Consider the following 144,179-nt stretch of genomic DNA (forward strand, 5'->3'; position numbering starts at 1 on the left):
CCTATTCAAATTTTCCTAGTTATATTTCAAAATATCTCAGACATATGTAAATAAAAAGGAAAAGTTCAACTTTAGGAAGAGAACAATTTAATTAATATTGATTTAACTTTCAATGATTGAGATAAGAAATCTAAAAAATTCTGAAATTGAAAACTTTATTTTTTAACTATATGACTCCAACTTTGTAATACAATGCAAAGCATGTGCGTGTACAGAAGACAGGCCGTCTACACAATCCTCCCACCCTCAAAGAATACAGGAAACACAAAAATGTTATAAAACAAGTTTATTCTGCAATACTTTATCATAATGAATTGCATTTCTTTGGTAAAAATAAACTTTATAAACATTTTAATAATCAGAGAGATTAGATACAAAAACTAAACATTTGTAAGTTGTTTTAATATAAGCAAAAAGACTGGCAAACTGAGAAGTGGTTCACTCGTGACTGGTCATCTACTGGCAGTTATTCAAACTCAGGATAATTTTTATGCTACAGCAGAAAAGAGGATAAGGAAACAGTTTAATAAGGAATTTCTTGAATCAGAAAGCATTCTTATACTTTCATTTAAAAATAAATAGTTACAGTGGATTGGCAATTACACATTTTTATACACTATATGATGGTAACATAATACTTTAAAATTAAGCACTTAGTTTAATAAGAAATATACAACAATTTTAAAAAACGTTTGACAATGGCACTGGCAGTTAGATGCAAAGAATGTGCTTTGAGAAAAAAATGGCAGGTACAACATTGAAATACTGTACTTTGCCTTTCAATAAATATTTTGACTACATCATTAACATACTTAAGTAAACTTTAAATCAAAGCTTACACATTTCAAACAAAATACTACAAAATATATGTAAACCAGAAAGCCTCAAAGTTTCTTAAGTAAATGCTAAAGTCTTCATAAAAGGGTGCTGAAGTTACTGTAGTATTTAAAGCAACAGTTTTTACAGCTTTGTGATGTATTCACATTTGTTTCTTAAATTATTGGGAAAGGCCTTCTGGTTTACTGATACAGGTATATGCCATCAACACTTTCACTAGATTTGAATTTGTGCTAATGAATATTTAACTGATCATCTAGTAAGAACCCTTTACATAATGCCTCAGAAAGCAAAAAATAAAAAAAATATAGATATACTAAGTTTTACCATATACAAAGGAATCTAAGTCAATAGGAGTCATTCTGGCTATAAGGACAGGAAAGGCTCAAAAGTGGAAAAAGGGAGGTGATACACCAAGTTAGCTTTCCTACAAATAAAAGTAATGTTTTCTTTTTCTGAATTTGAAAAGTAAAATATTGACTATAAGCAATATATTGCACAAACAAATTTTAAAAGTACATATTTAAGAAACACTGATTCTATATGGGATGTGAAAGATGAAGATTAATTGTGCTGAGATAAAACTTTTGCTAGGGTTATAAACCGGAATGAGTTGTAGCAAAATTAATAATACTTTAAGGCAAATTATTAAAATCACAGTTTAAAAATATGTCTAAAAATATTTAACCTCTCTGAGGTTTCCAAGTTGTTTATATTATAGTACAATTTGTTACTAATATTACCAGGAATACAATTTCCAGTCCATAGCATCTGGAATGACTTTTGTCGGTGGTTATGAGCCATGTTTCTATCTCAACACATTTGAGGAATGAGATCGCAATCCTCATGAAAGTAGTAACAGGGGACATAACATAAATGGTTCTTCCCCTTGAAAACAACTTGGTATATTAGCAGATGGCAAGTGATTCATTGAATTCTATACAAACTTAAGAGTAGAACTGAGAACATCTATGGCACAGAATTTCAGTAGGACAACAACAAAAAAAACTGGAACCAGATCATTGAAACACTGTTTCTAGGGTGTCTCCAGAGGGCCTAAGTATATAGCTTAAAAATATTTTTATTAAAGTGATTTTTGTAGTCTCTTTACTATTTATACTGTGGTAAAAGCGCCATTTTTTTTTGATGTTTTATTACTGTCCACAGTAAAAGGGGTCAACTTGGTTTACCCAATTTTTGTAGATGTGACATACAGGAAGAAGGAAAAAATCCAAATACCTCATCCTGCATTTCAACAATTACAAAATTATATTTCAACAGCACCAATTCTATTAACGTGGCTATCCAGATTCAATTACAAGTAACACAGAAACAGGACAAAGGTCATTAATGCTATTATCCCTGGATTAAAGTCTTATCAATTGAAAAAGATATTGTTGTTATCATTCTTCTCATTTGGCAGTTTTATCCTAAAAATTTTAAATTTAAAATAAAAATATCTGTCATTCTCTTTTAAAAAGCCAAGAAAATGTTTTATAGTCATGGAAAGAGCTGAAAGCAGCAAAGCAACACGACTTGTGCACACATGTGTGTATGTATGTGTATACATGTATATAAGTTAAGAGAAAAATGAAAACAAGGTCATTGTTTATGATATAGGGTATATTATGAGATAAGACTGAAGTTCTGGAAGTTGCTTCCACCATTGTTAAAAAAATATAATGAATACGTTTAGTTTATTAGTATCCCTTGTTCTTTATGAATAATATAGTCAAACTGTACAGATGGTATTATGAAAAACTGTCTTATAGAAGCAGATTTGTTCAAACACTTAAAATACTTGTCAATGTACTTTTGGAACAGTAATATAAAACTTTTTAGCATGGATTAATGGCAAATACGGGTATTACACTGCCTCCTCAGAAGGCTGTACTGTGGAAGATCTAATTTTACACAAATTTTGAATTCCATGAAAGTATTTTGTCTCCGCGGTTCTGTTACATCTCCTAAAATTTAATTTGGTATACACATAGTTTTAATCCATACAAAGCCTGGACAGAAGCTTTTCCTAAATAACCCAATCTTATTTATGATAACATTAAGCAATATGTATTCAAAATGTTTTATTATATTCTATTACTATCACAAGATTCTCAGAATGTAGTAAGAAGCAAGCAAACCAAAAAGTTTCTTATTGCAAAAGTGTGTCAAAATGGGTGTTTACTCCATAACACACTCTATGGCTATATCCTCTCATTGGATAATTTTTACTCAACAAAGACAGCTTGCGGCTACAATTTAAACAATGGTTGTAAAGAACTTTGGGAAGGACAAAAGACCCAATAAATGCTATGTGCTATCTGTGAAGTAAAAAAATCTCAAAGATCTATTGTAATAGGAATTGCAGTCTTCAATGAAATCACATCCCAAAATTGCCTTTTCTGAATCACAGAAATTTCTGTTGTATTTTCTACCTACAAAACCAAAAGGAACTTTCTTGACATCTAGGGTCTTTTTCAATTTATATTTGACTTTGTCATGTCACAACAAAAAATAAAACAGAAAAAATAAAAACCCCAAATTTTATCCTTTTGGATCATGTGTCAGGTGAAAAGTACATTGAAGAGATTTCAGCAAAAAGTTTAGCTGAATCAGTAACTATAGTTAAATACAGATTAAAAATTAAACAAGTTTTATAGAGTTGCCAAATCTTATATTTTGACATATTAACAGAAGAAAAGTTTTTTCTACAAGTTTACAACAGAGGCTAAAGATTTTAAAATTTTCTTATATACAAATTTACTAATCTTGGAGACATTTATCACAAATATTATGCTTTTAGGACTTCATATATTTATGATTGGGCATGATCCTAACAGCAATTTCTTAATAAAAAATTAAAAAAAACTCAAAAATGTTTTGAAAAAAAAAAAAGCAAAAACAAAAAAACAAAAAACAACTAATTATCATCTTTCTCCTACCCTAAAACTAAAGAAGTCCATTATGGCTTTGATATCCCTTGTAAAGAATTATGTAGAAGAGTATTGCCACACTTTAAAATAATTTTACACTAACAAGTATTTCTATTTTTTCCGCTGCTTTTGATTTTGTGTCTTTGCAGTACTTATTAGGGAGCCAAGACATGTACGAATTCCAGCAAGGTGCAGCAGAGATCCAGCTGCCTCTTTGAGCTCCTCATCAATTTCTTGACATGACTGTTTTCGCATCTTTTTCCCTGGCTGCCCTTTTCCAGAGGTATCTGCACAAGCCTGTGATGCATAGCCACTGTCTCCAAGAGGATCATCTTCATAATCAACGTCTGTATCTTCTTCACTATGGAATCCTTCACTGCCATCACTTCCCACATGGCTATTCTTTGGGATAAATTCATATACCTCATCCACAGATGACAGGGAAGACACACTAGACCTGGATGCACAACGCTGTGCTGCCATGCTACTTGCACTGTAATTGTGATCTTCTTTTGGATCAATGCTGCTGGCTAAAGAATCACTCTCTTGTAATCGTCTAGCACTGGGATGATTAAATGCATTGCCATAACTCCTCTTTTTTTGCAGTGATGTCTTAAGAGGAAGGGGCTTCTCACCTGTGGGAAATAAACTTCTATCAATAGGTCAAATGCATCTGGTTGCAAAAATAGAAAATATAGGTGTTTTTCTTTAACCCAAAACATCATTCTATAGATATTAATCTGAAACAATTAAAAACTAATTTTTCTTTTAAACCTGTACAAACTGTTCATAATAATTTTATTTATAATAGCTTAAAACTGGGTATAATCAAAATGTTCCTCAATAAGTGATTACACAAACTGTGCTAAATACATACTTTGAAACATTTGTTATCAATAAAAAGTAACAAACTATTGATATATGAAACAGTTAGAACAATTCAACATTATGTTGAGCAAAAGAGCCAATATCTAAATCATTTCTTACATAATTTCATTAATATGACAAAACAGTTAGTGGTTGTGACCAGAGTGGGCGACATGGTGGGTTGATGTGTAACTACAAAAAGAATAGCAAGAGGGAGATCTCTGTGTTTGCAATTTACAATTAATTCAAAATTAAAAATAATAAAATACTGGATAATATGTAACATACTTTTAAATTGCTCTTTGAGAGGAAAACATCTACTAAACTCACATAACTTGAAAAAGAATAAGCCACTTTGCTCCATAATTTCTATTAGGACACACTTTGAAAAACTTGGCTGATGTTCACAATCTGCCAGTTGAAAATTATACCATTACCATTGGTATGAAACAAAAGTAGACACAGTTGCTCCACATTAAAAAGTTGAAATTAGTATTTAAATTGTACCTACATTTAACTGCATTTTGCCTTTCTTTAAAGAGTAAATTAATTCTATAATTATGACTAAATCTAAATACATATAAACTTAATTCTAAGAAGTAAATCTCTCCAGGTTGCTTTACACTAAAATTTCATTTTTGGTAAGTAAAACATTTGCAATAGCAATAAAACAGCAATAAAATGAGCTAGAGGCTACCTAAAATGAATAGCTAAAAACTATTAAACAATATGTCTTGGCCTTTCCATGGAACATATAGTTATTCTTTTTTTTTTTTTTTGACAGGCAGAGTGGACAGTGAGAGAGAGACAGAGAAAGGTCTTCCTTTGCTGTTGGTTCACCCTCCAATGGCAGCTGCGGCCGGCGCGCTGCTGCCGGCGCACCACGCTGATCCGAAGCCAGGAGCCAGGTGCTTTTCCTGGTCTCCCATGGGGTGCAGGGCCCAAGCACTTGGCCCATCCTCCACTGCCTTCCCGGGCCACAGCAGAGAGCTGGCCTGGAAGAGGGGCAACCGGGAAAGAATCCGGCGCCCCGACCGGGACTAGAACCCGGTGTGCCGGTACCGCTAGGTGGAGGATTAGCCTATTGAGCCGCGGCGCTGGCCGCAATATTGTTTCATTTTGCATTTCACCATTAACTAGAGAAGTTGCACAATCTTTTATGTGCATTGACTGTATATATTTCTTCTTTGGAGGCCCACCTATATACATGTTTTGCTGACTTTGCTGTTGAATTATTATTTCTTACTTGTAGGATCCTTTGATATATAAAGAATATTAATCCTTTGTCTATTATATGTGGCTAAAAATATATCCTCCCAGTATTTTGTTCATGTCATTTTTGTTAAGGATATATTTTGTTAGAACTGTAAAATTTTAATGTTTTATTAAATTTATCCACCTTTTTCCTTTATGGATTTTACATTTCTTATTTTTTTCAAAAAATTTTTTATTTTTTATTATTTATTTGACAGGTAGAGTTATAGACAGAGAGAGAGACAGAAAGAAAGGTCTTCCTTCCATTGGTTCATCCCCCCAAATGGCCACCACGGCCAGCGCTGCGCCGATCTGAAGCCAGGAGCCAGGTGCTTTCTCCTGGTCTCCCATGTGGGTGCAGGGCCCAAGCACTTGGGCCATCCTCCACTGCAATCCCGGGCCACAGCAGAGAGCTGGACTGGAAAAGGAGCAACAGGGACTAGAACCTGGTGCCCATATGAGATGCCAGCGTCACAGGTAGAGGATTAACCAAGTGAGCCATGGTGCCGGCCCCTACATTTCATATCTTAAAGAAAGCTTTTCCTATTCCAAGCTGTAAATATACTTTCTTATATTTTCTTATTTACAGGCTTCATTATTCCTTTTAGCTCTTCAAACTTATTTTCTAAATAAGCTACTTATTTCTCTACTTCTTAGTCAATGTAAAAAAAATTCACATAGCATTAGCTTCAATTAATTTTTAATTGTTCATGTAAATTAATGGAAATAAAATGAAACAGAAACTGTTATTCAGATTAAAACATTAATTAATGGCAAATAAGTAATTTGTACCTCTAACATGTAAATATTTTATATTTTAAATTATATTTAAATACTCATAAAAATATATCCTAAAAAGCAATTGCGTAATTACTTACATTCTAAAATTCCTTGTTTTATAGAAGTATTTAAAAGCATCATTGCAGTGGCAGCATCAATATCAGATTCTGAAAAAAGGAAAAGAGAGGTAATATTAATGTTCTTTAAAAAAAAGAAGGCTAATCATTAAGTATTTGCATTCATCAAAGATAATCAGCTTTAAGACTATGGCGTATATTTTTCTACTTAAAAAAAGCATAAACATGTTAAATGTAAATCAAATGATATACAGATTTTGCAATGTGTTTACTGACTTAAAAGAAGGGAACAGTCTTGTGAATAATAATGGATAAACAAGAATGGAGAAGTACTAGGAATATTAATAATTCTCTTTATTCACAATGCAAACTCTGGGGCTGACGCCATGACGCAGTAGGTTAATCCTCCGCCTGTGGCGCCAGCATCCCATATGGCCGTGGGTTCTGGTCCTAGCTGCTCCTCTTCCAATCCAGCTCTCTCTGTGGCCTGGGAAAGCAGTAGAAGATGGCCCAAGTCCTTGGGCCCCTGCACCTGCGTGAGAGACCAAGAGGAAGCTCCTGGCTCCTGGCTTCGGATTGGTGCAGCTCCAGCTGTTGCAGCCATTTGGAGAGTGAGCCAACGGAGAAGACCTTTCTGTCTTTCTCTCATTGTCTGTGACTCTACCTCTCAACTAAATACATAAAATCTTTTAAAAAAAAAGTTCTCTTTATTCACAATGAAAACTCAAACTTAATGTTAATAAGGCTTGCCCTTAAGCAAATTAAATTAGCTAAGAATGTATAGCATTACTATTTCTTAGCATTTTTACTTGGAATAACAGCCTTATTCTATGCATACCTGCAGTTATGTACTATTGCATTAATTAGTTGCAAGTTATAAAAACATACGTAATTGGTCATTCTAGGTCATCAGAATCTATCAATGCTTAAGGAATAATTATTGTAGGAACAAAAACATTAGTAATGTTTTCAGTCATAATTACAAACAAACCTATAAGTACTACAGTTTTTTTTTTATTTTTTTTAATTTTTTGACAGGCAGAGTGGACAGTGAGAGAGAGAGAGAGACAGAGAGAAAGGTCTTCCTTTGCTGTTGGTTCACCTCCAATGGCCACCGTGGCCGGCGCGCTGCGGCCGGCGCACCGCGCCGATCCGATGGCAGGAGCCAGGTGCTTCTCCTGGTCTCCCATGGGGTGCAGGGCCCAAGCACTTGGGCCATCCTCCACTGCACTCCCTGGCCACAGCAGAGAGCTGGCCTGGAAGAGGGGCAACCGGGACAGAATCTGGCGCCCCGACCGGGACTAGAACCCGGTGTGCCAGCGCCGCAAGGCGGAGGATTAACCTAGTGAGCTGCGGCGCCAGCCAGTTCTACAGTTTTATATATTATTCATGAGGTCAAACATAATTACGGATATTTCATAAGAAAAATAAGCTGGGAGACCAGGAAAAGCACCTGGCTCCTGGCTCCTGCCATCGGATCAGCGCGGTGCGCCGGCCGTAGCGCGCCGGCCGCGGGGGCCATTGGAGGGTGAACCAACGGCAAAGGAAGACCTTTCTCTCTGTCTCTCTCTCACTGTCCACTCTGCCTGTCCAAAAAAAAAAAAAAAAAAAAAAAAAAGCTTTAAAAGGCTAGTGAAACCAGCAGGTGCTACTACAAATAAAGTCATTATGCCCTCAAATTTATTTATATACTATGATAAGTTCTTCTCCATCTTGGTAATTTATTAAACTTACTTTACTTAAAGTAAAATGGTATAGTCTAAAGTTTGAGGCCAAAGTTATACAATGTTTATAAGTTTCAGCTCTTAAAGGATGAATTTAAAATAAAACTCAGACATGAAACCTCACATCCATACTTCAGAGTTGGAAATTTTTCTTACCATTAAGTTTTCCAGTTTACTTGCAATATCTAATTACAATATTACTGTAGATAATAAAGCCATGAAAATATTGACATGTTTTATCTCTTTCTCTCTCTTTTTTAAGGATTTTATTTATTTGAAAGGCAGAGTTACAGAGAAAGAGAGAGGGAGAGACCGAGATCTTCCACCCAATGGTTCACTCCCCAAATGATGCAACAGCTGGGGCTGGGCCTGGGCCAGCCTGAAGCAGGAGCCAGGAGCTTCTTCCAGGTCTCCTATGTGGGTGCAGGGGCCCAAGGACTTGGGTCATCTTCTGCTACTTTCCTAGGTATATTGGCAGGGAGCTGGATTGGAAGTGGTGCAGCTGGGACTTGAACTGGTGCCCATATAGGATGCTGGCGTTACAGGTGGTGGCTTTACCTGCTACGCCGCCACAGCACTAGCCCCGACATGTTTTCTATTGATCATAAATTCTAACATAGGAAATGTTGCTGATACTGACTTTAATAAACAGGCTTAAGTAAATTTAAGTCAGAAGACAGGTGCTATGAGAAAGCATACAATACAATAGCTCTTTTGTCCCAAATAAAATGTGACCTCATAGAACAATTATCTACACTAATGTTGTCCCAATTAGACTATCAACTTCTTTAGCATAGGAACCATGTCTTAGCTCTTGATAAATATGCCAAGAACAAGTAGGTTACACGTTTATCCTCTATTCCTTAGATTAACTTGATTATCACCAAATTAAAAACTAACATCAAGTATTTCAGTGGACTTAGCATGTTCTAAGTCTGTATTAACATCCTCACAACCCTGCTGTGGGTACTGTTAATACTTTCATTTTAAATATTAGAAAACAGACACAGGGGGCCGGTGCCGCAGCTCACTAGGCTAATCCTCCGCCTTGCGGCGCTGGCACACCGGGTTCTAGTCCCGGTCGGGGCACCAGATTCTGTCCCGGTTGCCCCTCTTCCAGGCCAGCTCTCTGCTATGGCCCGGGAGTGCAGTGGAGGATGGGCCAAGTGCTTGGGCCCTGCACCCCATGGGAGACCAGGAAAAGCACCTGGCTCCTGGCTCCTGCCATTGGATCAGCGCGGTGCGCCGGCCGCAGCGCGCCAGCCGCGGCGACCATTGGAGGGTGAACCAACGGCAAAGGAAGACCTTTCTCTCTGTCTCTCTCTCACTGTCCACTCTGCCTGTCAAAAAAAAAAAAAAAAAAAAAAAAAAAAGAAAGAAAGAAAACAGACACAGAGGCATTTCTGGAAACAGAGGTTAAGATCTGAACCTCAACAATCTACCTCTAGAACTCAGGCCTTCAATTATTAGTCTATTACCATGTCTCAATGCTGACTAAGAATCTACAATTACAATGGGAAATTTTGGGGTCCGGTGCTATAGGGCAGTGGGTTAAGCTGCCATCTACAGCACCAGCATCCGATATGGGCACCAGTTTGAGTTCCAGTTCCTCCACTTCCATTCCAGCTCCCTGCTAATGCACCTGAGAAAGCAGAGGAGGTCAGTTCAAGTGCTTGGGCCCCTGCACTCATATGGGAGACTTAGAAGAAGCTCCTGCCTCCTGGATTCCACCTTGCCCAGCCCTGGTCATTGTGGCCATTCGGTGAATGAGCCAGTGGATGGAAGATCTCTCCTCTCCCTCTCTCTCTCTCTCTCGTAACTCTTTCAAATAAATAAATCTTAAAAAAAAAAAAAAATGGGAAACTTTGTAGGAAATAACAGAATATATTGGAATTTCTTCACTGTGTTATTCATTCAATAAATCGAGTATTCTGTTATAAGCCTCTGCATCATTTCAGAAGGTACAAATATAGTAGAGGGGCCATGCTGTGGCACAGTGGGTTAATGCTCTGGCCTGAAGTGCCAGCATCCCATATGGGCGCTGGTTCGAGACCCAGCTGCTCCACTTCTGATTCAGCTCTCTGCTATGGCCTGGTAAAGCAGTGAAAGATGGCCCAAGTCCTTGGGCCCCTGCACCCACGTGGGAGACCTGGAGGAAGCTCCTGGCTCCTGGCTTCGGATTGGCACAGCTCCAGCTGTTGCGGCCAACTGGGGAGTGAACCATTGGATGGAAGACCTCTCTCTCTACCTCTCCTCTTTCTGTGTAACTCTGACTTTCAAATACATAAATAAATCTTAAAAAAATATAGTAGAAAAAAAAACAGAAAACTCTCTCAGAACCCAGAGACTGGACCTCATAACTGACAAGGCCTTAAAGCCCACCAGATTATTATCAGGCCCCTTCTGTCAGTTTAATTTGCCTCTCAATTGCAGAACTTATTCGTGGCTTAACACTTTTCTTAGGTCCTCTAATAATGACTCTGTCCTTTGTTCTAGACCCTGTCTAGCCCACTTAGAGCCTCACTCCTTTGTAATCATAGCCTTTACTCTAACATCAATGGCTCTACTCCAGACGTGTGTGTATTGATGGTCCTCTCCTCCACTTAATGTTGTATTATTGTTCAGAATTTCTCTACTGACAAACTCCTCTACCTGCAAAAGATAAGTGGCCTTTCTCCCAGTCTAGGTTGAGATCAGCTTTAAACCACATCCACCAAACACTCTTCATAAGGGTCCAGAGACCCCCCTCATTTCCTCTCTTCTATGAAATCCTCTCCAGGGCCAGTGCTGTGGCACAGGTTAATCCTCTGTCTGTAGTGCTGGCATCTCATATGGGTACCGGTTCTAGTCCTGGTTGTCCCTCTTCGGATCCAGCTCTCTGCTATGGCCTGGAAAGGCAGTGGAAGATGGCCCAGTGCTTGGGCCCCTGCACCCACATGGGAGACCAGGAAGAAGCACCTGGCTTCTGGCTTCGAATCGGCTCAGCTCTGGCCATTGTGGGCATCTGGGGAGTGAACCAATGGAGGGAAGACCTTTCTCTATGTCTCTCCCTCTCACTGTCTGTAATTCTGCCTCTCAAATGGATAAAAAAAAAAAAAAGAAATCCTCTTATTACTTGGTTAATGCCACTACTAGGACCAAAGGTTGCTATTCTTACCTTGTCTTTGGTACTACCAAGTCTGTATAAGTGTTTACAGGAGGAAGTAATGGAACAAACCAAGGCCTTTATCAACCAGGCGGTCAACCAAATGCTGCTACAGGGATATACTCGGCTCCCCACCCAAGAGACAGCGACTTTAGACATTGGCCCATGCCAGTAGAGAGTACCTCATCACCCCATATCAGCAGGAAGTAGCTCTAAAGACAGATCATTGTCCCTCTACCCTTCCTGGACTTTTGGGCCTAATGTAATCCTATACAAGTCCTGCTTTATAAAAAACAAAAGGTGGGAAATGTTAGTAAAATGGTGCAGTCTTATCTATGGCACAATCTAGACCCTGGACACCATCCTAGGCTCTAGCCTCCCCCCTGCCATGGCTGGAAGCCAGGTGACTCCATGGCCCAACCACCAATGTCAGCTCCACCCCCACCCTAATAGGATTTGCTGCTCCTACTTCCCTGCCCGCCCCCGGGGCAAAGTTTTAAGAGGACCTGTTCCTGAACACGTGGCTCTGTCTCTCTCTCTCTTTCGATCTCTCTGTCTCTTAGTCTCTCTCTCTTATGCTCTCCTTATCCTTCTTTAACTTCTTCGATCCTTCCCTCTGGTCTGCCGGGTTTCCACAAAGAAATAATTAAAACATGCCATATCATGATAAACGCTCGGGAGAAAATTAAGAAGGAAGGGAGATTTTGGAGAGTGGTGAGAGATAGTTGTAATTTCAACAGAGGTCAGAATGTCTCAAGGATAAGGTCACGGTTTTGTGAAGAGCTCTCGGAAGTGAGAGAAATGTGAGGGAAAAGCATTTGAGGTAGAAAAAACCGCAAAGATAAAAGATTTGAATCAACGATGTCTCACATGTCATAGCTAAGAGGTTAGTAAAATAAAAACTTCTCCAATTCCCGTCTTTTAGAATTAGACTTGAGACAACTTGAAATAATTCTGTATTCTAACACACCTTGAACAAAAAAGGTGCAGCCCCTAGCCCATATTATCTTTCTAAGTAAACTGGAAAAAGGCAAATCTTCTTCCAGGTCAGTGCTTTTCTAACTCAAGGAACATGGCTAGCAGAATGGAGTGTGGGCTATTTTTCAGACCCCATTCACTACCTCAGCCAGGTGGCCCTGTACAGGGAATAACTAACCTAGCAAAGTTTCCTGCTCCATGAAATAATTTTTCTTTTACTTATTAAATTATTAACTATTTAATTTAAAGAGAATCTAACTTATTTCCAGTTTTATAAAAAAGGGATGTGGTAGTAAAGGAGAATCTACCATAGGTATTTTTATAATAAGGAACCATTTATAGGAAATGTGAATTCTTATAACATGAAGCATATATAAAATCTTATTAGAGGCCATCATTGTGGTATAATGAGTTAGGCCTCCACCTGTGACGTGACATCTCATATGATCACAGATTAGAGTCCCAGCTGTTTTGTTTTCATCAGCTTCCTGCTTATGTGCCTGGGAAAGCAGCAGAAAATGGTCAAAGTGCTTGGGTCCCTGCCACCCACTTGGGAGACCCAGATGAAGTTCTTGGCTTCAGCCTGGCCCAGCCCTGGGTGTTGTGGCCATTTGGAGAGTGAACCAGTGCATAGAAGATATCTCTCTGTAACTCTGCCTTTCAAACAAATAAATCTCTCTCTCTCTTTTTTTTGACAGGCAGAGTGGACAGTGAGAGAGAGAGACAGAGAAAGGTCTTCCTTTGCCGTTGGTTCACCCTCCAATGGCCGCCGCGCTGCGGCCGGTGCACCGCGCTGATCTGATGGCAGGAGCCAGGTGCTTCTCCTGGTCTCCCATGGGGTGCAGGGCCCAAGCACTTGGGCCATCCTCCACTGCACTCCCTGGCCACAGCAGAGAGCTGACCTGGAAGAGGGGCAACCGGGACAGAATCCGGCACCCCGACCGGGACTAGAACCCAGTGTGCCGGCACCGCAAGGCGGAGGATTAGCCTAGTGAGCCGCGGCGCTGGCCTCAAACAAATAAATCTTAAAAAAAAAAAATTAAATTAAATAAACCATGGAAACTAGAGGGGAGGGGAGGCATTTTCTTTTTGAAAGGGAAGTTAGGGGGGCCAGCGCTGTGGCACAGTGGGTAAAGCCACTGCCTGCAGTGCTGGCATCCCATATGAGCACTGGTTTAAGTCCAGGCTACTCCGCTTCCCATTCAGTTCTCTGCTATGGCCTGAGAAAGCAGTAGAAGATGGCCCAAGTCCTTAGGCCCCTGCACCCACATGGGAGACTTGGAAGAAGCTTCTGGCTCCTGGCTTTGGATCAGTACAGCTCTGGCCATTGGGACCATCTGGGGAGTGAACCAGTAGATGGAAGACCTCTCTCTCTGCCACTGCCTCTCCAACTCTGTCTTTCAAATAAGTAAATAAATCTTTAAAAAAAAAAAAAGGAAGTTGAGGTGAGTGTTTTGTGTACCAATTAAGATACCACATTGGATGCCCACATCCCATACTGGAGTGCCTGAGTTTGAGTTCAGGCTCTGCTCCTGATTCCAGCTTCCAGCTTATGTGCACCATGGAAGGCAGCAGGTAATAGCTCAAGTACTTGGGTCTCTGCCACCCACATGGGAGACCTGGACTGAGTACTGGGCTCTTGGCTTCGGCTTCATCAAGCTCTAGTTTTTGCAGGCATTTGAAGAACAAACCAGAAGATGGAAGATCTCTCTATCTCTGTTTTGTCTCTCTCTGTTTCAAATAATTAAAATAAATATATATTTAAAATACAGTTAGTATATATGTAACTTGATTTCTTGTAACGAACTTCCATTGTAATTCAAGGAATGTATTTCTGAAACACAACTAAAACTGTTAAGAGGCTTATTCTGAAAACATAAGAAAGCTATATGAACACCATCTGTTTTCTTAATTTATGAATTTAAAAAGTGGGACCGGCATCATGGTGTAGCAGGTTAAGTCTCTGCCTGAGATTCGAGCAACCCGTATGGGTGTTGGTTTGAGAACTGGCTGCTCCATTTTCACTCCAGCTCCCTGATAACGCACTTGGGAAAGCAAGCAGAAGATGGCCCAGGTTTCCCTGCACCTATATGGGAGAAGCTGTGGGCTCCTGGTTTTGGCCTGGCTCAGTCGCGGCCACTACGGCCATTTGAAGATTCAACCAGTGGATGGAAGATCTCGCTCTCTGTCTCTGTGTCTGTCTTCATCTCTGTAACTCTTTCAAATAAATAAAAAAATAAACTTTTTAAAAAAGAAATATTGCCTTTTTCCTCCTTTCTCTTTGCCCTGGCCTCTTGCTAGTGGGGGGCTGGCTGTAGCCCTGTAACTTTAGGGCGCATGGCCTTCGGGCCACCCATACCGTGCTTCCTGGCCTAGATGCTCTTCCATGTGGCTGGTTCCTGGTACTCGGTATGAACCCAGATTTATCTCTCTCTCTTAGATAAATCTCTCACTCTCCAATGTATCTTTCACACTGAATAAAAGATTAAAATGTAAAAAAATAAATAAAAAGAAATATTGCTAGAAACAAAGAGGAAAATTTCATTAAAAATTTATTTTAAATTTACTTGAAAGGCAGAGAGAAAGAGAAAGAGAGATAGATATTTCCTATCTGCTGGTTCACTCCCTAAATGGCTACAACAGACTAGGCTTGGGCCAGACTCAAACCAACAGTGGGGAACTCAATTTAGGTCTCCCACATAGGTGGCAGGGATCCAAGTATTTGAGCCATTATCTGCTGCCTCTCAGGTTGTGCATTATCAGGAAGCTGGATTTGATAGTGGAGCTGGGATTGAATCCAGCCACTCTGACATGGGATGTGGGAGTTCCAATCGTGGTTTAACCACTGAGCATCTAAATTTTTATTTAACAAATTATTTATTTATTTGAAAGGCAGAGACAGAGTGACAGAGAGAGATGGAAAGACACAGAAGAGAGAGATCTTCCACCCACTCATTTACTCCCCAAATACCCACAACAGCCAGAGCTGGGTCAGATTGAAGCCAGGAGCCTGGGAACTCCACCTAGGTCTCTCATGAAGTAGAAGGGTTCCAAGTACTTGGGTCAGCATTTTCTACCTCCCAGACAAATTGGATCAGAAGCAGAATATCTGGGACTTGAACCAGGACTCCAAATGGCATCCAATATGGGATATGGGCCAATCAAGCAGTGGCTTAACTTGCTCTGCCACAACACTTGTACCAGCTTTCTAGATTTCTATTTTTATTAAAGATTTATTTATTCATTTGAAAGGTAGAATGACAGAGAGGGACACACACACACGGGCAGGTATCTTCCAACTATTGGTTCACTCTCCATATGCCTGAAACAGCCAGGAGCCACAGAATTCCATCTGGATCTCCTATGAGGGTGGCAGGGACCCAAGCATTTGGGCATCCACTGCCTTCCCAAGTGCATTAGCAGGAAGCTGGATTGGAAGCATGGTAGTTGGGACTTGATCTGATACACTAATATAGGATGCAGGCATCCCAAGCAGCAGCTTAACCTGCTGTGCCACAATGTCTGCTCAAGGTTTCTAAATTTTTAAAAGTGGTAACAATATTAGGCACTATTTCTATAACAGTGTAAAAATAGGAAAAATGGCCATTAGATTTATTTTCTGTGGAGAATTCATCATAGTTAAATTAATTTTGAACACCCGTACATGAAACTTTGTGAAACCAAACACTTCTTTGCAAACTAATGCACCTATGTCTGATTTGTTTAGAACATTTATGTTTCTTGTGATCCCTTGCCAATTAATGTTGAAAAAAATAAGTCAGAGAGATATGAACAAAAACACTATGGTTATCAGGAATACCTGAATCTTCAAGGTTTCTGCAAAGCATAATCTTCTACGTCTTAGCACAAAAGCAACACAAAATTCTCTGGGTAGATAGAATTTAAAAACAATTCTCATGTATAGTACCCAATAAATTTTGGTATAACATTTAAACTAAAGACACATTTGTTTACTATCATATTTGAAAATATAAAGTTACTTTTTTCATTGGTAAAATACTTAATGAATGTCATATTGGAGTACCTGGTGTATACCTGGCTCCAGCTCCTGACTCTAGCTTTCTGCTAATGCAAACCCTAGGAGGCAGTGGTCATGACTCAGTAATTAGGTTCCTGACACTCCTGTGGGAGACCTGGACTGAATTTCTAGCTCTGGCTTTAGCTTGGTGCAGCCTTGGCCTTTGTGGGCATTTGAGGAGTGAACCAATATATGGGAGTTCTTTCTCTGTCCACTTCTTAAGTAAATAAGTAAAATTTAAAAAATTTTGTTTGAAAGAAAAAAAATCCCTGTTAGCTAATATTATCCTAACATAAACCAGTTCATTAGAAGCCAAAATTTGATAGTTCAAAACACACTAGTTTTCGGGGGTGGACATCTGGTACAGTGGTTAAGGTGCTGAATGGGATGACCACATCCCACATCAGAGTGCATGGTTTGAGTCCTGGCTACTTTGCCTCATATATCCAGCTTCCTCCTAATGTGCACCTTGGGAGGTAGTAGATGATGGCTTAAGTAGTTGGTCCCTGCCACCTATATGGGAGACCTGGATGCAGTTCTTGGCTCTTGACTCTGGCCCAGACTTGGCTGTTGAGGATTTTGGAGGAGTAAACCAGTGGATGGGAGATTTCTCTCCATCTGCCTGTCTTTAAAAGAAAAAAAAAAAAAAGAGAGAGAGAGAGAGAGAAAGAGAGAGGGGCCAGCACTGTGGCACAGCAGGTTAATGCCCTGGCCTGAAGCACCGGCATCCCATATGGGCGTTGGTTCAAAACCCGGCTACTCCACTTCCTATCCAGCTCTCTGCTATGGCTTGGGAAAGCAGTAGAAGATGGCCCAAGTCCTTGGGCCCCTGCACCTATGTGGGAGACTGGGAAGAAGCTCCTGGCTCTGGATCGGTGCAACTCCGGCCGTTGCAGCCAATTGGGGAGTGAACCATTGGATGGAAGACCCACCCCCTCCGCCTCTCCTCTCTCTGTGTAACTCTGACTTTCAAATAAATAAATAAATCTTTTTTAAAAAAGAAAAAGCATAAAAATAAATAGATAATGCTACTGATTTCATATCTGTTCAAATAAAGCTCAGTCAAAATCGTTAATTTTTACCTTCTGGCTTATTTTTCCTTAGTTGTGATATTGGGAATTACTAATAACTGAGAAACAAGAAAAAGATGCTACTTTTATTTTTTGCCCCAAGTGAGTGCTTTTGTTGTCTTATTTTCAGTCCATTGTAGCAATTATATGAGCAATGTAAAAGCACAATTTAAATGGGTATAGCTCAGTAATAACTAACTATACATAGATTTATTGCCTCTATCAAAATGAACACATATTTACAGAGCATTCAAATTTACTTTTTTTTTTTTTTAAGATTGATTTATTTATTCGAGAGGCAGAGTTACAGACAAAGAGAGGGAGAGACAGAGAGAAAGGTCTTCCATCTGCTGGTTCACTCCCCAAATGGCCACAACGGTTGAAGCTGGGCTGATCTGAAGCCAGGAGCTAGGAGCTTCTTCCGAGTCTCCCACGCCAGTGAAGTGGCCCAAGCACTTGGGTCATCTACTGCCTTTCCAGGCCATCAGCAAAGAGCTAGATAGGAACAGGAGCAGCCGAGACACAACCGGTGACAATAAGGGATGCCGGTGCAACAGGTAGAGGCTTAATCTACTATGACACAGAGCCACTCCCACATTTATTTCTTTAAAGCAAAGAAGCAATTAAAATAAACTACCAATACTTTAAGGTGTCTGGACCACTATTTTACTTCATTAAGATATAAATTATGCTTCAATCTGAATTTAGATTTGCACTTTGCCCTTAACATCCCCATCAGCCACTTAAATTTTATATATATTTGTAGTATATTAGGTATTTTATATATTAATGCTAAATTTTACTAATTGGACTAAGTTCTCTTTTTGTCTTTGTTCAACGATGTACTCCAGTGCCTACAAGCACACCAATCACAGCTCACTAATATTTTTTTTCTTTCTTTTTTTTTTTTACAGGCAGATTTACAGTGAGCAAGAGAGAGACAGAGAGAAAGGTCTTCCTTTTTCCGTTGGTTCACCCCCTAAATGGCCACTAAGGCTGGCGCGCTGTGCCAATCCAAAGCCAGGTGCTTCCTCCTGGTCTCCCATGCGGGTGCAGGGCCTAAGCACTTGGGCCATCCTCCACTGCCTTCCTGGGACACAGCAGAGAGCTGGACTGGAAGAGGAGCAACCGGGACAGAATCTGGCACCCCAACTGGGACTAGAACCCGGGGTGCCGGCGGTGCAGATGGAGGATTAGTCTAGTGAACCGCGACGCCGGCCAGCTCAGTAATATTTTTAAACAGATGACTATACCTAGACCCACACAAAACCAAAATATTGACCCCCACAATATTTTGTTTTGTAGTATCAGTAGGAGACTGTCTCATCTACCTATTATGCAATGCTGTAATATGAATATTGGAACATAAAATTAGTAGGTTGAGCAGGAGAGACAACTATATGCTAGACAAACTGTTATAACTGTTTTGGCTGATGGTGGTTTCTGGAATTCCAAAACCTAACCTCTCTTAATACTCATGTGCCTAAAGGTAGCTCTAATGTAATGATCAGTAAACATGACTCTTTGAAGTAATAGATGACTAATAAGCTTTAATATTAGAGCCCAACAATGATACTTAACTAATTTTCATAAAATTTAAAACTGATGCTGTTACTTCATTATTTAAAGTTCTTCAGTAGCTCCTCAGGGCCTCATTTCTGGTCGGAGTGCAGGCTCTGCATCCTTCTTCCATTTACTAGATGTGTGCCCTTGAGAAAGCTACTTAACATCTCCAGAGTTCAGCTTCTTTATTTGTAATAGAGGGTAACCATACCTCAGCTGTAAGGATTAAATAAGATAATGCATGCAAAGCATCATGGTAGGCAGCTTAGTGTTTACTAATATTAGTTAGAGGAAGAAGTTCAAACTCCTTATAATATTAAATAAGCTTTTAAACTACTGCTTCATTTGCCTTGGTCATGCTAAATGACATCTACCTAGTCCTCCTATATAGTCCTAGGCTTCAGTCATATTCATCAGGCTCCCAAATTCTCAGCAACTGCCAGATACCTTTCTCTACTGCCTATGATTCTTTCTGCCAAAATCCCCTGCCTTTTATCCAACCTGAAGGTCAAATATCTTCCCATCTTTTGAAGCTTGGCTCAAAGTATCACATCTTCTCCTCTAATAGATCTTCTCTATAAACTGTCTGAAGTTTTTGTGAGTTCTTATGTTCTTTCCTTAAAATTCATAACAATTTTGTGTTCTATTCTAGAAGAGACATGCATTTATTTTAAATGAAATTACCAACCATCCTGCACAAAGTAACTATAACTAGGGAAGGAGGAACCAAAGTGTTACCAGCTCTGGAGAGATAAGCCATAATTTGTATAGTTACGACAGAGAAGTACCTCTGCTCTAGTTATGAAAGACTATGGCTGAAACTAGTGGGAGAACTTGTGGAAATATCTGCTCTCCAAAGGAAGAATCATAATGTGGGTGGAATGGTACAAAATCAAGAAGAAATTTTAAGTAAACCCCAAATTCACAAAAAATTTATTCTCAAAACAGACATATTAAATAATTTTCAAAGAATAAAGCTGAGGTAATAAAAAGATAAAGGAGTTTCAGCAATATCTAAATGTACAGAGAAACCACACTTACTCATGAAGGAAAAAGGAAAACAGATATGTGCCTTATATTAAGGCAGAACATTTTCTGAAACGGATTGCCTATTCACTTAACTTCTTTGTAGAGTTCACTGAAGCTTTTTCACACTCATTCCATCCCTTATTTTTATAGGTCACAGCACAGCCTCTGAGGCTCAACTTAGTATAGTTCCAAAGAGCCAAAAATCTCTGATACACAGAAAGGCTTCAGTCTGAGAATTTATATTTTTAAAAGTTGTAGAAATATCTCTAGTCTCCAAAACAAGAATGCTAGACACTTATTTTAATATACGACTAACTCACAATATTAACTATAAGCAGAAAAAATCATACTAATTTTTTGATATATATGCTTTCAAAAAGTAAACAGAATTCTAAAAAACTTAATTTACTGCCTTCTTGAAGTTCTTTATACAAACAACCTATAGAAATATTCAGAACTATATCTAACCTAAGGGGTAGCAAAGTTCTTCAGTGAAGGGTCAGAAAGTAAACATGTTAGGTTTTGCAGGCCAAGAAGTAAAATCAAGAATATAACATGTAGGTCTCTGCTGCAACTATTGAACTCTGCTGTTGTAGCAAATTTTTAAGTCTTGAATATTGCTATTTTGAATTTTTTTCTAGCCATTTTACAAATGTAAAACCATTCTTAGCTCACAGACCACACAAAACACAGGTGACAGGCTAGATATGGTCAGGGAGTCATTGTTTGCCAACCCCTATTCTAGTCTAAGATAAATCTAAAAGGATAATTCTACTGAAGTTAAATCCTATTTTCAAGACAAAATACACGTAAAAGTAATCAGAGGGGGTGGGCATTTGGAGCAGAGGCACAAGCTGCCTCTTAGAATGCCCACATTGTGTATCAGAGTGCCTTGCTGTGGCGACTCCACTGCCTATTCAGCTTCCTGCTAATGTGCATCCAGGGAGGTAGCAGGTGATGCCTCAAGTACTGCAGTACAGATTATGCCAGGCTCCAGCGCTTCAGTCTGGTGTGGTCCTAGCTGTTATGGACATTTGGGGAGCAGTACCCCAGCAGATGGAAGATCTCTCTCTGACTTTTTCAAATAAAATAAAAATAAACATTTTTAAAAGACTATAATTAACAAATAATACTTATATAATTAGGAAATTAAACAAAAAAAAATCCTGAACTTTGACCTGAGTTCTCATTATTTTAAACACGGATCTTCACACATACCTTTGAGGGTTTGCACTTGGTTCTGCTTGAGTACAGAGCTTAAGTACTGAGGTGATAAAGAACCACTGAAAAATAAAGAGAAAAGAGAAATGTGCTTATAATCTGTATGTCACTTTTCATAGTAGTCACAAGTACAGCTAACTTATACATAAAAATATGAATTCTTCAACTTGCTTTTTTAAAAATAGATTTATTTCTAATGAAAGTCAGAGTTACAGAGAAAGAAAGCAAGAGATATTCCATCCCCTGGTTCACTCTCCACATGGCTGAAACGGCCAGGGCTGGACCAGGCCAAAGCTGGGAGCAGGGAGTTTCATCCAGGTTTCCCATGTGGGTGGCAGAGGCCCAAATACCTGGCCCATTTTGTGCTGCTTTTCGCATGCCATAAGCAGAGGGCTGGGTCAGAAGTGGAGCATCTGGGACATGAACCGGTGCCCATATGGGATGCTGGCACTGCAGGTAGCGGCTTGACCCACTATGCCATAATGCTGGCCCCCTTTAACTTGTTTTCATTGCTAATACTACTCAGTCTGGGAAAAGACTACTAAAGTGGGAAAAACATAAGGTCCTAGATTTAAAAATTATTTGGATATTTCAAGGCAAAATAATTAATTTCTTAGTTTCTTCATCTGTAAAACAGGAATAATTAGATCTCCTATATAGAGCTGTTGTGAAAATTACATAAGAACAATCTCTGAAGGTGGGTGTTGTGGCACAGAGAGTTAAACAGCTGTTTGGGATACTTGAATTCTCTACTGGAGTGCCTGAGATCCAGTCTTGCCTTGGATTCTGACCCAGCTTCCTGTTAATGCACCTGGTAGGCAGCAGATGAAGGTCCAAGTACTTGGATTCCTGCCACCCACATGTTAGACTGGGGTGGAGTTCCTGGCTCCCAGTTCAGCCTGGGCTGGCCCTGTCTATTGTGGACATTTGGTGAATAAACTAACAGATAGAAGATCTCTCTCTCTCTAGGCTAAATTATATATATATATTTATAATTCTCTCGTAGCTAAATTACATATTTATAAATATCTATATATTACATATAAATATATATTATATGAAATATATTTATATAAATATATATATTTATATTATATATAAATATTTATATATCTATGGAAAGATACAAGCAGTTTAATCTTTTTTTAATCCCAGAAATATAAACATTTTTGGTATAAACTGCATTTCTGATCTTTGGAATTAATGGTAATATTAAGAAAATCTGTTGCTGACTAGATAAAAAGTTTATTTTCTATTTAGAACCTTATATATATTGCTTATGAATTATAACATGAAGGCTACACAAAAGCATGTCAGATGGAAATGTCATAGGACAAATAGGAAAAAATATTTCATTATATATTAAGTTCTAAAGTCAAAGACTATACACCTCTGTGCTGTGGTCTTATCCACCTTTTTAAAATACCTGAAAAATTACCTTTACCACTTCAACTTACAAGGCTAAAAAAATATAAACATGAAAACGCAAGATATCAAAGGTACAGTAAAATATATTTGTGATGGCTTACAAAAAATAGTGGATTCTCCCATTTAATATTTAATCAAAAAAACAATGCAGGTGGGGTGGGCATTGTGGTGCAGTGGGCTAAGCGGTCACTTGGGACAACTGCATCCCATATCACAGTGCTGGTGCAACTCCTAGCTACTCTGCTTCACTTTAAGCTCCCTGTTAATGCTCCTGAGAAGCAGTAGATGATGACTCAAGCACTTGAGTCCCTGCCATCCACACTGAAGACTCAGATAGAATTTCAGGCTCATGGCTTCATCTTTGCTTAACCTTGGCTGTTATAGGCATTTGGGGAGTCAACTAGTGGATGGAAGAATGAACTCTAACTCTCTCTGCTTTAAAAATATTTAAGTAAATCTTTTTGAAAATAAAAAAATAGCATAGGTAAACATCTATGAAAAAGATGGAATTAGAAAAATTAAAAAATAAAGTTGAGATATAGTGGGTTAAGCCACTGCTTAAGACAACAGCATCTCAAACTAGAGTGCTGGTTCGAGTCCCAACTACTCTGCTACTGATCCAGTTTCCTGCTAATGTGCCTGGGAAGGCAGTGGAAGATGGCTGAAGCACCTGGGCCCTTGGCATCCATGTGGGAGACCACTATGAAGCTACTAGCTCCTAGCTTTGGCCTGGCCTGGACCTGGTTTTGTGGACATTGGGGAGTGAATCAATGGATAGATGAGATATTTCTCTCTCTCTCTCTCTCTCTCTCTGTCACTGTCTTTCAAATAAAATTTTTTTTAAAAGATTTATTTATTTATTTGAAAGGCAGAGTAAGAGAGGGAGAGGGAAAGACACAGAGGAAGATCTTCCATCTGCTAGCTCACTCTCCAAATGGCCACAGGCAGTGGCTTCACCTGCTACACCACAGTGCCGGACCCATAAATAAATCTTTAAAAAAACAAATAAAAACAAATTTACTTTGGTGTCAAAAAACTTGAATTTCAAGCACTGGATATTTTATTTTATTTTATTTTTTTGACAGGCAGAGTGGACAGTGAGAGAGAGAGAGACAGAGAGAAAGGTCTTCCTTTGCCGTTGGTTCACCCTCCAATGGCTGCTGTGGCCGGCGCGCTGCAGCCGGCGCACCACGCTGATCCGATGGCAGGAGCCAGGTGCTTCTCCTGGTCTCCCATGGGGTGCAGGGCCCAAGCACTTGGGCCATCCTCCACTGCACTCCCTGGCCACAGCAGAGAGCTGGCCTGGAAGAGGGGCAACCGGGACAGAATCCGGTGCCCTGACCGGGACTAGAACCCGGTGTGCTGGCGCCGCAAGGTGGAGGATTAGTCTAGTGAACCCCTGCACCGGCCTCAAGCACTGGATTTTTATAACATGTATTTTCCATTAACTTTTTTTTAAAGGGATAGCACCTTTTTTTGTTGTTGTTTTTTAAGGTTTTATTTACTTATTTGAGGCAGAATTATAGACAGAGAGAGGGAGATACAGAGAGAAAGGTCTTCCATCCACTGGCTCACTACCTAGATGGCCGCAATGGACGAAGCTAAACTGATCCAAAGCCAGGAGCCAGGAGCCTCCTTTGGGTCTCCCATGCGGGTACAAGGGCCTAAGAACCTGGGCCAATTTCCACTGCTTTCATAGGCCATAGCAGAGAGCTAGACTGGAAGAGGAACAACTGGGACTTGAACTGCTGCCTACATGGATTTCCGCACCACAGGCAGAGGCTTAGCCCACTATGCAACAGCGCTGGCCCAACTTTTTTTTTTTTTTTTTTTTTAAAGATTTTATTTATTTATTTGAGAGGTAGAGTTACAGAGAGAGTGGGAGAGACAGAGAAAGGTCTTCCATCCCCTGGGTCATTCCCCACACAGCTGCATTGGCCAGAGCAAAGCTGAGCCGATCTAAAGCCAGGAGCCAGGAGCTTCTTCCGGGTCTCCCACACAGGTGTGGGGGCTCAAGCACTTGGGCTAACTTTCACTTCTTTCCCAGGCCATAAGCAGAGAGCTGAGTTGGAAGAAGAGCAGCCAGGACATGAACTGGCACCCATATGGGATGCCAGCAATACAGGCAGAGGCTTAGCCTACTACGCCACAGCGCTGGCCCCTACATTAACTTTTTGAGAATATCTCTCACAAAACACATAAGTGAACATAAGCAGAACTTTCCATATGTTTTGGGATAATTATTTAATTAGAACACCTCAAAAAAAATCAATATTAACTAATAAAGAAGATAGCAATTCCCAAATGATGATACTCAGATAACTTTTTGTAGGTTTCATTTCACAAGAAAATAACCGCTCAGTTCTATTTAAACAATCCATCTAATCTACAAATATGGTTAATTTCAATGCGTTTATATATGGTATTTCAACTTAAGACTTTCCAGGTTTTTTTTTTTTTTTTCCCTCTAGATCAGTTACAACCACTCTAAAAGCTATCGAGCAATATTTAAAGGATCCAAATTAGGGACCAGTGTTGTCACATAGCAGGTTAAGCAGCTGCCTGTGATGTTGGCATCCCTTATGGGCACCAATTCAAGATCCAGCTGCTCCACTTTCAATCCAACTCCCTGCTAATAATGTGCCTAGGAAATGCTTGGGCCCCTGAACCCACATGGGAGAAATGCAAGAAGCTCTGGACTCCTGGCTTCAGCCTGGCACAGTTCTGGGCCAGTGTGGAGTTCTGGAGAGTGAAGCAATAGACAGAGGATTCCTCTGTCTCTCCCTGCTTCTCTTTATAACTCTGCTTTTCAAAAAAATCCAATAACCTGATATTAACATGATATACTGAAAATTTTTGCGGCTTAGACTTTATATATATTTAAAAATTTTTCAGTTATTGTTTTATTAAAACTTTAAAAAAAGTTTTCAAAAAACAGGTCAAGCACTACAGACTATCTTTTTTTTTTTTTTTTTTTTTTAAGGTTTACTCATTTATTTGAAAGGCAGAGTTACAGAGAGGCAGAGGCAGAGAACTTCTACCAGGTCTCCCATGAGTGCAGGGGCTCAAGGAGTTGGGCCATCTTCTACTGCTTTCTCAGGCCATAGCAGAGAGCTGGATGGGAAGCGGAATAGCCAGGACTTGAACCTGCACCCATACAGGATGCCAGCACTGCAGGCAGTGGCTTTACCTGCTATGCCACAATGTCAGGCCCCTATAGACTATCTTTAAAAAAGTGAAAAATCTAGCATTTTTGAACCCTTCTTTGGGAAAAAGAAACAAAATCAGATTTAAGGAGGTCATATCATTTTTGGATTTAACATAAAACAAGCAAGCTAGAAGGTGAATAAGGAGTCACTGGGTTTAAGAACCAAAGTTGGGGCTAGCATTGTGGCACAGTGGGTTAAGCTGTTGCCTGCAATGCTGTCATCCTGATTCAGAGTGCTGGCTTGAGTTCTGGCTGCTCTGCTTCTGATTCAGCTTACTATTAATGTGTTGGGAAAACAGCAGAACATAGCCCGAGTACTTGGGCCCTGCTACCCACAAGAGACCTGGATAGAGTTCCAGGCTCCTGGCTTTGGTATGGACTAGCTCCAGCTGTTGTAGCCATTCAGGGAGTGAAACAGTAGATGGAATGCTCTTTCTTTCTCTGTCTCTCCCTCTCTTTATATCACTATGCCTTTCAAATATATAAAAAGATATCTTGAAAAAATAAATGAACAAAAACAAAATTCAAGGGCAGTTATAGGAAAATACAAACTAGTCTAAGTAAAAATGCCTTCAGGGCCACCACCTGCAGTGCTGGCATCCCATATGTGTGCTGGTTTAAGTCCCGGCTGCACTACTTCTGATCCAGCTCTTTGCTATGGCCTAGGAAAGCAGTAGAAGATGGCCCAGTTTTTTGGCCCCTGCATCCGCATGGAAGACCTGGAGGAAGTTCCTGGCTCCTGGCTTCAGATGGGCACAGCTCCAGCTGTTGCGCCCATCTGGGGAGTGAACCAGCAGATGGAAGACCTTTCTCTCTCTCTCTCTCTCTCTCTGCCTGTCTCTAAGTTCTAACTTTCAAAAACATAAATAAACCTTAAAAAATGCCTTAGGCCACTGTCTAACCTATAAATAATTCTCTGTATGAAAAAAAAAAACCCTAAATCCTTGTTACATTTCTTTATCTTACAATAAAATCTCAGAAATCACCACTGAGAGTTAAATTTATATGGAAGATCCTTACCTTTGTAGAGATTCAGGAGAGGTGTAAGATGTTGGTGCTGAGGGATAAGGTTGTTTCTTCAGTGCCTGTATAAGATTGGGTTTGTATTCTGGATCAACACACCATAATGAACCTTTTCCATTAACCTAGAAAAAAAAATATGTAAGAATTAATAACCTGGAATTTTTATACATACATAATCAGTATCTGAATTTTTTTTAATTTTAAAAAGATTTATTTGTTTTATTATTTGAAAGATAGATAAGAGAGAGAGGAGAGAGAGCAGGAGAGAGAGAGAGGATCTTGCATCCACTGGTTCACTCCCCAAATGGCCCAATGGCTAGGGCTGGGAAAGGTCAAAATTAGGACCCTGGAACTCCATCCAGGTCTCCCACATGAGTGACAGGGGCCAAAGCACTTGGGCCATCCTCTGCGGCTTTCTTTGGTGCATCAGAAGGGAGTTGGATTGGAAGTAGAGCATATGGAACCAAACCAGCACTCATACGGGATGATGGAGTCACAGGCAGTAGCTGTACCACCACACCAGCTCCTAGCTGGATGTATTTAATATATGTACTGGGGGTGTGGGGAACCTCTAGTACCTTTTGAGTACAATACAAAGGTTGAATTGAGCTTGCTACTTATGACGGTAGTCATTATGTGATGTGTAAGATTTCCTTTAATTTACAAGATGAGTGAGATTCAAATTAAATTCTAGTTTTTATATTATGCCTTTCTATTTTAAAAATTCTCTAAGCTCGAATTACACTTTACAACTACATTAAAAATTATTTAGGGGCCTGCACTGTGGCACAGAAGGTTAAGGCTCTGCCTGCACCGCCGGCATCCCATATGGGCACTGGTTCGAGTCCTCGCTGCTCCACTTCCAATCCAGTTCCCTGCTAATACACCTGGGAAAGCAGCAGATGACGGTCTAAGTTCTTGGGCTTCTGCACCCACCTGGGAGACCTGGAAGAAACTCCTGGCTCCCTGTTTCAGTGTGGTCCAGCTCTGGCCATTGTGGTCATTTGGGGAGTGAACCAGTAGACAGAAGATCCCCCTCTCTCTCCCTCTCTCTTTGCTTCTCCTTCTCTGTAACTGACTTTCAAATTAGTAATAATAAAAATAATAATAATAAATAAATCTTTAAAAAAGAAAAAGAAATAGTTCACCTTATAAAAAATTATTTAAGCAACAATAAAATGTACTTGTTCCCTGTTCTTCACTCTTTCTTGTAAGAATTCCTGTAGGATGTAAGCTATTATGATTGAAGGTTAAATGTGATGATCAACATTTTCCAAATTCTTTTTCAAGATAATATGAATCTAACTGAGGCTTTTATCTCTGAATGTCACATAACTATTAAAAACATCTAACATATTTGAGAGACAGAGAGCAAGCTCCCATTTGCTGGTTCACTCCCCAAATGCTTGCAATGCCCCTGGTCAAAACTAGGAGCCCAGAACTTAATCCTGGCTTCCGACATGGGTGGCAGGAACCCAATTACTTGCATCATCATCACTGCCTCCCAGGTTTCCATTAGTAGGAAGCTGGAATCAGGAGCTGGATCTAGGATCAAACCTGGGTACTGTGATATGGGATCCAGGCATCTAAACAGCTAGGCTAACCACCTGCCCCTACATTATAATTCTTAAAGCAGAATGACATAGTGAAAGAAAACTGTCCCAAGAATTTAAAACTGAAATCCTAATCACAAGTCATTTAATATTAGAGTTGGTCCTCAACTTCACATTTTACCTACAAAACAACACAACAATCCAGGTCATTTCCCTGAGCTGTGATAATATTCAATTTAGGTAATTTATATGCAAGTAACAAAGAGCTGCAAAAATAAGTGAATAATAATGGGCTATTCTGAAACTGGCATACAGTAAGTATTTATTAAATGTTTGTTGAATAAGAGTATATTCCTACTCCTTTACTTCCAAGAGATGAGGGAGTTTTTTTCAAAAAAAAACCTTAACAGTAAGAACAAAAAAAACAATCAATTCTGAATAAAAGATAAAAGTTTGGTGGTAAAGAACAAGGGATAAAATAAATTTAAAAAGGAAAAAAAAATTTCATGTCTGTGGGAAAGTATAGCCACTGAGTGTGAAGCATTTTTAAACATCCTAGCAACTTAAATACATAGGGCAAGAAAAATCACAAATGTAGTATCATATTCTTTATAGAAATACCAGATAAACAGGGGCAACTCTGTTCTGGTATTCAATATCAAAATGTCACTTGAACTAAACTAAACAAGTATTTAACATTTTTTTTAACTTTTATTTAATGAATATAAATTTCCAAAGTACAGAATATGGATTACAATGCCCCCCCCCATAACGTCCCTCCAACCCGCAACCCTCCCCTTATCCACTCCCTCTCCCCTTCCATTCACATCAAGATTCATTTTCAATTATCTTTATATACAGAAGATCAATTTAGCATATATTAAGTAAAGATTTCAACAGTTTGCTCCCACACAGAAACATAAAGTGAAAAATACTGTTTGAGTACTAGTTATAACATTAAATCTCAATGTACAACACACTAAGGACAAAGATCCTACATGAGGAGTAAGTGCACAGTGACTCTTGTTGTTGACTTAACAAATTGACACTCTTGTTTATGGCATCAGTAATCACCCTAGGCTCTTGTTATGAGCTGCCAAGGCTATGGAAGCCCCCTGAGTTCACTGACTCTGATCATATTTAGACAAGGCCATGGTCAAAGTGGAAGTTCTCTCCTCCCTTCAGAGAAAGGTACCTCCTTCTTTGATGACCCATTCTTTCCACTGGGATCTCACTCACAGAGATCTTTCATTTAGGTTTTTTTTTTCCCCCAGAGTGTCTTGGCTTTCCATGCCTGAAATACTTTCATGGGCATTTCAGCCGGATCCGCATGCCTTATGGGCTGAGGCCAGAGTGCTGTTAGGACATCTGCCATTCTATGGGTCTGCTGTGTATCTCACTTCCCATGTTGGATCATTCTCTCCCTTTTTGATTCTATCAGCTAGTATTTGCAGACACTATTCTTGTTTATGTGATCCCTTTGGTTCTTAGTCCTATCATTATGATCAATTGTGAACAGATATTGATCACTGGGACTAGTGAGATGGCATTGGTACATGCCACCTTGATGGGATTGAATTCGAATCCCCTGGTATGTTTCTAACTCTACCGTTTGAGGTAAGTCAGCTTGAGCATGTCCTGAATTGCACATCTCTTCCTCTCTTATTCTCACTCTTATATTTAACAGCGATCACTTTTCAGTTAAGTTTCAGCACTTAAGAAGAATTGTGTATTGATTACAGTATTCAACCAAAAGTATTAAGTAGAACAAACAAAAAAAAATACTAAGAGGGATAACATATTAAGCTGCTCATCAACAGTCAGGGTGAGTGCTGATCAAGTCACCATTTCTCATAGCGTTCATTTCACTTTAACAGGTTTCCTTTTTGGTGCTCAGTTAGTTGTCACCTATCAAGGAGAACAAGTGGTATGAGAAACAGTGACTTGATCAGCTCTTGTCCTGACGGTTGATGTACAATGTAATACTTTATCCATTTTAGTATTTTTTTTTTTGTTCTAGTACCATTGGTTGAACTCTGTAATTAACACACAATTATTCTTAGGTGTTTAAATTTTAACTGAAAAGTGATCCCTGTTAGGAATTTGGAAAACATTATGTTGAGTGAAATAAGTATTTAACATTTTGATTTTTTTCTAACAAAGGCCAAATTTTACAAATATATTTCTGAATTAAACGATGAAAGTTAAATTAATGAAAATTCAGTCACCTGGCCCAATTGATACATGCATTCTGATGACAGGGAAATAAAACTTCAAAGCATCCTTTTCTCCAAAGTCAATTCATTTTCATATAGAAAAGATTTGCATGAATTACTTTTCATACACTGAAGACAATTATTTTAGCAATTCTAGTCATATTCTACTTTAGTATTCTTGAGCTTATACTCCTAGAAACTGTTTAGTTCAAGTATACTTTTAAAATTCTACTGCGAGAGGATTGCAAATTGTTTTGATCACAGAATTGACTATTTCCTTTAAACAGCAAATTGCAAGAACTGGTATTGAAAACTCACAGTTTCAGGCCAGTTAAGTATTTTGGGTATGGTCTCAAATAACAGTCTGGTTATGTTACCATAGCAGCACTTCCTTTCAGTGGGTCTGTTCATGAACTAGAAGTATCAAGAGATAAAACTATTCATTTGGTAATCTGTGTTTTTAGAGTTTATTCAAAACAGAACTTATTTTAACTAATTCTTACTTAAAAACTTGGCTTCTGTATTATTGTGTTTAGATGGTAGAACATGATTAAGAGTTTTAGAAATATTGTTTTAAACTAAATTCACCCACAACAAAATAAATCCTTTGTGCAACAGAAATAGGAAGTGCACATTCTCGCACTATTTTGGGAACTCTCTAGGTTTTGAAGAAATGAGGAATACACCAAGAGCTGAATTACAAAAAGAATTAAAAAAATAAATTGGGGGGCATATTCAGCACAGTGGGTAAGATGCCCCAAATAGGACCCAAGCCCATTTCAAATCACAGAAATTGAGTGCTGAGTCTGTTTCCAAATCCCCTTCCTGCTAATGAACAACCTGAGAGACAGCAGTGATGGTTCGATACTTGGGTCCCTGCCACCCATGTGGGAAATCTGGAATGAGTTTTGGGCTCCTGGCTTTGGCTTGCTTCAGACCTGGCTGTTATGAGCATTTCAGGAATGAACGAGTAAATGGGAGCTCTCTCTGTCTCTACCTCTTAAAAAATTAAAATTTAGGCCGGCGCCGTGGCTCACTTGCTAATCCTCCACCTACAGTACCGGCACCCCAGGTTCTAGTCCCAGTTGGGGCGCCGGGTTCTGTCCCGGTTGCTCCTCTTCCAGTCCAGCTCTCTGCTGTGCCCGGGAGGGCAGTGGAGGATGGCCCACGTCCCTGGGCACTGCACCCACATGGGAGACCAGGAGGAAGCACCTGGCTCCTGGCTTTGGATCGGTGCAGCGCGCTGGCTGTAGCGGCCATTTGGGGGGGTGAACCAACAGAAGAAAGACCTTTCTCTCTGTCTCTCTCTCTCACTGTCTAACTCTGCCTGTCCAAAAAAAAAAAAAAAAAAAAAGAGAGAGAGAGAGAAAAATTAAAATTTAGATATTAATGTTTAAGACAAAACCAAGGCCGGCGCCATGGCTCACTAGGCTAATCCTCCACCTAGCGGCGCCAGCACACCGGGTTCTAGTCCTGGTCGGGGTGCCAGATTCTGTCCCAGTTGCCCCTCTTCCAGGCCAGCTCTCTGCTGTGGCCTGGGAAGGCAGTGGAGAATGGCCCAAGTGCTTGGGCCCTGCACCCCATGGGAAACCAGGAGAAGCACCTGGCTCCTGCCTTTGGATCACCGCGGCGGCCATTGGAGGGTGAACCAACGGCAAAAGGAAGACCTTTCTCTCTGTCTCTCTCTCTCACTGTCCACTCTGCCTGTCAAAAAAAAAAAAAGACAAAACCAAAACCAAACCATAGGGGAAGTTTTGTGTGATGCATTCTGAAAAATTTATGAGATATTAACAGGGGAAACAGGGTAAAGGGAATATGGGAATTCTTTGTATTACTACATCACAACTTCTGTAAATTTAAAACTATTCTGAAATAAAATGTTAATAATATTTACAATTAATAAAGCCTGTTATTAAAGTTATGTACCAAGAGCAAGTGTTGTTGCACAGTGGGCAAAGCTGCTACCTGTGATACAGGTATCTCATAGGGTCCCACCTGCTCCATTTCCAATTCAGCTCCCTGCTAATGTGCCTGGGAAAGCAGGAGATGACTTAAAGTTGGGCCCTTGCACCCAAGTGGGACACACAGATGAAGCTCCTGGCCCTTGGCTTTGACCTGGCCATTGTGGCCAACTGGGGAATGAATCAGCAGATTAAAGATCTCATTCTCTCTGAGTCTCTCCCTCTCTGTAACTCTTTTAAATAAACTAGCTGATCTTTATTTTAAAAAAATAAAGTATAGGGGCCGATGCTGTGGTATAGCAGGTAAAGAGGTGGCCTGCAGCACTGGCATCCTATATGGGCACCAGTTTGAGTCCTGGCTGCTCCACTTTGGATCCAGTTCCCTGCTAGTGTGCCTGAGAGGGCAGTGGAAGATAGCCAAAGTGCGTGGGCCCATACACCCATGTGGGAGACAGGGGAGGTTCCTGGCTTCTCACTTCAGCCTGGACATTAGGGGAGTGAACCAGCAGATGGAAGATTCTTTCTTTGTTTCTCCCTCTTTCTCTCTGTAACTCTGCCTTTCAAGTAAATAAATAAATCTTTTTAGAAAAATAATGAAGTTATATACTGTAACTAGTAGTACTAGTAAAATAAAGTTTATCACCCTTTTACCCAATAAAGTATCTCAGTTATGTTCTAAAAAATAAAACAAAACAAAAACCCAAATCAAACTGAACCAAGCCTAAATAAAACAGGATTCCTTTCTTTCACTGAACATTCAAAAATGCTCACTAATTGTCAAGTTGAGATCTTTGGACCTGTAACCATGGTATATGGATAAGAGAAAAAAAAGCTACTCAGCAGCTACATAAGCTGGTTGAATAAGATTACTACTTTATAGTTTATCTGGAACTTGCTATCATGCCTTCTTTTTGGGATTATCATCATCTCTAAATAATAGCTGTTCATCAGAAAAATGCTGTCAAGGTAACCAAATTCAATTCCAACATTTAATGGAAGTATAACTTACCTCGTTTCCAGATTGGAAGAAAAACACTTTCATTCTTAGACATTGATTCAAGAATGGTTTCATAAACAAAAAAAAAAATCCATATGCATTCTCAATCCTATATGAATGTATCTTTTTCTGCTTAAATCTTAGACATTTAGACAAAGTGATCTATTGATTTTTATGCAGAACATCACTCTACAAGTTCCTTCTCTCCCACCCTGACTTGTGATAGTCTGCCAATTTTTGTTCCAATATTACAATTTCTATATTTATTCCTGAATATTTTATTGGAAGATGACTTCTTTAGTATCAAATTCTACTTATACTCTGTAATGTATCCTTTTCCATCCCTTAGCTCTTAATTCCTTAATTCCTTTCTTTCACTGAACATTCAAAAATGCTCGTTAATTATATTAATAATGTACAGATTTCAAAATTATGGACAACATGTAAGTCCCTTTTGAGCTCTACAACAAATAATCCACATATTGCCTTGAAGCTTTTATTACAAATATCCCTATTCACATCTTCTTGTGTGTTTTGAACATTATTCAAGGGGTAAGATTAGAATTTTATCTGCTAGATCAAAAGATCATACACATTTCTAATTCTAATAACCACTGCAAGGGTACCTTAAAGAACAGTCATACTAATCTATACTTCTATCAATGATTTAAAACTATCAATATCTCCCCATGTCCTTGCTTACTTTGATACCATTCTAATGGGAAAAAACTGTTTTTTTTAAACACTGTTATGTTTTTAATTAACAAATGTTAATTAAATTATGACTAAAAGATGTTGAATGTATATTATCAAAAGACTCACTAGGGAAATTTTAAATGCATAAACAATGGTAAACAGCAATACTAGTAACTATGAGGGTAAATCTTAAAAAAAAAAAAGGTAACATACAACAATAATGTAATTTCTGGTATTAGAAACAATAGCAACTAGAGTATAACATTACCAAAGTTAACAAAGAAAAAGTAATGGAATAAAGGAGCACAGAGAATCAATTCAAAAGAAAGCAAAAGGGGCTGGCATTGTAGCATAGCGGGTAAACCTACAGCCTGGGACGCAAGAATCCCATACGGGCACCAGTTCATGTCTCAGCTGTTCCTCTTCCAATGCAGAAAATGCTTTGAGAAGTGACTTCTGAACAAGGCTTTAAGGAACTAGTATTTCCATAGACAGAAAATTGCATTGTAGACACAAGAAACAAACTAAACAAGAACTGTTTATAGTATTCTGGATAGTAATAATCTAGTGGGGATAGATCATAGAGTAAAGAAGAAATAAAAACTACAAAAACAGGTAGAGGTCAATTGGGGAGGGCCTTGAAAACTACACTAAGAAGTCTGGTTTTGGGGCTGGTGCGGTGGCACAGTGAGTTAGGCCATTGTCTGCAGTGTGGGCATCCCATATGGGAACCAGTTTAAGTCCCAGCTGCTCCACTTACCAGCTGTGCCTGGGAAAGCAGCAGAAGATGGCCCAAGTCCTTGGTCCCTGCACCCACCTGGGAGACCTGGAAGAAGCTCCTGACCCCTGACTTCGGCCTGGCCCACTCCTGGCCATTGTGGCCATTTGGGGAGTGAACTAGTGGATGGAAGATCTCTCTCTCTCTCTCTCTCTGTGCCTCTCCTCTCTCTCTCTCTGTAACTCTGAATTTCAAATAAACAAATATTTAAAAAGAAAAAAGGTCTGGCTTTTATTTGCCATACAAGTTACTATTCAATAAAGTTTCTTTCGCAAAACTGAAGCAAAATAAGGCTCAAAGAGACTAGCTCCATCAAGTCATATGCCTGGATCTAGAAACACCTGATTTCAATCCTCTGCATTTACTCCTATATTATGTTATTTACATAATAGTTGAATTTGATGACAAATGAGGAAGATGTGAACTAGGCCAATGTTACTGCAGAAATGGAAAAAAACTGCCAGAATCAAAAAGCAATTCCTCCTACGTGTTTGCAGGTACTATTAGATATTGTGTTTTCTAGCTTCTAACCCTGGTTTTGACAGGTTTTGCAGACAATGATCAATTTACTTTACCTACATGGGTCTCATTTTCCTGGTTATAAAATAAGGATGTTCAAGAGGATAATCTCTAAATTCCTTTGAAATTTAGCCCAGATGACTCAGATTTCTAGTTTAGAATCCTAGACAGATCCTAGGAGGAGAGAGAAATAAAGTTCAATATTTTACACAATGAATTTGAGACATCTCTACATCTAATATTTAGTTGCAAATTTAGGTCTGAACTTTAGAGAGAGATGTGGGAATCACTGGAATACAGGTGGTAAATAAAGCCATGGAAATGGGTGAGATTACCCATGAAAACAATGAAATAAAACAAGAACAAAAAAAAACCAGGGTGCCCAGGTAAGGAAATGGAGAACCAGGCATAGTGTCATACAAGCCAAAGCAAAGGTGAATTTCTGAGCTTATCATGTCTCATGATGTAGTTTTAGACTGGCAAGACAGAAAAATCAGTGGATTTAGAGAGTAGTGATAAACTGTGGGGAGCAACTGGGAGCAACTCGGACTAGACTGTTACTGGAATTAAGACTTATTCTATGCATCTGCTCTCCCACAATATGGCGCTGGGAGAGGAGGAAACAGCTTCTACACAGCTGCCTCCAGTTCAACCAATAAACTGTAGGACCTGCTCCTGATTGGAGGAGAGCAGCATACTCGGCGTGTGGGCAGCCGAGTTGGGATTGGTGGAAGAGGACTATAAAGGAGGAGAGAGACAACATGCACCAGGAACATCTAAGGGGAACATCTATCTGAAGGAACACCTGTGCAGCCCCCGAGAGAGCCGGCCGGCCGGTGGTGTGCCGCTCCCCCGTGGAAGTGGGGAAAGTGGCAGGGGGAACCGCCCTTCCACGGAGGTGGAAGGGTCGGTAGCCAACCCGGGAAGAACCAGCAGCAAACCCGGGAAGGGCCGAGCAGACAAAAGAACAGCGCAGGGTCCTGTGTCATTCCTCCACGAAGAGGGGGAGCGACAATAAACAACGGTTCAAATGCTACATCTTCACTGAATATCATCTGTTTATACACTTTACTGACTATTAACTTTGGCAATGAATGCAAATGCTGTTTAAAAAAAGGTACTGCTCTGCTGTTTACATTGTCACAGTAAAATATAGGAAAACGTCATGGTTTTCAAAACCTCTCACTGATTTGACCTCAAAGATGAAGTTCAAGCAACCTAGCATATTTACCTCCCTTCATGCTGTTTTCCCACCCTGTTCTCCTTCATTCTTAAGCCACAGAATATGTCGACCCATGCCTCACGCGAGCTACATGCAGAATATACTAATTTTCTACACTCAGTGTAGTCTTTCTATACCTTCTCTATCTATAGAAAGCTTTTTTCAAAAGATATTCTAAAAGTCAACTTTTTCATAAAATTGTCCCACTCAAGGCAATCACTAATCATCTGCTTTTCTTGATCACACAGTACTTTGCACATGCTGCCAATACTATATTTCTTTTTATATATGGTTAATTATTTGCCTTCTTATTAAAAACTAAAACTCCATCAAGCCAGGAACCATCTAAAAGTGCCTCCCATACATCTATTGGACTCACAGTAAATTCACTTACTTTATGTATTGTGTCTCTTATTGGACTGAATTTTTTCCCCCTACACATATGTGCCTCAACTCAAAAGCTGGTCCCAAACCTTAGCATTTCCTTAGTATAAATTTCATTGATAATAAATTTTCAAGATACAATTATAACAACAGACCTATAGAATCCCTGCTGCAATTTTTATTGAGTGTTCTATCACTTAAAAGTTCTTTCTTTGGAGAAATGCCTTTACCCAATGACACCAATGCTAAGGTGATTCCATTACAAATATTAAGGACTGAGGGGCAAATGTTTTGTTTAGTAGTTAAGATGCCAGATGGGATGCATGTATCCCATACTGGAGTGTCTGGGTTTGATTTCCCAGCTCCAGTTCCTGACTCTGGATTCCTGTCCATGCATATCTTGGGAAGCAGCAGTGATGGCTGAAATACTTGGTTCCTTGTCAACTAGGTGGGAAACCCAGATTGAGTTCTGGGCTCCTGACTTTGGCCTGGCCTAGCCACAGCTACTGTGGCCATTTGAGGAGTTGGCTAGTGGTAGGGGCTCTGTCTGTCTTCTCAAATAAATAAAAATAAGGGAGCCAGCATAGTAGATTAAGCCATCGCCTGGGAGAACAGCATTCCACACGGGCACTGCTCTGCTTCCAATCCAGCTCTCTGCTAATGCTCCTGGGAAAGCAGAGAAGGATGGCCCAAGTACTTGGACCCTAGCACCTGCATGGGAGACCCAGATGAAGCCTTGTCTCCTGGCTTCACTTTGGTCCAGCCCTGACCACTGTGGCCATTTGGGGAGTGAACCAGAAAATGGAAGATCTCTGTCTCTCATTCTATCTTTCAAATAAATAATCTTTAAAAATAAATAAAGGCCAGCGCCGCCGCTTACTTGGCTAATCCTCCGCCTGCAGCGCCGGCACCCTGGGTTCTAGTCCCGGTTGGGGCGCTGGATTCTGTCCCGGTTGCCCCTCTTCCAGGCCAGCTCTCTGCTGTGGCCCGGGAAGGCAGTGGAGGATGGCCCAGGTGCTTGGGCCCTGCACCCGCATGGGAGAACAGGAGGAGCGCAGCGCACCGGCCGTGGCGGCCATTTGGGGGGTGAACCAACAGAAGGAAGACCTTTCTCTCTGTCTCTCTCTCTCACTGTCTAACTCTGCCTGTCAAAATAAATAAATATAAAAAATACAGATAAATAAAAGAGGTATAGTAAGCTCATAAAGTCAGTAATTTCCTAACTTACAAGTTTCAAATTCCTAGCTCACTGGTCATACTAGTTTTCATTTTGAGATGTGATGCAGAAGAAATTTTGTTTTACTCAAACAGAGCTTACTATTTACAATAGCTTACATAATAAAGTGAATCATAATTCCCTTTAACATAAGAAAACAATTAGTAATTGTGTGGCAGGGAGCTCCTTCTCCACCCTCACTTCCTGCTATTACAAAATACTGGGACTTCTGTCTTGGACTCTATTTGGATCTTGTCACTTGTTTGCCCTGATGAACTCAGGATGTCCTATGAAGAGGTCCATGTAGCAAAGAACTCAAATTCTGAATGCAACAGCCTACAAGGAACAGAATGCTGAAAACCATGTGAGTAAACCTGGAAGCACATCCTTTCCTATTTGAGCCTTGTGATAACTGTGGCCTTATCAGAGACCTAAAACAGAGAATCTCCTAATCTACAGAAATGATTGCTAACCAATGTTATTGCTTTGGGGATGATATTGTGGGGCAACAGGTTAAAGCTGCCTCCTGCAACATTGCCAGTGAGGGCAGGTTTGAGTCCTGGCTGCCTCTCTTCTGATCCAGCTCCTTGCTAATGCATCTAAAAAAGCAGTGGAAGATAACCCAAGTACTTGGGCCTCCTCACCTACATTGGAGACCCAGATGAAGTTCCAGGCCCCTGGTACGGTTGCAACCATTTGGGAAGTGAACCACTGGATGGAAAATCTTTCTCTATGTAGTTCTCCCACCTTGTGTAATCTCTGTATCACTGCCTTTCAAATAAATAAATAAATCTTAGAAAAAATGCTGTTGCTTTAAGCTATTAAATTTTGGGGTAATTTGTTACATAATAATAGATAACTAATACAACTTCCTTTAGGTTAGGTATAAGATGAGAAGGTATTCTAATGTCTTGCTATTCAACATGTGTCCATGGATAACAGCATTAGGATCACCTGGGAGTCTGTCAGACATGAGAGTTGCATTCTCCATTCCAGACTTCCTGAATTAGAACCTACATTTTAACAAGATTCCAGGTGATAAAGATGTACATTCAAGTTTGAATAGTATTCATCCAGAAAATCCTTCAGTCATTAAAAATATAATTACCTGCTCTTTTAAAAATTCTAACTAAGGAGAGTTCTGCTTTCACTTAAGATGCAGAAAGCCATTAAGAAAAAATCACTCACTCTAACAAGAGAAAAAGAACCCAACAATTTACAAAATCATAGTTTTTCAATGAGTGCATCCAGGAGCTAAGGCTAAGTTGCTACATGGCAACTGAATGAACTAAATTCTAAAGTATGACAGGGCCCTATGAGGAGTGATGTAACATATGAATTGTTTAACTTTTGCCAGAGCACAGAAGTGGTAATCATAAAAGAAGGTAAGAAAAAAACTACTGACATTTTTAACAAATTCTTAAACCAAGAGTGAACTAGTGTGATGGTTTAAGGATCACCAGCATTCTTCTTTTTTTGGACAGGTAGAGTTAGACAGTGAGAGAGACAGACAGACAGAAAGGTCTTTCTTTTTCCATTGGTTCACCCCCACGTGGCTGCTATGGCTGCCAGCTGGCGCGCTGCGCCGACCCGAAGCCAGGAGCCAGGTGCTTCCCCCTGGTCTCCCATGCTGGTGCAGGGCCCAAAGACCTGGGCCACAAAAGAGAGCTGGACTGGAAGAGGAGCAACCGGGACAGAATCCTGGGTGCCGGTGCCGCAGGCAGAGGATTAGCCTAGTGAGCCGCGGCACCAGCCGCATTCTTGGAAAGGAAAAAGAGTCTGAATCCACTGGCCAGCTCTTTTTCCATGGGCTCCATCTGGTGCTCTGGAAGAAGGCTGTAGACAGGTCAGGAGACCTAAGGAAGACACCCTGATAGAGGAATACAGATAGACAGATGATGCCAAGGCTGTAGTAAGGATATCAGGCATAACTCACACATGCTCTGGGCCCGGAATAAACAAGGTAGAAAGCAAGTGCTGTATGACAGGCACAAACTGGCAGCACCCTGGACTCTTCTTTAATACAATATACAGCTGCCTATTACTGACTGAGGGAGAGGCAAAATATCGACCTCATTATAAGCTCAGGTAAAGGATGGCTACTGCTGATAGAAGTTTAAAACCCAGCTATCCTCATATTCCCCTGACACTGTGCTATGAGTCATTAAGAAAGATAAGAAATCTGCTCATGTCCATATTCCACAATTTTATAGTGATCTATTGCTACTGAGAAAGGGAGTGGTTGCTCACTTTGCCCACAACCTCCCAGTGATACTAGGCAGAGTTTACCTATCACAGTGAGAATGAACAGGAAATTGGTCTGAACTCTAGAATAGAGTTCAACAGGACTATCTACGACAGAGCTACCCTAAATCTGTGCTGTATAATATGTCACTAGCCACATGTGGATAGCTGGTTATTGAAGAGTACAGTTCTAGACTCTGAGTAGCTGGAAAGCCTGTCTACTCTTGGAGGAGACAAGAAAAGCCTCCTCTTTGAGAAACACAGCCTGTTTAAGATTACAACTGGAAAAGAAGAAACAAGAAACCTATCCTGCCCCTTCCAAGAGCCTTGCACAGTTAAACAACAGTCATCTACTTATTAATGTGGGAGGTGTATAGGGCTGGCGCTGTGGCTCACTAGGTTAATTCTCCGCCTGTGGTGCCGGCATCCCATATGGGCGCCGGGTTCTAGTCCCGGTTGCTCCTCTTCCAGTCCAGCTCTCTGCTGCGTCCCAGGAAGGCAGTGGAGGATGGCCCAAGTGCTTGGCCCCTGTACCCGCATGGGAGATTGGGAGGGAAGCACCTGGCTCCTGGCTTCGGATCAGCATAGCTCCGGCTGTGGCAGTCATTTGGGGGGTGAACGAAAGGAAGACCTTTCTCTCTGTCTCTCTCTCTCTCACTGTCTATCTGTCAAATAAAAAAAAAAAAATGTGGGAGGTATAAGAGTGAATAGATATCCTACCTCTCTCTTTACTCTAAATGTGCACAAGCTATGAAACATGCAGGTGTAGCAGGAATGCTGATACAAAACACCTGAAACTTCAGGTCTCATACTATGCACAAGTATTGGTCATCTATCTTTGTAGGACTCTAAAGACTACGGTGGACAGGGGCCAGCTCTGTGGCATAGCGGATAAAGCTGCTGCCTGCAGTGCCAGCATCCCATAGGGTGCCGGTTTGAGTCCCGGCTGCTCTACTTCCAATCCATCTCTCTTCTGTAGCCTGGGAAAGCAGTAGAAGATGGCCCAAGCCCTTGGGCCCCTGCATCCACGTGGGAGACCATAAAGAAGCTCCTGGCACCTGGCTTCAGATCAGCTCAGCTCTGGCCATTGCGGGCAATTGAGGAGTGAACCAGAGGATGGAAGCCCTCTCTCTCCCTCTCTGCCTCTCCTCTCTGTAACTTTGACTTTCAAATAAAATAAATAAGTCTTAAAAAAAAAAAAAGACTATGGTGGACAAAAGATAACTGGAAACCAAAATATTCAAACTCTATATGCTTGCTAACTAGACTGACCAATACTTGTTCACACTAACAACGTGAGAGAAGTAGGAGAGTGTTTCTGGATGGTAATTTTATTTACCTTAGTCTGCTCCTCCTTCATAAACAATGTCTCACATTCAATTCAAAATTATGAAATACACACTAAGAGATAAAAAAGTTAAAATAAGACTTCCAGATGTATCAGACATTGAACCTATCAGATAGACATTATAAGTATTGTACTTGTATGGTTATGGATCGAGTGGGGGAATTTTATCAGAGAGATGGAAAATGTTTTAAAAAGGCAAATTAAAATAACAGAAATGAAAAATATGATGAAGTCCTTCATTGGGCTTGGCACAATAGAGAAAGAGTGAACGTGTAGAAAGATCAATGGAAATTATACAAAAACAAAGAGAAAAAAGAGTGGGGGGAAGGGCAGAGCAACCAAGAGATATGATAATAGCAAATGGTCTAATATATTTTTACTTGGAGTACTAGAAATAGGAGGTGATGCAGAAGAAACACTTCAGGAGATAATGAGTAAACAATTCCTGATTTAATGAAAGATTATACATTGTCTTTCAAAACACAATTTAAAAACACCACAAAACACACCTTGGCCCCTCATAGTCAAAATGCTAAAAAGCAGTGATAAAGAGAAAAAAATCTTTAAGATAGCCAGTAAACATTATATATAGAAGAATAAAGAATGACAGCAAATTTCTCATTAGAAGAAAATAACGTCATTATCAGAGTTTGGTTTACTCATAATTGATCACATCCAATGTTTTCCTTTAATTACAATAATATACAAAACCACTTTCAGGTTTACAAAATGCTTTTGCAGCCTTACCTCATCTGTTGCTCACAAGGTGACTGTGAACCTCATTGTACAGATGAGGAAACTGAGGTTGTGAGAATAACAGGGACACACCTCATTCAGATATGGAATACCAAAACTGAGACTCCAAGATTAGTCATGAAGTTCCAGATTTTTAAACTTTTAAATTCATTCATTCATTAGAGATGTTGAAAGAGAAAGAGACTGACAGGTAGACAAAGAGAGAAACAAGGTAGAGACTTGCTACCCATTGATTCAACTTCCCAAATACCCAAGATGGTTGGGACAGATCCAAGTCAAAACCAGAAACCTAAAACTCAATCCAGGTCTCCCACATGGGTATCAAGAAACCCATTACTTGATGCATCAAAACCACCTCCCTGGATCCACACTGACAGGAAGCTAGAGTCAGGAGTTGGAGCCAGGGATAAAATTCATGCCTGTGGGATTTGGGATGTGGGGTGGGAAAATCCTAGCCAGTGCCTTAACAACTAGCTAAATATCTGCTCCTGTGGTCCAGATTTTATAATCATTTTCAGTATCTCACCTTATTCTCTATATTTAACTATATAAAGACAAGACCCCTGAAGAAGGTATAATAACAATTTGTGGGCATATTTTCCAAAATTATCATTGACAAGATAAAGCAAACATTAAGATACAAAAAAAAAAAAAAAAAGAAAGAAAATAATGTCATTAAAGTACTGAAAAACAGCAACTGTCAATCTAGAATTCTATACCTGCCCCCTCATAAAAAGGTAACCAAACCAAACTAAACCAAAACATAAAACAAAAAACAAGTAACATTTGTTTCTTGAGATGCCCACATTCCATATCAGAGGCACTGGGTAAGTTCTGGTTCCACTTTTGATCCAGCTTCCTGTAATATGCCTGGGAAGGCAACAGAAGATGTTGCAAATACTTGAGTCCCTCCCACTCATGTGGGAGACCTGGATTCAGTTACAGTTACAGGCCTAGCTTTGCCCAGCCCCAGTTGTTGCTGGCATTTGGATGGGAGATGTCTCTCTGTATCTCAGTCTGTCCATCTGTCTTTCAGAAAATATATAAATGATTTGCAGAAAAAATATAAATGAAAATTTTAAAAATCATAGATAGCAGATCTGAACTATGAAATATGTTAATAAACTGCTCTAGGCAAAAAGAATTGATCCAAATAAGGTATAAGGTATCACAAACTAGATAACGTTTTTGCTGTAAAAAGTCAACATTATTTGAAGGTAGACTACGAAAGTTGAAGATTTTTATATATATATATTTAAACCCAACCACATTAATTACATTAATGTAAATGGTCTACATTCTGATTTTAAGGCAGATCATCATATTGTGTAAATAGGAATCATGTACTGATATAGTTACAGAAACACTGCAGAAACTAAGAAATTGAAACATTAAAAAGACTAATCTATGTATTTTTATGGTAGACTGAACATAATTCTGCTAGGTTTCTATCAATATTTAAGAAATTTTAAAACATCTCAAATGAAAACAAATGAACAACTAATATAATTAAGCCCAAGCGAAAAGTAATTTGACATGACTACTTTTTGTCTTTGATTTCTCCATATTTTAAGGGCTCTGTGTTAATTCCCCTACCTCACCAAATATAGCAACATTCATAAACACTGACCTTGCCATGGCTTCTTTCCACTTTCTGAAAACATTTATTCAGGGACAGATTATGTCGAACAGAATTCTTCCAGCCTGTTGGTGCAGTAGCAAAATATGGGAAGCGGTCCAAAATCCAGTTATAAATTTCTTTGACAGGCAAACATTTATTTGGAGAGTGTTCAATAGCCATATAAATGAGAAGACTAAAGGAGTATGGGGGCTTTGAAGTTGCTGATTTTTTTTCTGGGTTCTGGTAGCAGGATGGTCCAAAGGATGGCACGTCATCTCCCTCAATGTCATACAATGGACTAACAATTGGAAGACCCTCACTTCCAAGGCTGAAGTTTGTCAGAAGATTAGTACTTTCATGAAGCCAGTTCAAGTTTGTCAGTTCATCATCAGCTGACTCACTGTCCACTAGAGTGGCCTTTGGCCTGGCAGCATCAACAGCTTCAGGCAAACTTCCCATTTTGTAAATCTGGCTTAATCCTGCAAACTTTTCAGCTCCTGGGGTTTCAGCTCTCTTATCTGGAGTCATTCCAATTACTGGACCCATTTACTCTCTTAGTTCTGCAACAAAGGAAAGAATTATTAATCAATGTAATAGTTAAGATTCTTAAACTTTGGGAAAGAGAAAAATATGTAGTTACATATCCCCTAATCAGAGAATTTTTATGATCAATTATTCCACAAAATAATTAAGTAAAATATTTATATAATGAAGACAATGATTATGATGCAAGGATAATATAATTTCATATTATTTGCATTGTTTATAAAGTACATATTTATAGATGATATTAGCAAAAATAAATATATTTTAAATACTTAGTAAAATACATAGCCCACAGTAGCCACATATTAAGTAGCTGATTATTATACGTTGTGGAATGATTAAATAAGGCTAATTAATTTATCTATCACCATTTCCCTTAGTGGTAAGAACATTTAAAATGTATTCTTAGGCCGGTGACGTGGCTCAATAGGCTAATCCTCCACCTGCGGCACCGGCACACCAGGTTCTAGTCCCGGTCGGGGCGCCGGATTCTGTCCCGGTTGCCCCTCTTCCAGGCCAGCTCTCTGCTGTAGCCCAGGAGTGCAGTGGAGGATGGCCCAAGTCCTTGGGCCCTGTACCCCATGGGAGACCAGGAGAAGCACCTGGCTCCTGGCTTCAGATCAGCGCAGTGTGCCTGCCGCAGTGCGCTGGCCGCAGCGGCCATTGGAGGGTGAACCAATGGTAAAGGAAGACCTTTCTCTCTGTCTCTCTCTCACTGTTCACTCTGCCTGTCAAAAAAATAAAAAAGAAATAAAAAAAGAAAAAAATTGTATTCTTTGTCTTCCTTCTTTTTGAGTGGGAGAAAGAGAGGGAGAGGGAGAGAAAGAGAGACATCATATCCACTGGTTTTCTCCTCCAATGTCCACGATGATCAGGTTGGACAACAGTGAAGCTGGGAACTACAAACTCAAGCCAGGAAGCTGTAGTCAGGAGCCAGAGCCAGGAACTGAACCCATAAGCTCCAGTGTGAGACACAGATACCTTAATCACTAGACTTTATAAATAACTATACCAAAATATATACTTCTTGGAATTTTGAAATATAAAGCACATTTTTATTAATTAGAGTCACTACATTGTACAACAAATTACTAGAATTTAATCCTCCTGTGTAACCGAAATTTTGCAACCTTAGATTAACATCTTCCCGTTCTCTGTTTACTGTCATAGTATCTAGTAACCACCATTCTACTCTTTCCTTCTATGAATATGATAAGGTGTCATTTTTTTTTCTTTATTTGACAGGTAGAGTAATAGACACAGAGAGAGAGAGAGAGAGAGAGAGAGTCAGAGAGAAAGGTCTTCCTTCCGTTGGTTGACTCCCCAAATGGCTGCTATGGCCAGCGCTGTGCCGATCCGAAGCAGCCAGGTGCTTCTTCCTGGTCTCCCATGTGGGTGCAGGGGCCCAAGCACTTGGGCCATCCTCCACTGCCTTCCCGGGCCACAGCAGTGAGCTGGACTGGAAGAGGAGCAACCGGGACAAAACCCGGTGACCTTATGGGATGCTGGCGCCGCAGGCAGAGGATTAACCAAGTGAGCCACGGCGCTGGCCCCCGATAAGGTGTCATTTACTTATTTATTTGACAGGTAGAAGTAGACAGAGCACTTTGATGTGCTGGTTCACTCTCAAAATGACCACAACAGATGGGGTTGAAGCCAGGAGCTGGGAATTCAATCCAGGTCTTCCACAGTGATGGTAGGAACCCAGCTGCTTGAGTCATCAGTCTACATGAGTAAGAAGTTAGCATCAGGAGTCAGAGTTGGCAATTGACTCAGGTACTCCCATGTGCAGCAAAGGCATTTTGTTCTTTCCTTTTTTTTTTAAGATTTTATTTTATTTGAAAAGCAGAGTTAGAGAGAGAGAGAAGGAGAGACAGAGATGTTTCATGTGCTAATTTACTAGTTTACTCCCCAGATGGCTGCAAATGGCCAAGGCTAGGCCAGGCCAAAGCCAGGAGCCAGGAGCCTCACCTGGGTCTCCTTCCCTCATGCACTAGCAAGGAGCTAGGCTGGAAGTAGAGCAGCCACAACAGGAATCAGCACACACATAGGATGCTGGCAGTGCAGATGGCAGCTTAACCCACTGTGCCACAGTGTTGGCCACCAACAGAGGTGTTTTCACAGGTGTGTTAACCACAGGGCCGAATGGCTGTCCCAATATCTTATATTCACTAAAGTATCAGCTAAATTAAAACTACTATACATTTATTTTTTATAAACTCCAGTATTTTAATTTGGCATACCATATCATTTAATCAAGTACTCATATTTCAAAGCTGAAGTTTGAACTGTTACTGTGTTGTCAAGGAGAGAAGGGGGAAAAGCTGTTACTAAACTATTTTTATTTAAAATGTTTTTTGGTTTGTTTAAACACCTCTCAATTCAAAACACTTATCATGGGAGAATAACTGATCATTGAGGAAAATGATGGGACTAATGTGCTATTTATTTTCAAGGGCTCATAAAGACACCTCATTTCTGAATTAGTGAAAAATCTATTATCTTATTAAATCTACTTAAACTTTTATAACCGACACAGGAGGAAGTACCTCTGGAGTTTTATGTTGCTTAGAACATAACTGGCAGGTTACTTTAAGAATGAAAACTGGTTAATTCTGAAGAGTCTACTGGGATTCTGACAGCTACTACTGGATATAGTCTTAGAGCATTCAGTAGCAACCGCATCAGCTAATATCTGGGGGCCAAACACTATGATAAACATTTTTATACTATATTTCAAACATTAATCAAAGTATATAAAGTAGGTACTATTATTAACTATTTTATAGATGAGATAAATGACTTAGGTTAAGAATTCTATTTAGGGGCTGGCATTGCATTGTGGTGTAGCAGGTAAAGCCACCAACCTTCAATGTTGACATCCCATATGGGCACCCATTCATGCCCCGGCTGCCCCACTTGAAATCCAGCTCCTTGCAAATAGCCTTGGAAAAGCAGTGGAAGACGGCCCACATGCTTGGGCCCCTGCCACCCACGTGGGAGACCCAGATGAAGCTCTTGGCTCCTAGCTTTGGCCTGGCTCAGCCCTGGCAGTTGTGGCTAGTATGGGAGCAAACCAGTAGATAGAAGACCTCTCTCTCTTAGACATTTGCTTAAGGCGCTAACGCAAATAAACACTGAGACAAAATAATAAACCAGGCTTAGTTCAATATTCAATACTTTTGTTCACTGGAGTTGAACTCAATCTTTAAAAAAAATACTACTTTAAAACAGAAGTAACGAATTGTACTAATGTACTAAATACTAAAAATTCAGTTTCACAGTAACTACTATTCTCATCAGAAACTAATTCAGATGATGACAAATTTCTCTGAACTAGAAGTTTAAGACAAAGTTTCATTACTTTAATATGCAAAACAATAGTACAGTAACAAATATCTCAGAGTGGCAAAGTGTGGATCTAAGTGAAGTTTAAAAAACAAGTCAGACACTGAAACAGGTATCATCTTAATAAGGTTTGAAGTGCCACTGTATTTTCAAGGAGAAATAAGTTTTTTATTTATTTATTTATTTTTTTGACAGGCAGAGTGGAAGTGAGAGAGAGAGACAGAGAGAAAGGTCTTCCTTTTTCCACTGGTTCACCCTCCAATGGCCGCCACGCTGCGACCGGCGCACCCGATCCGATGGCGGGAGCCAGGAGCCAGGTGCTTTTCCTGGTCTCCCATGGGGTACAGGGCCCAAGCACCTGGGCCATCCTCCACTGCACTCCCTGGCCACAGCAGAGAGCTGACCTGGAAGAGGGGCAACTGGGACAGAATCTGGCGCCCCGACCGGGACTAGAACGCGGTGTGCCGGTGCCGCAAGGTGGAGGATTAGCCTAGTGAGCCACGGCGCCAGCCACAAGGAGAAATAAGTTTTTTTCTAAACTTTCCTTTAAGAACATTATCCACTTGTAAGTCCACCATGATGGATAAACAGGCAAACTGTCTTTTCTTACAAACTAAATACATGCAAATAGCAAATAAATATATAGAAAATATCCAACTTCACTAATGATCAAGTCAATGAAAAATAAAACAAAAATACAATATTAAATAATCTACTCAGGACACTAGTATGTAGAAAGCACAAACATTAGCTAATAAAAATAACTATCTGCCTTTGCCCAAATTAGCAACGATTTAAAAATATACAATGGACAATTCCAGGCAAGGATCTCCAGGGCCATTTTGGAAAGCTAACTGGTAACATGCATAAAAAATTTTTAAAGCCTCATATTGTTTGGTTCAATAACTGTATATATTAGTCACTTTACTAAAATAAGCCTATATAGAGGAAAAGAAAAGGTACTCCCCTTCTCTCCTTTCATTTTCTCTGATCCACCCACCCATAAGCAGAGGCCTATAGAATTATTAAAGATAGGGGCCAGAGCTGTGGTGTAGTGGGTAAAGCCACCACCTGCAGTGCTAGCATCCCATATGGACACTGGTTCGAGTCCCGGCTGCTCCACTTCCAATCCAGCTCTCTGCTATGGCCTGGGAAAGCAGTAGAAGATGGCCCAAGGCCTTGGGCCTCTGCACCCACATGGGAGACCCCAAAGAAACTCTTTGCTCCTGGCTTCAGATCAGTGCTGCTCTGCCCATTGCGGCCAACTGGGGAGTGAACCAGCGGATGGAAGACCTCTCTCTCTCTCTGCCTCTCCTTCTTTCTCTGTGTAACTCTGACTTCCAAATAAATAAATCTTTAAAAAAATTATTAAAGATACTGGAGGGCCTGTGCTGTGGTGTAGTAGGTTAAGCCTCTGCTTGTGGCTCTGACATCCCATATGGGCACTGGTTTGAGTCCTGGCTGCTCCATTTCTGATCCAGCTCCCTGCTGATGGCCTGGGAAAGCAGTGGCGGATGGTCCACGTGCCTGGACCCCTGCCATCCATGTGGGAGACCTAGATGAAGCTCCTGTCTCCTCACTTTGGTCTGGCCCAGTCCTGGCTGTTATGGCTTTTGCGGAGTGAAGCAGCAGATGGAAGATATCTGTCTTTAAAATAAATCTTTTTTTTTTTTTTTAAAGAATGACTACCTTGAGGACTGTAAAATAATTAAATAGTTCACAAAAACTGTTGAAAAGGCAGAAACTATACAAAAAAAGCTATAAGTGGTTATATCACTAACTTGGCAATTTTTCCTTCATCCTATTTTCTAGTTTTTCTTTTATGTGTTTCTTTTTATAGTTTAAAATAAACTTAAGGGGCCGGCGCCGCGGCTCACTAGGCTAATCCTCCGCCTTGCGGCGCCGGCACACTGGGTTCTAGTCCCGGTCGGGGTGCCGGATTCTGTCCCGGTTGCCCCTCTTCCAGGCCAGCCCTCTGCTGTGGCCAGGGAGTGCAGTGGAGGATGGCCCAGGTGCTTGGGCCCTGTACCCCATGGGAGACCAGGAAAAGCACCTGGCTCCTGGCTCCTGCCATCGGATCAGCACGGTGCGCCGGCCGCAGTGCGCCGGCCGCGGCGGCCATTGGAGGGTGAACCAATGGCAAAGGAAGACCTTTCTCTCTGTCTCTCTCTCTCACTGTCCACTCTGCCTGTCAAAAATAATAATAATAATAATAATAATAAAAAACTTAAGGAACAAAAGATTGAGGTGTATTATTTTAGTTGTATTATTTCCAGTACACAAAAAAGTTAACACAAAATGGTCATGGATTTATCAGACAAAAATAAAAGCCACCTCTCACATTCTTAATGTGGCCTATTCTGTTACAAAGCTTTTCTGTAACATAAAGTAGCTCATCAGTAAATAGGGAAAAAGATCTGTATATTTCATGACAAAACCAAGAAAACCTTTTGTTTTATTTACTTGGAAGTTTTGAGAAACTGTTGTTAAAAATAAAGTGAAATCATTCATTAGCACAGCATTAACACTGCACACATGATCAGTTTAATTCATAAAGCAAAATGTGTAAAAAAGGCCAGTAATGTAACACTTCCTTTCATTAGTTGTTTAAGAACAATAAACAAAATACTTGTAATTGTTATACATAACAAGTATCACTCAAAATAAGCATTTAAGGCTGAAATAATATATGGGGTTTGAAAAATATACTCCAGGGGTAGATGTTTAGCCTAATGGTTAAGATGACCATATCTCATATTGGAGTACCTGGGTTCAATAGCCAGCTCCAATTCCTGACTTTAGAATCCTGCTAACGCAGACCCTGGAAGGCAGTGTTGAGGAATCAAGTGATTAAGTTCCTATCACCCACTTGGGAGACCTGCATTGAATTCCTGGCTCATAGCTCCTGTCTGGCCTAGCCCTGATGGTTGCAGGCATTTGGGGAGGGAACCAGCAAATGGGAGCTCTCTTATTCTGTCTCTCAAAAAAGAAAGAAACAGAGACAGACAGACAAATAATGTGTGTGTGTGTGTGTGTGTGTGTGTGAGAGAGAGAGAGAGAGAGAGAGGAAAAGAAAGAGAAAAGCAAAGAAAAATACAGTCATTTTTTGGAGTATAACTAACCTCAAGTAATTAATATAATCCCTAATAAACCAACTTCTAAAAAGATATTGCTATTAAAAAAAATAAATATACTAGACAATTTAGCAAAGTACACATTTATGTTAAAACCTCAAATGTTTTACATTTCAGGAAAGAACAAAATTTCTTCTTACATGTATTTTTTTTGAAGATTTATTTATTTATTTGAAAGTCAGAGTTACACAGAGAGAGGCAAGGCAGAGAGAGAGAGGTCTTCCATCTGCTGGTTCACTCCCCAATTGGCCACAATGGCCAGAGCTGTACTGATCCAAAGCCAGAAGCCAGGAGCTTCTTCCTGGTCTCCCCCGAGGGTGCAGGGGCCCAAGCCCTTGGGCCATCTTCTGATGCTTTCCCAGGTGCATCAGCAGGGAGCTAGATTGGAAGTGGAGCAGCTGGGACTCAAACTGACAACCATATGGCCTATATCAGATGCTAGTACTGCAGGTGGAGGCTTGAACAGCTAATAAGCCACAGTGCCAGCCACAAGTTACCATTTTTACATCAGCCCATGCCTTGTGAAAGGTATCTAACAGAGATATGCATATCTGCATGTTATGTTCAACAATATGATACTCAATTCTAGAAAACAAAAAATAAAATTATATATTAGGGGGCTGGCACTGTGGCACAGCAGGTTAACGCCCTGGCCTGCAGTGCTGCATCACATATGGGTGCCAGTTCGAATCCTGGCTGCTCCACTTCCGATCCAGTTCCCTGCTGATGTGCCTGGGAAGGCAGCGGAGGACAGTCCAAGTGCATGGACCCAGAATAAGCTCCTGGCTCCTAGTTTCAGATGGGCCCAGCTCCTGCCATTGCAGCCATGTGGATAGTGAACCAGTGGATGGAAGACCTCTCTCTCTTTCTGTCTCTACCTCTCTCTAACTCTTTCAAATAAGTAAAGTAAATCTTTAAGAAAAATTTTTTACATATTGGAATTATCTGAGCATTTTCCAAAAGGTCAGAGGAGAGCATTTTTTAAAAAATTTATTTATATTTGAAAGGCGGAGAGACAGAGACAGAAGCAGACATAAAGAGTTCTTCCACCCACTGGTTCACTCCCTAAATGCCTGCAACAGCTGAGTTTGGGCCAGGACGGAGCTAGGAGCCTGGAACTCAGTCTGGGTCCCCCAAGTGGGTAGCAGGGATTCATGTACTTGACATCACCTGCTGCCTCTCATAAAGGGAGTCAGGGCTTGAACCCAGGCACTCTCTATGGAAGGCAGGTATCTAAACTGGTGTCTTAACCATTGTACCACATGCCTGCCCCAGAGGAGAGCATTTTTGCTTAGGTTGGCGTTAACACTGGTCTGAGAGGAATACTTTGCAGAGACTAAATAAGAGAAGGAAAACTAAACCACAGAATTTTCAATATTATTTAAAATAAAACATGTTGAATTACAGATAATTAGATGCATCATACTGATAGTCTTTTTCCCAAAATAACTAAGTAAGTTATTAATTACGAAATTTTGGTTTTAATCACAGATTTTTTAAACTTACTTTAGTTTTCACTTATGTTTTCCACATTTTGAATACATTCTGGAAGTTTTTTCCCCCCAATTATTACTGCAGTAGCAGTAATTCCTTTTTTCAGAGACTAGTATTATTCCACTTTGTGAATATACAACAATTTCATTACTCTTAGAGGAACATTAATTTATGTTTGTGGCTGTTATGAATAGTACCAATATAGACATCTCTGTTCATATCACCTGGAGCACAAGTAGTAAAAATTTTTCTCAGGTATATATCTAAAAGTAGAATATATGGAAAGGAATAGAATTATTAGGTCACAGTTTTCTTCTCTTCAATTTAATCTGATAAAGACAAACTGCTTTCCAAAAGTGGTCAAATCAATTTACATTATTTAGAAATACATATATTCAAGTTGCTCCATGTACTTGCCAATCTGATTACTATGAAATTGCATCTTACAGTTTTAATTTTAATTTCCTGATTTAGTAATGGGGCTGAACATCTTTCATTGGCCATTCAGGTTTCATCTCCTACAAAGTGTCTACTGAAGTCTTGTGCCCATTTTTCTACTGGGTTGTCTTTTTCTTAATGATTTGTAATGTCTGCGTACTGCTGTGGATTGAAAAAGACTTGACCCTCCAAACTCTTATGTTAATGGTTAATGGATTAATGCTAAGGGTTGGTGGATTAGGGTGGATAATTTATCTAATTATGGAAGCTAGGTGGTGGGCCCAGCAGTAAGTTCTTAGGTCACTGGGGGGCTTATCCTTGGAAGGCAGTTCTGGCCAAAGGGTTGGTTATTTAAGCCAAATTAGACCTACCTCTTCTCTGTTTCCTGGCTCTCCATATGACGGTTCCTCTGCATGTGTTCCATCATTGCCAACCTCCACCAGATACAAGACTAAACCATCTGTCTGATCTTCAATTGTGAACTTCCAACTACAAGCTAAAATTAAACTTCTTCCCAAGATGCTTCTTTCAGGTATTTTAAAATAACAAAAGCTAACAAATACACAAAGTAATCCTTATATGTTATACAAATACCTTTCCCAAATGGATAGCTTGTCTTTTCCAGTCTCTTTCAGCTGGAAAAAATTTCTAAGCTTTCATAAGGAATTTATTAACTCTTTCCTTTATGGCCTGCAATTAGTTTTACAATTTTTGCCTTTGACATTTAAGTCTTCAATTTACCAAAACTATACATTTGCATATATGTTTTGTTTCATTTCTTTTTTACATAAACAAATACACAATTGTTCCAGCACCATTCTCTTGGTGCTGGTCTTTAGCACCCTAACTCAGTATGCCAAGAATGCAAGGCTTTTTACCTTGGTATCACCTCCCAAAAAGCAGGCAAATATCCACCAGTATTTCTTCTTTCAACCATGAGTTATTCAAAATAACTTTTCTTGAATTTCATGCAATTTTTCTCTTTTAAGATGTATTTATTTGAAAGGCAGAATTACAGAAAGGGAGAGGGAGAGGATGAGATATATTCCATCTGCTAGTTCATACAACGAATATGGGATACTGGGATGGCAGGCAGTGGCTTAACTCACTGTATTGCAATGCAGACCCCATATGATTTTTTTGACAGGCAGAGTGGACAGTGAGAGAGAGAGACAGAGTGAAAGGTCTTCCTTTACCATTGGTTCACCCTCCAATGGCCGCTGCGGCCGGTGCGCTCCGGCTGGCGCACCACGCTGATCCGAAGCCAGGAGCCAGGTGCTTCTCCTGGTCTTCCATGGGGTGCACGGCCTAAGGACTTGGCCCATCCTCCACTGCCTTCCCGGGCCACAGCAGAGAGCTGGCCTGGAAGAGGGGCAACCGGGACAGAATCCGGTGCCCCGACCAGGACTAGAACCCGATGTGCCGGCGCTACAGGCGGAGAATTAGACTATTGAGCTGCGGCGCTGGCCGCCCCATATGATTTTTCTTAAAAATATTCTTTAGGTTAAATTTCTTTTATTTAAAAATATGTATTTATTTGAAAGTCAGAATTACACAGCGACAGGGATTTATATGTAAATTTTTAAAAAAATCTATGTATTCCTGGCAATTGAGCCATTTACCATTAGGTACCAATTCTTTTATATCTAGTAATTGTATTTGTCTTCAGTCAATTTCAAATGGTATTTTAGCTTTCTCCCAATCAATATTTGCCTAGTATATCTTCTATTATTTTACTTTCAATATTTTTCCCTTTGTTTCCGTGTAGTTTCCATTCTAAATCCTACACAGCTGAATACTTTTATTATTTTAAAGTTTTATTTATTTATTTATACTTCATTTAAAAGGCAAGGCAAGATTTTTTTTTTTTTAATTTGACAGGTAGAGTTATAGACAGTGAGAGAGAAATACAGAGAGAAAGGTCTTCCTTCCGTTGGTTTACTCCCCAAATGGCCACCACGGCTGGCACTGCGCCGATCTGAAGCCAGGAGCCAGGTGCTTCCTCCTGGTCTCCCATGTAGGTGCAGGAGCCCAAGCACTTGGGCCATCCTCTACAGCCCTCCCAGGCCACAGCAGAGAGCTGGACTGGAAGAGGAGCAACTGGGACTAGAACCTGGTACCCACGAGATTTTTTTTTAATTTTAAGATTTACTTATTAATTTGAAAGTCAGAGTTACAGAGAGAAGAGAGAGAGAGAAGAGACATGGGAAAGAGAGAGAGAAGAACAAAGAGAGAGAGAGATATCGTCCATCCTCTTGCTTCATTCCCCAAAATGCCCACAATGGCCAGAGCTGACCCAGACTGAAACCAGGAGCTAGGACCTTCTTCTGGGTCTCCCACATGGGTGCAGGGGCCCAAGGACTTTGGCCATCTTCCACTGATTTCCCAGGCACATTGGTAGGGAGCTGTATTAGAAGCAGAGCAGCTGGGACTTGAACCGGCACCCATGTGAGATGTGAGAACTGCAGACAGAAGCTTAACCCGCCGCACCACAGAGCTGGCTCCAAATTATGCCTTATTTGAAAAAGAGACTGGTAGAATCTTGCATCTACTGACTCACTCCACAAATGCCTGTAACATTTGGAGCCAGGGCAGGGCCTGTCTGAAGGCAGGAACCCAGAAGTCAATCTGGGTCTCAGGGAATCATGGACTTGAGATATCACCTGCTGTTCTCTGCTATCCCCCAGGGAGGCACATTAGCTGGAAGCTGGATCAGAATCAGAAAAGACTCAAACCAAGCACTGTAAAATGGCATATGGGCATCCCAAGGAACATCTTATTCCTGTGCCATACACCCACATGGGCTGAATATTTTAGTGAGGTATGTGTAACTTGGATGTACTTCTATCACCTTACTTTTTCATTATATTTTTTCACATTAATTTTTCTTTTTAAATTTTTTGGGATTTTTCCCCTCTTTTCACTTGTCATCTAATAGTATGGAAATAAATACATATATATATATATATTAATTTATTTCATTTGAAAGGAAGCATTACACAGAGAAAGGAAGAGAAAGAGATCTTCCACCCACTGGAAAGACTCTATCTTTCAAATAAATAAAATAAATCTTTAAAAAAAAAGATTTATTGTTGAAAGATAGAGTTACAGAAAGAGAGAGAACTCTTCCATCCACTGGTTCCCTTCCCAGATGGCCACAACGGTTGGAGCTGCATTGATCTGAAGCCAGGAGCCAGAAGCCAGGAGCCAGGAGCTTCTTCCAGGTCTCCCCTGCGGGTGTAGGGGCCAAAGGACTTGGGCCATCTTCCACTGCTATCTCAGGCTGTAGCAGAGAGCTGGTTAGGAAGAGGAGCAGTGGGACTAGAACCGGCGCCCATATGGGATGCTGGTGCCTTCAGAGCAGGGCTTTAACCCGCTGCGCCACAGCACTGACCCCCAACAATAAACCTTTAAGCCCTTGTTCTTCTTCTTCTTCCTTTTTTTTTTTTTTAAGATTTATTTATTTATTTGAAAGTCAGAGTTACACAGAGAGAGGAGAGGCAGAGAGAGAGGTCTTCCATCCGATGCTTTACTCCCCAGATGACCACAACGGCCGGAGCTGTGCCAATCCGAAGCCAGGAGCCAGGAGCTTCTTCCTGGTCTCCCAGGTGGATGCAGGAACCCAAGTATTTGGGTCATCTTCTACTGCTTTCCTGGGCCATAGCAGAGAACTGGATCGGAAGAGGAGCAGTTGGGATGCGAACCAGCACCTATATGGGATGCCGGCACTTCAGGTCAGGATGTTAACCCACTGCGCCACAGCGCTGGCCCCCCCAGAAAAGGGAAAAATTTCCTTCAAAGGAATACCAGGTTTCAATAGCAATAATGGAAGTAGAAGACAATACATACTTCGTGGGAACCTGAAGAGAAAGGATTTCTAGACTATTTTTTCATTTAGAAGGCACTTCCCTATGGAGCTCCAAATTAACAGAGAAGACTATTCCTTCTAGATGCTCTACCTTGACTGAGTCTGACTTTTGCTTCCTGATCCCACAAGGCCATGAAAATTAAAGCTCAGCAGCTGGTGTTGACGAGTAGCAGGTAAAAGCCACTGTCATCCTCTTGGGCATCAGTTCGAGATCCAGCTGTTCCACTTCTGATCCAGATCCTTACTAATGTGCCTGAGAAAGCAGCAGAGGATAGCCTAGTCCTTGCATCCATGTGGGAGACCCAGTAGAGGCTCCTGGCTCCAGTTTGGCCCAGCTGTGACTACTGTGGTCATTTGGGGAGTGAACCAGAGGATGGAAGATCTCTCTCTCTCTCTCTGTAAACTCTGCCTTTCAAATAAATAAGTCTTTAAAAATAAATAAAATAAAAGCTCACCTGATTTGGCAAACACCCTCAAAGCTGACAGCCAGCTTCAGAACTCAGCTTACCTTCATGAGTTTCCAATTAGTGTTTGGCTTAAGTATTCTTTACCTCTGTGCCAGAGCTTTGATGCATTTAAGATTTTATTTTATCCAGCATTTTGGATTGTTTTTAGAAGAAAGGTTGGTCCAGGCACTTAATTCACCAGGCTGCTGAAAACAGATGTTTACATTAGTTTCTGACAGCAATGTCAGTACATTATCTTTCATTTTAGTTCATCAGTTTTTAAGGGTTTCCTGCCTCAGAAAAAAGGAGAAATTTGATATACTCACTAGGCTGTAATAGCTATCAATTCATATTTATAGCAGCACTGCACTTACTTTTGTGCGATTTTAGTACAAGTCAAATGAAAATAACAATAAAGTACTTGGGGGCAGGCATTTGGTAGAGGAGTATACTCATCACTCTGGATGGCCACATCTCAAATCAAGAGTGCCTAGGTACAAGTTCCACTCCTGATCCAGCTTCCTGCTAATTACACCCTGGAAGGCAGAAGGTTATGTGGCTCAAGTGCCTTGGTCCCTGCCATCAATGTGAGAGACCTCAATTGAGTTCCAGGATCCTGGCTTCAGCCTGGCGCAGCCCACTGATTCAGGCTGTTGTAGGCATTTGGGGATTGAATCAGCAGGTGAAAGATCTCTCTCTGCCTTTCAAATAAATTAAATAAATAAAGTTGGCTTTTTAAAATAAAAACATTTAGAATAGATGTATATAACAAATATACAATGAATGCTAACTGCAGAAATGGTAATATTGTTGCTATTAATTTTTAAATTATTATTAGCTTCCTTCCTAAGGATTTACAAGAGTTACATTTTTCAAATATAAAAATTAGGGTACAAAGTCAGTGACAATACTTTGTTTATAAGTTTTGAAATTAAATTTTTTAGGATTAAGGATGTGCCTCCCATGGCCAGCGCCGCGGCTCACTAGGCTAATCCTCCACCTGCGGCGCCAGCACCCCAGGTTCTAGTCCCGGCTGCTCCTCTTCCAGTCCAGCTCTCTGCCGTGGCTCAGGAAGACAGTGGAGGATGGCCCAAGTGCTTGGGCCCTGCACCCACATGGGAGACCAGGAGGAAGCACCTGGCTCCTGGCTTCAGATTGGTGCAGCGTGCCGGCCGTAGCAGCCATTTCGGGGGTGAACCAACGGAAGGAAGACCTTTCTCTCTGTCTCTCTCTCTCACTGTCTAACTCTGCCTGTCAAAAATAAAAACATTAAAAAAAAAAAAAAAAAAAAGGATGTGCCTCCCTTATGACCACCACAGACAATGCAGCAAAATGAAATTGGGACTTCTCCAAAGAGTGCTGCAATAGCTACTTCATCATTTTCTTTATGCTATGACTTTCACTTCCTTATTTTGTTTCCAGTCACTTTATTATGTCAATATTGTGCTAATCATGTTGCATGATAGAACCTTTCTTATAATATCTGAAGTTTAAATAATCTAAAAGAACTTAAAACAAGTAAGCTTTCAGAACTTTTAGTATTTTGTTACTAATGGCCTCCAAATAGTCTAGATTTCTTTATAAACAGCTGTACCTGATCCAAACATTCTACCACAAGAATTTATAAAAAGTAAAGAAAAAGAAGAGTTTTTGGTGCAGTGTTTAAATAGCCACTTAGGATGCCTGTAATCCATATCAGAGTGCCAGGTTCGAGTCCCAGCTACTCTGCTTACAATCCAGTTTCCTGCTACTTTATACCTTGAAAGGTTGCAGATGATGGCTCAATGACTTAGGTCTTTGCCAGTGAGTTCCGCCCATATGAGAGACCTACACTGAGTTCTGGGTTCTTGGCTATGACCTGGCCCAGCCCTGGCTGTTGCCAGCATTCAGGGAGAAAACCAGCAGACCGAAGATCTGCATTTCAAATAAAATAAAAATATATTAAAAAATTTAAAAATAAAAGAATTAACTACACTTTCTCTGATATTTAAGAATGCTCAGTTTTCACTATTAATGCATAGCAATAGATGTGTTGGCATAATCAAAACAGGACAGGATTATAATTAGCTACATACAGTTTGTATCCAATTAATTTAGAATATCTTATCTTATCAAGTTAAAATATTCAAAATAATAATTTTTATCTACTTGTAAGATATTACTTGCATAGTCTCCTAGTTTTTTAAAAGTATGGGTTCATGAATATAAAAAGTATTGAGCCGGCGCCGTGGCTCAATAGGCTAATCCTCCACCTAGCGGCGCCGGCACACCGGGTTCTAGTCCCGGTTGGGGCGCCGGATTCTGTCCCGGTTGCCCCTCTTCCAGGCCAGCTCTCTGCTATGGCCAGGGAGTGCAGTGGAGGATGGCCCAGGTGCTTGGGCCCTGCACCCCATGGGAGACCAGGAAAAGCACCTGGCTCCTGGCTCCTGCCAGGATCAGCCCGGTGCGCCGGCTGCAGCGGCGGCCATTGGAGGGTGAACCAACGGCAAAGGAAGACCTTTCTCTCTCTGTCTCTCTCTCTCACTGTCCACTCTGCCTGTCAAAAAAAAAAAAAAAAAAAAGTATCTAGTGACAAAAAATCAGGCTCTCACTCTATTAATTCCAATAAACATAAAAGTTTTCTAGTCTATATGTAAGTTATGTAGATTTATAGCAAATAACGATAATATAGCAAATAAGGAATAATTGAAATTAATTCAGTTCCATTAATGACGTGCTCAAGGCCAGCGCCGCGGCTCACTAGGCTAATCCTCCACCTTGCGGCGCCGGCACACAGGGTTCTAGTCCCGGTTGGGGTGCTGGATTCTTTCCCGGTTGCCCCTCTTCCAGGCCAGCTCTCTGCTGTGGCCCGGGAGTGCAGTGGAGGATGGCCCAGGTGCTTGGGCCCTGCACCCCATGGGAGACCAGGAGAAGTACCTGGCTCCTGCCTTTGGATCAGCGCGGTGCGCCAGCCGCAGTGCACCAGCCGTGGTGGCCATTGGAGGGTGAACCAGTGGAAAAAGGAAGACCTTTCTCTCTGTCTCTCTCTCTCACTATCCACTCTGCCTGTCAAAAAAAAAAAAAAAAAAAAGACGTGCTCAATACTTTCAATAAGTGGGAGGGATACAAAAATATTTTCCATCCACTAGTTTACTCCCCAAATGCCTGCAACAGCTAAAGTTGGGGCAGTCCAAAGCTGGGAGCCATGATCTCCATCCAGGTCTCCCGTGTAGGTAGCAAGGTTATCTTCTGCTGCTTTCCCAGGTGCATTAGCAGGAAGTTGGACTGGAAGTGGAGCAGCTGGGACTAGAATCCACACTGTTATATGGGGTGCTAGTGTTGCAAGCAGCAGCTTAACCTGCTGCCCCACAACAGCCCCCCAAAATACTTTGAAAATTATATTCCTCGGGGCCGGTGCTGTGGGTAAAGCAGCCGCCTACAATGCTGGCATCCCATATGGGCGCCAGTTCGAATCCCGGCTGCTCCACTTCTGATCCAGCTCTCTGCTATGGCCTGGGAAAGCAGTAGAAGATGGCCCAAGTGCCTGGACCCCTGTACCTGTGTGGGAGACCTGGAAGAAGCTCATGGCTCCTGGCCTCAGATCAGCACAGCTCCAGCCGTTGTGGCCATCTGGGGAGTAAACCAGAGGATGGAAGACATCTCTCTCTCTCTCTGCAACTCTGCCTTTCAAATAAATGTATCTTTTTTTTATAAGCACTGATTCCAGTTCAACAATCCAGCTCCCTGCTCATATATCTGGGAGAGCAGTAGAAGATGGCAAGTGCTTGGACCTCGGTCACCCACGTGTGAGACTCAGATGGAGTTCCAGGTACCTGGCTTTGGCCTGGCCCAGCCCCAGCTGTTGTGACCACTGAGGACTGAACCAGCATACAGAAAGATCTTTGTGTGTCTCCCTTTCTCTAAAGGTGACTCTTCCAAATAAACAAATAAACCTACTTTTTTGTACTAAGATTCCTACTAGAAAAAATAAAATACAGCGCTGAAAAAAGGCTCAGATCAAAACAAAATAGGATAGTCAATTCTTGATACGCCAAAGCAAACAATCCCATTATTTTTTCCTTGTAGCCTCAAGCCAGTCAGTGAATACTTCTTTCCTCATTATCAGAGAGGGCAATGGGAAAATTGATTTTTACTGTTTCTAATAAGCTTCAACTACACTGGGGTGAAAAGCAACCATGCCATCTGTTACATTCTACTAGAACTGGAAAGAAATTGAAACCAACATTTGAGCAACTGTAGCAAGAACTGAAGAAGACTGAAGTCACTTCTATGCTTAAAGCATGGGATGATTAACCTGGAACCATTATGATAGTGTATGATCTCAATTACGGCTGTTTCTCACCATTTTAATGCTACTACTCTAGCTTCCTACTTACAAGCAGTCTTATTAAATATTTATATATCTGAATACCTGAAACGTGACAAATGAATGGGATTTTTTGGTTCCACTTAAAGATTTGCAATTTCTAATTTTTTTAGGTAAAGACATTTGGAAACTTTGTTTTTATTGACTTCCCATTTCACCACCCACCAAGAACTCAATGTCAGCAGCAAACCAAGCATTCTCACATATGTCAAAAGAGTAACCAGAGTAGATGCCATCTCATATTTGTGTCTTTTCCACTTGATCACTTTACATCCAATACAAAAAACCATTTGACTTAGTATAAGATAACCCTAGCAAAGGGAAATAGGCATTCATTTAATTTAGATCTAAACAATGATTTTCATAAAACAAAAGTCTACAGCAGAGCTAAGGCACAGCATAGAAATCCAAATGCTTGTGAATTTTATTGGAACTATCTAGCAATTATCTCAGTTCCTCACTGTAATTTAAGCTTTGCCACCAACAAAGGTTTACTGTGTAATAAGAAGAAATTCCACTGAATATCTCTCTTCTTTCTTTACTTTCACTTTCCTTAGGAATGAACCATATTTGTTCATTAATTCTAATGAAGGTACCATTTCTCACAACTAAAAGCCACAGCATTATATTTTCCAGATTTATTCAAAAGTATAATCAGCTTATTTTAAGTGTAACATAAAATATTTTAGCAGTTTACAGATACTAATTATTTTCTAAATCTCAAAACTTCCTCATCTTCAAAAAGGAAAACTATTTTCTTCTGTTAATTTATTGAATTGATAGCAAAAATAAAGTCTAACATTTACTCAGCCCATATTTTATGCAAGGTACTGAATAACAAACCTAACATAGTTTTTAAGATATGAGTTCAAGGGGGCCGGCGCTATGGCGTACTCGGTAAAGCTGCCGCCTGCAGTGCCAGCATCCAATATGGGTACCAGTTCAAGTGCTGGCTACTCACTTCTGATCCAGCTCTCTGCTATGGCCTGGGAAAGCAGCAGAAGATGGCCCAAGTGTTTGGGCCCCTGCACCTGCATGGGAGACCTGGAAGAAACTCCTGGCTTCAGATCGGCACAGCTCTGGCCTTGTGGCCAACTAGGGAATGAACCAGCAGATGCAAGACCTCTCTCTGTGTTAACTCTTTCAAATAAATAAGTAAATCTTAAAAGAAAAAAAAAAAAAGAAAATATACTAGTTCATTGCAGAATTAAAAAAAAAAAGACATGCAGGACAGAAAGAACTCACAACCTTTCCTATTGATCAAGCAATACATTGTTTTAATTAAGACTCTCCATTATAAATAGTGTCCATCCCATAAAATCCAGTACTGAGGTTAGAAGGTAGATTTAAATCCCAAATGTACTGCAAGAAGATGTATATTTGATTATAATACTACATGATGTCACGTATCCAGGACAACTAAAGCATTATGGTCTCTTAGGGATAAAACTGCCTCTTGGTCATAGATTTAGGTGACACAGCATGTGACCCATTGTCTCTAAACAAAAAATGTGTGCAGCTGCATTTTCTAGTCAAGACAGGGGGTGGGGAGAATACAAAAGGGTCAAAGATCTGTTTTAAAAAAACTATCTTTCAAATATGGGTGTGAAAAGAAATAAAATTGGGAGGCTTTCTCCAATTCAGGCTAAAAAGACAGAAACCACTAAAATTCAAAACAAATTTCTGTGTAGTAACCTTCCACTGAATCTCCTTCTCTCCTACCCTAATTTGCCCAGACATACTTTGCAAACCACATGTTCAGATGCCATTTTTGTCTAAATAATTTCTGCCATTTGTTCATAGTATATATAATATTCCTATACTTCGTTACTGCATTTGTCTCTAGAAAAATGTGGCTGTTGTTCATTGGTCCCTTAGAGAAGTAAAAATGAAGCAATAACTTTATAAATTCAAAAATGAAATGTTTGTTGTATGCAGTAAACACTGAATAATCTGATATTTTCTATATAGAGACCAAAGAGTTTTCTTTACAATGAATCCCTAGCACATAATCATGCCTTTCAAACAGATAGTGACTTTAAAAAGCAATATAATGAGGCAGGTGCCACGGCTCAATAGGCTAATCCTCCCCCTTGCGGCGCCGGCACACTGGGTTCTAGTCCCGGTCGGGGCGCCGGATTCTGTCCCGGTTGCCTCTCTTCCAGGCCAGCTCTCTGCTGTGGCCCGGGAGTGCAGTGGAGGATGGCCCAAGTGCTTGGGCCCTGCACCCCATGGGAGACCAGGAGAAGCACCTGGCTCTTGCCATCGGATCAGCGCGATGCGCCGGCCGTAGCGCACCGTAGCGCACCGGCCGCGGCGGCCAATGGAGGGTGAACCATCGGCAAAAAGGAAGACCTTTCTCTCTGTCTCTCTCTCTCACTGTCCACTCTGCCTGTCAAAAAAAAAAAAAAAAAAAAAAAGCAATATAATGAAAAAATCTGAACTGAGTTAAAATGGTGTTCTCTGATAAAGAAAATGGCTATTTCTAATAAATATTTTAAAAGGCTGATGACAAAATAATGTTAACTTCTATTAACTAAGTCATAGCAATAATTTACCCTAAATATTACCAAATATAATGATAGAAAAGAAGCAATATCAGCGCTCAGAGTAAATCAAGCTTAGAAAACTCATTTTCTGAAACTTTGGGATTAAATCAATGTTGTGTTCAAACAAAAATATGTTAAAGGCAGAAAAAAACTGACAGCACAGAAATCAAACAAAAATCACTACTAATAGGAAATACTCATATACTTACCACCTAGTGTTAGAAGTTAGTATCATCTATATTACCAGTCATATAGACAAATTAGCCTTCAGCACTTTGTTAAAAATTATTTAATTTATTTGAAAGTTAGAGCTCAGAGAGAGGGACAGAGAAAGAGAGAGAGATCTTCTATCCACTGGTTCACTACTCAGATGGCTGCAATGGCCAATGCTGGGCCAGAATGAAGCCCGGAGCCAGGAGTTTCTCGTGAGTCTCCCATGTGGATGGCAGGGGCCTAAGCACTTTGGCCATCTTTCATTGCTTTTCCCAGGCCATTAGTAGGGAACCAGATGGGAAGTGGAGCAGCTGGGGCATGAACCAGTGCCCAAATGCGATGCTGGTGTCACAGGCAGCAGCCTTACCTGCTATGCCAGCTATGGCCTTCACTTTGGTGTTGACAGGCTTGTACTATACTTGAGAATAAGTTTAAAAAAAAAAAGATTTATTTTATTTATTTGAAAGGCAGAGTTAGAGAGAGAGAGAGGGGAAGAGTTCGCTTTCATCTGCTGGTTCACTCCCCAGATGACTGCAACAGCCAGGGCTCGGGCAAGGTAAACTCAGCTTTTTATGGGTCTCACATATGGGTGGCAGGGGCTCAAATACTTGGACCATATCCTGCTGTTCTTCCTAGGCCATCAGCAGGAAGCTGGATCAGAAATTGAACAGCCAGGACCTGAATAGTTGCCATATGGGATGCCAGGATCACAGGTGGCAGCTTTGCATACTATACCACAATACCGGCCCCACTCATTTTTTTTTTTTAAAGATTTATTTATTTACTTGAAAAGCAGAGTTACACACACACAGAGAGAGAGAGAGAGAGAGAGAGAGAGAGAGAGAGTCTTCCGTCAGCTAGACACTCCCCAGTTGGCCACAACGGCTGGAGCTGTGATCTGAAGCCAGGAGCCAGGACCTTTTTCCAGTATCCCACATGGGTTCAAGGACACAAGCACTTGGGTCATCTTCCACTGGTTTCCCAGGCCATAAGAGGGAGCTGGATTAGAAGTGGAGTAGCCAGGACTCAAACCGGCACCCATATGGGATGCTGGCCCTGCAGGTGGCAGCTTTACCCGCTTCGCCACAGCACCGGCCCCACACTCATGTATTTGTGATAGAAAGATAATCCCTGACTCTTTCACATGTTTCCCCAAGGATCTTTAACGAATTCTTAACTGCCATCTTAATTAACAATAATCAAAGACAAACAGGTCCTGAAATTTTTGACATGTAAAATCAGTGGGCAGCATTAACTGGTAACAGTTATAAAAGAAATGGAAAAGTTAACTCTTTGTCAAGATATTAGGGAAAAAGATATGACCACCCTCCAAATTAAAAATGTCCTGGATGAGGCCGGTGCTGTGGTGCAGTGGGTTAAAGCCCTAGCCTGAAGCGCCAGCATCCCATATGGGCGCCAGTTCTAGTCTGGGCTGTTCCTCTTCCGATCCAGCTCTCTGCTGTGGCCTGGGACACAGTTGAGAATGTCCCAAGTCCTTGGGCCCCTGCACCCACATGGGAGACGTGGAAGAAGCTCCTGGCTCCTGGCTTTGGATTGGCACAGCTCCGGCTGTTGCGGCCATCTTGGGAGTGAACCAGCAGATGGAAGACTCTCTGTCTCTACCTCTCCCTGTAACTCTGTCTTTCAAATAAATAAAATAAATCTTTTTTTTGAAAAAAAAAAAAAAAAAAAAAAAGTCCTGGAGGGGCTGGCATTGTGGCACAGTGGGTAAAACCACCACCTGTTCCACTTCTGATCTAGCCAGTTACAGTTCTGACTATACTGCTTTCAATTTGGATTCCTACTAATGAATGTATCTTGAGAGGCAGCAGATGATGCCTCAAGTGGTTGGGCCCCTGCCATTCAATTGGAGAACCCAGATAGAGTTTTAGGCTCTTGGCTTCGGCCTGGCCCAACCCTGGCTGTAGTGGGCACTTGGGGAGTGATTCAGTGGATGGAAGATCTCTCTCTCTGTGTTACTTTGCCTTTCAAGTAGATAAAAAAAAAAAAAAAACAAAAATTTAATATTTATTAAGGTTGAATCCCACAGTTACAGTTTTTAAAAAGGGGGACAATACATTCCTACAGACAATAAAAGCATGCCTGAAAGAGATACTCAAAAAAATATAAAAAATATTATATAAAAAAGATAAAAAATTAGCTCCTATTTCAAAAGGGAAAGGCAATAAAAGCCATGAAAGAAAAATACATATCAGCATTAGAAAAGCTCAGAAATGAAGTGACAGTTCAAGAAAGAATTTGAAATTCAAGGATAAAAGCCATTCCAGAAACAAAGACTTTAAGTTAAAATATTATAAGAAACAAATAAATACACCAGAAAAAGCCTTAAGAGAAACAGAAAGTTTAAAAGAAGAAAACAATCAACAAGAAGAAAGAGAAGGAGGTAGAATCAGAGCAAGCAAGTAGGCTTAAAACAAAGAACTTAATGACTTTCAAAAAGCCATGATAGTGGTTCCTTCTTGAAGATTATGACTGGGAAAGGTATTTCAAAGGTGGCTGGTAAATTTTATTCCTTAATTTGAAGATGCTCACACAGATGCTGGCTTTATAATAATTCACTAAGCTATATATTAGTTTTCTATATCTCATTTTATAACAAAAATAATTTTAAAAGAACTTAGTAAAATAAAATGTGCTGGTAATATCAATTTTTAAAAAGATTTATTTTATTTACTTGAAAGGCAGAGTTATAGAAAGAGGAGGGAGAAAGAAAGAGATCTTCCCTCCACTGGTTCACTCCCCAAGTGGCCCTGGCAGGTTGAGGCGGAAGAAAGGAGCTTTTTCCTGGATTCCCACGTAAGTGCAGGGTGTGCCTCAGGAAGGCAGTTTTCTCCAGAGGGTTGGTTAGTTGCGCCCAGCAGCTCTCTCTGCTTCCTCTTTCTTCTACAGGCATCCTGACATCCACAGTTACAGCTGAATCAATGGGGTCCTGATCTTGGGCTGTTAACCACTAAAACATGAGCCAAAATAAACTTCCTTTCTTCATAAGTAGCTTGTCTTTGGTACTTAGTTACAATGATGAAAAGCTGACTAACATAGAAGTGTTTACAAAATTTAGTGAAGGGATAAATAACAAATAGAACTGCAGCAGAAAGTTATATACTCATAGAGAAAGTGCTTTGAAAAAAGTACAAAATACTATGGGTTGAGAAGAAAAGAACTGCATCTCATCTGCTCCACTGCATTAACATACCAACTAAGCCCTTCTCATATTTTCTAATTCATGCTCCCCAATACTGGAAGAACCACCTTTTAAAGACTAAAATCTCCCTTTAAAAATGTTTTACAGAGTACTATACAAAGCAAGGAATTCAAACAGCTACAAGGGCCAAATAGGCAACAAATGAGTGAAGCTGGGCTGGTGTTACACAACAGATAATAATGGGGGACTGCCTTGCCTGGAAAAAGAGAAGTGACTTCAAAGTTTTAGCCAATTACTACATAAATCAACACTGTCACAATATTCAGTATTTCAAGACATGACAAAATTCTAGATTTGGTTAAAATATGCACCACAGAGATAAAAAATGTAAAATTTGGAAAATATTACAACCCAAACAAAACAAAGCTGTAAAGTTTACAAACTGACTTGCAGCAAGGGGTTTGGTAATTGTTTTTCAATAGCTGGTACCTAGATTTCCTCAGAATTTAATAATGGTGGTCTTCCCAACTAAAGGAAAAGTGAATACCTTTTTCTCTTAGAAAGTTATATTAAAATTCAGTACTTAGGCAGTAAATGACAAGTCACAAGAAAACAGAGGAAAGAAGCATCTGATCATCATCTCAAAACAGCTTAACTGTTTTTGGTTCTAATTGTTTACATAAATAGTTATGCCCATAGTCAACATTTATACTTTATACTTGTTAAATGCTCAAATTTTTCATCTCTAAAGTTGTTCCTAGGCATATAATGCAACCAAATGCATATATGTATATATTTGCTTTTTAGCAACAGAACACCATAAGATTCCAGAAAAACCCTGGGCTTAACAAAATCGAAAATCTTATTTTGATGGTCTACAAGCTCCCCAAAATATAGATGCAAAGAGACACCTGTTTGCTTCACATTACCTCAAGCTTCCTGAAAATATTAAGATCTTTCATTTCTTCAGGCTTTAGAGATGCTTTAAAACTGCTCAGAAATCTTTCCAGTAGACCCCCTTGAATTACATGCTTTTTCCATCATGAGTCCTTCTGCAGGATTTACTTGCTGTTATGATTATTCATAATTATTTGCTTACCTTCACAGACACACCTCTAGGCTAGTAGTTCTCAAACAGTTGATATTATCCCACAACAGAAAATTTATTTTTCAGAGATCCACAACACACATACATATATAAAAAAGTTTTCATGAAATAACAATTTTATATTACCACATATGATACAATGGAACTTTTTACATAGATTGTTTTCCAAGAAATGTTGGCACAATTTACCAAATTGATTCCACCACCCATTTAAGAAATACTACAACAGAATGTAAATCTAAGTAGGCAGAACTTACTACATTTTTATGCTCTAATTAATTTTATGAGCAAATGTTTAAGGGAATGAGTGAATACAGCAGCATGCTGTACTAGAAAAGTGAAAGAATCTGAAGTCAAGCAGACACATTTAGTCAGCAACTTAACTTATGCAATCTTTGACAAACGACTGAACTTTCTTGAATTTCAAGAAATACCACTTACTTAACTCACTCCAACAATAAAGCAGTAGGCATTCCTACTACAGAATGGGCATCCTACAAACATTAGTTTCCCTTTTTACGTGACATTCTTCTCTACTCCTTCCTGGGGACAAATAAAGACACAAGTGACTCATCCTATCAAATACTGATTTTTTTTTAAATAGACTTCAAACGGTAGTATAAAGAATATAGATTATTAGTCTGACAGATTTGCGTTCAAATACCCAGCTCTGTATTTAAGTACTTTTTCATTATCTGCTTCTATATTTACAAGAATATAACACTCTCTACAGGGTTACTAGGAATGAATTTACATACACACGTCTAGCATAATACCATGCATGTCTACACAGTAGACACTTCATAAAAAAGCAGCAACTGAGGGTCCGCACAGTGCTGCAGTAGGTTTACGCTCCACCTGGGGCGTCTGCACCCCATATGGGCAGGCACCAGCTCTATCCCAGCTGCCCCTCTTCCAGGCTCTCTTCTATGGGCTAGGAAGGCAGTAGAAGATGGCCCAAATGCTTGGGTCCCTGCACCCACATGGGAGACCAGGAAGAAGCGGCTGGCTCCTGGCTTCGGATCGGCGCAGCTCCGGCCATTGAGGCCATTTGGGGAGTGAACCAACGGAAAGACCTTTCTCTTTCTCTCCCTATCACTATCTGTAACTCTGTCAAATAAAATAAATTAAAAATCGTAAAAAAAAAAATGCAGCAACTATTGCTATGTTTGATAACTTCTGTTAAATCAATATAAAAAAGAGGTAGCATTTAAATCTGATTTTTAAGAATAAAGGAGTTGGACAATGGCATACTGCAATGGGAAAGGAATAGTAAAATCTTAATTTACAAGAAATCTCTTCCTGTATTTCATAAGATTAAAAAAAGCACAAAGAAGTAAAAGTTTATCAATTTTCTCAATTCTCTACCTCCAAGGTTATGAATACAATTCAAAATAACTTTGCTAACCATGCAGCACAGCAAAATTCACACTTAAACATTAAATTCTGCTCAGTATGCCATACAATATAAAGTGTATTGACAACACATTTTAAAGGGAAAGGGGTTTGGCACAGTGGTTAAGAAACTGCTTGGAAAGCCCATATTCCCTATCAGAGTGCCTGGGTTCAAGTACCAGCTCCACTTCCAAGTCCAGCTTCTGCTAGTGTGCACCCTGAGAGTCAGCAGTAAGGCCCACTGAGTTTCAGGCTCCTGGCTGTTGATGGCATTTGAGGGAGTGAACCAGCAGATGGAAGATCTGTCTTTCTCTAGGCCTTCTAAATAAAATGAAAACAAAAAATATAAATGACACTCCTGTCACTATTTAAAAAATACATTTTGGAGCCAGTGCCGCGGCTCACTAGGCTAATCCTCCACCTTGCGGCACCGGCACACCAGGTTCTAGTCCCGGTCGGGGCGCCGGATTCTGTCCCAGTTGCCCCTCTTCCAGGCCAGCTCTCTGCTGTGGCCCGGGAGTACAGTGGAGGATGGCCCAAGTCCTTGGGCCCTGCACCCTATGGGAGACCAGGAGAAGTACCTGGCTCCTGCCATCGGATCAGCGCGGTGCGCCAGCCGCAGCGCGCCAGCCACAGAGGCCATTGGAGGGTGAACCAACGGCAAAGGAAGACCTTCTCTCTGTCTCTCTCACTGTCCACTCAGCCTGTCAAAAAAAAAAAAAAATACATTTTAGAAAGATTTTCAATAAGAATTCTAAGAGAGGCCCATGCTGTGGTGCAGTAGATTAATCCTCCGCCTGCAGCACTGGCATCCCATATGGGCACCGGTTCTACTCCCAGCTTCTCCTCTTCCAATCCAGCTCTCTGCTGTGGCCTGGGAAAGCAGCAGATGGCCCAAGTGCTTGGGCCCCTGCACCTACATGGGAGGCCCTGATGAAGCTCCTGGCTCCTGGCTTTGGATCAGCACAGCTCTGGCCATTGTAGCCATTTGGGGAATGAACCAGAGGAAGGAAGACCTTTCTCTCTGTCTCTCCTTCTCACTGTCTGTAACTCTACCTCTCAAATAAATAAAATCTTAAAAAAAAAAAAATTTTCAAAGGAGTGTTGTTTACCAGAAAAAATTTAACTGAAATCTTCATTGAGTCTTTTTTTTTTTTTTTTTAAGATTTATTTATTGAGCCGGCGCCGTGGCTCAATAGGCTAATCCTCCACCTTGCGGCGCCGGCACACCGGGTTCTAGTCCCGGTCGGGGCGCCGGATTCTGTCCCGGTTGCCCCTCTTCCAGGCCAGCTCTCTGCTATGGCCAGGGAGTGCAGTGGAGGATGGCCCAGGTGCTTGGGCCCTGCACCCCATGGGAGACCAGGAAAAAGCACCTGGATCCTGGCTCCTGCCATCGGATCAGCGCGGTGCGCCGGCTGCAGCGGCGGCCATTGGAGGGTGAACCAACGGCAAGGGAAGACCTTTCTCTCTCTGTCTCTCTCTCTCACTGTCCACTCTGCCTATCAAAAAAAACAAATAAATAAATAAATAAATAAATAAAGATTTATTATTTATTTGAAAGGCAGAGAGTTACACAGAGAGAGGAGAAGCAGAGAGATATAGAGAGAAAGAGAGGTCTTCCTTCTGCTGGTTCACTCCCCAACTGGCTGCAACAGCCAGAGCTATGGCAATCTGAAGCCAGGAGCCAGGAGCTTCCTCCGGGTCTTCCATGTGGGTGCAGGGGCCCAAGGACTTGGGCCATCTTCTACTGCTTCCCCAGGCCATGGCAGAGAGCTGGATCAGAAGTGGAGCATCGAGGACTCAAACCAGTACCCATATAGGATGCTGGCCCTGCAGGTGGTGGCTTTACCTACTATACCACAGCGATGGCCCCTTAACTGAGTCTTTAATCAAATTTTATCCTCAACAAAATTCATATTATTTTATTACTGATATTGCCAATAACATTTCCAGTGTTAAAATGGCATCACTTGGCCAGCGCCCCGGCTCACTAGGCTAATCCTCCACCTAGCTGCGCCGGCACACCGGGTTCTAGTCCCGGTTGGGGCACTGGATTCTGTCCCGGTTGCCCCTCGTCCAGGCCAGCTCTCTGCTGTGGCCCGGGAGTGCAGTGGAGGATGGCCCAAGTGATTGGGCCCTGCACCCCATGGGAGACCAGGAGAAGTACCTGGCTCCTGCCTTCGGATCAGTGCGGTGCGCCAACCACAGCATGCTGGCTGCGGCGGCCATTGGAGGGTGAACCAATGGCAAAAGGAAGACCTTTCTCTCTGTCTCTCTCTCTCTCACTATCCACTCTGCCTGTTAAATAAATAAATAAACTAAAAAAAAAAATGGCATCACTTGGCTGGCGCCGCAGCTCAATTGGCTAAATCCTCCGCCTGCGGCACTGGCACCCTGGGTTCTAGTCCCGGTTGGGGCGCCGGATTCTGTCCCGGTTGCTCCTCTTCCAGTCCAGCTCTCTGCCATGGCCCAGGAAGGCAGTGGAGGATGGCCCAAGTGCTTGGGCCCTGCACCCGCATGGGAGACTAGGAGGAAGCACCTGGCTCCTGGCTTCAGATCGGCGCAGCGTGCCGGCCGTAGCGGCCATTTGAGGGGTGAACCAACGGAAGGAAGACCTTTCTCTCTGTCTCTCTCTCTCACTGTCTAACTCTGCCTGTCAAAGAAAAAAAATAATTTTTTAAAATATTTTAAAAAATGGCATCACTCTTAAACTCTTCCATGAAGCATAAAGTGACTTTCTCCAAAAAAAGTTTATCATCAATTTTAAAACTTTTTAATTAGTGTTCTTTATTTCCTGAACCTTATTTTCTTTTTCACAAATTACAGCTTCGCATAAAGAGAGTCCAGGGTTCCTGATTTTTGCCCAATGTGTTTTCCCCCAATTCATCATTCAAATCACTTCTCAGAAAAAAAAGGCTTCTAAGTGGCAGAAGCACCAAGTACATATGAAAATATTATCAAGACAAAAATTTTTTTGTAACATCTGCAAATTTTTTTTTTTTTTGACAGGCAGAGTGGACAGTGAGAGAGAGAGAGACAGAGAGAAAGGTCTTCCTTTGCCGTTGGTTCACCCTCCAATGGCCGCCGCGGCCGGCGCACCGCGCTGATCCGATGGCAGGAGCCAGGTGCTTCTCCTGGTCTCCCATGGGGTGCAGGGCCCAAGCACTTGGGCCATCCTCCACTGCACTCCCGGGCCACAGCAGAGAGCTGGCCTGGAAGAGGGGCAACCGGGACAGAATCCGGCACCCCGACCGGGACTAGAACCCGGTGTGCTGGTGCTGCAAGGCGGAGGATTAGCCTAGTGAGCTGCGGCGCCGGCTATTCTGCAAATTTTTTTTTAAGATATGAAGGTAAGTAACAGCAAATAACTATCCTGCTAATTTAACAGTAACACACCTACTTGGGAAGAATTAAAGTTACTTGCTCTTGGGCTGGTTTTGTGGTGCAGTGGGTTAAACTGTCACCTGATATACCAGCATCCCTTAAGAGTGCTGGCTCCAGGAGCAGTTGCTTCACTTCCAATCCAGCTCCCTGGTAATCTACCTGAGAAAGCAGCAGAAGATGGCCCAGATCCTTGAGCCCCTACCACCCATGTGAGAGACCTAGATGGAGTTCCTGCTCTTGGCTTCTGCCTGAACCAGACCTGGCTGTTGTGGCCATTTTGGGGCAGTGAACTAACAAATGAAAGATCTCTGTAAAAAAGAGATTTATTTATGTATTGGAAAGGTAGAAATACAGAAAGAGGGAAGGACAGAAACAGAGATCTTCTATCTGCTGGTTCACTCCCAAATAGCCGCAAAGGCAGGGGCTGGGCTAGGCCAAAACCAGGAGTCTGGAACTCCATCTGGGTCCCACATGTGGGTAGCAGGAGACCAAGCCCTTGGGCTATCTTCTGCTGCTTTCCTAAGTGCATTAACAGGGAGCTGGATTGGAAGTAGAACAGCCAAGACTCAGGAATCAAACTGCCACTCAAATGGGATGCTGACATCACAGGTACCAGCTTAACCCACTGTGCTACAACACTGGTCCTAGTTCTCACCATTTCAATGATTAACTCTATGACAAAACTTTGTGCTGCCTCAGGCATACTAGTGGAATGGTTTAAGCAACCACTTGGGAAACGTGCATCTCATGTAATGCCAGTTTGAGTTGTGGCTCCTCAATTTATGATCCTGCTTTCTGCTAATGCACCTAGGAAGGCAGGAAACAATGGCCTAAGTTCAGTCCCTGCCACCCAGGTAGGAGGTGAAGGTAGAGTTCTGGGCCCCAATGTGGACCAGTCCTACTCTGGATGTTGGTGGGCATTTGGGGAGTAAACCAGCAGGTGGAGGACATCTCTCTCCCTTTGTCACTCTGCCTTTGAAATAAATAAATTTTTAAAAAAATTTGTGCTGTCACCTGTATATTACGTCATATCCCTATACCTCATTACAGATTAGATTCACATTGATATCTCTCAGTTACCCTTACATTCAACTAACTAAACTTAACCATCTTCTTGATAATAAGTACCTCTTCAAATCTCCCTCTCATGGTTATTTTTTCAATAGATCTTTTCCCAATTCCTATCTAATCCCATAGTGCAGTCAAACAAACCTTCCTTAAATAGGGATTGTATTATTATTCCTCAGCTCATATTTTATTTTGATACTAAACTATACTTAAATTCAGAAGTGATACTTTCAAGACCATCCATAATTGGTGACTCTTTTGTATTCTTCATTGGTAAAAAAAAAAAAAAAAAAAAAAAAAAAAAAAAAAAAAAAAACCTTCCATACAACCCTCCATCTCATGCCAGAAGTCCTACTTTTCCTTTATTCAAACAATCATTAAGCATATAATGTATGCTGGAGAAAACACTTACAATCTAGTTCAAGTGATAAAACCTAGAAAGACAGCTAGCAAAAAATACAGGGATTTGTCTTGGTCAACACTATAGCCTTAGCTGCTGTTAACACTGTAACAGTCCTGGCACACAGTAAGTGCTCAAAAAATATTTATTCAATGAAAGCAAGGCAGTATGAAAGACTATAGCTCAAAAGAATTAAATGCTGTTAGGGAAGGGAAAGAATTTTCAGTAGTAGAAAATAAGGTGGGTCTCAAAATCAAGATTTCACCTAGTCCTTAAGCTTGAGTAGATCTTTAGTACTTAAGATGATGTGTACATGTGCATTTCCAACAGAAAAATGTTGTATCAGCAAGTCTAAAGAAGTAAAATTGTTACATCACATTGAGGGAGTGAATAAGTGGAGGATTAAGAGGAGAATAAAACAATCTGGTACTCATGCTTGACACAAGGGGTGTTGGTCATTTTAGTGATATAATCTTCAGGAAGACTAGTGGGAATAACACGAAGGTTATATTTCAGAAAGCAAGAATCAAACCTTCCAAGGTCTTCCTTCCTTAATTCTTATAGCACCTGCCAACATCATACAGTTTAACACCTAATTAGTTCCTCTCTCATTGTGAACTTTTCATATGCATAAATCTTTTCAACCTAAGAATAGAGGTCAAATCTTAGGTCTCTTTTTCCCCAAGAAATCAAAAAAGCATTGTACCCTAAAAACTGATTTTGGAGGGCATTTTTGATTCATGAGAAATGCAGTTACAATAATGACAAAAATCTAAAAGCAACAAAAAGGACATTTATAATATAGACACACACACAATGTCATAAGAGTAAGATTAAGTTCAATTTGGCTGGCACTTTTAAAAGTTTACATGTTGGTACTTAACATTCCAAAATTGCTAATAATGTAAGTTAGTTACCTTCCAACATATGTTTCGGTGCCTACCACTTTATTTAAGTATTTCATCATCTTATTTTTTTTCTCAACTAAGCACTGCACTCGGCAGTCAGCACATATACTCACACATATTCATAGAATTGTATTTTTTGCACTAAAGTCTAGAGTAGCTCTTCAATACCTTTATTAACTTCACTGAGAATTAACATTATTGAATAATTAAAATGCCAGTAAGTGGTGGTACATTACTCCACACAATTCTTTTACAGATTTGAAATGTTTCCTTCTATTTTGCATTCTTCAAGTAAAACTGATCAAAATAAAAACATATGTAGCAGAAATAATTCAAATTCACCGAAATATTCACAAAATAAAATGATGCACTGGTAACCAAAGCTTGTATGTTAATTCTAAAATTTTACAAACTCTCCAAAAGTTTAATTTTTTAATTTGCAACTCTTTGACTTCTCACTTTTATATAATGTAAAAATCATATTTCATTGCCTTAAAATAAAATCTGCTTGCTAAATTCCAATTAACTTCTAATATTTTTCTAAAATAGAGTGTAATACAAATCAAACTATTATTTATTTCATCTCTAAAAAAGTATTTTCAGTGATTATTTATGTATTCTTAGGTTATCATTTCTACATAAAGGGAAAAAATTGAGATATTTTTGAACTCTGAAAAATCCTCCAAAACGTGATTTTTAAAAATCACAATAGATCTTTTACTAATGCTTTTGAAATTCAGATGAGTTTTTCCCCAGAGTTGGGTTAACTCTCTAATACACTATTTTATTACTCTTAAATGGCACCTAATACTTTCAAGAATTAAGAGACAAATCATCGAATCAGCAAAGGACGGCAAAAACATTAATATATACCTTACCAGCACTACAAGGAAACATAAATTTTAGGCTTGGAGTGCAAGAGAAACAGGCGTGAAAGATTCATCTTTTTCCACTTCCCCCTCTCAGAATGCACCAAGATAAAAGCGCATGCGAGCGAACCTACAGCACGGTTACAAAGCCCTTGGCTCCCAAAGAACCTGGGCCCTTAGTGCCTGCCGCTAGAGCACTCTACTGCACTCCGCCGGCCACGTGGCTGTCACAATCAGAAGGCCCACAGGAGACAGCACCGACCAAGCAGGACACAAATAGCCGCCTCTCTCCTTTCAGTTAAGAGTTGGGGTAGGAGAAAGTAAGTCTGTGCCATTTATTTGCCTGCTGAGACTTTTTTTTTCCCCTGTAAGGAATGAACGAAGTACAGGGACAGCTTTTAACAAAACTCTAAAGCAGAAATCAAGTGTAGAAGGATCCCCAACGAATGAGATATCCTGCAAGCAGAGCTGGGAACAGAGATTTTTTTTTTTTTTTTTTTTTTTTTTTTTGCAAGCGAGTAAAAACGGGGAGGAGTTAAGTACAAGTGGAGGATGGAACTCTACGCACATGGGCTGCCTTCCCCTAACCCCCACCATGCCCCGGGTAGCAGACAGGCTGCTGCTACGTGAGGCACACTCAGAAGGCTCCAGGGCCTCTCCTAGGGCAGATTGCTCACCCTGCCAGAGAGCACTAAAGTTCAGAGGTAACCGCGGCCCTAAAGGAGGCTGCAAACAGGAAGTGTCCATATTGCAGCCCAGAAACACTAACTCCCAGCACAGCCACCCTCAGGGACCCCCGCGCGCTTGCCGGAGGAGGGGCGAGAGGTTGCCGGGGTCGGCCACCCCCACATCCGGGACCCGCCCCCGTCCACCCCAACGCCTCGCAGCCCGAAGTTCACGCCGGGCCGAACCGGGAGCCTACTTCCCGGGGCCCCGCCTGGGTCGGGACAAGGACTCCACGCCCCGCACGTCTCGCAGTAGTTCGGTACGGGGGAGGGGGCTTTGCAAAGGCTCCCGCGGGGCTTGGCGCACTTCTCCGAACCGCAGGCTACCCCGGAATCGAGCCCTGATCGTCCCGGGAGCCGCCACCCCTCGCTGCGGTTTCCGCCGCGCGACACCCCATCCCGGGCGGTCTTTAGATCTCGGGGAGAACTCCTAACTCCTCGCGGGGGCCACACTCCCCTCGGCTCGACACCCTCGGGGACCCACACACAACCCGAGCCGGCGCCAATTCCTCACAGGACAAACATGTCCGGGAGCGTCACGGGACACCCGCCTCCGCGCTCCACGCTGGCCGCACGAGCTGCCTCAGCGCCAGGGAGCGACGCCGCGGGCCGGAGCCCGGAGCGCGAACGCCGGGCGGCGCCGGCTAGGGAGGGCGCCGCGCCGCCCGGGACTCACCGTCAGCTCGGCCGCCGCGGCGTGGAGGTGAGGGACGGACAGAGGGAGACACAATATGGCAGAGCACCACAGCTGCTCCCTGCGGCTTCCAGCAGCCGCCTCCGGGAAGACGCGGCAACGAGCAGGCAGCGGCAGCTGCGGTGGCGGCCGCGGCAGCACCACATCCCCCTCCCGCTCGCTTCCTCCACTCCCTCCCCCTTCCCCACTGCCATGGCAACGCGGCGCCAAGGAGATTAGCCCCGCCCCGCACTCCCGTCCCCGCCTCCCGCGACCCCTAAGGAACGGGCTCGGCCCGCCTCTCCCTTCCCCCTACCCTCTCCTACCTCCGGGCGGGCAGGGTAAGCGGTGAAAGGCGGTGTCCGGAAGGGCGGGGCTCGCAGGGAAGGCCGGGCCGAGACCTAGTGGGCCAGTGCGGGTGTTGGCCTGACAGGGGCAAGGGAAGGCGGGAAAATGGAAAGGCCTCGCCTGTCCCGGGAAGGGCCTATAGGCGTGCGGCGGAGGCGCGGCGCGGTCGCTGAGTGGTCGAGACGGCGCGGGGCGGGGCGAGGAAGGCTGCCAGGCAGGTCGGCCGGCGGTGCCTCTGCCGGGGCTGTTGGCGACCGTCGTTCCACAGCCCAAGCGACTGTGGCACGCCTCAGAGCCTTCAGCATTGGCCGGGCTTGGAAGGCGCTTTAAGAACGGTAAAGCATTACTTTAAAATAGTATTACCCTTGCGTGACTGAAATTTTATGTGGAAGCTGAGCTCAGCTGTTTGTGGTGTAGAGTTGAAATCAAAATGGAGTAACTGTGGCTAAAAGCTAACTGCATGATCTCCCGCTTCTGTAAACATCAGTCTTGCTTGCTTACTAATGGCTATCTTGTGAAACTGTGTGAGGCAAATTCAAGGATCCGAGAAAAGGTCCAACCCAGTGTTCTGCCTAAGATTAAAGAAATGTGCCTCGCCACATTTATCTTACAACTACATCCTGGGCCTGGTAACTGCATGACAAGAGTTTCAAAATTGTGAGCCCTGGTGGACAGAATTCTATAAAAAACTGTGTAACTCGCTGTTGGGGGCCGCCTTCTGGTAAGGAGTGTTGCTCCCATCGATTGCCTTGCCTCAAATAAAATTTTAGCATGTGACTGTCACTAGCCTCTGTAACATTCTGTTTTAGTGAACGAGTGGGCGCAACATGTGGTGGGTCGGCCAGGAAAGTTAAAGGCCTGAAACAGGGCCCTTTCTCTGGATTGGAGAGCTAAGGATTGTTTGGAGGGTGCACCTGAATGACTCTTGAGAATCTGCCAAACAGTGGCTATAGACCTAGAGTCCAGGCTCCTGCCAGGATGCCGGTGGACTCCTTTTGGTTTGGTGTCCTCTGATAAGCATCTTACTGACAAGTGGCCGCTACTGCTTACTAGCTTCGAGATCTCTAGACCATCGTTTTTTGGATCCCTGTTTGTGATCTCTGTGTTGTTTTCTCGTTTGCCCTCCCCTCCATCATTGGTCAGGAAAATAGTGCCCCCCACTCCTTTGTCCCTGGTGTTATGTAACTTTCAGATCGTAAGAAGGTTGCTTCAAATCTAGGGCTACGGGTCGAAAAAATGACCCTATGGACTCTATGCAAAACCGAGTGGCCAAAAATGAATGTGAGATGGCCCCCTAAAGGAACTTTCTCCCTATCTGCTGTTCATGCTGTTCATGCTACTGTTCTGTCTAGCAATGATGATCAGATCCCTTAGAGTTATGGAAAAAGTAGGTGGATAACCCTCCCCCCTGGCTTAAGCCCTTTGTCCCTCCTGGTCAAGAGAGCCATGTATGGGCTTTGGCTTTCAGAGGTAAGAGTGGTGGTAAGGACGTGTCCCCTCCCTCATATTCCTTTTCCCCTGTCGGCCCCTGAAGACAAAGAGCCTCTGCCACCACCATATGTTGTTCCTCCCCAAAATACCCGTCAAGAAAAAGAGGAGGCTGGGGGCTGAGAATGCAGGGAACCATTTAGTCCTCCACATACCTGTTCAGGGATGCATTTCCAACCCACCCCCACGATTTTGCCTCTGCGCCAGGGTCTGCCGCTGCCAGGAACTTCTGGTAATTGACCATTTTTAGTCTATGTCCCTTTTTTCACTAGTGATCTATATAACTAAAAAAACTCCAAAACCCATCATTTTCTAAAAAACCCCAGACACTTATTTCTCTTTTAGAAACTGTCTTTGTTAATCACCAGCCCACTTGGGACAATTGTCAGCAGTTGTTGCAGGTTTTTTTCACCACTGAAGAGAGAGACAAAATCTGTTGCGAGGCTTGGAAACTTGTCATCGGTGTGAATCGACAGCCAACAGAAGACCTGATTCTCATTAAACATATCTTTCCTGCAACTCATCCCGACTGATATCCAAACATCAGCACTCCCAATGAGACTAAAACAATACCCTTTGTCCCAAGAGGCTAAAAGAGGAATTGCTGTCCATATCAAACACCTATTTGCTGTAGGAATCTTGACTCCGTGCCAATCTCCGTGAAATACCCTGCTCCTCCCTGTTCACAAGTCTAACTCCTCTGACTTCCACTCAGTTCAAGACTAGAGAGCAGTAAACACCAGGGTCCTGGACATCTGTCCAACTGTACCAAATCCTTACACCCTACTTAGCCTGTTTCCACCCTCTCAGGTATGTTATACAGTGTTAGACTTAAAAGATGCTTTTTTCGCCATATCACTACTACCTCAAGCCAGCCACTGTTTGTCTTTGAGTGGACTGATCCTGAAGAAGGAAGGGTCAGACAACTCACATGGAAGTGACTTCCTCAAGGTTTCAAGAACTCCCCCACCATTTTTACCGAGAATCTACACCAGGATCTGGAACCATTTTTGGCCTTTAATGCCCAGGGACTTTGCTACAATATGTCGATGATATTTTGTTAGCAGTCTCTTCTCATTCAAAATGCTTAAGTGCTATCCATCGGCTTATTAGAGCTCCTATAGATGTTGGGATACCATGTGTCAACCAAGAAGGCACAGCTTTGTCAGATTTCAGTTACTTATTTGGGTTACAACATCAAAGAAGGTAAGCACTACCTTGGGGAACAAAGGGTTCATGCCATACTCAACATTCCCAGGCCTGAGACCCACAAACAGGTACTTGAGTTCCTGGGGGCAGTGGGATATTGCTGACTGTGGATATCTGGCTTCGCAGAACTTAAGGGGTCTCCTGAGTCCTTCACATGGGGTAAAGATCAAGACAGAGCCTTTCAGGCCCTACTAGAGGCCCTTATGTCCCCACCAGCTTTGGCTTTGACAGATCCGACTAAGCCTTTTCACCTCTTTGTAGATGAAAGAAGAGGTGTGGCCAGAGGAGTCTTGACCCAGCGCCTAGAACCCTTGTGCCAGCCAGTGGCCTACCTGTCCAAAAGGCTAGATCCGGTCGCTAGTGGATGGTCTACCTGTGTTCGACAAATTGCAGCCACCGCCTTGCTGGTCAAAGATGCAGATAAATTAACTTTGAGGCAGGCATTGGCCATTACTAGCTCCATGAGGTGGAAACCCTACTGCAGGCTCCGCTGGAAAGATGGCTATCAAATGCCCGGATCACCCAGTACCAGGCGCTGTTGCTTGACCAGCCTCAGATATGCTTTTGTGCCCCCCGCTGTCTTAAATCCAGCAACTCTACTGCCTGAAGGACCAGGCACTCCCCTACGTTCTTGCCCCGAAGTGCTGGCCACGATTTTGTTCCTCTGCTCTGACCTCATGGACCTTCCCTTATGGGACCCAGATGGGCAGATGGAAGCAGTTTTGTGGTCCAGGGGCAAAGACAAGCTGGAGCCACAGTCACAACTACACCAAAGTCCTGTGGCAGGAGACTCTTCCACAAGGGACCTTGACCCAGCGTGCAGAACTTATTGCTCTATCAAAGGCCCTGAGGCTCGGAAAAGACAGGTTGGTTAACATACAGCAACAGCAGATACACTTTTGCCACTGCACATGGGCATGGCTCCATATACCAAGAGCATGGTCTTCTTTCAGCAGAGGGTAAAACTATTAAGAGCAAAGCTGAAATCCTGGATCTTCTAGTCACTAACTCGGAGCCTACCAGGGTGGCTATCATTCACTGCCCGGCCCATGGGCAACTCCCTCGAAGCAGTCAAAAATCACCTCGCCAACCAGACAGCATGGGCAGCTGCCTCAGCATGAACCGAAAGTGAGTCCTCCACAGCACAAGCGCTCCCCGTTCTGGTCAAGCAGCTGCTCCCTACACCTACACCCTGCTCCTACACCCCCAAAGATTTGGAATGGATTTTCAAAAAAGGGGGAATAGGAGGCCTGGACAGGACTGGTTTCAGGACCCTGAAGGTAAGATACTGCTGCCTGCAGTGCCGGGGAAGCACATGATCCACCACTTACATCAAGGAACACATCTAGGTAAGACTAAAATGGCAGAGCTGGTGAAAAAGAAATTTATAGCAAAATGACTGGGTAAGGCAATTGAAGAAGTTGAAAAGTGTGTGGCATGCACCCAAGTAAATCAAGGAATACCCTGGGAAGTCTCAGAACTAAAAAGGGATAGGTGAATGGAGCTATGAAGATTCTGGGAAGTAGATTTTACCAAAAATTGAACCAAGAAAATATGATTACATGTATTTACTTGTATTCATAGATACCTTTTTAGGCTGGGTTGAAGCCTTCCCCACTAGGTCAGAAACAGCGCAGGTGACAGTCAAAAAGCTATTAAATGAGATTGTTCCTAGGTTTGAACTGCCTTTACATATTGGCTCAGATAATGGCCCTAACTTTATGGCACAGGTGTCTCAGGGGCTAGCCCACACTTGGAGATTGATTGGAAATTACATTGTGCATACAGGCCCCAAAGCTTGGGACAAGTTGAAAGGATGAATCGGACCTTAAAGAAGATCTTGACTAAGTTATCCCTTGAGACTGGCTAAAACTGGGTTGCGGTGTTGCCTTTTGCTCTTTTGCGCACTCTGTGCACCCCTTCTATTAAAGGATTCTCTCCCTATGAAATCTTGTTTGGAAGGCCACCTCCTATTCTGCCTAGGCTTGGCGATGATGTGGCTGTGCAATTGGAACAGGACCAGCTGCTGACATCATTATTAGCTCTTCAAAGAATACAGAAAGATCTTTCCATGGCTGTCAAAGCAGCTTTTACTCACCCCCCTGCTCTCCCTCACCCTTTCCAGCCCAGAGACCTGGTTTGGATCAAAAGACACCACCCAAAGGCCCTGGAACCATACTGGAAAGGACCTCACTTTGTCATTCTAACACCACCTTTGGCTATCAAGGTAGATGGCATAAAGACTTGGATACACTACTCTCAGGTGAAAAAAGAAACCACTATCTCCCAATCAGAAGGAAAACACAAAAAGGACCTTGACGGATCGAGGAAATGGAGGATCAAGAACCATCCAGAGGACCCCATAAAGCTACAACTTACTTGTTCTTAATCAGTTTGATGCTCATATTATGTCTAGGAACACCATCTGATCCTTATTCCCCTTCCCCCTACCTGTGGAGATTAAGGGACAGAATAACTGGAGAAATTATCACTACCTATCAGGGTGTCGGTCAGCCTGTTTTTGTCTTCGATCTATGTCATTTATGGGGGAAGGGATTTGATCCCACTTGGGGAGGGGCAAAATATGCATGCAGGGATCTCAGGTCTAGTAAAATAATGACAAAAACTCAGCTTTATGGATGTCCATCATCTGGTCCTCGGGAGTGCCAAGGAAATGGGCAGTATCATTGTGCCCAGTGGTCTTGTGTATCATTTGCCCCTTGGACAAAAATAGACCCTTTTATCACATTTACTCATCAACCTCAATCAGACTGCCGGACCTATGAGGCCTGTAATAATGTCACCATAAAGGTCTTATCCGGTTGGCACCCACTTAACACCATTACCGAATGGGACACAGGACTAACCTGGGGACTCAGAGCGTATGTTCCTGGATATGACCCAGGAATATTATTCACTATACAAAGAACCAAAAAGATGCTCACAACCAACCCCATTGATCCTAATAAGCCTTTACAAAGGCCACCCAGACCACATAATGAGACCCTTAAGGCTTCATAAACCTATGGAGGGGCCCACAACATCTCCAGTTACTGGTAAACATGTAGAATTTCCCCAAGAGAAACCCCCGACTGAACATTGACTATCTGTCATAAGGTCTATGTATCCACTTGTTAACCAAACTCAGCCAAACGTGACCAAAGATTGTTGGTTTTGTCTGGATCCTAAACCCCCTTATTATGCAGGCATAGCTGCATCTGCAGAAATTGAAAATCGAAAAGAAAAACTAACTGCATGATTTCCCACTTCTGTAAACATCAGTCTTGCTTGCTTGCTTGCTAACGGCTATCTTGTGAAACTGTGTGGGGCAAATTCCAGGAACCAAGAAAATGCCCAATGCAGTCTTCTGCCTAAGAGTAAAGAAATGTGCCTCGCCACATTTATCTTACCACTACATCCTGGGCCTGGTAACTGCATGACAAGGGTTTCAAAATTGTGAGCCCTAGTGGACAGAATTCTATAAAAAGCCATGTAACTTGCTGTTGGGGACTGCACTCTGGTAAGGATAGGTTGCCTTGCCTCTCAAATAAAATTTTAGCACATGACTGTCGCTAGCCTCTGTAACATTCTGTTTTAGTGAATGAGTGGATGCAACAGAGGTGGAAATAAAATAGGTGTTGGAATCTCAAATTTGATAGGCAAAACATTTGGTGAGGACTCACTGAGTGCTAAGTGATGACTTCACATGCATTGTCATAACTATAATTAGAATGCAGTGTGCCCACCTAAGTCTGAATTTCAGATAAATGTGGAAAAATATAAAGGAATTTTCTGTTTGTTGTATACTTCCTGCTTCTTTGTGGTATTTTGCTAAAACTGCCAACCCTATCCTTACTCTTAGAAATTCCCACTTTACAGAAAAGGAAATGAGTTTCAAAAAGTAACACGTCAAATACAAGGCAATTAGCAGAACTAAGAACAGCCCCATCAAGTACGAGGTAAGTACCAGAACTAAGGTTCCTGTTTATTACTGTCATGATTCTGATAATTAAATCTCTTAATTTCTATATCTTTTAAAAACCACAACAGTGATACTATCTCACAAAGGTGTTGAGTGGATTTAAAAAAAGAAGCTGGACTCTGCCTGAACAAATGCTCAAAAGAACTTCATTTGCTTTATTCTCAGGGCCAGACTCTGAGTATAAAATGAGCTTAGTATGAAACAAGCTGCCTGCTGACAATAAAACAAGTCAAGCTGTGGGGATGACAGAGATACAGAAGAATTATAGGCATCAGAATACATAAAAACAAAAATGGAAGCATTTGATCCCCTCATTCCACAGATGAAAACACTGTGTTTATATTATTTGTCCAAGGTCATCCACTGGTTCCGTTTGTTTTTCCTTATATGGGCCTGGAGGGCTTCACAGCTGCATTCAGTGTTGGAGGCCACAAGGCAAGTGTACAATGAGCTTCAAGTGGAGTAGGAGTTGCTGCATTTTCTCCATGCAGAGGAATCACTGTTGCACCCTCATGTGGACAATTTGAAGGGAGTTCCTGGAAAAAGAGCATAGTAGAAAGGGAGCAGAGGTAAAAGCAAGGAAAGGTGGCTGCTAAGGAGCCACAGCCTCCTCAGACCTGAGTCTTGTTTTATCTCTGCTTCCATTGTCATGGTGGCCACTAACACAGTGTAGGTCTTCAGCTCCTTACAGATTTTTGTACTGATACCTTATGTCACATTTTGAACTTTAATTCTCTTTTTCCTTCATTATTCTTACTCCATCTATTTCAAACTCAAGTGACTAAACAATCCTCAACTCCAGAAAAAAATCACAGAATTTGAGAGTTGGAAGATATTTCAGGTATAGGTTATGTCCAGCAATCCGATCAAACATGGGTGAAAAAACAGTTCCAGAAAACTTATGTAGCTTATCTAAGGTCTGATAATGAATGATTCTACTGCACCCTCATCCACTAAATTCTCTGTGTTGCTCCTTTGTACTGACTGATCAACCCTAGGAGTTTGAGCGTAGTCAGATAATCTCTGTGAGACTCAGGTCTCTTAGCAAATCTGTTACACAGTTAGTATAAGAGTGTATCAGGTCTCTTAGCAAATCTGTTACACAGTTAGTGTAAGAGTGTAGGTTAGAGACTATTTTAGGGGACTTTGAACATCTACCAGAAAAAGCTCTGATTAAAGATAATGATGATTCCAATAGGGTTTTCTAGGAGTTGAAAAAGTAAAAAGGTTAAGGAACCAGAATTTAACTCTTTATGAAAGAGAGGATTCTAACACTTAAGATCTGTTCTGAAGCTTGTATTCTTCATTCTCTAAAATACTTCAAAGAAAGATACTCAGTGACAAACAGTATAGGAGGACAAAATGCATTAGAAATTACATCATTTTAAATGCCCTTGAGTTAAGGCTAAAAAGTGATAAGAATTCATAAATATACATGTTTATGTCTTAAATGTACTTATTATTGGGTAAAGGTACATATATTTAACAAGACTTGGTGATCATGAATTGCTAATTGTAAAAATAACAAGTTTGTCAATAGGAAGTCTGGACTTCAGGTTCCTTGAGGTCAAGGACCATTTTTTTTTATCTTTATAGTCTAATTTCTTAGAACAGTTTCTGGTACAGAAGTGATGTTCAATAATATTTGTCAACAAAAGAAGTAATTTCCCTTAAATTATATGAGACCACAACAAGGATGCAACTTTCCTAAATACTACCAAAACGTTAGAATTATGAATAAAGGTTATTTTCTTCCCTTAAGGATATTTTTCAATGTACTTCTAGAAAGCAACAACTTGTATTGAATAATGTCCACATTTGTATAAATGCTAGTATTGACAGTAATTTTGACTAATCCTCAGAGAATTAGAAACATGTAAAATGACAGATTTAAACCTGCATATATCACTAATAACAGTAACTGAAAGCAAGTTCTTGTTTAATGACAAAGATTGTTTTGGTTTCCTATTGCTGTGAATAACCTATTCCAAAATTAAGTTAATTCTGTGGATCAGTGATCTGGATAGGACACAATAATGGAGTTAGCACATCTTTTCTGTAGGTAATACATACTGATAAAGCTTGTATGTTTCCAGATAACTTCTTCACTCATGTCTGGCGCCTCAGCTAGGATGGCTCCAGTGGCTGGTGCTTAGCTGTAATGGCTTGGCTGGGACCATTTGTGTGAGCCCTTCATTCTTTGTTGATTGGGTTCTTTGGTTTTCCACTAGTAATTCTAACACTTTTTTCTCTCCACATGACTAACTCCACATAGTGTCTCCAGGAGGATAGGCAGACTTTATGCTCTGGGCTCCTAAAGGGATTAGGTTTTAAAACTGGTGCATTGTCACTTCTGCCACTTTATATCAGATAATGCAAATTACAGGCCCTTCCCAGAGGCAAGGGGAGGGAACTAAATAAAGTTATAAATGCTAGAAGGTGGTATAAACCTAAGGCCACTAATTTATGTGATTCCCATTATAGATTGTCAAACTGGAAGATAAAATACAACTGTATACTTTTTACCAATGATGTATTACCTACAATATAAAAATGCAGAAAGTCTGAAAATGAAAGCATATGAGACACTATGCAATACTGCCAAAAGAAAGCATGATTAGCTATATTAATGTCACATTAAGTAGACTTGATGACAAATTGTACTGATAGACATGAAGGCAAACTCCTAATAATGGTAAAGCTTTAATTTGCCAAGAAGATTAAAATAATTCTAAATTTATTTTCTCCTAGTAACGTAACCTTAATGTATATAAAGGAAAAATTGTAGAACTGAAATTTTGGTTGGCGATTTTAACATATTCAGTTACTGATAAAGCATACAAAAATTCAGTAAGAATATAATTTTGAACAACATGGGTAACAAAGTTGAGTATAAGGGCATATGATATACATTATTGTAGTCCTTCACTTATGAACAAATTTATTAGTTTATGTTATTTCTGTTTGGGCTCATGAAGCTGGAAAAGACTTCAGAGGCTCCTGAGCCTTCAAGCTGGTTATGACCTATCCCTATTTTACAATTATGTTACCATGTATACCTTTGCCTCATTCATTGAATAAACATACTAAGTTCCTACTATGTTATGAATCCTTGCTTGGTACAAAGATGAAAGCTGTAGTTAAAACTACAGATAAACAAGTTGGAAAATACAATGTGTTACCACTATTAAGTGCAGTGATACAGCTTTACAGAAGAAGCAGTGGGAACCAAGTCAACTCAGCCATGAGACATGATGCCTGAGCAAAAGTGGAAAAAAGGAAAGAAAGGAGAAGTGGGACAGGGGGATCAGGAAGTAAAGTCACACCTAGCAAAGTCTAGTGTTATGAGAGCATGGCTGTTCAAGTCACAGAATTTCAGTCATTTGAAATGTCTAGAGTATAAAAGGTTGCTCAGGTGAAGGGTTATCTGGTTTCAAGAAACAAAATCACACCAGCTGGCTACAGTAAAGGAGAAATGAATATAAAAATAGGCAGGGAGTATGTGAGACACAACTGTGGGGCTCACAGGCAACATTTAAGAACTCTCCCTTTCCTCTCATCTCATCTCTAATGTTGGCTTTTTTGTGTGTCTGTTTCACCTCTTGTAGGTTAGCTTCTTTGCTCTCTTATCTGCTTAAATGTGGCTTATTATAGATAAAATAATGGTGTTGGCTCTCCACTTCTACTTCCTACTCAATTTGCTACTCTGCTTAGCAACCCACAGTTATTACCTGAATCAATCTCGGGGTCCCGATTCCAAATTCCCAGGAGCTATAATCAGACTGATTAACTTCCTACAAGCTTGTAGATCACAGGTCAGGTTTGGCTTGAGGAGTCAAATCTGGCTGGTCTGCTACCTTTATGAATAATTTTTTAAAAGATTTTTATTTATTTGACAGGTAGAGTTACAGACAGTGAGAGGGAGAGACAGAAAGGTCTCTCCGTTGGTTTGCTCCTCAGATGGCCTCAACTGCCGGAGCTGCGCCAATCTGAAGCCAGGAGCCAGGTGCTTCCTCCCAGTCTCCCATGCAGGTGCAGGGGCCCAAGCACTTGGGCCATACTCTTACTGCTTTCCCAGGCTGTAGCAGAGAGCTGGATTGGGAGAGGGGCGGCTGGGACTAGAACCGGCGCCCACATAGGATGCCAGTGCCGCAGGCAGAGGATTAACCTACTGCGCCACAGGGCCGCAGTCTTTTAATGTGACAGAGTTACATACATTCATTTACATGTTGTCTGTGACTGGTTTGGCATTACAAGGACAAATCTGAGTTACTGCAGAGAACCTATGGACCAAAAAGCCAAAAATATTACCTAGATCTTTAATAAAAAAATTGCATTGAGCAGTTGATGTAGAGATGTGGACCCACAGAGAGACTTAGGAGGAGTCAGTTCTGGTAAAGGACACTCTAAGAGTAGATAACCCCCTCCCTCTCAACAGAAAAAGGATACTGTGTAAAAACGGTGGCTGAGGGATTGTTTTGAGAAAAGAACTGCTTGAAAGCTCTAACACAGGAAAGAAAATAATAAATCTCAAGTATGTTCTACATTTTTTACACAAAGGGTAGAGGGTGCAAGACAGCAACTTTTTAATCTGGCGAAGTTCATTAAGAAGCTAAATTTAGGAGAGCATGTCACCTTAACTACCTTTAAATAACTTGTGGCAGATTTCCCAGATCCTGCATAGTTAGCTCTTGCTGAGATGAACTGGCTAAGGAGCAATGTTTACTGTATGTCAAGATTTTGATGTGCATGTCCAGAAGGTTAAATATTATTCCCAGAAAGAAGGGAGAGAGAGAGAGAGAGAGAATATGAATGAGACAATGAGACAAATGGAAAGTTACAGGCTGCTAGACTGAGACTTGAGGAAACAATGAAATCTAGAATTAACCATTTAAAAAAAAACTTATGATCATTGTGGGGAAAATCTTTCATAAGCAAAATCTTTTTGGAAAAGTAGAAAAAATATTAGAATTTAAAAAATCATAGGCAAGCATTTTAGTCCCTTGCTATTCAATGTGCGACTTGAGTATACTTGGCAGCACTGGCTTCCCTGAGGAGTTGTTAGAAATGCAAAATTGGAATAAGAATCTGCAATTAAAAAAAAAAAACACAGGTGATTCTGTTAAAGAAAAACATAATGCTATTTGTTGAAGTACGGTAACGCAGACTTTATTCAGGACCATTATGATTAGTATGAGGACTCCTGCATCTGGGTTTTGCAATAGAAGAGAGAGGAGTTGGGCTCAACTCCAAACTGTGTGGGCAGTGGGGATTTATAGGAAAGGAGTGAAGTAGGGGGACATCACTGGATGGAAAATTACTTTGAGGAAATGTCAGGGTTAAAGGAAAGATTCTGGCTATACCAACCTAACAAGTTTCTTGGCTAAAGAAGGATGAGGGTGACCAGATATCACCTGGGGGACGAGGGGGGTTAGTAGATGGTGGAGGATGAGGAATCCAATTAGATACTGGGGGTGATTAGATATTGAGGGTTGGGGAGGTAGCAGGTTCTTGCTGAACTGACTTTAGCAGAGTTCTTTGCTTAAACTTGGTATTTCCTTACAGGAAATGCATGGAGGGCTTAGGAGAATGTTTAGAAACCTGACTAAAATTAGGTCAAGCAGACAATCTGTCAATTCATATGAACAGTATGAACAGCCCTGAATTGCAATAGTAGTTTTCAGACTGTTTAACATCGAGTGGTTGTTGTTTTGTTTGCATGAAATCTTTTTTTTTTAAAGATTTTATTTATTTATTTGAGAGGTAGAGTTATAGACAGACAGGGAGAGACAGAGAAAAAGGTTTTCCATCTGCTGGTTCACTCCCCAGATGATCAAAATGGCCAGAACTGAGCTGATCTGAAACCAGGAGCCGGGGCTGGGGGAAGACTGGGTTGGGGTGGAGGAGGTCTTCTATCTAATGGTTCATTCCCCAGATGGCTGCAACGGCTGCAGCTGTGCCAATCCAAAGCCAGGAGCCAGGAGCTTCCTCCAGGTCCCCCACGCGGGTGCAGGGGCCCAAGGACTTGGGCCATCCTCCACTGCTTTCCCAGTCCATAGCAGAGAGCTGGATCGGAAGTAGAGCAGCCGGGACTCAAACTGGCACCCACATGGGATGCCGGCAAGCAGGTGGTAGCCTCACCCGCAATGCCACAGCGCTGGCCCCAGTACTGTATAGTTTTAAATCTAGATGTTTTAATGACTTTTAATTTGTCACATTCTGAGTCTTGATTGGCCTATGTTTAAGTTAAGAGAAGGAATCTAGATCAGTGGTTCCTAAGTTTTTAAAAATATCAACTCTTTCAAGGCAAATTGTGTGTCATTGCTAAGAGAGATTCATTGCTGTATTCTCAATTACTTGAAATGGATCTAGGAATTTGACAGAGCCCGAAAATTCTGATACTACTTTTGCTCATTCTGTTAAGCCAGTGGTTCTCAAACTATGGTCCTAGAGGTACATCTGATAGAAATGCTTGGGCTTTTCGAAACCTTCCCTGCCTTTAAAATGGCATCCTCCCATCTTTAAACAAACCATGTCTACTCTGAGCTGCTGTTTATAGAATTAGGCTCCACATAAGATTCATGCAGAGGTTAGCACTGTGGCCTAGTGCGTTATGCCTCCATCTGTGGCGACAGTAACCCATATGTGTGCCAGTTTGTATCCTGGTTGCTCCTCTTCTGATCCAGCTCTCTGCTATGGCTTGGAAAAGCAGTGGAAGATGGCCTGGATCCTTGGGCCCCTGCACCCGCATGGAGGACCTGGAGGAAGCTCTTGGCTTCAGATCGGTGCAGCTCTGGCCGTTGTGTTCATCTGACAAGTGAACCATCGGATGGAAGACCTCTCTCTCTCTCTCTCTCTACCTCTGTCTCTCTGTAACTCTTTCACATAAATAAATAAATCTTTATATGGTACTGATTGCTAATAAAAGGAAAAACATAATACTTCACTAAATCTTAGGGACAAGAATATGCTAAAATTCCATACCCTTTCCCTGGTCCTTTTTTTTTTTTTAAGTAGTCAAGAGGAGAAACATTGTATATATAGTTTTAAAAGCCCTAGACTTGGACAGACTCTGATTTGAATCCTGACTCTGCTACTTTCTAACCCAGGCAAAATATTTAAATTTTTTCTAAATCTCTTCCTGTCTAAATGTAGTTAACAATTCCAGACTCAGAGGGCTGCTGTGTGACAAATGTATGTGAAACATTCAGTACATGGCCTGATACATAAGTACTTAATAAATGTTAGCTGCTATTAATCTTTTTTTAAATGGAAAACTGAAAAATCAACCTGTTTCAATTTTAGAAATCATCTAAAGATTGACACAGTGGTTAAGATACCTCTTGGGATGACACGCAGTCGTTTGATATCACTTGGAATGCCTGTATCACATGATGTAGTGTCTGGTTCTAGTCCAGGCTCCTCTGCTTCTGATGCAGCTTCCTGCTAATGAGTGCCCTGGGAGGCAGCAGATGGTGGCCCAAGTACTTGGGTTCCTGCCACCTGTCTGGGAAACCTGGATGGTATTCTGGGCTCCCAGCTCTGGCTTTGCCCATCTCTGGCTGTTTGTGGGCATTTGGGAAGTGAACCAGCAGGTAGGTGGAAGATAGATATCTTTGTCTCTCTGGGTTTCAAATAAAACAAAAATAAGTTAAAATTTTTTAAAGGATTGCATATGTGGAGCTAGAGCGGACTGCTTTCTTTTTTGTTGCTCAGAGAGAAACACAGGTTTTATCTGTAGCAATAGAGTAAATAGAGTTTATTCAAATTTAGTACCACAATTGTGAAAATGGTTTTTGATAAATGAGGAAAATGTTTAGGAAATTCAGAGAATGTTAAAGAGATTTCAAATTATAGTAAATGCAACTTTTTGTTCCATAGCAGTGTTGTACTTAGAATCAGACATTTTTTTTTTTATCTATGGTCAGTTACTTCACTCTGTCTTTTTGGTTGTGCAAGTCCCAAACCTTGGAGTCATTCTTGGTTTCACTCTTTTTTTTTAAATGCCTTCAAAGTATATCTAGAATCTGACCCTTTCTCCCTGCCACCCCAACCACCACCCTAGTCAAAGCCACAGCACTTTCTCACCTGAATGACTATAGTAGCCTCCTAACCCTGTCTCTAGTCTTGCTCTCAGACAGTATTTTCTTAACATAGCAGCCAGAGCGATCCTCTGAAAATTTGTGAGTTCATAACACTCCACAGCTCAGAATTTGTTAGTGCCTCCTCATTTCACTCAGAATAACGCTGAAGTACTTACAATAACCCACAAAGTCTTGCATGATCTAACCACCCCTTCCCACTAACATTTGCTCTTCCTTGACAATGCCAGGCACACCCTGTTCAGTGGCCTTTGAAAATGCTTCCCCCAGATACCACTTCTCTAATACCCTTACCTCCATTAAGTCTTTGCTCAGATTTTGCTTTCTCAACTAGGCTTGCCTTGATCTCCTTACTTAATATTGCAAATACCCCAACCACATTCCAAGAAACCCAGTCCTCCTTCTTCATTGCGCTTAATTTTTCCACTAGCAATCAAATTTTCTAACACTCTAGATAATTTTTTTATTACATTTTGGTTAAATCTGTCTCTCCCACCAAAACGTGAGCTTTGCAAGAGAGGCAATCTTTGTTTTGCTCACTAATGTATTATTATAAACATCTCAAACATGGCTTGGCATATAATATATACTCAACAAATATTTGTTGAATTAATTCATTTTGTGGTTACTTGTGTATGTTGGTTGTGGTATATTATTTGGACAAAGACTAAATTAAATTGACAGTCATTTAACAAAGCAAATAATTACATGAGTTGGGGATTTTCTATTTTCTTTTTGCTTTGTTATAATTTTCTTCTTTGTGCTACAATAAAAACTTCTGTATGTTCTGAATACAACCTTACTTTAAACTGACAGGCCTATTTTCTCACCTAAAGAGTCCATGCTTCTCATGTTGTTTAATAATTTCATGTCATGTTCACTTCCTTTCTGGTCATCTGCCATACCCAGTCTGTGCACAGAACAGAACTTTAGCATCCAAATAACTATTATTTTTAGAACTACTTGACCCTCATTTTCAGGCCAATATTCTAGTTGGGTCAATTACAGTAAAGAAATGAGAGAATAAAAGTGGTAATGCATAGAGAAAGGTGTGAGAGCCTCTCTATGGAAAAATATTGAAATGCTTTACTCACAACACCCAAATGTGGGGCAGGGGAAAGAAGAAAAGTTGAAAGGAGTTTTATCTCACAGGATCTACCTATTTTTTTTAAAAAAGTTTTATGTATTTATTTGAAAAGCAGAGTTACAGAGAGAGAAGGAGAGAGAGGTCTTCCATCCATTGGTTCATTCCTCTAATGGCTGCAGTGACTGGGGCTGGGCCAGGCTGAAGCCAGAGCAGCCAGGACTCAGACCAGTCTCTCATATGGGATGCTAGAACTGTAGGCCATGGCTTTAACCCACTGCTCCACAACTCCTGCATTTTTTAAAATGTGTGAATGTCACCTAACAGAAATTGGTAGGGTACATCCTATCTTTCATTAACACATCTGTGAAGTTAGCTTCTTAAATACATAATAAACAAAACCTTGAAAAAAAAAAAAGCTAAAGGAGAAACTTTATAATTGGATGGAAAAAGAGTTTCAGGAATATTTTTGCCAAAAGATTAAACAGATCAAGATCTTCATCCAGGTCTCCCACATGGGTAACTGAGGCCCAAACACTTGAGCCATCTTCAATAAGGTCTGCTTTTCCCAGGCCTTATTACTAGGGAGCTGGATCAGAAATGGAGCAGCTATGACTTGAACTGGTGCACATATGGAATGGCAGTGTTGAAGGTGGCAGCTTTTCTTTCTTTCTTTCTTTTTTTTTTTTTTTTTTTTTTTTTTGACAGGCAGTGTTAGACAGTGAGAGAGAGAGACAGAGAGAAAGGTCTTCCTTCCGTTGGTTTACCCCCCAAATGGCCGCTATGGCAGATGCGCTGCACTGATCCAAAGCCAGGAGCCAGGTGTTTCCTCCTGGTCTCCCATGCGGATGCAGGGCCCAAGCACTTGGGCCATCCTGCACTGCCTTCCCGGGCCACAGCAGAGAGCTGGACTGGAAGAGGAGCAATGGGGACAGAATCCAGCGCCCCAACTGGGACCAGAACCCGGGGTGCCAGTGCCACAGGCGGAGGAGTAGCCTAGTGAGCCGTGGCGCTGGCCAAGGTGGCAGCTTTTCCTGCTGTGCTGCAATGTGCACTCTGCATACACATAGATGGTAATGAACAATAAGCGGTGGTGGAAAAAGAAACAAATCATAGAAAATTTTCATATATGTTATGGTTTGGATAAGAGTTTTGAGTATGTCCCAAAAACTGATATGTTAAGGACTTGATCTCCATAATCTTATTTTAACAGAGTAGGATCTAGTATAATCCAATTACGGTATATAAAGGTGATTGCATTGAATTAGGTTGCTAGGATGGGGCCCACTATCAAATCATGAAAGCATTAAAAGGTGAGAGGACACAGCATGTAGATGACAAGTGTGTTCCCTATGTTTCTGCTACCTGACTCACCATGTGATCCTTTGAATGTGTTCTGCCATTCACCATCCTCATTAAACACCAGAACAATGGGGCTGTCCAGTTTTGAACTGTGAACCTTTATAACTGTGAGAGAAAATAAACCTTTTCTTTATTTTTTTAAAAAAGATTTATTTATTTTATTTGAAAAGCAGAGAGAGAGAGAGAGAGAGAGATCTTCCATCCATTGGTTCACTCCCCAAATGGCCGGAATGACTGCAGCTGGGCCAGCCTGAAGCCAGGGGCCCAGAGCTTCTTCCAGATCTCCCACGTGGTTGCAGTGGCCCAAGCACTTGGACCATCTTCCACTGCTTTCCCAGGAGTATTAGTACAGAATCTGGATCGTAAGTGGAGCAACCAGGGCTCAAACCATTGCCCATGTGGGAGGACAGTGCTGCAGGTGGCAGCTTAACCAGCTATGGCACAGCACCGGCCCCTGAACCTTTTCTTTATAAATTTGTTTCTCTCAGGTGTTTTAGTTGTAGTAATGAAAAGCCACCTGGGGTGGGCATTTGGTTCAGTTGTTAAGATCCTGCTTGGGATGCCTGCATGCCATATTGGAGTGCCCAAGTTTGAGTTCTGACTCTGCTTCTGATTCCAGCTTGCTTGGAGGCAGCAGATGATAGCTGAAATACATGGGTCCCTGCTACTGACGTAGGAGACTTATGGAGTTCTGGGCTCCTGGTTTTGGCCTGTTCTAACCCTGGCTGTTATGGGCATTTGGGGAATGACCTGTTAAATGGAAAATCTCTGTCTTCCTTTCAAATAAATTGGAAAAAAAATGCTAACACAGGTCAGTTGGGGAAGGCCTTAAGAAAAAGTTGGAATTTGGACATTTAAGATTAGTGAGGATCATTAAATAGAGTGTGGAAGAGAAAAATGACATTCCAGGTAGTAGAAGAAAAAAAATGATGGTTCCTGTAATTGAAGATCCTGAAATCCTCCAAAACTTAGAAACATTTTATGATTGTCTGTATTTCATATTGTAGGTAAAATGTCTTAAAATTTTAAAGTATTTGTACACAGTATTTCCCTTTTTTTTCTTAAAATCAAAGCTGTATAATGTTTTTGGAAAAATTACCTTTATTGATTGCTTGGCATCATGACTTGAATCTTGAAAGTAATCGTATTTTCTTTTTTTAAAAAAATTTATTTTTATTTACTTAGAGAGAGAGAGAGAGATTTTCCATTTGCTTATTCACTCCCCAAAATTGCCACAACTGATTGGGCTGGGCCAGGCTGAAGCCAGGAGCCAGGAACTCCATCTGGGTCTCTCACATGGGTGGCAGGGGCCCAAGTACTTGGGCCATCTTCCATTGCTTTTCCAGGCATATTAACAGGGAGTTGGATTGGAAGTGGAGCAGCCGGGAATTGAATAGGTGCCTATTTGGGATGACGGCATTGCAGACTGGTGCTTGACACCAGCCGTCGTATTTGTATCTCAAAAGACATTTAAACACTTACACAGGCCTGTACACACAAATATACACAAATGTTTGATTTTTTTTTTTTTTTTACATACTCTGGAAGTAACTAGTTCTGTTGGCAGGGCTGGCTTCATAGGTATGACCAGTACAATCCTATGGGACATGAGACATGATTCTCAGCAGAACTTTGCTTTTTAGCTTCAATGTCTACAGTCTCATATTAAAATATTAATAATTATATCTTTGGATTTATGTTTTATGAGTAAAGTTTATGGGACAATGAAGATATGATGGGAGCTTAGAATCTTGAGTAACTCATGGTTCCATGTCTTTCCATCTCTCTGTTTCCTAAGATAAGTTCTTGGCTCCAGACTCTACCATGCTATAGAGTCTGAAACCCTGCCTGGCCTCCCCCTTTTTACCATGCCTAATGACTGCTTCTGCTCAGGGTAGCAACTCGAGGGATGGGATTGTGTTTCACCAGCACTCTTTGCCTCTAGAAGCGATCTGGGAATGGTGTGGGGAGGGTTCAGGGGTAGCATGTATACTCTGTAGCATTTTGGGATAGGGCATGGGGCAGGCATCCTTGTCCTGGGCTGGAAGTGCTTCTGTGTATGTGGTACATGTCTTGGCAGGTGCAAGTCTCTTGCTCACTTGCAATTCAGCTACTGAGGGCCTTCCAGTGTGGAGGATGCAGTCTAGTGGAGGGGAAGATACATGAATGGTAGGCCATGGAAACATGAGGTTGACTTCCTGCTTCTTGCAGGGCACAACATGTTGGTCCTCCAGTTGGTGAGAGTGAACTGGACAGCATGTAGAGAGAGCACAGGGAGTCATGGAATAGGGCCCTAGAGCACCTGCGTCTATGCTCAGCCTGCAAGTAACTTTGTGCAAGGGAGCATGACATTAAGTCCAAATAAAAACCATCATGATGACGGCACCACAGCTCAATAGGCTAATCCTCCACCTTGCGGTGCCGGCATACCGGGTTCTAGTCCTGGTCGGGGCACCGGATTCTGTCCCGGTTGCCCCTCTTCCAGGCCAGCTCTCTGCTGTGGCCCGCAAGTGCAGTGGAGGATGGTCCAAGTGCTTGGGCCCTGCACCCCGTGGGAGACCAGGAGAAGTACCTGGCTCCTGCCATCGGATCAGGGTGGTGCGCCGGCTGCAGCGTGCCCGCCATGGCGGCCATTGGAGGGTGAACCAACAGCAAAAGGAAGACCTTTCTCTGTCTCTCTCTCTCACTGTCCACTCTGGCTGTCAAAAAAAAAAAAAAAAAAAAAAAACAAACAAAAACAAAAACAAAAACAAAAAAACCGTCATGATGATTTGAAAGAATTATCAGAATAAAGAAAAATATATTTTGTACATTTAATGCCCCCTGGTCTTTATTAACAAAATATACACATTTTCAGTTTTTCCTTGGGACCTGGAAATTATGTAGCTGGTCCTGTCTTATAGGCATTCTACTTCTTCTTTTGTCTCAGCAACGTACTTTATCATCAGAAGTAGTGATATATCTTCCAGTAATGAAAATAAGCCAATTTTTATAACATGTAGTATTATAAGATAATCTTCAATTACATTTGATGGGTTTTGCAAAGGGGAAGCAGTTTTTCCCATATCCATAAGACCCACTGTATCATTAAACTCACTTCATTATATGGTTTAAAATTAATAAGCAGGGAATAAAATTTAGTAGTTATCAGTAACATTTCATTTTGAATTGCAGTAATTTCTTTTCTGGGTGTTCTTGATATCCAGCAATCATGATATAAAATATTGTTTATCTATAGATTTTATATTACATAAAATAATTTATTTTGGTACTAAGGCAGTCAAGTTTCCTAAGAATAAAACACGTATTAAAATAATTGAATCTTTGATGTATATTTCTTGCTGATATTATTACTGTCTCTATGTTGGGAAGTAATATAGCTTGGTAGAAAGGATCCAAGATTCTGAGTGAGTTCTCAGTTCTTTCTTTATTAAATGAAGATCTTCAAATAAGTAGAAAACTTTTAAGGTTTTTCCTAATCCCAGAGTTTAATGATATTTGAATAGCATTCTTTAGACACACATATATACACACTTTATTTGAATGTGTACTACTACTAGATTTCATGTAATAAATATGAGTCTTGGAAAATGTTTGCATAAAAAATACAAATCTATTAAATTATCTCATTAGAAATCTTTTTTCATGTGAGAAATTGTGTCCTATAGGACAGAGTATATAAAACACATGTACTAACATTAAATATAACTATAATATAACCACCATGCAGGCCAAGAATAGAATAAAAGAATAAAGTACTGCTATACCTTTCAAGCCCTTTCTTTGCCCCCCTCTGAAAACATCTCTTTCCTACTCCAGAAGTAACCATTACACAATTTGTTTCAGATTAATTTATTTGGAAGTCAGAGAATGAGAGAGAGAGAGAGAGGTCTTCATCTGCTTGTTCACTTCCCAAATGCCTCCAATAGCCAGAGCTGGGCCAGGAAGAAGAACCCAGAACTCCATCTAGGTGTCCCACATGGGAGACAAGGGCTCAAATACTTGGGCCATCCTCCACTGCCTTCCCAAGCTCAGGAACAGGAGGTTGGGTTGGAAGCAGAGCATCCAGAACAAAGTATTCCTCCCATAAGGGATGCTGGAGTCCCGGGCAGTAGCTTAACCCCTTGTGCCACAACTGTCCCAACTCTGCTTTTTTGAAATAATTATTCTCTTGTTATTCTTTGTAGACTTTGCTATCTGTGTATATGTCCTTATACAAAATATTGTTTTAAAAGGATTTGCATTATAAAAATATGATCTCATGGAACTTTCATTGTGGCAGAGTATGTTAAGCTACCACCTTCAGGGCTGGCATCCCTTAAGAACACTTGTGAGTCCTGGATGCTCCACTTCTGATCCAGCTCCCTGCTAATGCTCCTGGGAAGGCAGCAGCAGATGGTCCAAGTGCCTGGACCACAGCCACCCACATGGGAGATCCAGGTGGAGTTCCAGACTTGGAACTTGGCTTTGGCTAGGCCCAGCCCTGGCTGTTGTAAAAAATGGAAGGTCTCTTTCTCTCTCTCTGTAACTTTGCCTTCCAAATAAATAATGAACCTTCCTAAAAATATATAATCTCATGGTCTTTAAGGAAATGCAACAACTTGAGGAAGCACAGGAATTGGTACAATTTAGAAGGCTTCAGAAAGGACATGAATCAATATAGTTCAGCTCCTTCAGCATTAGGAGCACTATGCTCCACTGTTAATGGCTCAGGTGCCAAAATATTGAGCCAGAGAATCTGATTGGGAAATTGCTCATTTCTTCTTGATCCAATCAATGGTGTAGTAGAAACAGGGTAGCCAGGACAGTAAGACCCATGTAGGATTTATTCTAAGGTTATAGATTGCCCAGGAAATTACTAGACACAATATACATGGGTACTTCCGTGCCTCAGTAGGAAATGGAATTAAAACATGGATTTTAGTGCAAGAAATTTTTGAAATCCATGCATATGTGTGGCTTAAAAACATGGAAAATGTATATTAATAAAATTCCATACATGGATTTCAAACTTTTCTTGCACAAAAAAATTACCTTTGAATTCTATTTTTCAATGAACGTTTGTAAATGCTTTTGTATGTATTGTATGACCCATTTATTTGATGTGTTCTAAAACTGGATTGTAGTGATTGCTGCACAACTCTGTACATTCACCAAAAAATCACTATATTTTACACTTTTTTAAGATTTATTTATCTATTTATTTGAGAAGTAGAGTTAGGGGCCAGCGCAGTGGCTCACTTGGTCAATCCTCTGCCTGTGGTGCCGCATCCCATATGGGTGCCAGTTCTATCCCGGTTGCTCCTCTTCCAGTCCAGCTCCCTGCTGTGGCCCGGGAAGGCAGTGCAGGATGGCCCAAGTGCTTGGGCCCTGCATCCGCATGGGAGACCAGGAGGAAACACCTGGCTATTGGCTTCGGATCAGCGCAGCGCACTGGCTGTAGCAGCCATTTGGGGAGTGAACCAACGGAAGGAAGACCTTTCTCTCTGTCTCTCTCACTGTCTATAACTCTACCTGTCAAATAATAATAATAAAAAAAAGAAGTAGAGTTAACAGAGAGAAAGGTCTTCCACCCACTGGTTCACTCTCCAAATGGACACAACAGCCAGAGCTGGGCTGATCTGAAGCCAGGAGCCAGGAGCTTCTTCTGGGTCTCCCACGCAGGTGCAGGGGCCCAAGTGGGCCATCTTTTGCTTTCCTAGGCCATAGCAGAGAGCTGGATCTGAAAAGGAGCAGCTGAAACATGAACCAGCGCCCATATGGGATGGCATTACAACCAACTACTATGCATGATCCTGGGTTGGATCCTGAAAGGGGGAGAGACAAGAGGGACATTATAAGGACATTAGTGGGAAAATTGGAAATAATTGCATACTGACTATATATAGTACTCTGTATCAATGTTAAATTTTCCAGTTAGTTTCAACATCACTTGCGGTGATGTTTTTGTAGCAAATGTATGCTATTCAGGCGTAAAGGGCATATTTCTGCAATTACCTCTTAAGTAGCTTGGGAAAAAATGAATATATGTGTGACAGGGCAAATGTGGTAAATTGTTAATAATTGCTGAATCTAGGTGAAGGATATATGGCATTCTTTGCCCCATTATCACTTTTTTGTAAGTTTAAAATTACATAAAAAGTTTTAATGAAATAAAGATTTATTTTCCTCTGTTCATTAGCTTCCAACTAGGATCAAACACAACTACCAACACAAATAAGGAAATTGGAGAAAGGAGGAAACAAATGATTTTTGATCTTCCTATTATTTATTAGCTGCTTCCCTGCCCTCTTTGTTTTATTTAATTCTCCTAACATCCCTTAGATCATTGGTTCTCAAGATTTATTTATTTATTTAATTTTTAAATTTATTTGAAAGGCAGAGTTACAGGTTACAGGGTGGTAGGGGAGAGGGGAAGAGACAGAGATTGAGAAAGGGGGAGAGAGAGAGAATGAATCTTCTACCCTCTGGTTCACTACCCAAATAGCTGTAACTGCCAAGGCTGGGCCAGGCAAAACCCAGGAGCCGGAATTCCACACGGGTATCCCACATGGATGGCAGGGGCCAAAATACTTAGGCCATCTTCAGCTGCTTTCTCAGGTGCCTTAGCAGGTAGCTGGATTAGAAGTGGAGCAGCTAGGACATGAACCAGTGCCCCATATGGGACACTGGTGTTGCAGGCAGTGGCTTAACCTGCTGTGCCACAATGCTGGCCCTGAACACTGTTTCTTTATATCAACAAGCATATTACCATCACCTGAGGAGCTTTAAAACTCCCCTAACCCTAGAAATAACCACACTGATGAATTTAGAAGCTATGGAAGGGGACCCAGTCAGGGGTTTTTAAAGTTCCCCATGTGATTTAATTGTGCTGGTAAGATTGAGACTGCTGCCTTGAACCTAAAATGTTATCTTCATTTAAAAAATGTCCAGATTTAGGCTAAGGGTGAATTGGTAATTTGTCCATGGTTAGGAAGCTTGTGGAAATGGCAACAAAGGTAGAGTGGACACGGGCTCACAGAAACCGGGTAGAGAGTCTGTGAGACCCTGTTTTCAGACTCTCCACCACATATCCTGGCTTTTGTTTTCTCTTGGCTTTGCAGAGCCTGACCTACAGGCAAGGAGCTGAGTTCAGTGCTGCAAAATGCAATCATGTTTGTTTCTGAATTTTAAGGAATTTATAAAATGAACACAAACACATAAAAGCAAGCAAATATGAAAAATCCTGCAAAGACACAAAGCTGCTTTATTAGGTGAAATCAGGTTAAGGGAGTAGGTTCAATGAGGAAAGTCTTTTTTGCTAAGTGATAAAGAAATTGCCATCTTCTAAACATGTCAGTTCATTCTTTCTCATTAAGATATATCACCTTTCAGTTTTTTCTACTATTTTCCTCTGTGGCTCCTTAAATCTCCTTCAACCAGGTAAAAAAATAAAAAGACCTAAATCCTTAAAATTGTGATGTAAAAATTTTTAAAAATACTTCGCTCCCAATTTAGAATTAAATGTCTTCTTTAAGCCATGCTTCTCCATAATTTGTAAATCTATAGGAAGAATTGATTTAGTTCAGTCTTTTAGTTGTTCATATTGCTGAACAGATAATGTTCATGTAATAGGCCTTAATTGCTGCTGCTCCTGTGTTTCCCAAACATTTAGGAATAAGCCTTTTTCAAGTGCTATTTAAGCAGAGGAAGGGAAAATTTGACCCCAAGTTTATCTCTTAGCTCATTAGCATACTAATATGACTACAATTTGTATTTGACTAGGGGGTTGTTCTTTCACCCCTGTAATCTTGTTGGCAGAATATCACAGTTTTTGGTTGAGTTTTAAAACAAATTGTCTATCTACACTGGGGAAATAAGGTGGTGTTAGTACAAGAAGCTTGGGAGTGAATTAATTGCTCTGAAACAATTCCTTGTTGGTTTAGCCCCTTAAGTGGTGTTATTTGCACAGCTCTGGCAAATGCTAATGATTAATTCACATTGGCATTTAAACAAATTCAACCTTAGACATTTCTCACACTTCCTAATGAATGATTTCTTTTTTTCTTAGTCTCAAGTTATCTAAGTCCTGTAGATAGTCCTGGTCTAGAATAGCTCTACTTTGATAATTAAAATGTGGCTGAGGCCTTGCAGTAGCTTTTTCAGGTAAGTTCATAACGAATGAGCTGTTTTCTAGCTGTTTTACCGTTCAAAGCATGGACCTTGCTGTGGAAATACTTAGGAAGAAATTAGCACTGGATTTTATTGATGCCAACATGTTTTTTGACTATTTAATAATAACATGTTAGGGGCCAGTGCTGTGGCGTGGTAGGTTAAGCCTCTGCCTGAGGTGCCAGTCCCAGTTGCTCCACTTCTTATCCAGTTCCTTGTTAGTGGCCTGGGACCGGGGCAGTGGAGGATGGCTCAAGTATTTGGGCCCCTGCCACACGTGGGAGATCTGGAGGAAGCCTCTGGCTCCTGGCTTCAACAGCGCCAGCTGTTGTGGCCATTTGGGGAGTGAAACAGTGAATGGGAAGACCTTTCTCTCAGTCTCTTTCTCTATCAGTAACTCTGTCTTTCAAATAAATAAATAAATGAAGCTTAAAAAAAAACCATGTTATTCTAAATAGTCTACTCTAGAAGCCTGTAATAAAAAGTACATTCACTGTATATAGAAACAGATTATCTCTGGTGTAATTGTGCCATTGGTTTCTGTTTGTATACCAAAACATGTCTGTTTTTAGGAGACACCAAATGTTTAATTGATTTTTTAGCACAACTAGTTAAGATTGTCTTGTTATATGAAAAAATGGCCCCACTGTATATTTTGGGAAAGGTTCACCTCAGATTTCTCTGTCTTAAATAACTGATAAACTCCCTTACAACGGAAAAGGGACTTAAAATACCCATCAAGTAAGAACCCAGAATAATTAAATAGTAGTGGTACAATTTCTGGAATGCAAACAGGAGAAGAGATTATTTTGGGTGGTCTGTGGTAGTCCTTTTTACACACTTAGGGGGTTTCCTGTGACATCTCTAACTCAAGAAGAAATAGCTGACAATGACTCACAGGAGGAAGGAGAATGAAAGAGTAATGATGCTGTTATCAAGTGCCTATCGTATGTAGGACACTAAGATAAATGCATTTAACTTATTCTTATCCCCTTTAATTCTCTCAGTAACTATGGACAGAAGCACTAATTTCCTTACCTGACTAATAGGGATGGCTTAATAATTTGTCTAACATAACCAAGAAATCCAGACTCAATTCTATCTAATCTAAAGCCTGCATTCTTTCTACCAAATCTGCTGCTATCAGAATGAAAGAAGTTTCAGTAAAATCTGATAAGAAAATGAACTTACATTTTTTTTGATATCCTGTTGAGGGCAACACAGTAAGATTTGGATTTAGAATAGCCAAAAAGGGTATATTGCTCAGGATATGAAGAAGACTAGAAGGAGCTAGAAACAGAAAGTAGACATCTGGGGATGGGCATTGTGTTGCAGCAGGTTAGGTCATTGCTTGGGACACCCACATCCCACATATGAGTGCTGGTTTGAGTCTTCGCTACTCTGCTTCCAATCTTATTCCCTATAATGTGCTCAGGAAGCAGTGGCTGAGAGCTTAAGTACTTGAGTTCTTGCTACCCATGTAGGACATGGAGTTCCTGGCTCCTGGCTTGAGTGTGGCCTAGTCCCAGCTATTGTGGCCATTTGGGAGATTGAGCCAATGAATGTGATGACCAGGGCTGGGCCAGGCTGAAGATAGGAACCTGGAACTCCATCTGGGTCTTTCATATAGGTGGCAGGGACCCAAGCACTTGGGCCATCTTCTGGTGCTTTCCCAGGTACATTAGCAGGGAGCTGGATCAGAAGTGGAGCAGCATGAACTCAAAAGGTCACCCATATGTGATGCTGGCTTAACCCACTATGCCACATTAGCAGCTCCACCATGTTTTTAATAGTAAGAAATTAGAAACAATGTATATACCAATATATAGGAGAATAAATAAATAAATCATAATATATTAATCTACTGAAATATCTATGATCCATCAGTTAAGATCAATGACATGGACTATATATAACAATATGAATAAATGTTTTAAAAATGATGAGGGATAAAAGCAGTTTCAGAAGAATATATTTCAGAATTATATTCATATAAAGTTTCTAAAACAAGCAACACAGTCTTATCTATCAGTTAGAAATTTATAGTAAAAAATATGCTATGCTAGACATCATACACTATGTGCTAAAAAAGAAATAAAAATAATATTCACAATAGTAGAAGCCCCGATAGTGAGGGAGTTGAATACAACTGGGAAGAGGTTTCAATAGTCTGTGTAACATTTTTTAAAAAGTATTTGAGAGATAGAGTTACAGACAATGAGAGGGAGAGATAGAGAGAAAGGTCTTCTATCTGCTGGTTCACTCCCCAAATGGCCACAACAGCCAGAGCTGAGCCGATCTGAAGCCAGGAGCCAGGAACTTCTTCCCTTGTGGGTGAAGGAGCCCACACACTTGGACCATCTTCTACTGCTTTCCCAGGCCATAGCAGAGAGCTGGATCAGAAGAGAAGTAGCTGGGACTAGAACCCCGGGCCCATATGGGATGCCAGCACCCCACGCGGAGGATTAGCCTATTGTGCCATACTGCCAGCCAATGTGTAATATTTTAAACTGAGTAATGAACATATGGATGTTTGTTGTATGGATCTCTAATATTTTGTATGCATGAAGAATTTTCAACATAAAAACATTAGAAGTTTTTAACAGACAAAAAAGATACACAGTGAAATATTTATTGGTATTTGTTGGGATTACATGTAGATTCACATTTCTTCTTTGTATTTAAAGTTTTATAAATAAAAATGAAAGAAAAACAGTGTGTAATAATAATTGGCACATGTTAAAGGGCTCAATTGATATTTAATGGACAAACGGATGGATGAATAAGCAGGCCAACAGGGAGGAAGAGAAAACTAGGGATAGTGAAGGTAGCCTGTTGCCTGAGGCAGGTGATCCTATATGATATAGTGTACAGTGGACATATTCTTGTTTTCTTTTTTAACAATTTTATACTTTAATTAACTTTTATTTCTTTGAAAGAGGGAAATTTTCCATCCAATGAGTTAATCCTCAAATGTTCACAACAGTCAGGACTGGTCTAGCCTGAAACTGTGAGCCCAGAACTCAATCTGGGTCTTCCCTGTAGGTGGCAGGGATCCAGATATTTGAGTTATTCACCTATTGCTTACCACGATGCACATTAGCAGGAAGCTGGAACTAGAAGTAGGGCTGAGCTTCAGTATGGGATGCAGGCATCCTAAGCAGCTTCCTAATCACTAAACCAAATGCCTGCCCCACCATATCCCACCCCTCCTCACTTTTTTTTAAAGGAGAACTAACTCAGGTATAGTAACATTCATTCTGGTAGGTGGGGTTGTGCATAGGCAGAAATTATTGATCACCTTCCTTATTCCTTGTCCAAGTTTTCCAACTTTCTCTTTCCCACCTACCTGTATTACTTAGATACTGTCATTTCTAACACCTGAGCCTGCCTGTCACCATCTGTAGGACAAGTGGAAATCTGTAGGACAAGCCTATATATAATGGCATCCATGGTCTAAACAGCTAACCTAATTTACGGGTTGTCTTTAGATATGAAATAGTTAAAAGCTACTTAATTGGTATTAAATCCCAAAACATTTTGAACTAGCCAACATTTCAGAAAGCTAGGACTGAGACATCATAGTCAGATTATACAGATTCAGTAATTCATTTGCTTTAAGTTAATTTATATTTGTGTTTTACCAAATTTCTTATACTTCCAAGCTGAATTATATACCACTTGGTAAGATTCTGCCTTATTAAATTGACTAACTAGATAATTCTTTGGACTGAGGCTATTTGAGAAGATACAACAAGAATCTGCACAGAAAATAGCAGTAATTTTCTAAATACAGCCAAGTCAATTGTATCTGTTGTGCACTAACAGAAAGACTCCTGGGTTTTAGGAGATAGCCCACTATGTAATCATTGTGGCTGAATAGCCTCAGATACTTTGTTTTGAAGGGAGTGCAGAAATCCTGCGGGTTTAATTGCCAATAAATCAGCATGACCTCCACTCCCTGGCAGGCCTTTTCTACAAAGATCTTTTCAACCAGAAAATGAAGAGATGGATTTTACAGTGTGTGCACACTGCCTGTGGTAAGATAACAGAATTATACTTACTCTTCTCTCCATTATAGCCTATGCTAGATAAGGAAGGACTCTATTAATGACATGTTATGTTTGCTTTTAGGTTATTCTCATCTTGTACTCATATTGTAGTTATTTCTTTTTGTTATTATGGAGAGCTGTCTTCCCTTTATTTAAAAAATGGTATCATTTGTTAGTTCAATATTTTAACATCACCAAAGACTTTATTTCCTAATTAATTCACAAAAATGCATTAAATTATTCTGGTTCACTCAAAAAGCCATTCACAATCTGGTAGATTTGGATGTTGCTTTTTACTGATTTTCAGATTTATTTTAAAAAGAAGGTACTGTAAATTAATATTTCCAGTTCATGATTAAAGTTAATATAGGCTCATAACATCTATCTATGCCAAAATGTAACATAAACCTCATATTTATGCTTTGGAACTGTTAATTTATTTTAACTCAAATGAGTAATATTTTGTAACATTTATACATTTAGATTTTAATTTTATGATCACTATAAGAAAACATCAAAATTTAAAACTGCCAAACAATAAGTTCTACTTTGTGCTTAATTTCTGAGGGCTCTTGCTATCTATTCTGAATTTAGGATGGTGCTTTTCCTGTGTGACCACAGGAATCTGGACTGAATGACTTCCCGAGGCTTTGTCTAGCTCCAAGATCTGTGATCAACCAGCTGTGTCGGAAAGCCATCTTCTTTGGGGCTGTGTGCAGGACAGAACTGGTGTGTTTTAAATATACATTTAAAACTGTATTAAGATTGAGAAGATTCTAAGACCATGGCACCAGTGACATAGTTTCGTAATTTCTCCACAATCCCCACAAAACATCTAGAGGCACTAGATAGTAAAACCAAAAATTTTTACAATGAAAATTAGAAATCCCCAGAAAATCCAATATACAAGCAAATGAGAACAAACCACCAATACCCACAAGATCTGTCATTTGTGTGGGAGCAGGGTAAATCAGTAGGGCCCCAATGTACCTGAGACAAAAGAGAAAAAATAGTCTCCAGATATTTAGTGAATGGAAAGTGGAGTAGACCAATTTTGCAAAAGCAGCTAAAATTGGGAGGTATTTTCTCCTACTCTAATAGCAGGAGCCTGTGAGAGGCCCACACTGAGGATGGAAGGAGCTAGATCAATTTGGTCCTACTGAACTCATGAAACGAACCAGCCGGGGTTCCCTTCCAGAGCAGAGCACTCCCAGACTTCTGGGAGTAGAATCAAAATCAACTGATAGGGCTGGTGCCGTGGCTCAATAGGCTAATCCTCCACCTTGCGGCACCAGCACCCCGGGTTCTAGTGCCAGTCGGGGCGCCGGATTCTGTCCCGGTTGCCCCTCTTCCAGGCCAGCTCTCTGCTGTGGCCAGCGAATGCAGTGGAGGATGGCCCAAGTGCTTGGGCCCTGCACCCCATGGGAGACCAGGAAAAGCACCTGGCTCCTGCCTTTGGATCCGTGCAGTGCGCCAGCCGCAGCATGCTGGCTGCGGCGGCCATTGGAGGGTGAACCAATGGCAAAAGGAAGACCTTTCTCTCTGTCTCTCTCTCTCACTGTCCACTCTGCCTGTCAAAAAAAAAAAAATCAATTGATAAATACAGTAGAGAAAAAGGAAGGAGGAGATCCACAGCCAGAAAATCTCAGAAAGCAAGCAGTTAATTTTGTAACATTTCATGAAAACAACAGCATTTGTGTGATATTAGCAAAGCTATCCCCAACCATGCCTCCTAAAAAAAATCAGAAAAACTCTTTTCACATAAAAATGAGCAACAAGTCAGTTACTATTTATAAAAAAAAAAAGACTAGAATGACAGCATTTTAACAATGAAAGCATGTCAGAAGCATGTAGGACAGACAGGTATTTGGGGAAGTGGTTAAGATGTTGCATGGGACACACACTTCCCATATAAGAGTGCCTAAGTCCAAGACCCAGATCTGCTTCTGATTCCAGCGTCCTTTCTTCTTCTTCCTTCCTTCCTTCCTTCCTTGCTTCCTCCCTTCCTCCTTCCCTCCCTCCCTCTCTTCTTTCCTCCCTCCCTCTCTTCTCTCTCTCTCTCCCTCTCTTCTCTCTCTTTCTTCCTTCCTTCCTTCCTTCCTTCCTTCCTTCCTTCCTTCCTTCCTTCCTTCCTTCCTTCCTTCCTTTCTTTCACAGGCAGAGTTAGACAGTGAGAGAGACAGAGAGAAAGGTCTTCCTTTTTCCATTGGTTCACCCCCCAAGTGGCGGCTATGGCCGCCGTGTTGTGGCTGGCGTGCTGCGCTGATCCAAAGCCAGGAGTCAGGTGCTTCTCCTGGTCTCCCATGCAGGTGCAGGGCCCAAGGACCTGGGCCATCCTCCACTGCCCTTCCAGGCCACAGCAGAGAGCTGGACTGGAAGAGGAGTAACGGGGACAGAATCTGGTGCCCCGACCAGGACTAGAATCCGGGGTGCCGGCACCGCAGGCGGAGGATTAGCCTAGTGAGCCGCGGCGCCGGCCCCAGCGTCCTTTCAATATGCACTCTGAGAGGCAGCAGGTGATGGTTCAAGTACTTGGGTCTCTACCACCCACAGTTCTGGCCAACTGGCTTTAGCTTGGCCCAGACCTGGCTATTGTGGGCATTTGGAAAGTGAACCAGTAGATGGAAGATCTCTGTTTCTGCCTTTCAAATAAAAATAAACAAATTAGAACAAAATAAAGCAAACAAGATAACTTTCTTGAAATGAAAATATTTAAATTACATATTGAAAGAATATATAGGGTTGGCGCTGTGGAGCAGTGGGTTAACACCCTGGCCTGAAGCGCTGGCATCCCATATGGGCGCCGTTTCAAGTCCTGGCTGCCCCACTTCCTATCCAGCTCTCTGTGCTATGGCCTGGGATAGCAGTAGAGGATGGCCCAAGTCCTTGATCCCCTGCACCCACGTGGGAGACCTAGAAGAAGCTCCTGTCTCCTGGCTTTGGATCGGCACAGCTCTGGCTGTTGCGGCCATCTGGGGAGTGAACCATCAGATGAAGACTCTCTCTCTCTCTCTCTCTGCCTCTCCTCTCTCTGTGTAACTCTGAGTTTCAAATAAATAAATGAGTCTTAAAAAAAAAGAAAGAATATACAATGTATCTCAGAATATTCACCCAAAACAACCAACACTAAGATAATTTAATAAAATTATTGGGCTTTAAAGAAAAAGTAAAGAAAAAATCATTTAGGTAAAAGGAATATATTATTTTCTGAGATAAACACAGATTATCATCAGATTTGTCAGCAATGCTTCATGCTAGACAAAAATGAAGTAGCGTATTTCCAACACTCAGAAAGGAATTGTTAGCCAAATATTTTATATTCATCAAAACTGACCTTCACGTGTAAAAAGCACAAACATTTATCAGCATGCAAAAACTCAAGGAATATTACTTTCACTTCTCCCTAAGGAATGTACCAGAGAATGAGCTTCAGAAGTTGACATAAGGACTGTTCATTAACATTAAACAAATAATTACTGGCAGGACTAAAATTAAGTAAGAGTTAAAGAGAAAATGGTGTATGTATGGCTATCTGATAATGTGGATACATAACAACTATTAAAACTAGGGGGAGAATGAGGAGATAATTTGTGAGCAAATTATAGCTGTCCTCAGTAATTGTGTTTGTATTTTTCTGAGCCTCTGATGTATGCAATATGGGATAAAGTAAACAGCAATTACCCAATATAATTCTGTTTTACCCTCTGGCCTTGAGAACCAGGGTAGAACACAATACAGGAGAAAGTTCTTTTTTGAGACCTATAGTGCTGAATTTGAATTGGAAATGTGATGATTAATCCAGAGGTATTCTATGTCTAAAATGCATGCTTTTCTGTTGTCATTGCTTTACCATAAAAAGGTGTGGACTTTTAAAAATTTTATATCTGTTTGCCGAAGAGGTCCAGACACAGTGACCAATCCTGTACTCATGAGCATTCCTAGAAGTTTTTTAAAGGATTGTGATCTTTCAAAATTTTTTTCTCTTATTTGAAAGACGTGTGTGTGTGTGTGTGTGTGTGTGTGTGTGTGTATGAAAGAACTGGGCCAGGATGAAGTCAGAAACCCAGAACTCCATATGGGTCTCCTATGTGGGAGGCAGGGACCCAAGTGATTGAGCCATCACCTACTTTACCTTAACAAGAAGCTGGATTGGAAGCAAGGAGGGATTCAAACCAGGCACTCTTATGTGGAATGTGGGCATCCGAAGCAGCAAATTTTCTCACTGTGCTACAACACCCGCCCCCGGACTGTGGTCTCGAAATACCACTTCTCACTAAAAGAAGCCAGAATTTTTTGAAGAAATGGTTGATTTCAGGTCCTCAGGAGTGTATTTGTTGGCTAGGGCTGCTGTAACCAAGTGCTATAAACCAAGTGATTTAAGCAGCAGACATTCGTTGTCTCACAATTTGGGAGGCTACAAGTCCAAAGTCAAGATATTCACAGTGTTGGTTCCTTTGAGGATTGTGAGGGTGGATTTGTTTCAGGCTTTTCTCCTTGGCTTGCAGATAGTTAAGTCTCCCTGTTTGTCACAGTGTCTTCCTTCCATGTCTTTTATTGCAACTAAATTTCCTCTTCTTAAAGGATCACCAGCCTTATTAGATTAGGGCCCACGCTAATGACCTCATCTTTAACTTGATTACCTCTGTAAAGATTTTATCTCCAGGTACAGGCATTTTGGTGCTGCCTGTTAAGCTGCTCTTGGAATGCTTGTGTCCCATATCAGAGTGCCTGGGTTTGAGTCCTACCTCCACTTCTGATCCAGCGAATGCTGATGCACAGCCTGGGAGGCAAAAAGTGATGGCTCAAATACTCAGATTTCTGCTACCAGTGAGGGAGACCTGGATAGAGTTCCTGGCTCCTGACTTCAGCCTGGCCTGACTCCCACTTTTTGCAGACATCTGTGGTGTGAACCAGTGGGTAGAAAATTCTCTCTCTTTTTTTCATTCTCTCTCTCTCATTTGAGCAGTGCCGTTGTGTCACTAAATAGTAAATTAGGTGAGACATCTTTATATAAAAGTATTCCAACTAATTCAAAAGAAATGGTAGAAATAGAATATCGCCACTTTTAAATCCTCGGTGAATGAACAGGTATTAGTATTAAGTGTCAGCGGCTGTTGGATCTAGTTGGCAATATGCAGGAATTAAAGAGGACAGAGAAACTGGTTGAACTGCAAGAGTGTATAGTCTACAACACTAAGGATGTAGGAGAGTACACAGGTCAAATGGTTGGGGTTTTTCAACTGATACAGTGTACAGAAAGGAATTAGAGGGCATACCTTAATTTACTTTTTTTTTCTTTTTTTTGACAGGCAGAGTGGACAGTGAGAGAGAGAGACAGAGAGAAAGGTCTTCCTTTTGCCATTGGTTCACCCTCCAATGGCCGCCGCAGCCAGTATGCTGCGGCTGGCGCACCGCACTGATCCGAAGGCAGGAGCCAGGTACTTCTGGTCTCCCATGAGGTGCAGGGCCCAAGCACTTGGGCCATCCTCCACTGCATTCCCTGGCCACAGCAGAGAGCTGGCCTGGAAGAGGGGCAACCGGGACAGAATCCAGCGCCCCGACCGGGACTAGAACCCGGGGTGCTGGCACCACAGGAGGAGGATTAGCCTATTGAGCTGTGACACCAGCCGGGCATACCTTAATTTACAAGAGTTGTAAAAGAAAAAATGTTTAACAGTCAATGCTAAATCATCTGGCAATACATATTGAATTATTTTATTATACTTGGATGATCATACTATAAAGAAAGTAAGTATTGCCTTAATATTTGAATCAGTGGATATGAGGAGAAATGAGGTTATCTTTGTAACAGGCAATGGAGAAGCTTCTGCCTGGGAGTTGAGTTGTTAGAGTTGTATTTCTAGGCCTGGATGGTGGTTACAAGGGTCTTTGCCTGATGATTCATTAAAATATACTCATAATTTGTTTTGTGTATTTTCTGTACCTGTTTTGTTTTCCAGTGAAAACATTTGTCTTTTTTCATTTTTTTTTATCAAGAGCAATACAAAGCTAGAACATTTTTTTAAGATTTATTTATTTGAAAGTCAGAGTTACACACAGAGAGATCTTTAATCTGCTCGTTCACTCCACAAATGGCAACAATGGCCGCCAGGCCAAAGCTAGGAGCTAGGAGCTTCATCCGGATCTCCCACATGGGTAGCAGGGGCCCAAGTACTCAGGCCATCTTCAGTGTTTTTTTTTCCCCATGCTATTAGCAGGGAGCTGGATTGGAAGTAGAGCAGCCAGGACACAAACTTGCACTTAAATGGGATGCTGTCATTGCAGGAGGCAGCTTTACTTGCCACACCACAACACCCCACACCAAGAATTTTAGAAGAGACTTGTGCTTTACTACATTGCCTTCATTTTAGGACACTTGTCAGCATCTTCCAAACGTTAGAATGTAACCTCATCCTTCCACTAATTTCAACAAAGCCTGTCCTTTCTTGGGATAATAAACACTCATTTTACTTGCAACTGCTTTAAGGACAAGACAAGGAGAAAGCAAACTAGAGGACAGCAAACTAGAAAAGAAAAATGTTTTGTCATTGAAGCATATTTCTGGGAAAGAAATTAACATAAACTCCTAGGAGCGTATAGGTCTGGGTAGGGCAGTATTAGTATGGTGATATCACAAAATCTGAGAAGCTGGAGAATTCCTCACTATCTGTTCAGGTCTACAGCCTCACTCCTTTTAGATCAGACAAACAGAATAGCTTTGATCATTCAATCCGTTGATCTTTGGACTTTGAGCAGCTAAGGACTCCCAGGAGATCAATCTGCAAATTGAATTAGTCTAAGTCTTTAGCAAAGTGCTGTAATTCTTCTGTAGTTTTCATTAAAGCAAGGAACTGGAGTCCAGTGTGTATCGCAATAACTTGATACTGCTGTCAAGTGAGAAGAGAGCCACAGGATCTGTATCAGTCAGTCAATTTGCAATATTTACTGGGCATAGATTTTTCAGAGTCTCAATTTTTCAAATTAAGTACCCTATTTTAAGACTGAAGGAATTCCAAATAAGTGGTTATCACTTTCTGTTTTTCTTTACCTTACCCTAATGAAAACAGGTAGCTCTCACAGATAGATTTAAAATATTCTTAAAATATTCTTAAAGTTTTAAATGATCAGGACCAGCCTTGGAGATTCTGAGGATGTACCCCAGAGTCTCCAAGGTGCCACTTGGAGGCACTTGGAGGAAGGGTTGTTTAGATGCTAGCAGTTCTTTAAGGCCCAGCTCAGTGTCATCTTTCAGTTCTCCAAGACATTTTTTTTTTTTAAAGATTTATTTATTTATTTGAAAGTCAGAGTTACACACAGAGAGAAGGTGAGGCAGAGAGAGAGAGAGAGAGAGGAGAGAAGGTCTTCCATTTGCTGGTTCACTCCTCAGTTGGTCACAATGGCCGGAGATAATGCTGATTAGAAGCCAGGAGCCAGGAGCCAGGAGCTTCCTCTGGGTCTCCCATGTGAGTGCAGGGGCCCAAGGACTTGAGCATCCTCTACTGCATTCCCAGGTCATAGCAGAGAGCTGGATTGGAAGTGGAGCAGCTGGGACTCCAACCTGCGCCCATATGGGATGCTGGCACTGCAGGTGGTGGCTTTACCTGCTATGCCACAGTGCCAGCCCCTCCAAGATCCTCAAGAGCATTATGGACTGAACTACTTCTAACCCAGCTTTCATTGTTGCTACTATCACAATCACTTATTATTTTCAAACTGCTTTATGATTGTTAATTTTGTACCCCTCTCTGGTTACAGTTTCCAATAGGCAGCCATCATGTCATGTATTTCTCTGTATTCTCTACTGCATTTGGAAACACTTGATGCTCATTCATTAATTCAATTAATCTTTCAATTTATTCATTTGTTCAATCAATACATATTTATTGGGGTCTGACGTATAGCTGTGAGGTTATATGGTAAACCAAGTCTATGGAAGTCATGAGACTTCCACTTTAGTGATTGGAATAAGAAAAACCCCACTGTACCTTTATTTTCTTGCCCAAAGTATGATCTCTAAAATGACTAATTTTCTAGCAGTAGCAAGAGCTAAACCACCCTTTGTCCAAAAAGAGTTCTCAGCCCATTCTGCTGTTTAATGATATATAGTCAAGAGAAAAGAAGAAACAAACTAGGCTCATCAGGTATGAATTCTTTCTGGCTACTCTTGCCTTCAATGAGGTTTTCACTTCAAAAAGCCAAATAGTACCTTTCAAAGTCCTGGAATGGGAAGAGATTCACACATGGTTCATTCCTTTTTGTTTTACTTTTCATCAGAAATATACTATAAGACAACAAATATATGTGTATACTTGTGAACAAGAATGTGTATATAATGTATAGATGTGTGTATTAAGGTCTGCTTCTCCTAACTGCATCAGTAGTGGTTCTAGGGATACTTTTATTTTAAAGCAATAGTCACCCTTATGCCCTTTGCCCTCTAGAGAGCTTTGAAAAGGCTGGGCAGCAACAAAGCTATAAACCTTTGCCTTTGTGATTCCCTTTTTGGACACAGGAATTTTCTCACCACCTGATCTCTTGGTCTAAGCAATTATGGAATGTAGAAGCCTAGGAACCTGGCTCCTTCTCAACCATTGTTATTTATTTCATCAATAGTATTGAAGTGGCAAATTTTAGAACACTGTAACAACAGTAACATGGATTCTCAAAGTATAAGTTTTCCTTATTTTAACAAAATAACCCACAACAGAAAGAACTAAAAAGGTGAATGTATTTGTCCTAGGGCTAACTCCCTAAACTTTATAATGCACATAGCCTAAGAACTATAAAACTCTGACCTTAAATACATAATTACAGTGCAGATTGGTATATTACCACATGTAATGTTTGAAATCGATTAATTGATCGATATCTACCTAGATACAGGTACCTTCTGAATGAAGGTAAAATGTGAAGTCCAATGAAAAAATCATAGGATTGCTATCAATAAACATGGAATCACCTCTGCATCTCACTGCTGATACCAGGCAAACATACAGTAGGCACAAAAATACTTGTTGAATGAATGAATTTAATTCACTTCTTTTATTCACCATCTCCAAATCCCTCAGTCTTAAATAGTAGATTATCTATTAAGATAAGGAAATACATTATATATCTAAATAATAATTGGATTATAACAAATCATACATCATTTTAAGCCAGTATCATTATGTCAAAATTTAGTGCTTTAAGCCAGTGTTCATGTAAATAATAGTTCACCCACTCTTTGTGCATCATCTGAATAATCTGATTATAGACAGATGGGAAGATAAGTTTCCAAAACAGGAAGCAAGAGCATTTTTTCATATTAGAAATGCACAGACATTCTCAGTATTTCCAAGGTTTGTCCTAGGTGGTCAATTCTTGGTACCCAAAGAATTGCTGTCAGAGATGTTATGTCTTTGAAGGGTTATGGTTAGTGGGTTTTCAGATAGGGTGATTCATTTTATTTGTCCAATAGGAAGAGTACATAAGAAGCAGATGGCTGTTACTCAGCACAGAATGGCTCCAGAAGATAGTTCTGTTCCCAAGTTGAGCTCCAAGGAAGCTTAAAACAAGCTGGCTGTAGGTAGACAATTGATAGGTAACTGCTCAGTCTTTCCGTAGACTCTGACCTGAATTTTATGCTGTGGTACTTCCTTGTGTGCAGAGTTTTGTTTACTAAGAGAATTTTGAAATGATCCGAAGTCTTGAAGGTACAGACTCAAGGATTCTAGTCAAATAAGCAAATTATAGAGTTTACGTTTCTTTTCCTTCCCAAGAATGGCAGAGTAAAGACTGAAGTTGCTTCATTTTCCTCTTTTTTCATACTTGCCCAAGGGGAACAATATAAACGTAATGAATCTATGGAGTCTTAGGATGAATTAAACAGTTGGTCTTATCAAAGCAGTTTCTCTAAGGGTGGAACATTTTGGGATCTATCTGTTAGGCAGCTAGATAAATATTTCTACTCCTTAAAAATAGGTTAGCCATTAACTGTTGAAGGACAATTAATTCTATGTTATTGTGTTGCTACTGACCTGTGAATTCAAACCATAATTTCATCACATAACATTTTTAATATGCAAGTACCTCTCCCTTCTATTCCATAGTCTACACAGCTAGAACGTGAGTTCTAATTTGTCTAACAAGTGAGTAGAGTTCAAAGGAAGAACATGAAACCTAACCAAGTTTCTAAGTGCAATGCACAATGCATATTGACTACTGAGTTGTATTTCTATGGGAGATTGTTCTCTTAAAAAAGTATAGATAGGGCTGAGTGCTTGGTCTGTTAAAGACATTTGTTAAGACACCCATGTCCTATGTCAGAGTCCCTGGGTTTGATCCCAGCTTCAGTCTGGTTCCTGTTCCAACTTTCAGCCAATACTGACCCTGGGAGCCAGCAGGTGATGGCTCAAGTGGGTTCTGGCCACTCAGCATGGAAGACCTGGAATGACTTCCTATCTTCTGGCTTTGGCCCAGCCCAGTGTTGCCCATTGCAGGCATTTGGGAATTAAACCAGAAAATGGGAGTGTGTGTTCTCTCTCTGCCTTTCAAATTAAAAACAGTATAAGCCATGATGATATAGCTTAAAGTAAGTCTGGATGTGGGGCTGATGTCATGACCCAGCATGTTAAGCCACTGCTTGCAATGCCAGCATCCCTTATTGGAATGTGCGTTGGAGGCAGCAGAGGATGGCCCAAGTGTTTATGCTCCTGCCACTCATGTGGGAGACCCAGATGAGGCTTCTGTCTCCTGGCTTTGGCCTGATTCAGACCTGGACCTTTGCTGAATTTTGGGAGTGAACCATTAGAGGGAAGATCTTTCTCTGTGTCTCTCTCCCTCTCTGACTCTTCCTCTCTCTATAACTTTGCTTTTCAAATAAATAAATAAATCTTTAAAAATAAAAATAAATTTGCTCCTATTTCTTTCTTGAGCAACATTGAGTCACATATTTATTCCTTCAACAAATATTTATTAAGCACCTACTATGTGTCAGGCTGTAATTTAGGCATGAGGAATATATTACTGATCAAAACTGATACAAATTTTGAAGCTTACATCTGGTATATTTTGGAAGAATACTTCAGTATATGAACCACATTCACTAATTTATTTCCAAGATTGCCCCAACAGGACCATTTTACTTCATCTTTGACTACTTTTGGACCTCAATAATTTTTAAGTTTCTCTTCTGCCTAATCCATTTAGTTTGGCACATTGGTTGATAGACCTTCAGATCAGATTCTTCACTTCGTTCTTTGTATTCCAGAGAATGTCTTCTCTTGCTAGGTGGCTCCCCTGAGAATGAATGACCCAGTAATAACCCTCCTGGCTAGCAATTCCCAAAGCCTTCCACATTTTTGCACAACTCCTATCAGATAGGGCCTGGGCCGTGAACAGATACCAGACAATAGACTTCTGCTTTGTTCTAAGCTGCAGAGTGCATAATTGTGCATAGGAATATTTCTGAGCACAATTTACACTTCACCCCGTAGAAGCTGAAAATAAACTAGGTAGTCCTGAGTCAAAATTAAGAAGTACAGATGACTTCTACCTTCTCAAATTCATGTTTCTTCCCTTTCCTCACATAGTATATTCATTCTTTTTAGATAATGCTTTAGTCAATTTAGATGTCAAGAAAAGGAAATGTACCTCTTCTGACCTGCTCCTCCTCCTCCATTGGATGAAACCATAGCTGCAGCAGCTACTGGTTTGCTCCCTGTGAGTTACTAGATGTAAGGAGGACATCTTAGGATTTCCTTCCCTGCATCCTTTTTTTTTTAGGTTTATTTATTTATTTATTTATTTGAAAGTCAGGGTTACACAGAGAGAGGAGAGGCAGAGAGAGGGAAAGAGAGAGAGAGAGGCCAGGAGCCAGGAGCTTCTTCTGGGTCTCCCACGTGGGTGCAGGGGCCCGAGGACTTGAGCCATCTTCTACTGCTTTTCCAGGCCGTAGCAGAGAGTTGGATTGGAAGTGGAGCAGCCAGGTCTCGAACCGGTGCCCACATGGGATGCCAGTGCTTCAGGCCAGGGTGTTAACCCACTGCACCACAGTGTTGGCCCCTCCCTGCATCCTTAACTCCAGGTCTTCATTCATTATTCCGTGCCCTAAGTCTCCCAGACACCAAGATCTGGAGCAATCACCAGCAGGCCTGTGTTTCTATATGATAGTGAAAAAGAGCATTGGTTGAGTGCTTACTAAGTACTAGGCTCAGCTAAGCACTTTGCATGTATTATCCTGCTTAATTCTGCAAATTTGTTGAGATAGGCACCATTATTACCACAAGGTGAGCTGAGTGGAAAATTTTTTTTTCTGGTGGTTGTAAATACAGCAGAGTTTTAGTTCTGGGAGCTTGAAGGTTCAGGGAGAGAAAACATTTTCTATTAGTTGTATATTGATGTTCTCCCAAAAGTTACTTCAAAATGTAGCAGCTTAAAACACTCAAGGCATATTATCTCACAGTTTCTGAGAGTCAGGAATCCAGCACTTTAACTGGATGTTTCTGGAGTAGGATCTCTGATGAAGTTGCAGTCAAGACATAGGCCAGGGCTGCAGTTACCAAAGGCTTGACAGACTGGAGCACTGACTTCCAAGGTTGCTGATTTATGGCTCTTGGCAAGGGGCTTCAGTTTGTTGCTGAATGTTGGCAGAAGACTTTAGTTCATTGCTTTTCATGGTCCTCTTCCCAAGGCTTAAAGCCATAGTTCAAATGGAAACCTCCAGAAAGGGTACTTCAAGAAAGAACACAATGCCTTTGATAATAACCTTGGCAATGACATTCCATTCCTTATGCCATATTCTTTCACATAGACCAACTTCCCATACCAAGGAAGAGAGAGGCATGAGTACTTGGAATTATGGATTATTGGAGTCACCTTGGGGTTGGCTACTGTACCCTTTAAAACTGAAAATCACGAACCAGCTCTTGGCTGGCGCTGTGGCTCAATAGGCTAATCCTCCACCTTGCAGCGCCGACACACTGGGTTCTAGTCCTGGTCGGGGCGCCGGATTCTGTCCCGGTTGCCCCTCTTCCAGGCCAGCTCTCTGCTGTGGCCAGGGAGTGCAGTGGAGGATGGCCCAAGTGCTTGGGCCCTGCACCCACATGGGAGACCAGGAGAAGCACCTGGCTCCTGGCTTCGGATCAGCGCGGTGCGCTGGCCACAGTGGCCATTGGAGGGTGAACCAATGGTAAAGGAAGACCGTTCTCTCTGTCTCTCTCTCTCTCTCACTGTCCACTCTGCCTGTCAAAAAAAATTAAAAATAAAAAATAAAAACTGAAAATCATGAACCAGCTCTCTTCTTGTATTAAGAAGACACTCTTGCAGTATCTCTTACTGTATGGCAATATCTGGGTTTATCCATTAAGTGTTATATAAGTGCTAGTCTGGCTGGGAGTGATGTTTGCTCATGCAGGTAAATGACCACTCAGGATTAGGGCTGTTAGTTTTCTTTGCTGTATAAGTGAGCTGCCCTTTTTTTTTTTTTTTTTCCCACAGAAGTATTGCTCTCAGCCTGACTCTGTCAAGAATTTGTGAGCCTCATTTCTCAAGCTTTAGGAATTTGGTTATTTGTTCAAAGTAATACTACTGTTAAGTGGAAGAGGTGAAGATTATAATGCAGGTGGTCATACTGCAGAGGCCACATAACCACACAGAACCACAATGCAGATGGGTTACTCCCTAAAGCAGGCCAGCCTCATACTTCCTTCCAGCCACCAGCCCAACTCCAAGGAACAGAGGGAGAGGAAGCTAGAGCAGGAAATGAAATATAGCCAGAGTGCTACTCAAGAGTCCCTTGAGGATCTACATGGCAAGGGCATCCTAGAAGACTGGAAGGTAAATGTGTGGTTGATCACAAGACCATCAGGGCTAGAAATGGAATAAGAGGGTTGAAGAAAGAGATTTCTTGCTTCTAATGGGCTGATTCAGGGCCTTTCCTTCCTATTATTTGTGAAAGTGACATAGGAAACCTAGTTATGGTAAAAAAAAGTGTTGCAAGAGAACTGTCCATTGATGCTGAGAGATTAACAGATTAAAAGCAAAATTTATTTTTCAGACTTTTATATGTTTTATTGAAGCAAAATTTCAACAAAAGGTGGCTTTTATTTACAGAATTTAGTGTGTATGAACTGTCCAATCCACTTGGACCCAAGAAAAAATAGCTGTTTTTTTTAAAGATTTATTTATTTATTTGAAAGCCAGAGTTACAAAGAGAGAGAAGGAGAGGCATAGAGAGAGAGAGAGAGAGGTCTTCCATTCGCTGGTTCACTCCCTAGTTGGCCACAATGGCTGGAGCTGTGCTGATCCAAAGCCAGGAGCCAGGATCCTCTTCCAGGTCTCCCACTGGGGTGCAGGGGCCCAAGAACTTGGGCCATCTTCTGCTTTTCCAGGCCATAGCAGAGAATGAGATCGGAAGTGGAACAGTTGGGATGTGAACCTGCACCCATATGGGATGCTGGTACTGCAGGTGGCAGCTTTACCTGCTATGCCACACTGCTGACCCTGAAAAGAGAACTATTAAGCCCGTTCATGTATTTTTTATTTTCAATTTATATACAAATTTTTTCCACATTCATAAAATCCCAATATTGTAATAACAAGTCCTCCCTTACCTACTTTCAATTACATATGTAAACAGTTTTAAAACTCTAAAATTTAAATTGGCCTAATTTTTAAAAAGATTTTATTTATTTTATTTGAGAGTTAGAGTTACAGACAGTGAGAAGAAGAGACAGAGAGAAAAGTCTTCCTTCCATTGGTTCACTTCCCAGGTGGCCGCAATGGCTGGAGTTGCACTGATCCTAAGCCAGGAGCCAGGAGTTTCTTACAGGTCTCCCACGCAGGTGCAGGGGCCCAGGAACTTGGGCCATCTTCTACTGCTTTCCCAGGCCATACTAGAGAACTGGACTGGAAGTAGAGCAGCCGGGACTAGAACCATTACCAATATGGGATGCCGGTGCTGTAGGCGGAGGATTAACCTACTGCACCACGGCACTGGCCCCAAATTGGCTTAATCTTGAAGTATAATACAGTGAGACTGAAAACTGAACATTTCACACCCTATAACAAATAGTAAAATACTAGGAGGTCTTCAGGATCCTTTGACTGGTTTATATCAGTAAGACAATCCATTTTTGATGTTGTAAAAGAAATATGTTTAGGCCGGTGCCGCGGCTCACTAGGCTAATCCTCCACCTTGCGGCACTGGCACACCGAGTTCTAGTCCCTGTCGGGGCGCCGGATTCTGTCCCGGTTGCCCCTCTTCCAGGCCAGCTCTTTGCTGTGGCCAGGGAGTGCAGTGGAGGATGGCCCAAGTACTTGGGCCCTGCACCCCATGGGAGACCAGGAGAAGTACCTGGCTCCTGGCTTCGGATCAGCGCGGTGCACCGGCCGCAGCGCGCCAGCCGTGGCGGCCATTGGAAGGTGAGCCAACGGCAAAAGGAAGACCTTTCTCTCTGTCTCTCTCTCTTACTGTCTACTCTGCCTGTCAAAAAAAAAAAATGTTTATCCCCAATTACAATTTCAAACTCCTGTTGGCCAACCCTGTCAAGGGAAGACCACAGAGCATAGTCTTCTTTTGTAATTTCACTATCATCAATAATCCTCTTCAGTTCTTCCATTACACTCTGGTGTACATAAGCTTCTTTTCTGATCATGACATTGTTTTTGTAATTGCTGTTGTTGGCATATCTAAGGGCTTTCTGTCTGGCTGAAGCCCAAACTCCAGAAACTCGTGTCCAAACTTGCCCTTGTGTCCTACATAGTAGCACAGGTAGAAATAGCTAGCCATAGACATTTTTGCTCCCCAAAAAGTCTGCCAAAAGCTCAGCCAGTGTGCAGCCCAGCGGCTGGCAGTGACCTAAAAGGAAACTTAGATATTTTGTTTTGATGAGGTAAAAAACACAAGTTGCAGTTATTAATAAGAAGTATTTGCCATTTGTACCTGGTTAATGTAGTCACATTCAGGGATAAATGCCGAGCAACTGTGGGCTCTGAAGTGGAATTAGCACACTCTAAAACATTCCTCCACTGGATATTTCTTACTGGTTCTGCCTTACCTTCTTTTTCCAAAAATTTAGTTGAAAATAAGTATTCCAGAAAATGATTTTCCTTTTAGAGATCCAATGGTGGCTGACCCAGGTATACTCATCTCCTGTGAACTTTTTCTTGATTTTGCCATGGTGTTCCAGGCACCCTCTCTTCCTATTCTACCCAAGTGAAAGTTAGTATTAAAAGTGACGAAGGAGGGGCCAGCACTGTGGTGTAGCGGGTAAAGCTTCAGCCTGCAGTGCCAGCATCCCATATGGGCACCAGTTCGATTCTGGCTGCTCCACTTCTGATCCAGCTCTCTGCTATGGCCTGGGAAAGTAGTGGAAAATGGCCCAAGTGCTTGGGCTCCTGTACCTGAGTGGGAGACCCAGAGGAAGATCCTGGCTCCTGGCTTCTGATCGGCCTAGCTCTGGCCGTTGCGGCCATTTGGGGAGTGAACTAGCAGATGGAAGAACTCTCTCTCTGCCTCTGCAACTCTGCCTTTCAAACAAATAAATGAATCTTGGAAGAAAAAAAAAAAAAAAAAAAAAAAGGAGGGGCCTGTGCTGTGGCATAGTAGCCTAAGCTTCTGGCTGCCACACCAGTATCTGATATGGGCACTGGTTAGTGTCTCGGCTGCTCCTCTTCTGATCCAGCTCTCTGCTATGGCCTGGGAAAGTAGTGGAAAATGGCCCAAGTGCTTGGGCCTCTGCACCTATGTGGGAGACTTGGAAGAAGCTCCTGGCTCCCAGCTGCTAGATATGGATTGGTCTAGCTCCAGCCATTTCAGCTGTTTGGGGAGTGAGCAGCGGATGGAAGACCTTTCTTTCTCTCTTCTTCTCTCTGTAACTGTACCTCTCAAATAAATAAAATCTTTTTTAAAAAAGTGAAGAAGGAAAGGTAGGCAGAATTACTGAGAGACAAGGACAGAGAGATCTTCTATCCAGTGGTTCACTCCTACAGTGGATTCAATAGCTAGGACTGGGTCAGGCTGATGTCAGGAAACTGGAAGTCCATCGGGGTGTTTCATATGGGTGGCAGGGGCCCAAGAACTCAGGCCATCTTATACTGCTTTCCCAGGAGCATTAGCAGGGAGCTGGATTAGAAATGGAGCAGCCGGGATTCCAACCAGTATCTATATGGGATGCTGGCATCATAGGCAGTGGCTTAACTCATTACACGACAATTTGGGCTCCAAAGTAATTTTTAGCTTGAAGGATTTGGAGATGAGGAAGGTTGTACTGCTTTAATGATTATTGGGAAACTCTAAGACTCTCCTTCAGTTAAAGTCTTGAGTTCTTGGTTCTCCTTTTTCTCCAAGAGTGTATATAGAGTGGTATATACCCTTATCTTGCAGTGCACCAAAATAAGCACATAGGTCCTTTCAATTTTTTTTAGGTCCTTTCAATTTTAAAAGGGCTTTGTTTAGGACTAATTATCAAGGGAAAACAGAAGGGGACAACAAAATGGGGAAGTTACAAAGTCTCTGGGAACCTTACATGTTGTCCAACATTATCCTTAGCCAGTATCCAGAAATGTAGATGGCTCCTTTTCAGCTTCTGAAGGTAGAGCCCTCAGTAGAGCTCCTCCTCTCTGTACCTCTGCCTTCCCTCACGTTATTCCCCCAAGCTCCTTTCTTCTCCTCTGAGGGCCTCTCTTTCAAGATGTGTAAAGTACTTTGGGTGTAGATGAGTAAACAGTTGTGTGCTCCTAGACAGATCCTTTACTGCGAGAGTCACTCCAAGGCCATCCTCTTTATCTATGTCCATATCTCCCTCATAACCCCAAAGAAGTTTTTCACTTGGCTGAAGACCATGAAAACTACAATTGAGGAGAAGGTAAACAAGCAGAAACATGGATGGGGCCAAGAGAAGGTGCCAAACACTAGGCATACCCAATTTGACATTTTGCTGAAGCCCTTGGTAGTTAGTGTGTGCACCCCTGGACATCATCTCTTCGTGAAGCACTTAGTAGACTGCTCTGGGTGGCCATTTTCTGTAAATGGACACTGTACTTGTTAAGTTCTGTGAATCAGAGGACACTAGCATAAACAGGAAGCTGGTGCTTTTTTGAGACAGATCTGAAACTCTCTACAACTTGATGATATCACACACAAGAAAAAAATCTAGTTTTAAAAAACATCTCCAACTGTTGGTGTGCTTAATGTTTTTTTTTTTAGAATATGTAAACTCTTTTTTTTTTATTTTTGACAGGCAGACAAGGTTCCCAGAGTGGACAGTGAGAGAGAGAGACAGAGAGAGAAAGGTCTTCCTTTGCCGTTGGTTCACCCTCCAATGGCCGCTGCTGCAGCCGGCGCACTGCGCTGATCCGATGGCAGGAGCCAGGATCCAGGTGCTTTTCCTGGTCTCCCATGGGGTGCAGGGCCCAAGCACCTGGGCCATCCTCCACTGCACTCCCTGGCCATAGCAGAGAGCTGGCCTGGAAGAGGGGCAACCGGGACAGAATCCGGCGCCCCAACCGGGACTAGAACCCGGTGTGCCGGCACCGCAAGGTGGAGGATTAGCCTATTGAGCCACGGCGCCGGCCCGAATATGTAAACTCTTAAATGAAGATGATTGATGACACTAAACTGGAGAAATATATTAGTCAACTTTTTGTCACTATGATGAAGTATCTGAGACAAGCTATTTAAAAGGAAAGAGGTTCATTTAGCTAACAGTTTTGGAGGTTCAAGTCCAAGATCAGGTAGTTCCGTGAGTTTGACCTCTGGTGAGGGCAGTAGCTGGAGGCACATCATGGCAGGAGTATTTATAGGAGTAAAAGGTCACATCTCTAGAGCTGGAACAGAGACTAGATGGGGAAGACTTGGGCTTTTACATCAATTATATCACAAGAACTACCTTAAAATATCATGCCTCCAGTGATCTACAGACTTCCAATAATGCCCACCTCCTAAAGGTTCTACCACCTATGAATAACACTGCCCTGAGGACCAAGCCTTTAGTATATGGGCCTTTGAGGAACCCCAAACTAATATGCAAACCATAGCAAGAAAATTTTTAAAAGACTGCTGAAGGACTCTAAGAAACTCCAGATGGATTTGAACATGTTGAGAGAGGCAATGGGCAGCAATATGAAAGATTAGAGCTGACTTGAATGTCCATAATTTTTAAAAGGAAGTTTGAAATTCTCAGATAAGCTAAACTTGCTGAAAGAAGGAAAGGACTCCAGAATTCATAATTCTCTGTCAAGGGTTATAAACTACAAGTATAGAACAGCCCAAGGATAAAGTGGTAGCAACGGACTCATTTGCCCTTTCTAAGATGACTTGGTCTTCTACTCCTCTCTGGCCCCGTGGGAATATTGATGGTACCCTGAATATGCTACATTTTGACCCCTCTCCCCATATCTTCCTACCATTCTTATTACTTTCTTTCCAGGACAATTACCATGATTTATAATTAGATACTTATTTGTTAGATAATTTGATGATTTTGTCATACTCTGAGCATCAGGACAGGGACTTTGTTTTGTTTTAAATTGTGTCCCCAGTGCCTACCTAATACAAGGTAAATAATAGGACAGAGTACTTCAGTGTCCTTCCCTGCCAGGTTCAATAACACTCCTGCCTCCCCTCCTCCCACAGGAGTTTAGGTGACCCTTTCCTGGAGAAACACCACACTACCAGAGAAGAGACTCACCTACACTAAAATTTGTGGATACTGAAAAAGAAAGAAGGCTGCCACCTGATTATATTACAGTGAAAGTTATCAGATGGCAAGTCCACTCACTACCAGTGGTTTCCAAACTGCTTTGAAAAACGTCATTTTAAGTGGTAAACTGGATAGGCAAAGATCACTAGAGATGTGATGAAATCCTCCAACAAGGTGGTTAGAAACCAGAACAACAACATCTCAGAGAATGGGGCTGGCACTGTGGTATAGAAGGTGCAGGCATCCCATAAGGGTGCCGGTTCAAGTCCCAGCCACTCCACTTTTTATCTAGCTTCCTGCTAATGTGACTGGGAAGGCAGTAGAAGGTGGCCCAAATGCTTAGGGCCCTGAATCTACATGGGAGAAGAAGAAGCTCCTGGCTCCTGGCTTCAGATTGGCCCAGCGCTGGCCGTTGCAGCCATTTGGGGAGTGAACTGGCAGATAGAAGAGTCTCCTATCTCTATCTCTGCATTTCAAATAAATAAATAAATCTTTTAAAAATTATCTTTATTTTTAAATTATTTAAAAAAAACTTGGAGAAAAGTTTTCACTCCAAAGGGTTGAGGAGAAGGCTAATACTGGACTTCTTAATAGCAACATTGTGAGCTGGAAGCTGATGGAGGAATGCCATTATGTCTGAATAAAAATGATTTTCAACCTAGAATTCTATACCTACTCACCAAAGCAGACCATTGATTGAGGGTGAGGATGGAATGTATACATTTTTATGCATGCAAAAATCATACAAAAATATTCTTTTCACATATCCTTTCATAGGAAACTAGTGGATGATACGTCCCACCAAATGAAGAAATTAACAAAGAACACAATGTATCTAGGGAATAGGGGATCTAATGTAGGAGTGAAGTGAAGAGCATCTTCAGTTTGAAGGCATAAAGAAGTTCCAGAAGACTGACAGATAATGCTAGGCCGTATGTCTGGCCCAGAAGTAACCCACGCACTCTGAGTGGAATAGAATGCCCCCAGAAGGATAATGCTGGGAGGAGCAACATGGAACAGTGTGTTATCTAAGAAGTTTGTTCTTGTGAAAATTATTATTAAGAAGTGTTTTACAGGGCTATAGGTAGCCGTGGGTACACTTGCAATTGGTTCAGTGAAATCTAAGGAAGCATAGAAACAGAGGCAATTATCAACTTCAAGATAAACTAAAAGATACACAAGAAAGAAAATTAATCACAATATACTTACAAAATAAAAATTAAAAAGGTATTTAGGGGGCCGGAGCTGTGGCATAACAGGTAAAGCCTCTGCCTGCGGCACCAGCATTCCATATGGGCAATGGTTCAAGTCCCAGCTGCTCCTCTTCCCATCCAGCTCCCTGCTATGGCCTGGGAAATCAGTAGAAGATGGCACAAGTATTTGGGCCCCTGCACCCATGTGGGAGACCTGGAAGAAGCTTATGGCTCCTGGCTTCATATTGGCCAAGCTCCAGTGGTTGTGGCCATCTGGGGAGTGAACCAGTGGATGGAAGACCTTTTTCTCTGTTTCTCCCTCTCTCTCTCTGTAACTCTACCTTTCAAACAAATAAATAACTAAATCTTTAAAAAAAGTTACTTATTTTATTTGAAAAGCAGAATGGCACCGGGAGAGACATGAGAGAGAGAAACAGATCTTTCATCCATGGTTCACTTCTCAAATGTTTGCAGTATCCAGGGCATGCCAGACCAGAGCCAGTAGCCAGTAATGCCACCCACACCTCCCAAGTGGGGAAAGGGATCCAAGTCCTTGAGCCATCATCTACTGCATCCTAAGGTGTGCACTAGCTCTAAGTTGGTTCAGAAGCAGAGACAAAACCGAATCCCAGGCACTTTATTATGGGATGCAGGTATTCCAAGAAGTAGATTCATCTGCACCACAATACCTGCCTCACAATACACTTCTTGATTCCTTTGCCAGTAGTATTTACAACTTTATTAACACTGAATATGGATTTAACAAAAAAATAGTTTACAACTGTGTTGGGAGAATGGATGAAAAGAGGAAGAGCAAAAGCACTGATAACCTCATCTACAAAATGAGGAGATCAATAGATATTATCTAACTGAATGAATTGAAAGAGAATTATAAACTCAGAAATGTGGAAACAAATAGAAGTCACTATAAAATCTGGAATTGACTGTCTCTGGATAATAAGATGGTGAGGATGTGGCAGAGTTCTATGAAAATACTGCTGTTTTTGTTATAAACCTTTTGACGCTACTTGATCTTTTAAACTATGGTCATATAATGCTCTGGTAAGTGAAAATTAGTTAATAAAATACTATCATATTGAAAGATAACAAATGTTTTGCTCAGATGCATCACAGTGATGGCCTCTTTGAATATTGTTTCTAAATACTTCAGCATATATATCAGTTATTAGAATTCAGTCTTTTTTTAGCTTTTGGGGGTAAATTTGTGTACAATGGAATTCATAAATCTTGAGTGACTCATTTCAGAATTCTGGTAAATCTATATGTCTGTATACCCACATCCTTGTCAATACATAGAATATTATCATCACTCCAAAACATCCTATATTATTCTGTCACTTTTTCATTTCTTTGCAACTGTAAAGTTCCAACACAGGGCTGAGTGTTGAGTGCCAGCACTGAAGATGGGAAGGAGTGAGAGAAGATGGTGGAGGGAGGTATTGGCATAGTCATCTTCCTTGATGGGGATTCCAGAAAAATCAGAGGTTGACAGACTTTGAAAAGTTTGTTTCGTAGATGTGAAGATAAGACTTTAAAATCTTAGGTTAACAGGCCGGCGCCGCGGCTCACTAGGCTAATCCTCCACCTTGCGGCGCCGGCACACAGGGTAGTCCCCGTTGGGGCGCCGGATTCTGTGCCGGTTGCCCCTCTTCCAGGCCAGGGAGTGCAGTGGAGGATGGCCCAAGTGCTTGGGCCCTGCATCCCATGGGAGACCAGGAGAAGCACCTGGCTCCTGCCATCGGATCAGTGCGGTGTGCCGGCCGCAGCGCGCCAGCCGTGGCGGCCATTGGAGGGTGAACCAACAGCAAAAGCAAGACCTTTCTCTCTGTCTCTCTCTCTCACTGTCCACTCTGCCTGTCAAAAAAAAAATCTTAGGTTAACAAACCTTTGCTAAAGGACCTCTATACCCTTCAACCTCTTTTTTTCTGGGGTTTGGAAAGCAGACTTTGTTTTCAATGTGTGTCAAAAGCAGTTTTTTAATACATGTACATACGAGAAGTAGAGAGAGGGGAGAAAGTTCCCATTTGTTGGTTCAAATGCCTAGGATGGCTGGGGCTAGCCTGGAGCAGGAGCCAGTAGCCGGGAATGCAGTCCAGACTCACATGGATAGTAGGTGTGTGACCATTTTAGCTATCACCTGCTTGCTCCCAGGATTTTCACTGGCAGGAAGCTGGAATTGAGAGCTGGAGCTCTGAATTAAACCCATACACTATGATATGAAGGCTGAAGGCCTTAACTGGTATCTTACTTCTACACACTACTAAGTGTAAAACTGTATCAGGTCCTAAAAGGTTAACAATGTGTAAGCTAGCAATATCATCTGTTGATGGAAGTAAACTTAATTTGGTCTGAGGAGACCCACATACTGGGCCTTCATATAACAAACTGCAACCTGAGTATGCAAATACGATAAAAGCCCAATTTGGTGGTATACCCTTATAATGATAGCCAATCATGCCTTTTATCAGTCACAGGTGGCCCAACGTTTAAACTATATTTATGTAAGCTATTACCACTTGGACTGTCTTTGTCCCTTATTTTAGTTCTTTGCAAAAATGTTTTCCCACAAAATGGCAAATGGGGGTTTCTCTGAACCTGTTCAGGTTCTGAGGGCTGGTTGATTTAGGAATCATTGTTTGCTCATTTAAACTCTGATAAATTTAATTTGTCTAAAGGTTTTCTTTTATCAGTGGCAGAGTTAACCTGCTTTAACTTGGACTTAGATAGTTTTGGTGATATCTATCTAATTTTGTAAGATGGAGATTAGTAAATTAACAAGTCTGTCCCATCATTAACATCTGTTGATAGCACCTCTTGCCCACCTCTGTAAAAATTATGCAGTGAATGATTGTCCTGCCATGACGGATGATGGCATTTGTGAGGCAGCTGGCTAGAGAGAGTTGCACATGCAGAGTTTTCTTAGTGTGGAATTAAGTCATCTCAGAACCTCTAGTCTCACATCTTAGTAAACAGAGAAGACTTTAATGAACACTCAGTAAAAACTGCTTTCAGGTAGAATTAAATCAAACCTCTCCCTGGCGTTCCTACAAAACTACAGACTATTTTTTTCTAGAATGGTAAAGATACAGAAGTTTGTTTCAGAACTTGCAAGGAAAAACCCAGTCAGTTAGGCAGTGAGTTCTGAGCTGCTGACTGTAACCCCTGGCCCAAGACTAGGCACATTGGAGGATTCAGAATAACTAAGAATGATTCTTGTTCTTGATGGAGAGACAACTCACACCAACCAGGCAAACTCCTAAGTGCTGAGCTATGTGCCATATCTCTCCCCTGGACTAGGGCAAGTCCCGAGCTACAGACAGTGCTCTTTCTCTTTGCCAAGAATCTTCACCATTTTGCTCTTACTTCTGTCATGTCAGTTTTATGTCCAGCCTGTGGGCAAGGACCTACTTAGTTCACTGCTGCATTCACAGGACCTAAGCCAGTGCCAGCACAGAGTGAGTCCCTGGCAAATATTAAGTAAATGAATAGAAGTTACATGGGATGCTGGTGTTCTACCACAATGCCAGTCTCAGAAGTTATAAAAAAGCATTTCTGTTAAATGAAACAGTTTGACCATACAAACTGTGTCAGGTTTGGTTTTTGAAGGCCTGTCCTTTAGAACACAAGTATACCATTCTCTGAAAGCCATCCTTGATACTGACAACAGCTTCATCCTCACGAAAGCTGATTCCATTTCTGTGCCTCCATCCTATAACTTCTGAAACATCTGTTAATGTTATTTATCACTCTGTATTCTTTATCATCTTATTTGCTTGCCTGTATCCCCAACTATCCAGTATATGTCTTAAGGGCAGATCCTTTTATGTTTGCATTTTAAAGTCAATGGATGACAGTTGAACAAATAAGCTTCCTACTCCCTGAAGTTATTAGAGCAAACCAATTTGTTAAACATGTGTGAGACAGCATTAACCAGAAGTAAGAAGTTATAATATTTTGAAAAAATTCTCTTCAATGAATAGTTGTTGAAAACTGTTTATGATGAATATTACTGTGTTGCAATTAGCATTCCCATGGGCCTCTAAGAACTCATTTTCTGTTCTGTGTAAACCTATGTTGTTCAGGATCTAAGCCCTGCTTCACAGGAAAATGAGGCAGATTCTCTCAAGTGGGACATTGAACTGTGGTAGTGAGTCTTATTGGGAGGATAGTTTCCTTCTTGAGGGTAGAGAAAATTAAGAAGACTCCAGGATCTCTGAAGTTGACATAAGAAAGATAATAGTCTAGAACTAGTAACATAAAATGATAATTATAGGTAGATAATTATTTAACTGGAAAAATAATGTTTAAATCACTTCAGAACATTTATAAAAAGAAATTAAAGCATATTTTACCAGTGGAATTTCATTGTGACTGAAAGCCAAGAAAGAAACAATGATTTCACTTAAAAAAAAAAAAGAGGATCCTCAAATCTGCTGTTAAATTGAATAATCCTAGAGCGAAATTATTATCTGCAATCTCGACCAGGTCTATCTGATTTCCCAATCTATACATTCCTTCTCCTTATGTCATGAATCTGTGGAGAAATAAATATGACTCCTTAATGGAAACACTCTATGAAGAATTTATATACCTTTAAATACTTTGATACTATGATAAGATCCTCTGCTCCCTGACTGCAGTGCATTTTGTGTGTGTGTGTGTATGTGTGTGTGTGTATGTGTACTATTTCCAGTTGAGCCAGTTGGGTGTAGTACAAAGAACAGAGACTTGTATTCAAGTCTCAACTTGATAAACCTCTGTTTTCTGTCAGTGTCCCAGGATAATTAAACATTTCCTGAGCATCATTGTGTACCAGGCTCTAGCTTAAGCACTTCATGGTATTACCATATTAACTCTCACAGCATACAGATAATAATAATAATAATATTTTTAGTTGGGAAATAGGCTTAGATAAATTAAGTAACTTGCTGAAGTTCACCAAGCTCTTCTACCTATAGCTTCAGACAAATATCCCACAGCTTATTCATCATCTTCATCTAAATGTCAAATAGGCAGCTCAAAAATTTTTTTTCTAAAGTTTAATTTTTTTTAATTTGAAAGGCACAGCAAGAGAGAAAGACAGACAGAGAGAGAGAGAGAGAGAGAGAGAGACTGATTTCCCATCAACTAATTCACTCCCCAAATGCTTGCAAAAGACAGGGCTGAGCCAGGCTGAAGTCAGGGGCCCAGAACTTCATCTGAGTCTTCAACACAGTTGGCAGGGATCCAAATACTTGAGTTATTTACTGCTGCCTCCTAGGATTTGCATTAGCAAGAAACTGGATTGAAAGCAGAGAAGCCCAGGACTTGAACTGGGCACTCAAATAGGATATGATGTCCCAAGTGATGGCTTAATCATGGTGCAATGCCTGCCCCTAAAAAGTGATTTTTTGATTCACCCATTGCTGTCCCTTTTCTGAGTCTTAGCTGCTTAGACTAAAATCTAGATCCATCCTTGATTTCTCTCTTAGTCCTTCCCCTCAACTCTACCCTATCAACCCAATCCATTGGCTATTCCTCTGAAATATATTCTTCTATCTCAAAAATATATTCTTTATTCAGCTGCTTCCTACCAACATTGCTACCACCACAACCAAAACCATCTTCATTCCTTACCTGGACTCTTAGAATAGACCCTGAATATCTACCATGCCCTCAGCTCCTGCACAGAGCCCCCCTACACACCTAGTCTGTCTATCTGTCTGTCTGTCTCTTTGAGAAAGACTCAAAGATGGATTTATTTCTTTAGAAATCAGAGTCACAGAGAGAGAGGGAGATACAGAGAGAGAGGTCTTCCATCTGCTGGTTCACTCCACAAATGACTGCAATGGCCAGAGCTGGGCCAGGCTGAAGCCAGGAGCCTAGATGAGGGTAAGGCCCCAAGTACTTGGGCCGTCTTCCACTCTTTTCCCAGACTATTAACAGGGAGCTGGGTCAGAAGTGGAGAAAGCAGGATACAAACTGGTGCCCATATGGAATGTCAGCATTGCAGGCGGCAGCATAACCCACTAAGCCACAACTCCAGACCCACAACTAGTCTCTTACCATACCCTCCTTTCAGTGCACTTACCAGACAAAACCCCAAACCCGGAAAAATGCAGCTTCTTACCTTTCCTGAACCTCATCCATACAGATCAGTGTGATTAGAAAACATGCCCACTGGTTTATCTCTACCAACTTCAGTTAAACCCTCAGTGCTGCTGGGTAATCTCTTACCCTTCCCTAATATATTAATTTTCTCATCTCTTAGATGCTTATCTCACTTTTCAAAAACCTTGACACTTTCTCCCTCCTTACTTTCAGCTGAGGATCTTCCTTCTGTCTTCCTAAGACTCTCCCTCTCCCCACTCCCTTCAGTCTCTAACTTTCTTTAAAAAAAGATTTATTTATTTGAAAGGCAGAGCTACAGAGAGGCAGAGGCAAAGCCAGAGCAGAGAGAGAGAGAAGTCTTCCATCCAATGGTTCACTCCCCAAATGGCCACAGCAGCCAGAGCTGGGCCGATCCAAAGCCAGGATCCATGAGCTTTTTCTGGGACTCCCATGTGGGTGCAGGGACCCAAGCACTTGGGCCATCTTCCACTGCTTTCCTAGGCCATAGCAGAGAGCTGGATTGGAAGTGAAGTAGCTGGGACTCGAACCAGCACCATAATGGGATGCCAGCACTGCAGTGGTGTTTTTAACAGCTATGCCACAACACTGGCCCCTCTCTGTAACTCCTTCAAATAAAATAAATAAATCTTTAAAGAAAAAAGTGTAAATAATAAAAACTAATGCTTATTAAATACTTGCTGTATATTTTACCAGGTAATAAAAATGTATTTTTATGTTATATTACATTCAGATGTGTTTTTTCCTTTTAATTTTTATAACTCTGAGAAAGGTGCTAACATAATCCTACTTGTATAGATGAGGAGATCAAGGAATCAAGAATTCAAATATTTAAAATTTATTTTCTCTCAGTAATAAAGACCCTCCCAACAACAACAACAAAAAGGCCAAGAACCAGATGGTTTCACTGCTGAATTCTACTAGACATTTAAAGAACAACTAACTCTACTTCTTCTCAAGTTATTCAAAATAATTGAAAGGGGGAAAATCCTCCCAAATTCTTTCTATGAAGCCAGCATCACCTTAATTCCTAAACCTGAAAAGATACAACAGAGAAAAGAGAATTACAGACCAGTTTCCCTGATGAACATAGATGCAAAAATCCTCAACAAAATTCTGGCCAATTGAATCCAACAACATATCAGAAAGATCATTCACCCGGACCAAGTGAGATTTATTTCTGGTACGCAAGGACGGTTCAACCTTCACCAATCAATCAGGGTAATACATCACATTAACAAAATGAAGAACAGAAACCATATGATTATCTAAATAGATGCAGAGAAAGCATTTGATAAAACACAACACGCTTTCATGATGAAAACTCTAAGCAAACTAGGTATAGAAGGAACATTCTTCACACAATCAAGGCAATTTATGAAAAACCTATGGCCAGTGCCCTATTGAATGGGGAAAAGTTGTAAGCATTCCTACTGAGATCTGGAACCCTACAAGAATTCCCAGTCTCACCATTGCTATTCAATATAGTCCTGGAAGTTTTAGCCACAGCCATTAGACAAGAAAAAGAAATTAAAGGGATTCAAAAGGGGAACGAGAAAGTCAAACTATTCCTATTTGCAGATGACATGATTCTTTCATATAGGGGATCCAAAAGACTCCACCAAGAGACTATTGGAACTCATAGAAGAGTTTGGTAAAGTAGCAGGATATAAAATCAATACACAGTAATCAACAGCCTTTGTATACACAGAAAATGCCGTGGCTGAGAAAGAACTTCTAAGATCATCTCATTCACAATAGCTACAAAAAATCATATGCCTTGGAACAAATTTAACCAAGGATGTCAAAGAACTCTATGATGAGAATTACAAAATCTTAAAGAAAGAAATAAAAGAAAATACCAAAAAATGGAAAAAATCTTCCATGTTCATGGATTGAAAGAATTAACATCATCAAAATGTCCATACTACCAAAAGCAATTTACAGATTCAATGCGATACCAATCAAAATACCAAAGACATTCTTCTCAGATTTAGGAAGACTGATGCTGAAATTCATATGGAAACACAGGAGACCTCAAATAGATAAAGCAATTTTATACAACAAAAACAAAGCCAGAGGCATCACAATAGCAGATTTCAAGACATACTATAAGGCAGTTATAATCAAAACAGCCTGGTACTGGTACAAAATAGATGGATAGACCAATGGAACAGAATAGAAATGCCAGAAATTAATCCAAGCATATACAACCAACTTATATTTGACCAAGGAGCTAAAACCAATCCCTGAAGTAAGGACAGTCTCTTCAACCAATGGTGCTGGGAAGACTGGATTTCCACATGCAGTAGTATGAAGCAGGACCCCTACCTTACACAAAAATCCATTCAAAATGGATTAAAGACCTAAATCTATGACCTGATACCATCAAATTACTAGAGAACATTGGGAAAACCCTGCAAGACATTGGCACAGGCAAAGAATTCTTGGATAAGACCCCAGAGTCACAGGCAATCAAAGCCAAAATCAACAAATGGGATTACATCAAATTGAGATGCTTCTGTACTGCAAAAGAAACAGAAAAGTGAAGAGGCAACCAACAGAATGGGAGAAATTATTTGCAAACAATGCAACTGATAAAGGATTAATAACTAGAATATATAAAGAGCTCAAGAAACTCAACAACAACAAAACAAACAACTCAGTTAAGAAATGGGCCAAGGACTTAGACATTTTTCAAAAGAAGAAATCCAAATGGCCAACAGACACATGAAAAAATGCTCAGGATCACTAGCCATCAGGGAAATGCAAATCAAAACCACAATGAGGTTTTACCTCACCCCAGTTAGAATGGCTTTCATATAGAAATCAGCAAGCAACAAATGCTGTTGAGGTTGTGGGGAAAAAGGTACCCTAATCCACTGTTGGTGGGAATGTAAACTGGTAAAAACACCATGGAAGTCAGTTTGGAGATACATCAGAAATCTGAATATAGACCTACCATACGACCTAGCCATCCCACACCTGGGAATTTACCCAAGGGAAATTAAATCAGCAAATAAAAGAGTCATCTGCAGCCCCTTCCGCACCCCCCCCCATGTTTATTGCAGCTCAATTCACAATAGCTAAGACATGGAATAGCTAAGACAACCTAAATGCCCATCAATGGAGGACTGGATAAAGAAATCATAGGATATGTACTCCATGGAACTCAGTGGTAAAAAACGTGAAATCCAGTCATTTGCAACAAACTGGATGAATCTGGAAAACATCATACTTAGAGAAATAAGCCAGTCCCAAGGGGACAAATACCATATGTTCTCCCTGATCTGTGATAACTAATAGAGTACCTAAAAGGAAATCTGTAGAAGTGAAATTGACACTTTGACAAGCAATGACTTGAACAGCCCTCGTCTTGACTGTCGAGGGACAGTTTTTTTGTTTTTGTTTTTCTTAATGGAGAACAGGCCTGGGACTGGGAGAGAAAGGAGGAAGTGGGGTAGGAGTTGGGGCAGGTGGATGGGTATGATGGGAAGAATCACTATATTCCTAAAGCTGTACTTATGAAGTTTGTTCCCATTAAATAAACGGTTTCTTTGGGGAAAAATAAACAAAAAAAAAACAAAAGCAAAAACAAATCTATTTGCTTTCAGATGTACTCCAAGCAAGCACTCAAACCTCCACCCACTGAAGCTGCTCTTGAGAGAGTCACTGCTAGCTCTGTGCTGCTAGGTCCGGTGGTCCAATTCCATCTCTTCTTATCTTTGACCTGTCTTCAGCATTTGACCCAGTTGCTCACTCCTCCACCTCAAAACATCTTTCTCATTTGATTTGGAAGAATCGTTTATCTTTCTCTCTGTGGCTGTTTTCTCTCAACGTTTTTTTAGCCTGTTCCACCTCATATCCCTAACCTTTGACTGTTGTATCCTGAGTACCCCATAGATCAGTCATTAGACATCTCTACACACAAAGACTGTGCCAGAGGTTTTGTTTTGTTTGTTGTTGTTGTTGTTGTTGTTGTTTTTTACAGGCTGAGTGGATAGTGAGAGAGAGAGAGAGAGAGAGAGAAAGGTCTTCCTTTTGCCGTTGGTTCACCCTCCAATGGCCTCCGCGGCCAGTGCGTTGTGGCCGGCGCACCACGCTGATCCGAAGGCAGGAGCCAGGTGCTTTTCCTGGTCTCTCATGGGGTGCAGGGCCCAAGGACTTGGGCCATCCTCCACTGCACTTCCCTGGCCACAGCAGAGCTGGCCTGGAAGAGGGGCAATCAGGACAGAATCTGGTGCTCCGACCGGGACTAGAACCTGGTGTGCCGGCGCCGCAAGGCGGAGGATTAGCCTAGTGAGCCGCGGCGCCGGCCGCGCCAGAGTTTTTTGTTGTTTGTTTTGTTTATTTATTTGTGTGTGTGTGTGTGTGTGTGTGTGTGTTTATAGCAATGGATAACTACTAATGTGTTTGAGGTAAAAGCCACTAACTGCAGGTCTTTAGCCTGAAAGGCAACCAGTGGTATGGAGATGAGTTTCTGGGATTTGCTTGCCAGCTACAGGGGACACTCCTGGCTCTTCTTGCTCTCTTGGTCATTCCTAACAGTCACTGACCACTGTTGAACACTTTCAGTGGTGTAAAGTCTCATGATTCCTGGCACCCAACTACTCAGCAGCATTAAGTATACACTGTGTCAATCTCTTCTCCTCTTAAGCCAGCAGTTGTGTATATGCTCTTTAGCCTATGAATCTTCTCTTCAGACTCCTTGTGGGTCCAGCTCCTCCCTGCGAGTCCATAGTTCATAAAAAGACAGTGATTTACTTGTGGGAAAGAGATAACATTAGGGTAATAAGCAGTTTGAGTGAGTTCTAAAATAAATACAAAGTGAGGACAGATTTCAAAACTCCTTGTAGTGCTGGCTAACACAGATGAGTGAAGGAACACCAGGCAGCCTCCTTTTCCTGGCCATGTGCCCAGCCTATCAGCCCTTCCCCTCTGCAGTCCAGCTCTATTTTCAAGGGACTTCAGTGTGGCCTTGGATTATTTTTTCCACACTGAAGACAGCTCTAACGATATTTCCCAAAACCTCTGTGTGTAAGCTAATGGAAGGGAAGCTGTGACTTAAATATGTTAATTTCACAATAAGCGGTTATCCTTGGCAAATCGGTAAACCTAACCATGCCCGTTTTCTTAGCTATAAAATGAAGCTGTTAGACAAAAGTCTTTAAGGAGTCTGCCAACTCTAAATAATTATAATTCCAAAACTGTAAGTGATCCAAAAAACACTTCCTTTTAGTTTAGGAAATACATACACACACACACACACACACAGATTTTTTTCTCAGACATATTCACTCCATAAAGTTTTGCATAGTCTGATGTTTAAATAAGTTAGTGCTTTCTAAATATAACTTAGGCAGAACAGGTCACTTAGGGTCATACTGGCTGAATTTCAAGGAAACAGTAACCTACTGTGGATAATTCACAAAGGATCAAGATTTGGAAGGCTCCAACCAGTCTTTAACAGGCCCTAGAATCAAAGCAATTCTGTCTTATTCTGCCTTGAAAGGCAACCTGGTTAATACAGAGTAAATCTCTGAAAATACATAGAGTCACATGTTTATTGCTGTTTGCTCTTTGCCCAAGCATTGTAAATTTGTGTGTCTGCATTGCAGAGAGCTGTGATTTCTCAGTCATTTACCCTCTTAAACACCAGTGTTCCTTTTCTAAAAGCACAAACAAAAATGTCACCAGATTAAATGTAAATATAGAAAACTACTCAGAAATATATTACATCAAGTGTGTGCTCTGTGGTATTCAAAGGCTGTAATCTTCCATGCATCACTCCCTGTTACTCACTGTCAAACTCAGCTGTCAAATAAAGTAAAAAGAGGCAAAATTTAGAATTGTTATCATCTTCCTCAATTTCACCATGATTGAAAAGGTAAGGGATCCGTTGTTGTGATGGGCCAGGAGCTGTTTTGATGGCTCTCTCAGCATGTTGAGTCATTTCAGGATGCTGAGACACTGAGAGTAAAATCTGGAATCATCCAGTTGTCTCTGGCATAACCCCCCTTGTTTAAAATTTTTTTTTTCATTTTATTTGAAAGACAGAGAGACAGACAAGCAGAGAAAATCTTCCATCCACTTCTCAAATGCCCACCACAGCCAGGGCTAGGTCAAGCTAAAGCCAGGAGCCTAGAACTTAATCTGGGTCATAAGCAGAGGAGCCAGCACTCAACTCAGACCAGATACTCAGATATGGGATGCAGGTGTCCCAAGCAGTGTCTTAACTGCTGTGCTGAAAGCCCACCTCTCTGACAGAACTCTTAACTTATGTTATCAAACATGTAGAGAGTAAAGTAAGCCACTAACCCCCTGCCAATCATGTTTATTTTCATCAGTTGAAAATATATTACTTTATTAAAAATAATCCTTAATATCTATTTATTAACTTATTTTGTGTTCTGGATAAACTTTAAAAAAAAAACAAAGTTAGGGGCTGGCACTGTGGCATAGCAGGTAAAGCCGCCGCCTACAGTGCCTGAGTCTCATATGGTCACTGGTTCAAGTCCTGGCTGCTCCGCTTCCGATCCAGCTCCGCTATGGCCTGGGAAAGCAGTAGAGGATGGCCCAAGTTTTTGGGCCCCTGCACTCACTTGGGAGACTTGGAAGAAGCTCCTGGCTCCTGGCTTGGGATCGGCACAGCTCTGGCCGTTGCGGCGATCTGGGGAGTGAACCAGCAGATGGAAAACCTCTCTCTTTCTCTGCCTCTGCCTCTCTGTAACTCTGCCTTTCAAACTATAAATGAATCTTTAAAAAAAAAGAAAGAAAGTTAGGGGTTGGCATTGTGGTACAGTGGGTTAAGCCACCATTTGCCATACTGTTATCCAGTATTGGAGTGCTAGGTTGTCTCCCAGCTGTAACACTTTTGAACCAGTTCTCTGCTAATATACCTGGGAAGGCAGTGGAAGATGGCCCACGTCCTTGGACCACTGCCCATTGTGTAGAAGACCATGAAGCTATTCCTTGCTGCTGGTTTTGGCCTGGCTCAGACCTGGCTATTATAGCCATTGGCTTTTATAGCCATATAGCCATTTGGGGAGGGAACCAGTAGTTGGAAAATGTTTCTCTTTGTTTTTCCCTCTTTGTCACTCTGCCTTTAAAATCAATCAATATTAAAAAAAAAAGTTAAACATACTGATTGTGATTTGATGTGTACTTTTTGATTTGTCAATAGTTAGCGTACACACCAGAGAATTTCATAGATATTTCTCAATTTGAATCCCTTAACACACATTTTGGTCTTATACAGTGTATAGGAGAATTACAAATGAAGTAAATAATTATAAAATATAGTTTTCAGGTCCTCTATTGAACATCCATATGATCCTTTATTTCAGATAAAGTTCATTTTCAGGAAAAAAACCACTCTGCCTATTTTAAGCAAAGAGCATTTAATACAGAGGACTCAGTGCCTACAGAATTATTAGGGAACTGACAGGAGTGAGATAAGCTGTGTTCTTTAACATGATCTCTAGAACAACACCGCTGAACCATCCTGCCAAGGGGAATGCCTGAGTCAGGAAGATGGGGGAATCCCAGGCCCTTTCTGGAACTATTGAGTTTCAGAACACACCAGTAAGGCTGTGGTATAAAGATCAGCAAGCTACCACTGCAACTGCCTGACGACATCTGTGAGGCTAATCTCTGGGCACTAGGACTCTGCTGCAGAAAACCCCAGTAATTCTGTGACCATCACTGTCAGCCACAGTAGCCATGAACATGGGAGTCTGGTGCCTGTTCCTTCTGCTTTCCAAATCTGGTATAATGGATTGAATGAGTGCATTTCCTTTCATAGCTAGAACCATCTACAAAGGACCAGGAAGCACGAAAATTCTAACATTTTTGAAGTAAAAACAATTGTTACTTATTTTTGCTGTAAGTGTCACAAAGGCAAAGCATGGGATATAATGATAGCATATAACAATGTTATTTAACAGTTTTCAGAAGTTAGAGACATGTTTTTTCAATTTTTAAAAATTGTGGTAAAATATACATAAAAATCTTCTTTCTTAGTTGTTTTTAGATATACAGCTAGTGGTATTAAACACATTCATAATATTGTGCAACCATCACCATCATCCATCTCCAGAATTCTTTTTATCTTGTAAAACCAAAAATCTGTAACCATTAAACAATAATTCTCTACCTACTCTTCTGCCTGGCAACAACATATTCTACTGTCTGCTTTTTATGAATTTTATGAATTTGACTACTCTAAGTACATTATTTCAGTGGAATCATACAATACTTTTATTTTGTGCAACTTGCTTATTTCATTTAGCATAATGTCTTCAAGGTTCATCTTTGTTGAACTATGTTTGTAGAAATTCCTTTTTTTAAGATCGAATAATATTCCTTTGTGTACTTATTTCACATTTTGCTTACCTATTCATGTATCAATGAACACTTGAATTGTTTCTACATTTTATTATTGTAAATAATGCTGATATTAACATGAGTGTACAGATATCACTTCATGAATTTGCTTTCAACTCTTTTGGTTATATGCCCAGAAATAGAAATGCTGGGTCATATGGTAATTCTATTTTTAAGTTAATGAGGAAGCCTCATACTGCTTTCCACAGTGGCTGAATCATTTTACA

General features: G+C 41.2%; 2 protein-coding genes and 2 pseudogenes across 18 annotated transcripts; 2 read left to right on the forward strand and 2 right to left on the reverse strand.

Moving 5' to 3' along the window:
- Nucleotides 1-271: 271 nt before the first annotated feature.
- Nucleotides 272-79,246, reverse strand: FOXN2 (forkhead box N2). 17 transcript variants are annotated; one of them, XM_089327690.1, is made up of 8 exons: nt 78,786-78,945; nt 69,802-69,903; nt 58,024-58,167; nt 44,697-45,247; nt 27,174-27,298; nt 21,515-21,579; nt 6,770-6,838; nt 272-4,405 (listed from the first exon to the last, which is right to left on the reverse strand). In XM_089327690.1, the coding sequence occupies exons 4-8, from the start codon at nt 45,231-45,233 to the stop codon at nt 3,882-3,884; spliced, it is 1,320 nt and encodes a 439-aa protein (XP_089183816.1). In that variant the 5' UTR covers nt 45,234-45,247; nt 58,024-58,167; nt 69,802-69,903; nt 78,786-78,945; the 3' UTR covers nt 272-3,881. The 17 variants fall into 17 exon arrangements, with proteins under 17 accessions (XP_089183816.1, XP_069925263.1, XP_069925269.1 ...); XM_070069162.2 differs by lacking the exons at nt 69,802-69,903; nt 78,786-78,945 and adding an exon at nt 79,109-79,243 and having other exon boundaries at nt 58,024-58,164; XM_070069168.2 differs by lacking the exons at nt 69,802-69,903; nt 78,786-78,945 and adding an exon at nt 79,109-79,243 and having other exon boundaries at nt 57,971-58,164.
- On the forward strand, nt 78,633-85,398 carry LOC138848740 (uncharacterized). The gene is made up of 3 exons (XM_070069519.2): nt 78,633-78,812; nt 79,273-79,465; nt 82,089-85,398. Exons 1-3 carry the CDS (start codon nt 78,633-78,635, stop codon nt 82,700-82,702), a joined length of 987 nt encoding a protein of 328 aa, XP_069925620.2. The 3' UTR covers nt 82,703-85,398.
- Nucleotides 85,399-123,515: 38,117 nt separating this feature from the next.
- Nucleotides 123,516-124,338, reverse strand: LOC149128105 (protein mago nashi homolog pseudogene; annotated as a pseudogene).
- Nucleotides 124,339-132,317: 7,979 nt separating this feature from the next.
- LOC108176415 (large ribosomal subunit protein eL30 pseudogene) overlaps nt 132,318-144,179 on the forward strand; it is a 14,889-nt pseudogene continuing 3,027 nt past the window's right edge.

Source organism: Oryctolagus cuniculus, chromosome 2 (assembly GCF_051225735.1).
Source record: "Oryctolagus cuniculus isolate XC-2025 breed Fujian yellow rabbit chromosome 2, ASM5122573v1, whole genome shotgun sequence".
Lineage (NCBI taxonomy): Eukaryota > Metazoa > Chordata > Mammalia > Lagomorpha > Leporidae > Oryctolagus > Oryctolagus cuniculus.

Bases quoted from the DNA above. Each gene is read 5' to 3' on its own strand.
- FOXN2 (XM_070069167.2), bottom strand. From the start codon at position 45,233: ATGGGTCCAGTAATTGGAATGACTCCAGATAAGAGAGCTGAAACCCCA. The intron at 21,580-27,173 runs GTAAGGATCTTC...TTTATTTTTCAG, and splicing joins TCTCCTGAATCTCTACAAAG to TGGTTCTTTATCACCTCAGT. The intron at 4,406-6,769 runs GTAAGTAATTAC...TATTTCCCACAG, and splicing joins AAAACAAGGAATTTTAGAAT to GTGAGAAGCCCCTTCCTCTT.
- LOC138848740 (XM_070069519.2), top strand. From the start codon at position 78,633: ATGTCCGGGAGCGTCACGGGACACCCGCCTCCGCGCTCCACGCTGGCC. The intron at 78,813-79,272 runs GTGAGGGACGGA...AAGGGCCTATAG, and splicing joins TCGGCCGCCGCGGCGTGGAG to GCGTGCGGCGGAGGCGCGGC. The intron at 79,466-82,088 runs GTAAAGCATTAC...ACCTCTTTGTAG, and splicing joins TGGAAGGCGCTTTAAGAACG to ATGAAAGAAGAGGTGTGGCC.